Source organism: Chelon labrosus, assembly GCF_963514085.1.
Source record: "Chelon labrosus genome assembly, chromosome: 20".
Lineage (NCBI taxonomy): Eukaryota > Metazoa > Chordata > Actinopteri > Mugiliformes > Mugilidae > Chelon > Chelon labrosus.
Window position 1 is genome coordinate 21849955 of NC_140353.1, and position 144179 is coordinate 21994133.

The window sequence follows — 144179 nt, forward strand, 5'->3', positions numbered from 1 at the left end:
TTCTGCTGGGAGTCTTTCTTCTTTGCATTTTTTGTTGTGTATTTCACCGTGTGCGTGGGCGTGTGTGTATGCGTGTGGGTGGACGCTGGCTTTTATATTGTCAGTGTGTGAGTGGTTCCGTGTGGGTGCTAGCTGTTTGTATTCACTGCATGTGTGAAGAGAGGAGGACGGAACGAGCTGCTGAATCTCAGCACAGTCTAACAGACAAATACACGCGCATGCAAGAGTATAAGGTGGAAGGCATCAGGATTCAAGGATGTGTCTCAGGCTTCTACAACAAAGGGCTGTACTGTAAGCTCATGCATTGGCCTGTTTATCACTGTCAACAATGCTCCCAAATCCAGTTTAGAATATTAGTCTTTATCGTCATGAGCACCCACCAGCTCCAACTCTCATACTTGTCTTCTTATTTACCAGTCTAAGATCTGATGACAAAATGGGCAATTACAGTCAGTGTACATGATAAGAGGAATTTATTTTGGACAGGGAAGAAGAGCAGGAAAAAGAATACTTACTTATATTTAAACTTTCAGTGGATTTGATGAGGACAGTCCATCACAGTCAGCTCTCCTCATTCTTCTTTAGCCTTTAAGAAGTTCTTCAAAGCACTGAGGTGTGTTTGTGCTGCAGTTACGAATCCTTCCGAACAAAGGTGCAAACCAGAGGGGGCAGCGTGTCTCCTTGGTCAGGGTGGAGCTAGTCTGACTCTCAAGATGTAGAAAGGTGTAAAAGCATGCCAGCATCGGCCACATATTCTACCCTGCATTCTTCCCCTCCACTATCTGTGTGTGGGTTTTTAAAAACCTTCTACTTACGGGACGCAACAACATCTAAGCTAGCTAGATATACACTGAAAATGGCCAAGCAACAACAATGGCACATCAAGTAATGAAACTGATGTTGTCTTTAGTTGGCTCCATATGAACGTACCCTCTTTTTGTATTGCTCACAACCTCATGAGTATACATTTTCAAAAAGATCCGAGTTCATGAGTAATGTACACGACTCCCCATTTTGTCAAACCCTAGCAAGTTCCATTTTAGGGCAGCCTAATGTTATATAGGTTGTTGTGTGTTTGTTGCTTCAGAGCTTAACATGCGCAGAGAGGACAAGATGGATTACCACAGTCAGCGCTCATGTCCAAGCACCAGAGTTCTTCTTTCAGCACACACAGAAAGACAGAGATATTTGCTAAATTTGGCAACTGGTATACTGATTTACTTGCTGCACCTTGTATTAATTATTAGAATTGCATGCCGATGTGCAGAGTTTGAAGCCTGTTCAAACTAGTTTGAAGCCTGTTCAAACTAGTTTGCGCGGAAATAGGAGATCATTTGTGCTCTCAAATGAATATATCAAATGCATGAACAGTAAATGTAAACTGACATCTTAACACATATAACTATGGAAGTCCATTTCCGCCACTTGATGAAAAAAAATTATGAGATAGCTAAGTCATAATTATGAGATACTAAGTCATAATTATGAGATACTAAGTCAAAATTATGAGATAGCTAAGTCATAATTATGAGATACTAAGTCAAAATTATGAGATACTAAGTCAAAATTATGAGATAGCTAAGTCATAATTATGAGATACTAAGTCAAAATTATGAGATACTAAGTCAAAATTATGAGATAGCTAAGTCATAATTATGAGATACTAAGTCAAAATTATGAGATACTAAGTCAAAATTATGAGATAGCTAAGTCATAATTATGAGATACTAAGTCAAAATTATGAGATACTAAGTCATAATTATGAGATAGCTAAGTCATAATTATGAGATAGCTACCGTAAATCCTCTAATATTGGCCTGTATTCCATTAGCGGCCGGGTCTCCAACATTGGCCGGTCGCTGTCAGCGGAGGTAAATAAAGGGCGGTCTCTAATAGTGGCTGGGGCTATTATTAGAACCATCTCGGCGGGTCAGGATTTCGGCGGCACGGTGTGCGGGACCTCTCCCCGGCGTCGGCCGGCCCCCGCCGGGCGCATTTCCTCCGTGGCGGTGCGCCGCGACCGGCTCTGGGTCTGCCTGGAAGTGCTCGGGGCGAAGGAGCCGCGAGCTTTACAGCGACCCCCCGCATCTCACCTCGCCGCTTCCCTGTGGTCGTGGAATCAGTGCTCACTGCGCCCTCTCTCCCTGCGGGGAGTGACAGGGCCCCCTCGCTCCCGGCGCGACTGCCGACCGGCTGCGGACTGTCCTCAGTGCGCCCCGACCGCGTCGCGCCGCTCATTTGTTGTTAATGTTCTGTATGCATACCATGTTATGGTAACTGTACGTTTTCAATAAATGAACCTAGTATTTTATAGGTTCAAATAGACACAAAATCTTGTTTTTATTCATTCTACTGGTAGTTCGTTTTGCTCAAATAGAAATTGAGGCCTGCCTCTAATTCTGGCCTCCTTCCAATAAAGGCCTGGACCGCGATGCGCTTGAGTAAAATAAAGGCCCGGGTCTGTATTAGAGGATTTACGGTAAGTCAAAATTATGAGATACACTCTTGCTGTGTCTTAAAGTCATACTACATTTTGATGTGATGGGGTTTGTGTGAATCGGTCCAGCTCCTGTCATAATAAGTAAGTGGCCTAAGTGGTAAATCAGTGGATCACACAATGTTGTTCGGGATGATTCACACAAACCCCATCACATCAAAATGTAGTATGACTTTAAGACACAGCAAGAGTGTATCTCATAATTTTGACTTAGCTATCTCATAATTATGACTTAGCTATCTCATAATTTTGACTTAGTATCTCATAATTTCGACTTAGTATCTCATAATTATGACTTAGTATCTCATAATTTCGATTTAGCTATCTCATAATTTCGATTTAGTATCTCATAATTATGACTTAGTATCTCATAATTTCGACTTAGCTATCTCATAATTTCGATTTAGTATCTCATAATTATGACTTAGTATCTCATAATTATGACTTAGTATCTCATAATTATGACTTAGTATCTCATAATTTCGATTTAGCTATCTCATAATTTTGACTTAGTATCTCATAATTTCGATTTAGCTATCTCATAATTTCGATTTAGTATCTCATAATTATGACTTAGTATCTCATAATTATGACTTAGCTATCTCATAATTTTGACTTAGTATCTCATAATTATGACTTAGTGTCTCATATTTTTTTTCATCAAGTGGCGGAAATGGGCTTCCATATATAACAGATCCTCCTGATGAACGTACAACAAGACCTAAATGGGCCCAATTCATGTGTCTCATCAAGATTCTATTCCAGCATTGTCAAAAACTTTACTTTTCTAGGTACAAATCTCCACTGGAGACCTGTCCAGGGTGCACCCCGCCTCTCGCCAGATGACAGCTGGGACAGGCTTCAGACCCCCTCCCCGCGACCCTTCACAGGACAAGAAGATGAATGAATGAACAAATGTAATCTCCACAGAGATAAAAGTTTATTAAACTTTATTAATGATTCTGCAGTATAATGATGTACAGGATTTTCATTACAAATCAGTCAAGTGTCTCACAGAGTATCTGCAGCCTGCCTAGCAATGTTCAAACAAGCACTGAATTGGATGTAGTGCTCGTCAGTTGTTAAAACATTTAATAAATGTGGCGTATAAACTCTATATATCACAAGCTGACAGCATGAATGTGATAACCAAACAATGTAGCGTTGTCACAATCAGCCAAATATTATGTGAAATTATTCACTATTACAATGTCTGTTATAACATGAGAGAGATAACTATGTGTATAGGTATATTTATTTCAGTATGAACATTCCTATCCTATTCCTAAAATATCTAAAACATCCAGAATGATCAAATGAAATAAGCAGGTTATGGTTTACAGAACGTATCCGATGTTTCAAGCTAGCTGTGATAAACAGAAATCTTCAGTTGAAAATAACAATCTGTGATTCAGTATCTGTTTTAGTAGTGTAGCTCTTGCTAAATCAATTGATTTATTATGATAACGAAATTCATAGTTCATAAAAATTCATTATTATCGAAGGGTGTAAGAATTCATAAATGGAGTTAAAATACAGAACAGTTTAAAAATGTTAAAAAGTGATGTTAAAATAAGTTAAGTCGTTTCATATAAAAACAAGAGTTAAGTTCATTTATGTAGTGTTTGTGAGATACGAGTCATTGCATGATAGTTAAGGTCACTTCATTATTACTTGTTTGATGAGTTGTCAATCATTCATTTCTTTAATAGTATTGGCATGTTTAGAGCGCAGGTGACTCCGACCAATCACAGGGCACCCTGAGGTGAGAGGGTGGGAGATAGCGGAATGATTTATTTTTTTTGGTGAAGAAGAGCAAGAAGAAGAGAAACGTGACCGAGTCAATGTTGGAGTAATTTAATGACCAAGGTTCTTATTCTCATGGTGAACGGCCAGTTACCTGACGCAAAGAACTTTGTGAACAACAAAGAGGTAATTATGAGCATGTGAGTATTTTAAAACTGTGACTAAGCAGAGCAGTATAAACCGAACTGTTAATGCTAACCGTGACTAGCCGTTAGCTTTCGCCTAGCGCTGTATGCGATTCACTTGCCTTTTTCTCTGTATAAATGTGTTCAGTTGATGGGAGCTAATGCTAAACCAGTCTGAAACAACGTATGGACTTGGTATTTAGCTTGTGTATCTAATTGGGAAAGAACGACGGACATTTTGACGGCATTAAGGAGCGGAGCGAAGCTCCTGTGAACTACGTAGGATCTGCGTCCATTCCTGCTGCGTGTGAGCTGTGGATCGTGTTGGCCGTGTGGATTGTGTGCCGCTGCTGCGCCCTGTCGGTGACATTGTCACTCCCCCTTGACACTGCTAACTGTCGGGAGCCGTGAGTACATGATTTGCACGTGCATTTTATTTTCTGCTTATTAAAAGTGAAGCGGCCGATTTGTTTTAAGGCCTCAACGCACCCAAGCTACGACACAGGCCTGCAACAGGGGTTTTGATTGACTGGTAGAGACTGTTGTGGACCAAGTGTGGGTGTGAGAGTGTGTGTGGGTCCATTATGTTTTTTTTTTTTTTTTTGCTTCATCTTATTTGAGGATTTAAACATAAGAGACTGAGTAATACTAAAACCAGGTACCATTTCCGTTAAACATTAATACCCCAGTGGTTTATTTTATTTTATTTTATTCCTTCTGAACTTTTACTTTTACTTATAACTAAGAAGAGTCTTTACATTTCAAGTTTTGTTGTGTGGTGTTTTATTTAAATATTCATATTTTATTTAAAAGCATAAAAAAAGGGAATGTCATAAGAGTAACCCAGGCCCTGCCCCATAGGTACATGAGACGGGTGTTACAGTAGCTTACACTTTTGTGATGTTTGCTGAAATCAAGCCACGCATAGCTTCCATAGCTTTCATACTAGTTTATTTTGAGCTTGGGTACTTTCGTCATCTGCAAACCGAAATCCAAAGTAAGTTACGTGATTTGGCTTCCTGTGAGTGCAAATCACTGTCTCTGCAGCCAGATTGGATTGTGAACTCTCCCACAGAGTTGTGAATTAATCGCTTGACCTACATTTCATTTTCAGTCAATGAAAGTGACCTTGTGTGACTCCTGGCCACCATGCAGTGCAGCCACATTGGTTCTGCTATTTTCCCCCGCAATTAAATACTCATTTTCACAATTGAATGTCTGGTTGCTGTTGTTGTTTTTATGTTTTTTTTTTCAGACAGTGATAATCTAGTACGGTCTTGACTTCGCTTTCAACTACAGCTCCCTGTGTTGGAAAAATGTGCCACAGCCTCAATTCAACTGTCTCATATATGGAGAACAGGCATTTTGTGTGGTCACAATGCCATTATCCATGAATCAAGCTGAAACAAAGGTAACTGTTAAACAAGTATAGCTTCTTCGGTTCTAAATGCATGCTGGGGAGTTTAAATAGGAACACCTCTGGGAGATGCCCATCAGAAACTCTGTTAATGACTAGATTCTTACCTGTGATTGGAGGAAATTGTTTTGAGCATGTGAGTGTAACTCTAATGGTCCATTTTCAGTCAGAGGGTCCAGTCTCATGTTGTGATTGGGGTGGAACTTCTTGGGGACAGGGAATGTTAATTCTGTATTGGAAATTGATGGCAGATTATATCTCAGTTCACCGTTCCCTTTTAGAGAAAGATTTTCCAATTTCAAACCATTCATCTTCCCTGGCTTAAGTACGTACTGTACATTGTTGTCATCAAGGTAATGTCCTTCGTACTTCAGGTAGGTGGGTGCTGAGGAGTGGGCTCTGCTGTGTTGAGCCATGTGTTTGCTAATGAGTTGTTTCGTTTACCCAATGTGCAAGTCTGTACATCCCTCACTGCAGTAAACTGCACTATGCATAAACAACTAATGCTGATATATGCTGTATATGAGGTGAAATTGTAAGCACCTGGTTAGGGATAACAATAGATGAAGGTGTCACAAATAAGCAGGCTCTATAGTACGTGTTAGATGGATAAAATCCAGGACCATTAGCATATTAACAACTTTTATGTTTGCTGCATGGTTACAAAAGAACAAAAGCAGCGTCAAAAAAAAGCTGAAAATAGGAGGATTTCAATGCTTGCCAGTGTGTCTGGGCAAGAGCAGACTGGCTACGTTTGCCATGAAAATTACACATTTTTGCTGTTTCTTTTGTCAAAGCTACTGAAGAGAGAGGAGAGTAAAAGAGAGAATAGAATACAAGCACTGGCACGAAGAGGAGATCGAGGGTGCCGATTATATAAGACCATCACAAATATCATGGTAAAGACCTGAGAGGGAGCCGAGCTATTTTAAACCTGGGCTAGAGCTCAGAGAAAGAAGCAGTGTGGGCTGATATGTTGGCCATCACAGCAAACTGTGCCCGTGTGTGTGTGTGTGTGTGTGTGTGTGTGTGTGTGTTTAAAGCGTGTGTTCCTGTAGAAACCTGGCAGATAGCAGACTGGGACTTAAAAGACATGTTGCACAATGTGGGCTAGGGCTTTTACGACACTGAGATACCTCCAAATCTGTATCTTGGTCAAATCATTCCCAGTCCTGGCTGTTGATTCAGGAAAATGAGGAGTGATGAACAAATCCTGACAGAACTGAATCATACTGTAAGGAGGCTGTATATGAGAAGTTGGTAAAGACAATAAGCTTGTCTGGTTGGGGAAAAAAAATGGACGATGGGTCTCCACTCCTTCCCAGTCAGGCGCCATCTTAGGAGTTTGTAGCCTGAGCCTGCGCAGTAGTGTCTGAGAGTGAAGCCACGTTATCAGTAACCCGCCAACCCTTCCTCTAGCGTTCCACTTGCGTTAGCGTTTGGTTAATACTGCGCTCTGCTCTGCCTCCAAACAAAGAAATGTTGGATTGTACACGGCACGGTTTTTTAAAGCAAGCACCATTATGGATTCAAACTGTAAATGCTAATTACAGATTGCTAATTACAGATTGCCAACTTTTCCCCCATAGAACCTACATTGGAGTGTTTTTTCAGTTAGCTAGTTAATACATTGATTCACTTAAAATCTCACAAAACAAAAGTTTAACTTACCGAAAAAGCTGTAAAGATCCCTTAGATATTTGAGGTGAGTATTTTGTCGTTCCTACTCTCACCTTCCTACAGGACCTTCGTGGACATCAGTGTCACTTGACAGACAGCTGTCATCCTCGCGATATCATCATGACGCTGTTTGTAGCATCAAACAACTAAAGTGAGACTTCTCTGAAAAATGAACATACATCAGCATTATGTTAATTGCCCCAAGTGACAGCAACCGTCTTTGAAAAAAACATTATTTGAAGTGTACTTGAGTGTTTTAGTTTGGCCCAAGTCCCACTATTAACATGGAGGGGTGGAGCTTATGACCTATATTGCAGCCAGTCACCAGGGGGAGCTCTACTTGCTTTGGCTTCACTTTTGACGAGCTGTCATGACGTTCTCTTTTTTACAGTCTATGTGAAAAACAGATGACTTGATTAAACTAAAAAGCAGAACTGAAGACATTGTTATTATCTTCGTGTGTTGCCTCTGAATATTTACCAGCTTCTGTCAAAACACATTGAGGCACAGGATAGGGCCAGAAAATAACTGTACTCTTGAGTTCCAGAGTACTATCTCTATCCGGCTGGCCTTAGGCAGATGGGTCCCTCCATATGAGCTGGGTTCTGCTCAAGGTTTCTTCCTGTTAAAAGGGAGTTTTTCCTTGCCACTGTCACCTTCAGGCTTGCTCTGGGGGTTTCAGGCCGGGTTTCACACTGGATGTTGTAAAGCATCTCGAGACAATTTGTATTGTTATGGACACTATATAAATAAAATTGAATTGAACTGAACTGAACCAGATCAGCCTCCAGGGGGGACTGTAAGGTGCAGTTCAGACGAACTACTACAGGTCAAAACACCATGACTGTTAAAGGTTGTCTGAGTTGGAACAGTCTCCCAGCTACTATTTGAGAAGGTTTTTCATTCACTGCTTTTAAAAAACAGCTCAAAAGATGGTTAAAAACAAATCAAACCTGTGAACATGTGTGAAGTCTGAACAGCTCTTAAGTAGTAGCTCACTTTTAAGCAGTCTTTTATTTATTGTACTGAAATGTTATTTGTCGCTTTTATATATAGTGTTGTATATGCTGCTATGTCTGTATGTTTATGTTATGTCTGAGAACTACGGATGGAAATGAGCTTGTAAGCCATTACCCCTGTGACCCATCTAAAGAAAAGATGTTTTCATCTACCGACAACTGTTCATCTGATCTATATCACTTGCTGGGTGTATTGCCTGGGACTCAAGTAGGAGCAGCACTGAGTTTTGGCTAAAAGATTTTTATATTATTTTTCCATAACAACATGGCTTCATCCCCTGGAGGTCTTCTTCATCAGGGGGTTTTGATAGAGTATTCACAGCAGTTTTCAGCTACCTCATTTCCTCAAGTAAAGCTGAAACCGACCTGTCCTGAGCGGGTATGGTTCCAACAGGTAATACACAATTTAAAGAAACAAGCTACATCATCAGTACTTTTTGAGAAAAGTGCAATCTGCCAGCAGGCATGTTTTGAACGGGTGCTGCAATGATCTACATCTAAAGCTGAAGTGACTATTTCTTAACTCTTGTTTGGTTTCAGTATGCTCGTTAGCCTGCTGTATTCTCACAAACATCATTTGGAAAGTCCTTAAACCATCTCAATAACTTCAATTTGATGGTGTTTCTGTTTTCAGGAGCTGTGTATGGGGAGATATGTGATACCAGAATGATATAATGACCATCCAGCACATATATAGGAGATGCATCTCACTTCTGGAGCTCTCATAGTTTTTCCATTAGCTCAGTGAATGCCGAAACAAATAGATAGAGATATTTGTTTCTCAATTAAATGTGTCAACATGAAAGGGCCTGCGCGTAGTCATGAACCCACAGATAGTTATCCATCGGAATTTGCAACTTTATTGTACTTTATAGAAAGTTTCAGCTAATTGGTTTGCTGTCAGGTCCTTCCTTACAAGTTTGGTTCGCAATAGTTTGCCTTTTATGCACTTACACTCTGTAAACTAGGCCTTGATACTGTTTTTAGATACGAGAACTGTAATGTTGAGTTGCTGGATGACGTGAATGCAGCAATAGTACTGTAAGCTGAAGGGCACCCATTCTTACACAGCAAACAAATGCCAACATACTACCATAGATTACAAATGTGTTTAACAAAGCCTGAAGGTAAAGGTGTATTTACCCAGGACTTGAACTTGAACCATGTCTTTCTGGCCAATTTGTGGTTGTTCTGTTTTGTGAATCCACGACTGAAATGCTCATAGGATGGTTATTAATGTCACAATGTAATAAAAAGATCATACACAGTCTAAGATGTCAGATTTTTGAGCTAAACTGGAGCTAGTTTCAATATGTCCTGGGTCATTTCTTTGATGTTGTGAAGTTTGAAGTGGTGAGTCCACAGGGAAGCTGTCTGTTCCCAACTTCATGGTTGTGGCCAGACTGAGCTGACATGGAGCTTAAAGATGTGTGTTATCCATGACAATTTTCATAAGCAACTAATGAGTTCTTGTTTTTGTAGATTCTTTTTCATCTTAAATGCACTGATATTCCCTCTCATATGGAAGCTGATGCCTATGAGTTGTTCTGATGTAAGGGTAAAATGCCCCTTTATGGTAATTATTGTAGGTCTATGAGTCAACTGTGCTGCTCTGGTCTGTGTTCACTTTTCACACATTGTTCTGTTTACGTCTGTAGACCAGCAAGTGTTGCCAGCCGATGTGACACATCCACATGACGTCTCCTCTTCCCGTTGAGGCTGAGGTGTCGGGTTCACCTTGAAATGAAGAACAGTCGGCCTCTGCGGATTCCATCCCACACACAAAAAGAGTCGTTTTAAAACGAATGTATAATAACCAGCTCCTGATTTTTGTCAGCTTGATTGGTAATTATTCCTATCAGGATAGAGCATGATGTTCACAGCTATCAGACCAGCTCTTTAATCCTGCATTATGAAACACCCTCCAGGTGAAGTTAGGTGGATTGGAGTCTGTCTCCTAGTGTAGTGCAGCACCCTCTGGTGGTTTAATTGGGAAAGGTTTCTAGTCTCTCAATCTGCCATTTCCTGTCAGCTGTTTTGAACACAGACAGAGCTCTTACTGTATTGTGTTGCTTGCATTGATTAACTAACATTAGATGGTGGGCAAAGTCTACTCAATTTTTTCATTCTAAGTAATGTGCCTCGCCAATTAAAAAGGCTTTTTTTGTTTTTCATACAGTTGTGTGTGTAAGACTATCAAGGGAGTTCCTGTCTCTCATGCAAAACAGTGCTCTAAACTGCCTGAAATGGTTTGTTTGCATTTCAGCATTTTCTTAAGTTACTCATCTACGTCACTAACACCCTTGCATAATGCCAGTCTAGTGGCTTGTTTGGTATGCCTTTAAACAAAGCCACTGAGTGAAGGCTGGAAAGAATTTTAGTTAGTGGTATTGCCTGTTTGAGACGATGAAAATGCAAAATGAACATGCAGTGAAAATGCAAAATCTTAAGGATTTTTTAAAGGAAATGATGACCTTGTAAATCTACATAATACGGCCACAAAAAGAATTGTCAAAAGCATCAAAGACTTATCTGTCCTATTTTCAAGAAGTATAGCCCTCCTATTACTCTTATATGCCAAAAACAATAGCTAGTCATGATCCAATAGCACTTTGCTAGACCCTCCATGCCTAGTAAGCCCATGACCATTAGTGTGTTATTAGTTGCTGCAGCTCAGGCTCATGTTGCCATAGTAATTTTCAGGAGTGCAAACATTAAAGAGTTCTTGTCTGTTTCAAGATGATACAGAATAACAAAATGTTCTGTGATACAGGTGATCATATATTTGAGTGTTTTGTAGCTCTTGTTTATCATGCCTGCCAGATGTTATTGGACTCCTACCTATGTACACAGTTCTGGACTGCAGCTCAGTCAAACTCTTTGAAATGCAGGAAATATAAAATGGATTATATACAGAGGTACCATGCAAAACAACCCACTAGTGGTGGCTAGTGTGTCCCCTGAGGCCAGTGACCGATTTAGTGTAGCTTCTGTTAGCTGTCCCCTGGCAGCCAAGGAACAAACTAGGGCAGCTGGTTGAGGTACAAAGGAAGCATAGTCGTGCACACTGGCCTGTGGCTCGCCACGTTTCAAATCCACTTTCTCCACTCAGCTGGGATATGTTCATGTGTGCTTTCAGTGAGAGAGAAAGGGACTTCACAACTTGTTCCAAAATAAGTATCATTTCCCTAGTCATGGCGCACACACAACCAACTGGTTGTCCATGGTTCTTATACAACAACAGCGATCCATTAGAGACAGCAGCTGTATGCAATATTATATGCGCCCCACCATGAGGTCGGTGTTTATTTGCATACAGAGTGCAAAACTGAAATCAAATATGAAGAGCTGCCTGGGGACGCATGCGGAGACACATTTTAATGTCTGGTGTGAACACAGGCCACTTTGATCAGTTTGTGCCCTCTCTTTATCTGTCTTTCTTTCTCTTTCCATGTATAATTGTGAGAAAAAGAAGGCAGATATTACAAATGTGTATAACACTGGCATCCACACATAGTGACTCTACTCTTCTTCTCCGTAAAGTGAAGATCAATAAAGAAAAAGATAAAAATCGACATTTTAATTTCTCCGTAGGGTTAGGGTTATGATAAATATCAAAAACCATATATTTACGCAATGGACCACCTCGACGAGGTGGCCGAGTGGTTAAGGCGATGGACTGCTAATCCATTGTGCTCTGCACGCGTGGGTTCGAATCCCATCCTCGTCGAACGTTTTCATTTTCGAGTTTGCCTAAAGATTTACTTTGATTGTCTTCTTGTCGTTTACCCAAAATAGCTCTAATTAACTTCACCTGTATCACAGTGGCTACGCTTGTGATATGTTTTCCGTTTTAATTCATTATTTTTGGCTTTTGGATTTGGATTTTGGCTGTTATTATTTAGTAAATTTCACGCAAGCTATCAAAATGAGTCTGATTCGTGTTGATACACTCGTGAGCACACAGAAGAAGGAATATGCACACTTGCAAGGATAAGCGTTACAATATATCCGCCATTGAGACTGGAGTTGTAGTTCCCAAATATAACCACCAGGGGGCAGTATTTACCTATGAATTCACTTACAAGTCGCTGAACTCCAACACTCAAGATTGAAGCTGTCAAGAACAACTAATACTTCCGGTGGCAGTTGTGTCTACCCCGGCGTCATTTGCAGATTGTAACAGCAGTTATTAGCAGTATTGGCAGTGACAGGCAGCCCACCGAATCACCTCCACACATTTAATTTAAACGACAAAGCAGCACGTACAACTTTTGAATACAGGAAGTCACGTGACAGGCAGCGCAGCAGCAACAATCGTCTCTCACTACGCGTGTAGATCAGAGTCCAGCTGTCAACGAGAATCCAGCGGTTATCTCCAACATGGGTATAGAAGCCTGGTACATGGACAGCTCTGATGAAGACCAGAGGAAGCCGCACAAACTGAACCCAAACCAGCCTGTTTCTTTGGACCAGTTAAAGAAGCTCGGCGTTTTTCACTGGAAGGTAAAAGTTTCAACCTCTTCAACTGTTGCCTTCAGGTTCCCAAACAACAGTCGACTTTTACTAAATGAAGCGGTTTGGTTTTTCAGGTGTGCGCACTATATGCATTCACAAAGCAGGCTCTGATTATTACTGACTATTATATTAACCCATAGTGGCTCTCAATAACGTACAAACATGTCGATAGCTGTAGAGTTGCAGTCGATGGAAGATTAGCCATTAAGGGCCTGAGATTTGTAACCGCTTTCTTCCAAGGTCTGACTTCTAATTAAACCCTGCCAGCGAGATGGCTCCATTTTGTGCCTACTATCACAATCATAATAGCACAGGAGAGGCTTGGACAGGGGATAACTGCTAGGGGGACATCTACACATGAGTAGTTTACTGACCAGAGTTGTTTTCCTGTTTCTGCAGCTGAACGCTGACATCCATGAAACAGACCCAGAGCTGCAGCAGATCCGCAAAGACCAAGGCTACTCCTACATGGACATCATCACTATTCACAAGGACAAACTACCCAACTATGAGGACAAGGTAACTTGCAAAGCTGTGCATGTTAAGCAAGCCAGTTTTCCTCCTTTCTTCTGAGAGTTTTTGTCAGAGAAAATGTTACATATAGTTGAAAGTGCCTTAGAAGACGTTGCAAAAGGATGGTCATGTTGATCTTATATACTATTCTCCATTGATTCAGTCACTTGTGACATTTGGACAGCTACTGCTTGGGTGTAATATTTCATAATTCAACAAAGACACCGCCATTACTCAGACCTCTCGCCTGACTGTCCCTTCAGCTGAAGATGTTCTTCGAGGAGCACTTACACCTGGACGATGAGATCCGCTACATCCTGGACGGCCAGGCCTACTTTGATGTCAGGGACAAGGAGGACAGATGGATCCGAATTGCCATGAGCAAAGGGGACTTGATCACGCTGCCGGCTGGCATCTACCACCGCTTCACCCTGGATGAGACGGTACTTCTGACAGCACCTGCTAATGAGACACACAAAAATGGAAGACTCACTAAAACGACTGCCCCCAACTGACTAAAGAGCTACCTGTATTTCCATACAGCCCCCATCATAAGTGCTTTATCAAATAGGATACACTTTACCTAACATGTAAAATCAAATGTTTTTGAAGTATTTAAATAATGCATACTGTCTGTATTACACTTTCAAGATTGTCATCCTCAAAGAGGTGCAGATGCAGATGTGTGGTATTGACTGAGGCCACTGGCCTGTGAAGCTTTTGTTAGTTTTTCCACTTACAATCAGTGCACTTATAGTCACCTCGAGGATGGTGGTCTTGCAGAGCCTCAGTACAGCAGATTTTCTTTCCCATAACTCGTTTAGAGTTGATCAGCTTCTGGCTAGCTAACCCAGCTGATTTCCGTAAAGCAAGCTAACATGTTGTTTACATGTTAGTAATCATACATTAAAAGGAGAAATCAACATTCACAACGCTATACTTAGGTATTAACACAAGTTGGCGCTGTACCGCAGTTGATATTTCAGACGAGGTGGCCGAGTGGTTAAGGCGATGGACTGCTAATCCATTGTGCTCTGCACGCGTGGGTTCGAATCCCATCCTCGTCGGTCAGTGTTCTCCCTTTTACAAGTATCCAGTGATTATTTTAAGAACGCAATAGAATTACAACCTTTCTGATAACTGGCCGCTTTGATTTTCATCTAATATCTGTATGATCATTATTCAGTTTACCTCCAGACTGCTGGTCTTGATTCAGCAGCGTTTCTTTGTCAAATCTGCGGCCAACTGATTTCTGTAAGGCAAGCAAACACGCTGCTATCATGAAGAGTAACAACTGGTTAAGTGAGCCTTCATTCAGCCACATTCACACTGATCTGAACATTGTTTGCTTCCGCAGAACTACACTAAGGCCATGAGGCTGTTTGTGGGGGAACCGGTGTGGAAGGCTTACAACCGGCCGGCCGATGACTTTGACATCCGTCAGAAGTACGCGGCGTCTCTGCAGGGATCTTGAGAGAACCAACCACGAATTGGATTCCGTACCACTGCGGTTCACACTACAATCAGAGCTTGTAATGGGTTTCTGCAGATTCAAATCAAGTAGGTTTACAGTTAAATTAAAGCTGATAGTTTGAGAGCTAGAGTTTCTGTAAGTATATTTACAGAGACTGTGATACTATGACCAGATCATAAACAGGTTATGCATTGTCATAAATTGTCCAAGAGGTTAATGTATCAGGAGTAACAATTTTTAATGAGCCATTCTGAAATGTTACCTTTATAATAAGCATAACTAATGACATAATAATGTTTTATGTACATGAGTTTGAATTCAGGCCTTTTGACCTGTAATGGTACATCACTTACTTCAGGATATGCTGACTAGTGCCTTCCTCTATTAAGTCTGCTGTGTTAGGTGCTATTAGACTTTCCCTCAACAATACATAGACATTAATTATGCAACTAATAAGTCTTTTCTAATTCCATATTCCAGTGAATCAAAGTGGGAGATACTTGACCTGTCTGAACTAGTGGGTTGGGTTATCACTGACTTAATATACTGTTCTAGTTGAAAATAAAGCTGCTGCTATTTCCAGTCTGTTGTGTTTTTGTTGTCATTCCATTAAACCCGGCAGGTTGATTTAAAAGAAGAGTTTTATTTAGATAAAACGAGCTCTTGTAATATACATAAATATAATCAGCACAATACATAAACTGTGGAGGACAAATCAATAAGACAGTTATTTTGATAATCATTTAAACAAGGAAAAACAAAATCAGCTTCTGATATGTACAATTTCAGATCTAATATTTTACATTTGTTTAGTGGACAGAATACAATGCAATTTGAAGGGCTTGTTTATTTTCACTGCACCAGTTAATAACCTGCCAGCTGAAATCGAGTGGTCTTTGACTGTTAATCCAGTATTACAGGTGTCTGCAGAGGAAGAAGCTTTAAAATTACCTCGGTGGAAGTTTATTAGTCTGTAAGCACGCTAAAGCTCAGGATAATGCCCATGTCAGGTCTCACATTATGAGCCAGCAACTCCCTTAAAACCACTACCACAATGTAGTGTCATGTACGTGTGTGTTCTGCAGTCTGTTCCGCAACCTAACATTTTGATTACTTTGACAAGTCCTTCGTAGTGGCGTTGGTTAGAGTCTGTGTGCTAAAATTTCAATAGTTTGAAAGCGGATTTGGGAAACACGTTCCCAACTGCATGCTAAATATGAAGCTGTAGCTATTAGATGTTTATCTTAGCATAAATACTAAAAAGAGGGAAGCAGCTAGCTTGGGGTGGAGGCACTGGACTGTAAAGACCTATCAGTGCCACAGCCTGTAAGGAGAGGGTCATGTGAATTTCATCTGAACAGAATAATCCGAATTGACCCTGAAAAAAACTATTAAAACTAAACAGCACAAGGGAGGACATGGTAAGCTGGCTAACCTACCACATCCTTCCAGTCCTATTTAATTATGACACAACAATGATTTTAAATATAACCAATGCAAAATGGCTTACAAGGCAAGCAAAGCCTCCCTCCAAAATGTATGTCCTTAAGGAACAATCATGGGTAAGTAACTTGTAGCTGATCAGGTTTTACAAAATCCCGTGCATTACAGCTTCTTTCCCTTGAGTTCTTTCATTCAGTGAAACACTTCCACCAGTGCTGCTCTGCTTCTGTTCACACTGCCTCGCTGTAGAAATATGTACAAGAGAAAACAGTGCACTTCAGAAGAAAGGTAAAAACCATCACCTGTAAATTCCTACTGAACAGGGAATTCAGTTTCTGTAAAAGCCATTACAGCGGTAGGAAGAGCTCACACACAGCTGGCAGTAAACAAGGGAAGGTTGCAGCCAGATTAGTGGAGATCAGCTGACGAGCAGCAACCTCAGCCCTCATATGACCTTCGCTTTGCAGGTTGCAGCGTTCTGTCAGACTCGCATTTCCTGTCTCGTTTCATGGAGTCTCCGCTTGTTGCTTAGCAACACTTGGTGGGCTTGGTCAAGAAATAGTCCGGTGCATACCCCCTGTGAAACTCACTTTTCACACCTTTGTTTTTGTACTAATTAAACAAGATGTGTGTTGATTAGACAGATTCAGAGGTGTCAGCTGGAGGATTTGTTTTAGCTTTGGAGACAGCTAGGCTAGCACAGCCCCCTTTCAAGTATGTATGCTAAGCTAAGCTATCAGGAATAGCTTCATATTTAGCATAGGTGTGTGGAATTAATCTTAAATAAAAAAAAAAACGAATGTTTCCAAAATGTCAAACAATGCTTTCAATCGGTATAAAATGTCATCTCTTGCACATCCAGGCCTTTTTAAGAGGCCTTTCCAAAAATGTCAATTCATCAGTATGTGTGATCTAAGTAAATGTGAGGATTACTGGGTCAAGTTGCTGTGCGCCCTGTGTGCTTACATTTAGAGAAATGTGTACTCATGTGTGCCTTCCCAAACGGATTTACTAACAATAAAACCACTTCCCAAATATCCCACGTCAACTTACATTTGGGAAACCAAACATTCTGTCACCACACTCTCACAGAAGCTACAGACGTCTTCCCCTCTACAGATTGCGTTCTTGGGGTTTTATTCTGTCACACAGCAGGACACTCCAGTAGTGCATGAATCCATCCTCTTCCAGTTAACCTCCTCCCTCTTAGACCAGTTTGAGGCACTGTGTGTTGAAGCTGTCTCCCTCCCGACAGGCCACGGCCTCCAGCAGAGCCTGCTTCTTCTGCGTGCTGCGCGACGACTCGAGCTCATACATAGTGGTCAGGTTGAAGAGGACACTCTCGTGGAGGTACAGTGTGGGGTCCTGCTGCACCAGGCCTTCCAGCTGGCCCAGCGACTCCTTCAGTCGCCCCAGGTAGAGCAGGCACACCGCTGCATTGTTGTTGGCCTGGGAATTCATGGAGGGAGAGAGGGAAGGAGTGGGGACAGAAGAGTTTAAATATGAACTCATCATTAACGGTGTTCCATTTGGAATTATGCCACTTTTATTTATTTATTCTGGCACTGTAGAGTTCCACAAATCAGAAACCTCGCCACATTAACTAACCGGATGAATCAATGTTGTTTCATCTAGGTTTTATTCTGCTTTTAGATTAAAAATACTGGAAATACCTAGAATTCCTTTAAAATTCATGTTACAGACAAAATGTAAAAACAAAAAACAATGTGCTCAAACTGAAAATGAGTGAAAACAAGCAATGCACAATTATATTCACAAAGGGAATACTTCAACATTCTGGCAACTACTGTATCTGTAACTTTCTTTTAAGCATCAGAATGAGGTTAGCTTAACACAAAGACGATTCCAAGATACACACACCAGCCTCTGTTTTCTGGTGAACAGCTGGATGCAGTATTTGTGTGCAGCTTCCTGAGACTTAACGTTGCTGTGATGCTGCTTGTCTCTGCAGAGGGACATGCTAGAGAGCCCTAACCCTGCGCTCACCAACACTACAGACTGAGACGCCTCACAAAGTGTAGTGCACCTGGTGGTACTTACAACAGGGTGTTTGGGGTCAATTTTTAACACTTCAACGAAGGATGCGTGTGCTTCAGCGTAGTTGTTCTGACTGAGGTAGACAAAGGCCCTGGAATAACAAACACACATTTGATACAAAAACAGTACTGGTGCTACACTGAAACGAAACCTGTGTGCTATGTTCAGATCACAGTGGTGACAATAGAAAACACACAAGCATCTACCGTATAGTAACAAAACCGTGTTATAAAGAGACACAATGGCAAAGCACGAGCACCAGAGTGGCTCGGTAGCCCTGGTTACATAACCATCACATCCATTATTAAAGTCTGGTCCGGGACCTTCTTGCACGTCCGGGTTTGAGAGGTCAGGCGCCGACGTTGGGTGCAGCAGCTGACTTCCAGCCGCTGTGGATGGGACTGAGGTCAGGGCTTTGTGAAAACCAGCCAAGTTCTTCCACATTAAACTGTGATCACTGATTATTTATGGACCCAACTTTTTGCATGGCGTCACTGGCACGTTGAAGAAGAAAAGTCAAACACAACATTGGCAGCTTAGACTACAGTATTGGTATTAAGTATTAGAAGTATTAAAATCCTACTCAATTTTGAATTGATGTCTCCCTTTTACTGTCTGTACCCGGCCAGCCTTAAACAGATGGGTCCCTCCATATGAGCTGGGTTCTGATCAAGGTTTCTTCCTGTTAAAGGGAGTTTTTTCTTGCCACTATGGCCTTCATGCTTGTTCTGGGGGTTCCAGGCCGGGTTTCAGCGCGGGCTGTCTATTCTTCAGGTGAGATTTTAACCACGTTTGCTTTCGCTCGACAACTGTAGCATTAAGTTGTGCCGAAATCATCCAGATTTTTTAAATCCAAAATATCAAATCGGTAACTGGATTTTCCACCAACTATCAGAGGGAGGATTCGGGGATAAACAGGCACAGTACTGTAGTTTGAGCCCTGCCAAAGGGGCCTACACCAAACCAGGGAAAAACAAAAACTATGTTGACAGGAGAGTGGACATACCCTCGGCCATAAGATGTATTTTAATTATTTAAACATCTATAATCTATAGACCATCTGCTTCTTGAAGCTGCTACATTAACATTAAATGCTAAATATCTATTGCACAAAAAGTGCCCAAAATAAAGAGTTAATATTGTATTCGTATAAGCTATGTGCTGTTTCAACAAAATCCCCATTAATTGTCTTTATTCATCTCACAAAGTTTAATAACTGACTACAGTCCCAGCTGTGGCCGTTCTCTCATGTCAGCTGCTTATATTGTTCACTTGTGTCTTTGTGTGACTGTCCTTGAGGATGGTATGTATTGGTCTGGTTCAGTCACACAAAGCCTTTTGTACTTTGTCCTTGTTCCTGTCGTCCAAACTACCTTTAAACGTATTCTTTTTCTCTAAACACGCAGGGTTACTGCACGGCCACTGACGAGCCTACCCCACTTTAACTCCTGCTAACACCAGCAGTGGAAAAGCTTCAGTCACAGGTAGAACTGACTATTCTCGGTGACCCACCCTTAATGCACACTGTATAACAGGACTTAGCCCCTGTTGCATTAACATCTGTCCTGGGCAATCCGATCGCGAGTGACCAGCTTTTAGGACCTGCCGTCACACCTAGCATCAAAGAGCATCTCCACGTGTGTCTCCAGCCCAGCACTTTAGGTCCGATCTCAGTTTCGCGCCCTGTATGCAAATAAACACCATCATAATTTGGAGCGCAGCAGAATATTAGAACAGCTGCTGTCTCTCATGGATCGCTGCAGAATCACCAACAGCTGTTTGTCGTGTACGCCTAAGGACTTGGGCACACACGTTAAGTTATTACTCACTTATCCTCACCCTGATGTTAGGTATTACAGAGACCTGGACAAAACTCAAGACTATAACTGAACCTTGGAAGCTTCCATATGACTCTAACAATAAAGAGAAATAAAGACACTGATGATTACTGAGGAAATACACTTAACTCCAATGATGTTAACATGCGGTTTAATGATAGAATCGCACACAATGCTCTTATATTTGTGTATGTATCTTTAGATTTATTCATTATTCAGTTAGTAAACAGCCACAAGGCAAAACAGCACTTATGCAAGAGGACCCCTGCTGCCTGTGTAGTCTTTAGTGTAATCCAGGATGCGTCGTGTGTTCACACTACCAAAGGTACTTAAAGCTGGCCACTTGTGATCAGCGTGCCCAGGACAGATGCTAATGCAAGGTCTGAATGGGGCCTTATATTCACTATATACCTACAGTTAAGGAATTCAGGATGTCAGCCAGACATGGTACATAAAAAGGTTCCATGTGACAGCCATACTGTATATCACTCATATGAATGATTTCTACAACACATGACAACGGCTGGTAGATCATCAACATGAACATGACGTTGTTAAATATAAGACAACAGATTAGATTTTGCTCTTAAGGATAAGAATCTTCTCTGAACAGGTATAACTGGTATGCCTGTATAACTATATCAATCAAAACGGGCGTCAGCAGTCACAGTGTGAGCAACACGGCTAGTCACCTGAGCACCGCTTCATACATCACATCACCTCAGGCCAAAGCTACGCAGGTGTTAGCTCCTGTGCTAAATCACATAGCAGGAAGAAGCCCAAACCTGTGAAAAGCCCCGAAGAAGCCACTGTGTCCAGGGAGCAAAGAATTATCCTGAACAGCAGAAAGTTCACACGCTGTACAGAGGCGCTAAAAGCACGACACACACGTACCTGTTCATTAGCACGCATGTGGTGTGACTGGGCTGGCTCCCTTTCATCTGGCAGGCTTTCTCCACATCCTGGAAGTACCTCTCCGCCGTTTTAACGTCTCCAATCTGGCAAAGAACAAAGCGCCGGCAACACTTTAACCGCTGAGCTCTCTGCGTTTATTAAGGTGTGTGTATATTGTAAAATAGGCCAAGAACAAATACGGTGGATTTCATGTAACAATATTGACAAAAATATATATATTAGTGATAATAATACAACAAATATTGAGAATGAATTTGTGAAGTAGGAGTAGTTTTTTTTGGAAGACCAGGCCTTTAGAAAGTATTTTGTGTCTCTACCTGCACTATGTCCTTGTGGACAAAAGCATAGTAATGTTAAGTGTACGTTAGCTGCGACTCTTAAGGGACATTCCGCTAAAGACAAACATCCAATCACTGAGTCCCTCAATCAGTTTATTGGGAGTTTTTTCTAAACTGAGATCCCAGAATATCATTCAACGAAAAATTCAAAGTGGGTCTAATGCATCCAGGACAAGCAGCAGCTCTTCTGGGTCTGCTGTGGCTTTTAAATACCATGCTACTTTTATGATGCCGCTCTTTGCTCTCAATAAAGATAAGACAGCAATGATTGTTATTATTAATTATTAATTCTTATCAGTCGAAGATTTGATTTGTAAAAGTGGAGCGAGATGATATACAGTATATCAAACCTATGTGTGTTATGTAAGGATCTAGTGAGCCTAAGCTGGCATGCTGGGCAGATAGACAGTGTGTCAAAAAACACATTGTATTTACATTTTTTCACATGTACAAATGTTAAAATATCCAGACGGAATGAGTTCATTTTTGAACTTCTTAAACTAGCCGTTTCCCCCTGCTTCCAGTCTTTATGACAGGCAAGGCTACTCCAACGTACTCCAGGAAGCAGGGTCTTATAATCTAGACATCCATCTGTTAATGCGCAGACCTGCAAGAAGATGCGTCCTATACCACTGAGCAGCTGCACACTCTGCTGGGGTTCGTACTGGATGATGGAGTGATAGGTCTCGACAGCCAGAACGAAGTCCTGAGGACAAAGAAAGAGAGAAACAGATTAAAATAATAATAATAAAAAAGAGCTAAATAAAAGGGAAAGTGAAGAATGGAGGACAATAGAAAAAAAAAAGACATGCCAGAAGCAAATCAGGTAAAGTGAGGCAAACAGTAAGAGGCAGAGACAGGTGGAGGGCGAGCAGAGGAAAAAAAAGAGCAGAGTTTAGGCGTGGAAAGAGAGAGAGAGCATTAATCAAACATATGGAGTATTAGCGGGGCGATGTGACCCTCCTCCCACCTCCACACTGTGCTGCTACACATCGCTCACCTGGCGACTGGAATGCTGAGCGGGCCGACAGAGAGAGGTCAGATGAGTGTGTGTGTGTCTAGAGCTAATGTGCGCTGGACTGGAAACAAGGTGCAGAAAGTGTGCGTACTGCACGTGTGCATCTCTGTGCGTACCACAATGGCAAAAACTTTGGGCACAAAAGCGAAATACAAAATGCTAACAGCAATGAGACTGTAATGCAAATGGAACATTAGATTTATTGTTCAATATTTACATTAATTTACATTAATTTAAACTGTACAATTATACAAATGTGTTATGGTGGCAGCTGTTCAGTTTTCTGTTTGCTTTCCTTTGTGCTTTGTTTTAACTGTGTGTTATCTTTGTGTGCTACTTTTGTTTGCTCCATAAAGGTTAGGTTGCATGACATGCAGTATTGTCCTTAAAGCAAATAAATCCCATGGAATAAAAGTATTGTACATGTAACTAGGTATTTCTGATTATTTACTATAAGGTGTATCATGGAAATGTACTAGTGAGGACATTTAAAAGTAATTAAATAAGTATTTATGTGGCAACTTGTGATCTTGTTAAGAAAGATTACTATTACTATCAGAAATGTGAGCTGTTTGCTTACGGACAACAAAAATTCTGAAATTGATATTGTACTAAAGCAAATTTGAAATGTTTTCAACTCAACTCTCAGCAGTAGGTGGCACTGTGTTTCTCTCTATAGCTTGATCTGAACCCACACCCCATCATCTCTCTCTCTCTCTCGCTCTCTCACTGACCAAGAATCCAATTAGTGGTCAGTCTGTGGGGATTTCACTGCGAATCCTCCACCAGCCTGGCATCAGAGATCTCTGAGACTCACACACACACACACACACACACACACACGGGCAGACTCAGACACGCACACAGGGACACATTCACTCCAACACACAGTCACACAGGCAGTCACACACACCTACCTTCATCAGCAGCAAGCAGTTGGCCATGGAGTACATGACCCGGCTGAGACGAGACCTCCACAGCTTAAGAGATGCTACAAACAGGAAGAGAAGAAGACAGACAGGGACGGGGAGGGGAGAGGGGGGGGGGTTATTCCTGCATGGGTGACTTCCAATTGTTATTCCACCTGCTTTTTTGGGCACCCCTGTAACATTGTCCTTTTACCCACACTTTCACCCTTCGCTCTTATCCCTCCATCCCTCTCATTACACCCCCTCCCCCCTCCACCCACCGATCTCCCCACCCCGTCCTCCCCCTCTACACCAGGGTTTATTTTAAGGCGAGGTGGTGAGGAAGACACTGCGGCACACTCTGCTTTCCTGTTTCTACTCAGACAGTGCGCCCTGTGGAAGAGCCCGTGTGCACTGCCTATTACTATTCATCGGCGCACACGTGTGTCTGTGTGAGTGCTGGGGAGAAGAGCTAATCACTCAGTAGGGGTCTGATGTGCGAAGGCAAGGCCCTGCGTTATTGACTTGACTGTCGACTGTCTGCGTGGGTAGAGAGAGGAGAGACAGAGGACACAGCTATTACACTGCTTTCGGGGGGGGGGGGGGGGGGGGGGTTCGGCACACCCTTACACATGCATTTGTACATGCGTCATCCAGCCAATTTTCCTAATTATAGGCAAGCATATTGGTAGGACCATAGGATGGTGTCCTTTTTTTAAACTAACAAACGTATATTGGAAAAGTTGATAAAAGTCCTCTGGATAGAAAAGACGAGAAGAATAAGTGATAAAGTCAGGTTGCGTGGAGGTGTGTCTACCCAAAGCTGGTGAATTTCAAATGAAGATGCCTGTCTATTTCCCTAGCACACTTGTGCAGATGTGAGTGGATTGGGTAGGATTGATCTGTATTGATCTGTTTGGCGTGAAGGGCTGGAGAGACCATTTGATATTCAGCGTGAGTACCGAAGCAGTGAGGTGCTAAACACTTTTAGAGCACCGCATTGGTGTGCTTGTGTGTGTGTGTGTGTGTATGTGTGGCCGAAGTATGCTGCAGTCCTGCACCAGGTGTGCCTCTGCCTCAGTGCTCGTGTGTGCTGTACCCACTGGGGCCCATGACCTCACTCTCCTCCCACAGTGTAATGCAGTCTGGGACTGCAGCCAGGCCCGTAGCCAAATGTCTCTGCGCGTGTGCTTACCTTGCCTGTTGTCTTGCGTTAGGGTGATCATGCTGCCATCCTCAGCCAAGCCCTTCTCCAAATTCTCCACAATCTGTTAAGGGAGGGAGGCGGGGGTAGGTGGGATTCAAACTTCAGTAGGGTAAGTTGTTTTACTGCCAGCACTGAAGGCTTTTGGTGTGTGTAATAAAAATCTGCATATTCAATAACCCCTTAAATCCAACCATATTTGGCTGTTTACACAGGTGGGCTTAAGGATTTGTATGGCTGATGTGCTCTTCTGTGGGTGTGTAGTTCAATTGTGTGCATACTACAGAATATGCATATCTTTATGTTCATCCAGAGGCTATGCTCAGGTATGTGTGCGCGCGCGTGTGTTTGTACTAACAGCAAGGCAGACGGTTTTGAGACTGTGCAGGCGGTCCAGGGCCTCCTGGGGCTTGGCCAGGTACTGGGGAAGCTCGGCGTGCAGCAGCCGCATGGAGAACGGTACCATGGAGCCTGGATGAAAGGGAAGGAGGGAGGAGGGAATCAAGAGGAAAACGGGAGATGGGAAGGGGAAAATAAGAAACAGGGTGGGATGAGGACATAGCAGAGAAGAGAGAGAAAAAAATAAGAGGAAGGCAGAGAGAGGGAGAGAAAGACACAGAGCGCGAGATGAGAATATAAACCCTTCCACCCACACACAGACTGCACACAGCCCTGGAGGCAGGAACCTACAGATGGCATTGAGCTACGTATGGCTGCTTATTAAACCCTCTCATCTCTCTCTCTCTCTGTGTGCTGCACAGCTCCATCACTCATCTCTGCCTCATCCCTCTACATCATTCACACCGTCTCTTTCACGCACGCAGACACACACACACATACACGCAGACACACACACACACGCGCAGACACATCCCTGAGGAAGAGCCTATATTCAGGTGAGTCCCCGGGCTTTGATCAGGGTCTCTTTGATATTGTCATCAGATCTGAAACTCAGCTAGCTGGTCCATCTTCGGCTGCGGCTTCTGCCAGTCTGCGTATCTCAATTTCTATCTTTCTTGTCTGCCTGCTTTCTATCTAATCTATCTGTGGAACATGAGACGCTCTCCTTTCCATCACACATCCCTTTGTCTGTACTACTGTCCGGTGTGACATGGTTTTATCTTCATGCTAACTGGACCGTGCTTCCTTGACTCTGGTTAGAAATGAGGAATCCATAACTTGGGCGACTGTGAATCTTCACAGACATGCTAGAATTAAGTTTGTAACTGAGAAGAAAAACAAGCTGTGAAACTACAAAATTGTACGGACTTCCATAAACTACATTTAAAGTGGTTGATTAGTGATAAAGTCTAACTTTGGTTCATTTTTAATAATTGACATTGAAGAAGCTAGATGAACTGTTCCACACCATTCCATTTTATAAAAAAAACAGCCGTAAGCTAGCAAGTTCGGTGGGAAAATGTTACTATCTAGCAATACCAACCAGTGCCTGAACTACAACGGAGGTAATACTTGCAGAAAATTTGAGTGGTAAGTTGTTCTGTGAAACGCAAGTTGCAAATTAAAGGGAAATCATAACATATACAGTTCAGTGACCGTAAGAAAATGTATTATTCTCCATTAGAATTAAATACACTGTAGAAGGCACTAAATGTAGACCATAGCTAGGACTGCACACAGTCCATTCACGCTGCGAGCGACAAGAGCTTGCAACTGGTGATGCAACATTGTGGCCGAGCGTCAATCAAGCTCTTGGTGACATTACTGACGCGGGGGGTTTGGAACAGACACTGACGGTACATCACAGGGGAGAAGCAAATGCATATTACTGGCTGATGCCTCACCACGTCAGAGGAGCGACAAAAATGTGTCAGACGTCAGCTTGTCACTTTATATCGCTGGCATCCACTAAAAAATTGATAGCGGCTTGTCGGTCTCTCACTGCTAGTGTGAACGCACCATCAGGTGGTCGGTTTTTCTGCTTGGATCATTTGGATTTAGAATTTCAGCAATCCACACTATGACCTAGGTCATAATGTCGACAAATATGCAGCATCGCACGTCTGTATGTGATAGCGAACTAATGAATTCATGATTATATTTTCATAGTGTACTCTTGCAAAGTTAGATGCCACTTAATCCTACACACTAGTCCATATACCCAAAAACTACTTTGGTGAGAAACAACAAATGTAAGTAGTACTGTGTTCACCGTTACACTTAGAAGGGATTTTTTTTTTATAGTTTTGTATAATAATCTCTATTATCTTCATCTTAAACAAATAATAATAATAATAATAATAAAAAAAAAATCTGTGGACTTGCATTACATGTTTGCAGATGTTAATATGTTTGAGTACAAATTAGAATCAGCTTTTCGTTTGTTCAATTAATGACAGACATCTTTAGGGTTAGGTTTAGGGTTATTGATTCTGTTTTAAGTTATAAGTCAATCCTAACTCTTGGGAGAGCAATACATGGGGCAGCCATCTCTTAAGGCGTTGCTGTGATCACGGGTAATAGGTAGTCGATGAAAGCGTTGGACTAAAAAAAAATGTTCGACTTCTAATGCTAGGCTATACAACTCATGCCAGTTTGTCTGTGAGCAACTAGTAGGGCACAAAGCGTTTAATATTGAGCAATGGAAAGTCAATCGGTGCTCTCTTTAGAAGGCTGTGCACTGTAGCTTTGAGTGTTTTTTTTTTTTTTTTTTGTATGAGAGTGTGTGGTGTGCATGTGTGTGTTCAGCTGTGTCTCTGCTACTGCCTTCACTGTGGTAGCCCGAGGGGCGAAGCAGATCCAAAGTAATGGGAATACATTAGAAAGCAATTCATGCAGTGTAAAAAGAGAAAAAAACAAAACCTAAGAACTGCTGGATACAAGTAGAGTTGTTGGAGCTTCTCGACGATATAGTCTGATATCAAGCTCCTGGCAGAAACTTTCCTTTGAATATTTAATGGGGCAGTGGTGGTATTCTTGTGTATTCTAAAAAATGTGTGTAAAATGCAAAATCCTTTTTGGAAAGTGAGAGCAGACTAATCACACATTCAAAACTCACAGATAAGAGTTTTAGAGTAGCTTTTTAGCACTGTAATGAAATCTGCTATTCAGATGGCTCGCCAGGAGTTTCACAGAACAGCTTTGGAACATATTATATAAGAAAAGAGATATGAAGTGATGCATGCATAAAAGGTCAATAACAATAAGACCATAAATCAGAAAATGGTATGGGTTAACACGAGCTGAATGTGCATGTGCGTTTGGGGTTCATATACCTCTCCTCCCAGGGTAAACCGTGGGGTAGTACTCATAGTAGAGGTCTGGCTGATCCAGGTTGCCAAACGGTTCAAACTCCAGCTCAGCGTTTGGATAGAGGTTCAGCTTGATGAGAAGAGCCAGCCGCACAAACCAGAGCTGGAACACACAAAAACACACCTCCCTCTGTTTATAAAATGCATGAAACATTAATCAACAAATTGTACGAAAGCAGCAAACAGAGACACACCATGCAAACTGCCTTCTTACAGTCAGAGTTGTAATGCACTCTGCTTGTCATCTCTAGACTCTGTGTATATGTGTGCATTTGTACATATGCTGATTGTCAGGTAGTAACCAATGAGAGAGTAAAAATTTACTTCACTCCCATGTCTGTCCAGACTCATCTATTGTGACTGATTGTTAGTCCACAATGGAAATACACCACGAGCCTAAATAATTTATCTATAATTTGACAGACATCATTCTTCCAGTGGTACGGTCACGTTGTATAACCTCTGTGGCAACTTTTGGCACTCTGTGACTCCTTGAGACTCCACAGTGGCAGACAATGACAGTCTCTCGACAGTCAACAGACTCACTGACAAGGATGGGGGCCATAGGTCTTGGTTTGTTTTCACAACAGGTCAGCAGTTTTAAGTCTGTAAGGCATGTTGGTTATTGAGTGTCCATGTTTGACTTCATTCATTTATATATTTTTTTTGCTGAAGTTGTATTTAATTACGTTTGCCAACGATCAATACAATAATGAAATCTGTGTTTCAGTACCAGCATGTAATTATGCAATGATAATAGCGTAAACACAGATTATGTACAGAAAATGTCCCTAAAACAGAATTCATCCTGTTTTTTTACTGTGTGTTTAACTGCTGCAGCGCAGAGTTAAACATTCAGGCAGTTTCCCTTGCCGGCTCAAGTTTGAGTGAAGGATGCTGTACTGTATATGCTGTGTAGAGCTAATTCACATCTGGAGGGCACAATCTGTTCCAGGACCGTGTTGTGTAAATTCTCATGAGCTTTTGACAGTACACAGCCGTATGGACTTGGACGGAATCCCAGGCACACGCTGTATCCGGAACTGATTGAGTTGGGGATGGACTGCCTCGCTGTGAGACAACATCACAGAAGGATCCAGAAGCTTTGTGAGTTGCGCGTGAAGCGGCAGGACACTGTCATTAACACTGAGGGCAGTAGCACTAGTGGCAATGACAAAGTCTTTGTGCAGTGGCATTAGGTGAACTGTTTACAGATTAAAAGGTTGAGGAAGAACTTGGAGAAGACTTAAGGTGAGCTGATGACTAAGCCAAATGATGTTGTGACTGACCTTTTCATTTGTTCTTGGGTACATATTCAACCATTTTCAGTCTGTGCATATTTAGTTGGAAGACATAGAGATTTCACTATGCTACTCATGCAGCCACAAGCTTATCAAACTGTATTGTTATCAAGTTGGGTTACACACCAAGACACTCTCCGTTAGGGGTTGTCAGACGTCATTAAAACTGAATGAGTTTCAAGATATATTCAAAAACCCATTTAAAGAGGTTTAAAACATGAACTTTAGAAGTGTGTCATAATGTTTAAGACAGTAAAGCTAACTGTAAAATGTGGCATGTTGCAACGACATGGTCAATTAATTTAAAGTCTCATGTGGAAAGCAGACCACAGGGGTGGCCCCCTTAATGAGCTTATACAGCCATCCATCATGTGGATAGAACTGCACAAACACGGGCAAAAAAAAAAAAAGGAAAATTCAGGAAGAACATGAAAGGACAGCATTCCAAAAAAATAAAATAAAATCAACAATGAGAAAATCTCTTCATTGTCCTGTAACAGATGTCGGTGTTAGTGGTCCTGTCTATCATGTGCGCATGCAGTAGAGTAGAGGACAAATCTCACATCTGTTCCCCGAATATGTTGTTCATGTTATTTTAATAAACTGTACCATCAATTAGAACTGAAATGTGGTATATTTCCTGACGGTTTTCTTCATTTGGTCTATTTTCAACTACTGTAAATGCATAAGATGTTTAATTTTCAGGTACAGGTTGAGAAATGATTACATTATGCTTTAGTAAAAACCATGTCTTGCCTCCCAGCCTCTCTACCACCCACAGGAAAACAAAGATAGACAGACAGGTGAGAGACAGAGACGGATGGATGAAGAGAAAGTCATTGGCGTCCTACCTGCAGTGAGTCTGTGGTGTGGGAGGTCGGCTGGCCGGCCTTGCCATATCCCTGACCGTGAGCTGTCAACAAACGGCCAGTCAGATCTACTGCAGCCCGCCAGTTCTTACTGCTCTGCAGGAAAGAGAAGAAAACATGTCTGAGACACGACTGCTTCAGTTATTACACGTTACTAACAGGATACACACCTTGTTTCATGAATTTACGTGCACGTATCTCTGTTTTCATGGCTGTTGTCATCATAGACGGAAATGATGGCAGCAGCGTATTCACCAAAGCATCAGCCTACAACTGATTCCAGCAGGTCAAATCTTTTATTCTTATTCTGTACAAGAGTATATTTACTATCCACCATTTTATTTGAGTATGAGTTGTATAAATTATAAAGTGCCCTTTGTATAGTGCAACCATTAAAGTCTTTCTGCTAACAGTCCTTGGTTTTATAGATAACCAGCGGTGCCACTCCACACATGCCAGTGACGAAGCAAAGTCATGATGATTCATAAGCATCCAAAACCTAAATTCACTCATCGTAGAATGAAATTCTGAGTGCTTGTTAACTGGATTCAAAAGCCCAGGCAAGAAATCCTGAAACTGCTCATAATACTGGAAAGTTCAATGGCAACAGAAAATGGTTAAAAACTTTGAATGAAGTTAAGTGGACTTGGAGCCGATTCTTTTGTCTGCAGTCTCCAACCTCTTAGCAACCTGGCAGAGTATCAAAAAGGCAGGCATCACAACAGCTTATACCAGTTTCTTTTGAGGCAGTGCACCAGCAATTCAGCAGTAGAATAACTGTAGACCTAGCAGTTGGTGGAGGCTAGCTATAATTTCACTGTTCACCATACCTACCTTTCACCTGTCCATCTTCCATTTAAATTTGCTTAGAGTTATTTGGCAACCTGTTTACCGACGGACTAAACTATGAAGGGCTGTAACTACTAATTATTTTAATCTAATGTCTATTAGTTCTTCTTCTTGTCTGTTTAGCCTGTAGTACAAGTCCAAACCCCCAAACTATTTATTTTACAATGATGTGAAACAGAGAAGAGCAGAGAATGACTGTCTTATAATTTAAATGGTTATCTCAATTAAACATTTGCTTCAGGCCCATGTCTCTTACTGATCGAAGCAGTTACGACTTATTAATAAATAAATGACAATACAACAGGTATGATTATATGATAGCATCCATGGAAATCCAATAAACCAGAAATATTGTTCAATGCAACACCTTTTCATAGCACCATGACATTAAAAAACAAATCCCTAATGGGAAAAACTTCAAGAGAGGAGGTATTAGAGCAAACAACTTCTGTCCGAACAGTACAATGAGAAGTGACAAGGCCTCTAATTTACAGGAGACCACTTCCAGGACGTAATGGAGGCAAAAATGCGGCATGTTTCACTGTCTCATTAATCAACTTACACCAGTGTCAACTTCAAACTGATACTAATGTGACATTTCAAGCTGAAGAATAAAAGTCAGTACATGTGAAATGAGGCAGGTGTGTAAGTGCACATTGATTTGTTGAACTGCCAACCATTAAGGCTGGAGGACAAAGTACCCCCCCACACACAAACATGGTGGACTAGGGAGGATGCGCACACACACATATATATATATACACACACACAAACACACACCTTGATATTAGCAGCATCTGCTTCCACAGGAGGTGGTACAATAGGTAAGAGGGGGACAGAGGTGGGAGGGGGGTGTAGAGTCACCCCACCCCATCAACACACATGACAAGGTCGGCTCGCCGATTGGGTCCTAAGTGCTGTGCCATTCATCACAGCCAGGGAGCTAATTAGGAGAGAGGGCTACTTTCTTTCTAGTCATCTTTATCGCAAAACACATCACCCCTTTCTTTCTCTTTCTCAGTTGAAGCCGTCCTCTCTTCCCCTTTCATCCTCCTCTTCTCTTTTTTCTGCCTTGCTGCCTTTCACACCTCCTCGGGATTCTCCCATACCTTCTTTCCCCTCCACCTAAGCATTTCCTCTTCTCCTTCCTCTCCCTCCATCTCCGCCCTCCCCTTCATCTGACTCTTATTTCTGCCTCCCTTCACTTCCCGCTGTCATTGTTTCCTCATATATTGCCGCTTCCTCAACCCACCCTCCTCTGCTCTCCTCTCCTGCCCTGTGCCAGTAGCTGCGCTGCTTCTGAATCTTCATTAGGGGGGGAAATGAAGCTGAAAACGAGGAAGCAGCCTGGATGGCCAAAAGCAGCTGCAGTCACTCACACACGCACACACACACACACACACATATCCTGCAGTATGCTAGAGTACACCACTGCCCTGCCACAGGGCATAAGAAGAAGACAGGTGTGCGAATGTGTTTCTAGGTGTCTGCATGAAATTGGTTATATGGGGTGCAAAAGGAAAACGAGAACAGCTAGCAGTGAGCCAGGAGTGGTGTACAATAGCTGCATTCCTCGACATATACACACCGAGACTTGGAAGAAATCTGGCCCACATGCGGTGAAAGAGTGCAGAAGTCAAAGTTGGCCATGGTGGAGGAAAGAGGAAAAAAAAGTAGGAATAATGGGCCAAAAGAAGATAAAAAGAGAGAGCTGAGGGCCAGGAAAGCTACAGAGAGGCACCGCAAGGAGCGAGAAAAAGAAAAAAGAAAGAAAAAACCCACAAGGTTGGTAAATTGAAAGTCAGCTTAGTAGTACGTAATAATGCAGCATCACTGCTACGCATGACTTTGTGCTGTGGTATTTTCTTAAAGTGTATAATTTTTTTTTACTTTAATTGAACCAAGCATTATAGACATACAGAAACTGTGGCATGAGCAGTCATCGGCAGGCTGAGTGGCAGCATAACAGGGTCAGCCTCCGTTATAAATGTGATCTGAGCGCCCTCGAGTGCGATAATAACACACATTTCTGATCACTGTCTAAAATGTTTGAACCAGAGGACCTCACTGATGAAAAAACTGAAGAATGATCACAGACCGGACTGTGTTCAAGATGCTAATCTAACATTTAGAATGTACAGGGTCTTGACTTCGGCTGTCAGCATTGATTACAGCTGATGAAATTTCTTTTCTGTCATTTCAATTTACCTCAGCGAATTCTGGTCCAATAGTGTTTATCCATATGCCCAGTATAGAGCCGTAGGTCATCAAACTGTGGTCACATGAAACTGCAGCTACACAGTAGAGCATGACCACTCTAGTGCTCACGAACGTTATTAGTATTTATCCTCTGCATACTATATCAGAGGACATGATCCCCGGAATCCACAGCAATTGATCTGAAGAGATAGATGGATTGCCACGGTCTGACCTTTACAAAGTGAGGGCCAGCCGAATAGCATTACCATGTCTGGAACTGCACTGCTGCATGCTACCGTAAAGTACAGGTCAACACATACTGTACATCATTTAAGATCATATAAAGTGCTTTATGATGGTTGCCATGAATTTCATCATGCACACAAACCACGCTGTCACTCCCAAGGTCTGAATGACTGCAATTAACAAAGAATGGGCCGTGGGATGACAAAAAGTTAGAAAAACGATAGGTGGTGATTAATAATTTGGCTCAGCTCAAATGACTCCGCAATAATGCATAATCAGATTCCCTCACAAATCAAATGAGGGGGCATTACCTTAGTGATGTATTGCCACTGACAGAAAATGAAGAGTTGACTATAGTGGCTTCGTGACAGGACTGTATGTAGGGATTCTGTATCCACGTCTTCAGCACAGGGCTATTTGTCTTATGTACTACTTTGGGGTTATTTTTAAGGAAAGTGGGCCTTTGCTCCTGGCAGAACAAAGACATCAAACAAGAGAAGAAAGAAAGGACATAAAGAAGAAGAAAAGGGAGAAGTCTGATAAGAAGCTGAAGGTTGATGACAGCGTAGTGCTCCAGATTTTTGCCAAGGCCAGCACTCAAATCCAAAAGTTACTGAAGTGATTCGAAATGATCCTAAAAACAGGGAGGTAAAGTGTAGACACTGAGCAGGATGTGGACAATTAAGCCAATATTACTCATCATGTACTCATTCACCTATACATATCTTATATGTAACGAGGGCTTAAGAGATGCTTTGAATATGTTCTGCATTACAGAAAACAACTTCCCTCATTCTAATTAACTGATTAATTAAGTGTAACTTCAGTAGTATTACAGCGAGTCACTCAAACTCCTACATACTCACACCCACCGAGACAAATGTGTGCAGTGAAAATGTGCACATATTACTTGTTCCGTCTCTCTTTTTACACATAAACACATTTACATAATTAGTCTCGTCGTGAGTTTAAAAGGGGTGAGGCTTTTTAATTGTGTTGAAGATCGGAAGTTCGGCGCGCCAATCCTTTGGTGAGTTTGAAAAAACCCTGCATAACAAAGCCAGATGAACAAACGAACGCCCACTTGTTCTCTCGCAAGACCCAAAGCCTCCAGGCGAGTATAACTTAAAAAGGCTTCCTCACACCAGCTTTTGTTAACACAGGGAGCTTCAGTGCTACTTCAATTAAGCCCCTGCATTTTGGATTACACAGAGGGTGTGGGGGGAAAACATTTAATATGCTAAAATGGCACACCAGCCATTGCAACAGCAGCTAACATTACTTTGATGGAGTTGGTCTGGACACTTGAACCAAGGGACAGTTATGGCCCTCGAGCTGAAGGATGCCATGCATCCTTGATGCACTTATGTGAACTTCCCACAGCAGCCATTTTGTTTCCCACAGGCAATCGCCTGGACTCTTCAAACAGTATCACAGAGAGACATCTAGACACAAAGCAGAATAATATATTCCATGAATGCGCCGTGTTAACTTGTAGCTTGTAAGAGAACTCAACGTAACACTCCCAAAGATGGCTCAACAAGTTCTAAGTGATGTCCCTCAGGGTAACTGATGGACCAGTGGGCTACTGGATAGCGTTTGATGGTTTGGTTGTCAACAATAACAACATGTCCCATTTTCCTTCCCCTCTGAGAGTGATGCTTAAGACAGCATTTAAGAGTTTTGCGTCAGGCCTGATCCGTAACGAATGACTCCCTAAGTACAACACACACAGCAAGGATTCCCTGACTACAGTTGATGCTGACTGATTTGGGATATAAATTGACTGGCCATCATCATCAGTTATGGTAACCATGTTTTTTCAAATGTAACTGCTGAGATCTAGGAACATAATGAAAACCCACAACGGAAGGCAGAGCACAATCGACTGATTCATAGAAGCGAGGGATTAAGGAAGAGCTATAAAGACAACCTCTCTCAACTAAGAGTCTAAGGAAGAAACTATCTATTCTTTAATACGAAGGTCACAAAAGTAATGTGAAGAACAAAAAATGAAGCGTGACAAATGAGTTCCAGTTATGTACAACTGGCCAAATAGTGTGTTAAGTAGACACACCTGTTGGACGACTTTGATTTTGGAGAGCAACAAAAACACCTGGATGCAGTTTCCTTATTGCAATATCCATTCATTCATTCATCTTCTATAACCGCTTATTCCTGTGAAGGGTCGCGGGGTCTGCTGGAGCCTATCCCAGCTGTCATCGGGCGAGAGGCGGGGTACACCCTGGACAGGTTGCCAATCTATCGCAGGGCTATCACAGAGAGACAGACAACCATTCACACTCACATGCACACCTACGACCAATTTAGAATCACCAGTTAACCTAATGAGCATGTCTTTGGACAGTGGGAGGAAGCCGGAGTACCCGGAGAGAACCCACGCAGACACAGGGAGAACATGCAAACTCCACTCAGAAAGGCCCAGTCGGCCCATGGATTTGGACCTTCTTGCTGTGAGGCATCAGTGTTAACCACCTCGCCACTGTGCCGCCCTCTTATTGCAATATCTAAATTATATTACAGACATGTCTCTTTTTATTGTTTATCGTTGTGCACAAGCAACCGGACACGTTTGCCTTGTGGGGTCATCTGTGCACTTGCACAACAACAGCAAATATGGTAAATAAAATATAACTAGAGCCTCTGTGAATTGTGATGGACATTTTGCAGGTGATCTCCTTTCCCCTGATATTTCCTCCACTACTGACATTCCCATCATCATTATACTTCGTATTAAGTGCTAATTAGCTTGTTTAGAGACAATAGTAAATGTGTTGTTATACCAAAACACCATCAAGTCAGCATGTCACTATTAGCATGTTTATAAATTTACACACTTTTTAAAACCTGTATGTAACATTGAAAAATCTTGTTCTGTTCAGTACCCTACATCAACTATTTTTAAATGTACTGCTGATGTTCATGCTTCTTACTTAATGGAAAAGATGGATGTTTCTAACAATGACATGGTTGGAACCTTTTATAGCCATTTCACCCAAGGTAAGAAGGGAAAGACTCCTGATTCACAATGTGTCTCCATCCTAGTTCTCAACTCCCACATCTCAAATTTTCTCTTGTATCTATCTTCTGACCACTTTGTCCGACAACTCTTTTACAGCACCTCAGTACAGTAATGCAACTTCTACCTGTCCCTCAATATGGAAGGTTGTTCAGGTGCTTCCATTGCATGAATATATTTACATTAGTGACCATAAAAACTCCAGTACAGACATATCTCGTAGCTGTCCTGTCAGCACAAAACCTTACAGTCACTTGTATACATATGACTTGGCAGCCACAGCAGTCAAGCTTTAGACCAGCCCATAGGAAAATCACAGCTGGAACTGCTGTTGTTGACAGAACAACAGCATATTTTAATGCTGATGACTCCAATTTATATGCCCTAGGTCCCACTGTGAGCCAGGACGTCTTCGGTTTACTGATTGATTTAAATGGCTGTTGTAGCTCTTTGCTTAATCCAAAACTTATTCTAGAAATTTTCAATTCAGATCACAACTATTTCTGACCATAATCCTATTCCTATTTTAAATAGTGAACTAATTATACAGTCTAGCATTATATGATCACCTGGCATATGCATAGGTGTATCTTCACCTATAGTGATGTAGACGTTCCTAATTTTCACTTAAACTCAGAGTCTATAGTCATGACACCAGATTGGCTTTAAAAGTAACTTACATAATCACTGAGCAGGGGAAGATTGCTTTCCGGTACTATGCACCTGCTTACTGAAATGAAGTGCAATATAGTTGCATATAACCAAAAGATTTAATATATACATCCACTTTTAGGTGTAATTGTTTAAAATGCAGATGTAACAGTATTTGAGTGTGTGTGAATGACTGGTGTCACACCTGGTGGAGGACGCTTAAATTACAATGACATTCTATCAGTGGTCTCACTGTCAGTCCACAGTTGTAGACTGGAACTATCCCTTCTGTTGGAAGACCAGCAGGTTAAGTTCCTCCTGCAATTCTACAGTCGGGCTGAGCATATGGCTGCAGCCAACATAAACAGAGCAAGGTGAGAACAACTACCACTAAGGTTTAAACATGCCCTTCAGCACAACAAAAGCTGACGGTGCATTAGTCAGAGCTCGGCTTGTGAGTGTAACTGGTGGCGGAAATGACAGCTATGTAGAAAGGTTACGATAATGACAAGTAAAGGTTACAGCAATGATATCAAAGTGCGATGCAGCAGCTGGGTCGTTGCAGTGATTATGGGGGTGTGTCTGTCTGACCCAGCCAAGGTGGGTCTCTCTCGTTCTCTCTCTGCTTCTCTCTCTCACTCACACACACACACACACACACACACACACACACACACTGGCCCCCGGCCCAGACGGCATCACACTGTAGGAGGAGGGAGAAGTTGGAGTCTCTGGTGGGTAGTACAGAGGGAAAGGAAGTGAGAGACAGAGATGAAGGAGAAGGAGGGAAAGAGGGGTGATTGCTAATGAGAGAGACAGATGAGGCCAGCCCAGGGTGGTGCTGAGCTAGAAACTAGCTCACTGCTGACCACACCAGCAGAGACAAGAGAGGAGACAAAGGTCACTGGAAAGACAAAGGGAGAAGTAGAGGGGAGGCCTGGAGAGCCAACCAAACTCAGTCTATAGAACATTTCTGTTCTATAACTATTGTGAATAAGCATCGTACTAGAAACCCAATGCTCATGTCAGATTTCCATCACTGCCATTGGAGACGGGAGCCATGAACATTGCAGTATTTTGACCTGGGAGTCAATGTTGTCCGTTACGTCTTCCATAACCAACAAAAGGCATAGCTTAGTGATTAGCTGTTTCTTTTTTTGTCCAGTGTCAAAGGGGGTTTGAGTCAGGTGTGTAGACCTCCTTGCTTACACATGGGTTTTCAGTTCTGCCCACAACATTTTTATTAAATTTAGGTCAGGGCTTACTGATGGCTGCTCCACTTCATTGACAATGCTGTCCTTAAGCCATTTTACCACAACTTTGTAAGCTTCCTTGCTGATTTTTTAATCTTGATTCAATATATCCATATAATTTACCAACTATAATATTGATGCCAACGTTTTTGTGAATTCACAGGACCTATGGATTGAGTTAAAGGTCAAATAATCTGTCTGTAAAAAATTAGTTGATAAAAAAGACTCAACTATTAGAGTCCATTAGTGCACAAAGTAGTGTTGCCAAAGTGCTGTCAAAACAATCTAAAGACTTCAACTAGATTCTTCTCATTTTATACAGGGCTAACTTCAAACCAGGCATACATAGACTTCTGATTTAACTGTATATAGTATTTCTCCCTGAGGATTGTTCATAGTTCATGCCACTGGTACGGAAGTATGTCTGGCAAAAAAAAAAAGCCAAATCTTACTCTACATTAGCATTTATCAGAGAGAAGTACTGCGTGTGTTTTTGTGCATCTAATGGCAGCTCTCCCACAGAGAGTGAGTGATGTCCTCATTCATTAGATGAGGAGAGAGAGACACAAAAAGACAAAGAGAAGAGGAAATGCAGACTCCTCTTCTCAAACTCTTGTGTGTCATCAGTATGTACTGTGTGTGTGTGTGTGTGTATGTATGTATGTATGAACAGAGTGTGTGTGGTGGCAGTGGGTGAAGTCATACTGGCTCTGCAGCATGACTCATTCTGCCAGCTCATAGCAGGGCTCTGCAACATACGCACGTAAAGGACGCCACACAGCAGAGTAAAGCTCTATGAACAGAATATTCGTGTGTCATCCAAGCAAAAGGCCGCACACAAAGGATGATCTCAAGTGACAACTAAATAGAATATACGTTTGAAGTTTGGAAACGCATGCCGTAATACCCCAGACATGTGCATACAATCACACACAGCTGATCCCTTACCTTGCATGTGCTGCATGTGTGTGTGTGTGTGTGTGTTGGCCATCGCTCCCATATTTCCATGTGACTGATCAGATGTCTTGACAAGCATCAAGCTTCATCGGGCTTACTTGTAAAGGCATGAACCTTTCTTTCCTTGCTTGTGCACATCCTCTCATTTTCACAGTTTTAACCTCTACTGCCAGCTCAGTGAGCGACACCTACAGCAGCTTTGATCTATGTGTATGTTTGATCATAGAAGTTTGCAAATTGCATAAATCACCGGTAAGTAAATCATCTGGTTGCGAGTAGATGGCAGTAGATGGAGGAAACAGACGGTTTCTGATCCATTCATCAGTGTTCACCAGTGACTCAGTCCTCCATTATTATGTTAGCAGAGCCGTAATCAAACTCATCTTACTGGGAGCAGGGTTTTTTTGTTCCACAGTAGTGAGTAGTGATGTTGTCCTTCATCTGGAGGCTATAGGTTCAAGTCTCTGCATGGGCAATCATCTGCCTTACTGAACTGCTGCTGAACAAGACGTTGAATCTCAAGCAGCAGCAGCAAGAGAGATGCCCCGTAGCGCACTCTGACCTTTGGACTCCCAGTGAAAAAGACGCCAGTAAAACGAGAATTTCATTTCAAGCTTCACAAGTATCACATTACATGGCTTTTACTGGTCTTTGGCAATGGCTCCGTGCTGAGATGTGCTAATTTGGAGTAAGAGGCATAAGGCGTTTTGCTGTCAAGCTGTCAAAATTTTAATAAAAAAAATCAACTGCCAAGAATGTAATGCAGCAGTGTTACACATTAATTGCTTAAAGTATAGCCGCCTTCCATAGTTTGTACTGTCATAGTCTCATAATGCATTGGAAATATTTTGATACGTCTCAATTAACATGAACAACGTTATGGTGGTGTTGACCCATTGCTCCCGCAAAGCATCTCTAAACCCAGTCGTTATCCTTAATAATGCCAGTGAACACCACGTGAAGTAAAGTATGTTTAGCTTGGTAAGGAAATATGAATGGTGTCTGACTCTTGTCTCTGCTTTTAGAACAATGCTCTGTCTATTTTAGGCTTTTTTAGTTGCGTCTGAGTCGGACATGTTCACATCAATGCTGCCAACACAGAGTGTAAGTTAGCGTATTTTTGTTCCTCATATTAAGTCCACTACACATATTACAGCTAGACGCGATTATAAAAGGTCTTTGTCGCTACATGCCCTGACCACAACCATTTTTCCAGTCTCTGCTGAGCAAGTTGACTAATGTTACGTTATTTTGGATTGTTCACAAATGAAGTTGATGTTACAACCACTGCTGCTTAAACCCAGTGTTTGTGCTCCTGATTTACAGAGCATGAAGATTTCTAATTCGTTATAAGTAAAAGAGAGTAGGAAACAACTGTGTACCAACTTCACAGAGGTTTTCGCAACTAGTGGCTAATTCCACCAGTTGCTTAGATGTTGTTCTCATGGTCAAGCGGAATATCAGACCGCAGCCCCAACAGATTAAGAATAATGGCTCCACGTTCTCCACCTATGTCTGCAGTTCTGACAGTTTCCTAGTCTGCTCTTCTCGGTGTAAAGGTTTGCTTTTATTTTATTTTTTATTGCTCATAACTATCTTTCACCCATTTCTCTTTTCATTATTATTTTTATTGCAACTGAGCTACTGTGACCAAGCAATTTTCCTTGTGGATCAATAAAGTTTAAATAGTTGCTTTTTGGCATCCAGGTCTTTCTTCTACACATAAAGCACTAATTGCAATTAGTGTGTCATCCTTTGCGTTGTCTGGATGGGTGACACCTCTGCACGTAACAGCGGCCTAAAAACGTCTCAGCAGGATTGCGCAGGCTTATCTTATTTTCATCTTTTTGCTAAGAACAAATAGAAAAATAAGAAAATATTCATGCATCAGGCCCAATGTACACAGAGAGTGCAGCAACACTCAAAAAAAGAAAACTTTTATCTTGTGTGTCTACTGTATAGGTCTTGAATTTGAAATTTTTTGTAATCAAGGAATATGACTGGCATCTTCTGCCGCAAAAACACACAACAGAGGCCAAAGCATGTTTGGGGTATTTTAGAAAAATCCAATATACAACAAATCCAAATTTCCATTAAGCAATAGTAGTTATAAAATGTAAAAGCGACCTCAGCCAGGCCTATATGGCCGTGCCTAACAGGTATTTTAGAAACAAAAAATAAACCCACGCTGCAAATGTCAAACTGAGACAGGCAGAGAATGCTGGGTGAAATGTCAAATAACTTTACCCAACAAGGACAAAGTAAAGCAAATCATATGGCAACTTAATTAAACGCTTGATTGTCAAAGTTCTGCACTGTACGACTTCATCAAAAGATGTAGTGAACTAATATATTCACAGAACAAAGCAGGTAAATTGGTAATAAGGTGAGAAGGATGTCAACCGACGCTGTCCTGTTTGTATCATTGGGTTTGTTGCTAAACGATTCCTGACTTAACACCTGAATAACTTCTTTTATTGTTCATTTTTCTTTTTCAGAGTTTGCCAGCATTCATAATAATTTCCTAGAAGAAATCTAATCAAAAAGTGTCAAGAGATCCCCACAGCCGGCAGCCTTCCATATTCTGAGGTAAAAAAGTGTGCCTTTGTGTGTGCTTAAGGCCAAGTGAAGCCCTCTTCTGCCTCCATATCTCCCACTCACACAACACCGCTTTCTTTTTCGCTCTTTCCTTGTCATTCCTTGACATCTCTGCTGTAGGCCTGCGTTACCTTTCTGGCCCAACGTCTCTCTCCCTTCTTTTGCCTCTTGCTCCGAGGAGCCACCCACACCAATCAGCAGATCCTCTTTCATACACACACACATTCACCTACACCATATAGTTCAGTTGACTGCAAGCTGAAAGCACCATCTTGTGTGTGTATATATATACGCCAAGTCCAGAAGGCCCTTGAAATATGCACAGCAGTCCCATGCATAATACATGGGCACAGCAGGAGAAAAGAACTTCTGAGCCGAGTGGATCTCCACCTCTCCATCTCTTCACTCCGCCCCTCCCGTCCGCCTCTCCTCTTTCCCTCTCTCCATAACACTGTCTGCTACCGCTGTGCATATGTTTTAAATAACAACTGTCTTTCAGGGTCATTTGTTGGTCAGAAATTATGATGGAAGAAACGCACAAAGGCTGGAGATAGATGGCAGCAGGAAAGGGAATAAGGGGAGGCTCCACAGTCACAAAGATACGCATGCATTTTATGAGTGGTAGATGCAGAAATATAATACGGAGAGAAAGGAGACAAATGATTCACTATTTTAAGTCAGCTGTGATCTAACCACTCTGCAGTTTCAGTGGAATCACTGACAGGCTGACTGTCAAAAGGTCAGCCGGGTCAGCACGGGATGCTAATATGTGATAACCTACCGGTGTTATGTGATTTACTTCCAGAAAGCGAGGTACTGCTCTTGGAAAGCACAAGCGATGCTTTTTAGGTGTTACACTCAGACTTGTTGAGTACCCTGATGTAAGACTTGTGTGTAGAAGGGTCCGTCTACTTTCCGACAATTTTTGTAGTAGTTTCCTGGGACTTGCACATGAAACCATGACTTTTTCAAGTCGAATCTGAGATTTAAAACATCCATGTTTTGGGGTGGCTTTATTTTAAGCCCATTGAATACAATATGAATGAGTGTAATCTGTGACCATTATAACAGTTGTGGAGTAACGTGTGTTTAGAGGCCGAATATCTATTAACTCTTATTTCCTAATTTGCTTGTTGCACGAAAACTATAAACAAACAACTTGACTTTTGCACGCCGAGGAGGTTTGAGAAAGTTTTGAAAACTCCACTTCTTCACTTGTTTGGGACCTTGATGACAAATTTCCATTGAAACGGAACAAAGGATATGCTACGCTTCAGAAATGAAAATTTACAAATTAGTCATACACAAAAATTAGTGACTTACAATGAGCTGTTTGACGCCAATAAAGGACTGTTCCACAGAGTTGGCCGTGAGGACCTGACGTTTCATGGCTGCCTGCTCTCCAAGGAAACGAAGCATGAGGTCTTTTACAGCATCGCCCTGAATAAAAACATAAATAAATTCAACATCATTCAAAAGGACATAAGAGAACTGTAGAGGGAAAAGATGTGATCCTGATATGTACACTCCAAACATGAGTGCTAACTGCTGAATTTAAAACTATCAGATCAGCACTTGTTATAAAGTGGACTGGGGACATGAAACGTCTGGACGTTCCTAGGTCTGAATATTACCGCAATCAATAAAAACAATGTCTGGCCCTAAAAGGAACAGGACAGAAAAACTAGAGACGGCAGAAAATGTTGTCTTTAATCCAGCTTTAAAGTAGATCTAATTTGTTTGCTGGAGACTGGCTCTTAGACCAAGATGATGGAAAAATCCTTGATTTTTATTCATTTATTCAAGCAGCCATTCAAATACGTTCTGAGAGGATAATGAACACAATCTGAGCCAGGAGGTGAACGCACACCATAAGACTCAACTGAGTAAATAAGCAAATTGGTGTTTCATCTTGGTTGTTATTACGGATAAATGTTGCTGTTGAACGAACTAAGAGGATGTTTATGAGAAATGAAAACATTACATGGTGACCCAGGAGCGAGGAAGGGCATGTGTATGTGTGGTTGTAGATGTCTCTACATTATATGATGTGCCAGAGCAGGGGAAATCTCTGAAAATAAGACATGTCATTCTGAGACATAGCAGATGCTGTCTATGGCTATCAAATGTCTTGACATAATAGATATCGTTATTACCTTATTACTGGAATATTTAAAAAATATGCACAAGAAAAGCTGTGTAGGGCAGAATGGTTATTATGATGGAGGTGTCAAAGCATGATAAGGCCTAACAATTAATCAAAATTCAGAAAACTTATCAGCAAGATAATCTATATGATGGTTTAATCACAAAAACACTAATCAATATTCTCAGACTGAAATATGATGCTTTGCTGCTTTTCTGTGCTTTTACACCAGCTCTAAAACGACCACACCCTCTACCAGTGGTCATTTTAAACTCAACCTACATGAACACTTTTCAGTCCAAGAAGGAAAAGAGGTGAAGTGCTGAAGGGGTCAGGGGTGGGCTCATTATTGCACGTGGGGAGCGAAGGCTGGCCTGTGTGCTCTGATCCAACAAACAAGCTACTGTGGCATAAACTGCTGAAGAAGTTAATACTGGTTCTGATAAAGAGGTGTCAGTACACAGTACAAAAGCGCCTACAATGGGAACATGAGTGTCAGAACTGGACCATGGAGTAATGGAAGAAGGTGATTCAGATTCAGAAATCGTTATTTGTCAGCGGGGGGAAATTTAAGGTAGCCTGGTCTGATGAATGGTATTTTCTACGACATTGATAGATGTAAACCCATGTTGAGCTTTCGTTTAAAAGCGAAAAAAAGTAAGTCTGGCATATCGTACTACAAGAGGAGGCACTGCTCTCAAGGCTTTCTAATACGCAAGTAATCATTATACTTCATGGCTGTCCTACCTGCAGGTTGTCAAACTTGAGTCCAGGCATGGTAAGTCTGTTGGTCTCTACGTAGGCTGGGCTGTACTGCTGGGTGGCAACAGAGATTAACACCTTCCTGGTCTCCTCACATGGCAGCCAGGCATCATTGCGCCTGTCCACTTCGCTCAGGCTCAGAGCTGTAGCAAAAGGGTCATCGCTGCCGGAAAACACAGCCTGGAGCTGATTGAAGGGCTGCGGCTGAGTGACCGGGGTTGACGCGGAGGCCTGAGTTGGTACTGCGACCGTTTGGGATGGAGGAGGTTGAGGCTTGGAAGTTGATTCTGTAGGGGCAGGGCCAAAGACTGAGCTAGGTGTGGGAGCACCAGAGTCAATAGGGCCTCCGGGAGTGGAGATGGAGGAGGACGTGGAAGAGTGCTGGCGCTCAAGTGTAGGGGCTATGGGTGCAGAGCTGGCACCAGGAGCAATCTCTGCGTTGGGGTTGGACACGGAGATGAAGTTGGAGGGGACAGTAAATGAATCAAAGAAGTCTGATGCTGGATTGGTCTGTCCGTTGTCAGTAAAAAATTTACTGAGGCTAGGGCTGGGCTGGCAAACAAAGGGGTTTGTCAGCTTGCTGGGGGTCACTGCCTCATCGCTTCCCCCACCACTCCCCATGCTAAAGCTCGGGGACTTTATCAGTGTGGGCTGGAAGCCATCGGGCACCAGAGACTTCGGTTGGGTGCCATGGCTGAATATAGTGCACACTGGCACAGGCTCATGTTTTGGGCTACTCCCTTTGGTTGACTGAGGTGCTGGTTCTTCGTGCTTACTATCAGCAGGACTCTGTGTGTCACTTTGAGGTGAAACACTGGCAGATACTTGCTTTTGTGCTTCCGTCTGCTCCTTTGAGTCCTCCTCTGTTTTTTCCTGTGAATCTTCTTTCTCCTGCTCCTCCACGGAAACCTTAATCTCTGTTGTATTCTGTCCAATTTCGCTTTGCTCCTCTTTGGTTTCTGAACTTTCTCCTTCGTCATTCCCGCCTGCGTCCAGAAAGGAATCAATGGGAGCCACGTCATCCTCTTCACTGTTATTGGGCGAGTCGGATATCATGACACTCTCCATCATCTGATCATTGAGCTTGTCCATCAGGCTCTCCGAGGGTGTGGCGCTGCTGTCTTCCTGGGGGGTGGCATACTCCCCGCCCAAGTCAATGCTGTCCTCCTGGGGCATGGCATTGTCTCTGGAGGGTCCCTGGCTGGTGGGTGGCTCAGGAGTTGAGTCTTCCTTGCTTACATCTTCCACTGTGATGTCCAAGGTGACTGGCCGCTGGGCGTGAGACTCCCCTGTATCCATCTTACTGCTCTTAACAGTTAAAACACAACACATATCACGTCAACAGGGATTACCAATAACCTTCATTATGTGCGCTGTGCAGCATATGTCGTAGTCACTTCCTCATTGTGAGCAAACGCTATTTTTTTTTACAAGCTCGTACCGTCAGCATTGAACTATAACTACATAGAACGACCCAGTTCACCGTCTTTATATTTATGCTGCCACACAGTGCCGTTACCCAGGACAGTGAAGGGCTGTTAGTGTTTGGTGTTGGGTGTCTTGCTAATGCTACATTAGCCGGCTGGCTATCGTGGGTTAGCTCAGTTGAGCAGCTATTTGCAACTGTCAGGATTCACTAATGACTCAGCACACATTAAAATGATGGCACACGCTACTGCGCTACACCTGTCACTGAGCAATCTAAGAGAACGTACAATAAGATGAAACACAAACTAGAATGACGCTTTTTCTTACCTTACTGCAGTCTGACGGATAAAACGATAATGCGCATGCGCCACACAAGACGGCTACACGTACGGCACTCCGGAGCTGACAAACTTCATGTCGCCGTCGTTTTTGGTATTCTTGAAAACGTTGTACGTGCTTTTAAAAGCTTACGCGCACGTCGCACGACTATCGTTACGTATTTTGTCCGCACGCTAAATCTTTTGAATCGCGGAAGTGTTGCCACTGTGGTTTGTTTTGAGCTGTACGTAGCACAATTGCAGTATTTTCGAGTAATTTCGCCGTGAAAACAAACATCCTTTACAAGATAAGAGAGCACAGGCATCAGAGTGAAAAAATGGAGGACGACGCTCCTGTTATTTATGGACTCGAATTTCAGGTACGCATGGTCATTCATTGTTAATTCCCTGACTGACAGCTGCCTCTGTTTTATTATTTTCTATTGTGTTATATTTTATTCTATTCTAGTTGTGGACACATTCTGTTTTAAGTGTTCTGTCGCACTTTACAGGCACGAGCACTTACTGCCCAGACAGCTGAGACTGATGCCATTCGTTTCCTGGTGGGCACACAGTCACTGAAATTTGACAACCAGGTAAGAAAAACTGTTCACAGCTGACACACATCTCAAGGCTTCTTCTGATGATACTCATTTAGCTCATAGTGGTCCCTTTGCAACTTTGATTGGCTTTCTGTTAAAAACAACAGCCTTAGGATTGAAGCAAATTAGTGCCTAACTTGCTGTAACCTGCATTACCCTTTCTTTCTTTTTCACCTGTTATACGTGTATAGTCTGACTCAAGTTCCCAACTGAACATTTCTCACTAAAATGTGGCCTCAGAACTAAGTGAAAGCGTGTGAGTGTTATTCTACACAAAGTTGCCTTTCTCAGCATCAAATCCTGCGTAGATTGAAGGTTTCTGGTGGGACAGTGGACAGAACATAACATTCAACCTAAGTTCTGTCAAAAGAAGACATGTTCTCGGAGGATGCGCAGCATTTTCAATAGGGGAAACAAGAAAACACTTGTGGTCGACTAAAACGTTGCACCATTTAACAGTGGGAGATGGAAAATGTTTACTGATGAATCCAAGTTCAAAAGTTGTTGCTGTAACCAAAAGGGATTTGGAAGGAGAGGAATAGGAAAGAGAATGATACTGCAATGTGTAAAACCCTCAATGAATCATGATGGTTTGGAATATTGAAATCTGGGGGAGTTTCGCTGCTTTAGATTCTTCACAGTAATGCCACCTTCAGATTTGCATCTTTTTTGGCCAATGCCTACTAAGGATGGATAATGAGCCCAAACACACCTCAAAGCTTTGAAGAACAACTTGAAGCAAAAAGGTTCTGGGTTTCAACCCACCGGCCAGCTGGGGCCTTTCTGTGTGCAGTTTCTCCTTGTGCCTGCATGGGTTTTTTCTGGGTGTTCTGGCTTGCTTCCACAGTCCAAAGACATGCTCATTTGGTTCACTGGTGATTGGCCATAGGTGTGCATGTGAGTGTGAATGGTTGTCTGTCTCTGTGTTAGCCCAGCAGTAGACTGGTGACCTGTCCAGGGTGTACCCCGCCTCTTGCTCACTGACAACTGTGCCCCCGCGACCCTCTGGAGCATAAGCAGTTACGGAAAATGAATGAATGAATTTTGGTGGCTGCAGTTTGCAGGGTGATGAAGGTCGAGATAAAACGTTGAATTTTATTTGTCACCTCAGTTAAAAGTTATGATGAAAAGGACCAGATGATATTCAAAAGAACAACCTATCAGAAAACTAAAGAACATGCAGCAGCCATAATATTTCTGTGTGCGTGTGTATGTGTGAAAAGCTGTCAGTTATGAAGTATGGTCCATTCAGAAGTAATTACTTATAATTGATTTATCATTAAGAAAAATGTTTAATGCTGCAATCCTTCTTATACGGTTCTACTTTTCTCTTGACTTGACGTCATGTTGTCATACCAAAGAATGATGGGATAAAGAGGACAACTGGCGACCTGGCGAAGGATTTTTTTTCTCACATTTTATAAATCAAATGGTTCGCTAAAACATCTAAACAATTGTTGATGGAGATACTTGTTAGTTACAGATCTAAATTAATTATGAGACCATTAAACAGAATGGTCAGAAGGTTTGGAGAAAAGTCCCATCACAATGCCCTGTCAAAGCTCTTACTTTATAAGGGTTCACATAATGATTGCTTTCATACAAATATTTTTTTATTTTTTTATATATTGATAGATCATGTAGAAGCATAACATGTAAGATAATAATGAAAAATAACCTGCAAACAAAAATTCTAGTGTAAAATGTTCTTTCCATCAAGCCAATTGTCCACATAGCAAGTACAGTTGAAACCAGATGTTTACATACACTGTGTTAAAAGACACATAAACCTTTTTTCCTCACTGTCTGAAGTTAAATCAGACTAAACCTCTCCTGTTTTAGGTCAGTTAGGTTTACTAAAATTAATACTATTTGCTAAATGCCACAATAATGGGAGAGAGAATTTGTTAGAGAATTTTTTATTACTTTCTTCAAAGTCAGAAGTTTACATACATTTCCTTAGTATTTGGTAGCATTGCCTTTAAACTGTATGACTTGGGTCAAACGCTTTGGGTATCCTTCCACAAGCTTCTCACAATAGTCTGCTGGAATTCTGGTCCATTCCTCCTGACAGAACTTGTGTAACTGAGTCAGGGTTGTAGGTCACCTCACTTGCACACGCCTTTTCAGATCTGCCCACAAATTTTCTATGGGATTGAGATCGGGGCTTTGTGATAGCCACTCCAAAACATTGATTTTGTTGTCCTTAAGCCACTTTGTAACTACTTTCGCAGTATGCTTAGGGTCATTGTCCATTTGGCAAATAGAAATAATTTTAGTAATCCTAACTGACCTAAAACAGGAGAGGTTTAGTCTGATTTAACTTCAGACAGTGAGGAAAAAATGTTTAGTGTCTTTTAACACAGTGTATGTAAACATCTGGTTTCAACTGTATATATTTATATATTTATTCCTCTCCAGTGCTAGAAAACTGAAAAAAGAAGCACAGCCTTGTATATGAAAAAAATACAGTTTTTCTGCTTGCTGGTCTACTGGGGGCTTTCTATGTGGGGGTTCTGTGTGTGTTCTCCCTTCATCGTTGTGGTTATCTGTCTCTTTTCATGTTAGTCATGAGATGGACCGGTGACCTTTCCAGGGTGTATCCCAAATTTTCTCAATGCCATCTGGGCTAGACTACAATACACCCCCCCCAGGATTAAGCAAGTATAGCCATCGGCTGGCTAGTGCTCTGCGTATACATGAAAGGAAATACCCCTGTATGCCAATAGTTTATATTCTTCAATAAAAAGGTAAAAATGGAAGAGCTAGGATTAGCTGGGTGGCTAAGAACAGCTACAAATCACCATACAGAGCTGCCTTCATTCCAGATGACCTTTTGTGATAATGCCTCTGTGTATACGAATATGCAAACGAGATGAATATGTACAGCCACCTGTGTGTGACCTCTTTCTTCAAATTGTGTATTGGTTCGCTAAACTGAACAACCAATCAAATAATCTCTCTTACTGATGCACTCAACAGCCAATTCATCATCTCTGAATTGGCTAAAGAGCCACCATGTGGCTGACCGTCATCTTGTTGTATCACAGATAGATGACTGAGTAATTGGCCTTATTTTTGCTTGATGAATAATAATTGCAGCGCAATTGCAAATTATAATTCTGTTGGTGGACTAGTTGATTGTTAAAATTATCCAGCTCTAAATAGGTGATTGATTATCATAATTTTAATTTTGTGTCAATTGATAAGAGACATCATTGATACCAACTAGCCATTTCCGCATGCCTCCATGTGTACATCTGCGTTTGAGCTGGTGCTCTCTAATTAATAGTCAAAGCTGTTGCATTTGCGTCCATGTTGTGTATTCATCTGCAGTTTCTCTGGAAAGGTCTGCGTGTCTGATTGTCAGTGAGGGGTTTCTACTGCGTGTGCGTGATTGTGTGTCTTTGTGTGAAGGAGAAAGAAAGAGTGTGTGCTGCATGCATGCATGCACATCTTGCAGAGGTCATTACAGAGACAGATGACAGAAACAGTTGGCTCTAAATGGGGGGAGAAATAATTAGCTCTCTGAGAGCAAGCGAGAGAGAGGGAGAGCGAGAGAAGGATGCGAGAAAGCAAGAAAGAGAGAGATTTCTGCCTTGAAAAAGTGAGCCTATTTTCTGGCAGACTTCAGTGTGAAAACAGTCTGGCACTGAACACAGACGTGGTTCAATCCAAGTCTTGTGTAGCGAGGCTAATACAGAGCTTGTTGGGAATGGTGACAATGCATCCCAGTCGATCTGTGTGATTTCTTATTACACACTGTCAGTAGCTTAATATACTCCTCCTAACACTTTCCTCCACTCTGGCATGAGCTGAAATGCAAGAACACGAAAGAGATGAATTCTTCATACTAGTGCAAATCTAATCTTAGTGCAGTTAGATTTAGTAGTAATGAAGGTGCTTATTGCTCATTTATTTCAGTGCTCTGTTTGCTTTTAATGCCTTTGCTGACTGTGTGATTTTGCAGCATCTCAAATGAAAGCTGACCGAGACAATAGAGTTAAAGCGAATAGAAGTGTAAGGTGTATTGGATTCAAGTGCCCATGCAATACTTCCCAGCGGAGTCAGGAACAAAACATAGATCAAATGCCACCCGATTTAGAGTTTTAGTGAGCAAACACAGCCTGCGTTAAGATTTTGTCAGTATGCTTCTGTCACATTCATTGAGGAGACGCTAGTCGTGACGACTGACAGCTAATTTTTTTAATCTTTACAAACCTACTACCTCTGTCTTTTTTCTGTAAATTAAGAGTACTAGTTACATTCTCATGCTTCAGTTAAACACATTAAGACAATCTGACACTGCGCGACATGCAAATAACCTTCAGCACTGCAGCTACTAGACAGTGGATAAGAGCTTAGAGTGAATGGAATGCAGTTACTTTATAAAACCCAGGTTCCAAAAATTAATACAATATACAGTGTACTTGTGGTTTGTTCTCTGTTTTTATGTCAAAGAGCATTAAAAGCTTTTCAAGCTAATAGGGATCATTATTCATCTTCTTGCCCATGTTCTTAGAGATGACCTTACACTTGGATTGTGAGTTCAGTCTCTGCATATCATTTTATTCACGGAGCTCACTGTCTTTCCCACAGTGTTTTCCGGCCAACATCGGGTAGCTCAGTTTGTCTGAGTTTGAACTTAAATGAAAAATGTTTTTTCGATTGGCATTTCAGCCCTGATAGCTCCTGCTGTATCCATAAGCCTGCTGGCCTCTCCACCTCCCATTAAGCATAATGCAGGGTGGAAATGTCTCTCTTAACTCGCCGAGCACCTCTCAAATCCCTCAGAGACCAATAGCTGGAATGACAGATCGGAGGGCGCGTCGGCATGGCATTTAAGGCTGCTAACGAGATAAAGCGCCCGAGCTTGGCACCTCTCACCCGCTCGCTACTCCTCCGCCCCGCTTACTGTCATCTGTGCGGCTAAAGAGCTTTAGTGGAGAAGCCCATGAAGTGGGGGCCACAAGCCAGCTTGGCTTTATCCCTCCCTCACCCCCTCTTACCAGTCTCCCTCTTCTCCTCCTCCCTGCCTTGATTCCTCCCACCATCGGCTCATAATTAAAAGCGCTGGGCTGGGTGCCCAAATGGCTGAAAGCTATGAGTCACTCCCCAGGCTTGGAAGAATGAGGGATAAATCACCTGGGGGAGGAGGGCTGGAACTTCTCGCTCCTCTCACACCTGGGATCATTCGGGGGGACCCTATTACTAGACCCTCCAATTACCCTGTCCCGCCGGCCTGAATTTATTTGTACTGCTCCCCCACCACCATAAAATTATAACTTTGCGTAATAATTTTTTGCTTGATGCAGTCCAACCCAAGGTTAATAGCTGCCTAGCTGACTTTGAGGAGGCTGAAGGATGCTACCGCTCTGATGCTCTCACACCTCCTCTTTTCATCCTCTTGTTCAGCCTGTAAAAGTAGTACAGGCAAGGGGAGTTGAAGTGCCTAGAAGGAGTTATTGTCCAGTGCAACCCCATTAACAGTCCCCCAAGGCGCTGTAAGTGTCTTTCTTATGGGAGAAACCACCATTAATTGTCTGATCAAACCTTGAGACCCTCACTGTTTTACTGCATTGTGGGCCCTGAACTGCATTCAGTCGAGGGCCCTCATAGAATAGATTTCCATCTAATGAAAGGAGCTCAATAAGGAGGAGTTTCTATTAACTTCTTATTGATAAAAGTTGAGCTTGTTTGTTGAACTTAGCTGTTGATTCTATTTTCTGGCGCAGCCAAGGCCTCCTGCCAGGTCAGGGAAACCTGAATGTATTTTTTTGGTGCTTTATGGCTCACGCAGTAGACAATGTGTACCTTTTAAGTTCTCGGTATGCATTTGTTGAATCCTTGAGTATCAGGTTTTTTTATTTATATGTGGAAGAATAAAGTTGAACGAGGAAAAGGAAGAGTTTGTAGAGGCAGCAACAAGCATATTTCTTCCATTTACACAGACATATACTGTACAAACCAGACATATTTTTGTTGGCTGCGATGTGCAACCTCCACGTCTAGATACCTTCTCACTGGTCCTTTGACTCAGTTTTACTAGCTTACATTGGTATCAACCACACCCAATATATTGAGAAATGATGACAAGATTACTGCAAGTTTAGAACAAAGCTTGCAAGTGGATTAGAGACTTTTTATTTTTTTAAAGATAATGGTATTGAAGGGTTCTTGAATGTTCCATTAAGACTGAAGATATTAATTCTCCTTATACTGTGGGAAGGTAATATACTTCTCTATTCATGACTGCCATACTGCCGTACCTTACTGGTAATTATTCAAATCAAAACTAGACATATAAAGTTAGGGTACTGTTAGCTAAAGATTTCTGTCTGCTGCCAAGGATTTGCTTACAAGAAGTGTCTTTTTACAAAAGATTTAAAGACCTTGTCAGAAAGGTTATCTGGCTTAATGCTCCTTTAGGCAGGGCCAGCTCCTTCAAGCAGGGCCGGTCTAAAAATAGCATTTCCTTGACTTCTGCAACATGTTACATGCACCTCCATCAGTCCAACATTACTTCTAAAAGTATCTTAATCGCCCCTTTAAAGGCCAAATAAAGATGAAAATCTTCAGCTGTGTGAAGTTTAATAGGCAAAAAATAAATAAGTAAATAAATAGAAAAGAACCAAAGTGACTTGTGCCTTGAAATTGCGTTAACTGTCATATTAAAGGAGGAACTTTTTTTTTTTTTCAGGGAGAATCAGAGGAGTGAGTGGAGCTTTGAACTGCAGCTGGTGTGAATGGAGGGAGGTGCGCCTAGTGTTTTTCAGCTTCATCCTCAACACATCTCTCGTCTCTGTGTCTGCTTTTCTTTCAGATCCACATCATTGACTTTGATGATGAGAATAACATCATTAATAAGAATGTCCTTCTGCACCAAGCTGGGGAGATATGGCACATTGGCGCCAGTCCTGCAGATAAGGCTGTGCTTACCACCTGCTATAACAAAAGTGAGTCCTACTGTTTCCTTCTGTCTTTGGCTCCTTTCACTGCCTCTTCTTTCTATCCTTATCTTTCTTCTTTTTTTTGGCAAAAAAAATATGATCCTCCTTTTTTTTCCTCTTAGTATTCCATGTAATGGCTCCATGTAGGTTCTTTAACAGTTCATCACTCACAGTCACCCTGTCTTGACTGGGTTTAACAGTAGCAGCTGTGTTAAACGTCATATTCAGACCCTGATAGCATCAATACTAATGTGTGGACATAATGACCCACCAGAGAGTTTAAAGCAGCAGCTACAAAGTCAAGATGAGAAAATCTTGGAGGTCACGTGCAGTTTTGCAGAAGATGTGCATGTAAGATTTCCTTCAAAATTGCAATGTCATGCATGCTTTTTTATGTTTGTTTTACTACATTTACACAGACTTAGAATTACATTAAAAAACTATGAGCTACCTCTCAGCTTTTTTTTTAATGAGCTGAGAGGTGATACTGATATAGTCTGAGTCATCATTCATGAATGTAGAATCAATTTGAACAATTATTTAATACAAAGCATGAAATTACATATTTTGGAGTCTGTCTAAAACTGAATCTAATATTTTTTGAGGCTGATAGTCCTATATTATGTTATTGAGAGTCCTGAGGGTCCATGGCTTGCAGCCATGTCATTTTTTTCCCCCCTGTCTCTCACTCTGTCCGAGTTCTGCATGCTTAAGATCACCGGATGACAGCCGCTTTGGACAGGACAATCTGCACTCACTGAAAAAAATTGTATGTCCACAAACAGGTGGACTAATCATGAACACACATAAACAAGGGGATTAATATAGCTTACCGCCTCGTGCTGGCACTCCCAATATGTGAGCAAGAAAAGGCTTTTGTTCACAATGATTGCTCGGGCCACTTACTCCAAGTGCAAGGTTGTCTAAAAGCACTCAAGAGCCTGTGGACTCTCACCACGTTGCTTTTTAATTTGACAAATAGGCCTAACGCCAGTGTTTCATAGCCCAACGCCTGCCCACACACTGTCAATATCCGCACCAAAAAGAAGTTAGGTTCTCTCTCTCTCTCTCTTTCTCTCGCTCTCTGATTGGTTATGCCCTCCAGCCTCAAACTTTTGGTCCAATTACTGTATCAGTTCTGCATTTACTTCACTGGTTCCAATTAGCAGCTGCGGCTGTGGTGTGGATGTGCCAAAATAAGTCTATGATGTGGATTAGGAGGAAAGTGCATCCATGTCACCACATTAGTGCCTGTCCATCTCAGACACGTGCATGAATATGCACGCACACCGCACGCACACCGCACGCACACCGCACGTTCACCGAACGCACACAATTGTATTTCCATGACTTCAGTGGACATTAGACTGAGTTACATACACTTCCCTAACCTTAACCATAATCCCTACCCTTATCCTAATTTTAAATCATCACCCTGAAGTTTAAGGATTTACGCCAAAGGGACTGTGGCGTGTCCACACAAAGTGATAGTGTCAAGAGATTTATGTCCTCACTGCATGAGTATTTCAATTGCTCACACACACACTGCACCATAACAAGCTGTGATTGCCTAAATGTGTGTGTGTGTGTGTGTTGTCCCCCTCCAGCGAGTGACAGCAGGGTGGTGTCCTGTGCAGCAGTATGGCGGATGCCCTCTGACTGGGAGACCGGAAGTCATGAGTCACCTGACGACTCCGCCCACAACCCCCAAACCCTGGAGCTGCTCTGTCACCTGGACGACAGTGCCCGCGGCAACGCTGCCTGGTAGGTGCTGCAGATAAACTGTTGCAGTCAGTACAAGTGATGCAAGTTGAGTTGCTGTGTTTTTTTGTGTGTGTGTGTTATTTTTGATGCACTATAGTGTGCAATAATGTGTTTGGCTACTGTAAATAACTGGAAGATTCTATAGCAACCATAGGTGTGAAGACCACAGGATTGTGAATAACTCATACAGATTCAATGAAGATACAAACACAAGCACCTGAAAGGCTTTCTTTTTGAGACCGTGATACCATTCATCTGGTTCAGTAGTTAATATAAATATTAATATAAACTCCTGGTTCAGTAGTTCATATGTGACCTAACACTCAGATACGGCAATTGTTTCTTAAATGTCTTGTTTATGTCTTTAAAGCTTCTTTAGTGATATAATGTTCTAATTTCAGTGGATATCAATCACTAGTATATAGAATCAGACAAAAATGTTAACTAAAGGTTTGCTTTGCAGCTTTTTCTGAAACTGTAATCTTCATCTCAGTTCACCAGTGAAAGATGCAGTGAGCCGTTTTCATAAAGCATACTATTTCGAAAGCATATTTAGATATATCGTTTCTTAGTCAATTTCTTTAAAAAAATGACTTTAAGGCATATGAATTTAAATCCCATGTGTAATGTGCTGGATGCTTGGCATAGCACAGAAAAAAAGTAATGTAGGAATGTTGTAGCAAAAGTTTGAAACTCTTATTTCCTACAATGTTAACGACTTCTTGGATTCCTTCTCCTTTATGGGGATGTCTACTCTTAGTTTAGAAACCAGTGATGTGAACATCACCAGATAGAGAGGGACAGAAGAGGGGCACTTTGATAGATATATGTAGATATAATTTGTTGCCTCAGGTTACCAGACTGAATTCTTAACATGGTATGAGTCTGGTAACAAGATGCTTGTTTTAACTGATACAGAGAAAAAAAATAGCTCTGCATACAATTAGATCTGACAATGGTTCCATGATCTGATTGGTCTGACAACCAATCAGATCCATTTTGTTGTAAACAAATTCAACTCTACGGCACTCAGACAACCTGTATGACTATGTCGCTGTTATCCTTCTGTCCATCACCACATAAAACCTGCACAAACAGTCTGATTAGCTTGGCACATCTTTGCTGAAGCATAATCAGTTCCCAACGAAGCGACACCAGCTTTCAAAAAAATGTTGTGGTTGGCTGACTTCCAGGATATTTAATTTGTCTCACTCTCAATTTGTCTGAGCTTCTTATTAACTTTAAATGAACATCAGTATTTATTTTCGTGCAAGACAAGCACTGTAAGTGTCACCTTAAATGAAAGTTCATTTTGGTAGGTGTCTTCATGGCCCATATAAACAGGAGAAAGGATCCTAGCTATCACATATGTTCCAGTGTACAAATGGGCATGTAAGTGGTGTTTTAAGACCGACCTGGACTTCTTCCAACCCATTACACTGTTTGAAGTTTGTTTCTATGAGATGCTCCGATTCATACATCACAGAGCCAATTGTGTTGTTCAGAGCAGAATGTGTAAACCCTTACCTTATTTTAGTCAGCAGCGCTGTGGCGTGCCTTGGCAGAGACTTTGCTGTTTGATTTGCCCATCTCAAATGATGAGGCAAACAACCTACAGGCGGTTTCAGGCACGATATGTCTTATTTGATGAGATTAGAAATTCTACAGTGAATGGGAGACATGTAGGAAGTAGAGTTAGCATTAAAATTACTCTGGGGGACAGATGAACATGTTGCAGGCCTACAGAAACTGAACTAACTCACATGCTACACATCATTAGACCCTGCATTAAGGTTCCTCTATTTCTTTCTCCTCATGAGTGTTTTTACTTTATTTTTTTCTGCCTCAGATTATTGACTAGCCCACATCTCAGATTGTAGCCATGGCCTGATCCCTTTTGTCTTACAGTCAGCGCTCCTCACCATAGCTCACTGCCTATGACAATAAAAAATCAATGGTCATTCCCTCTTTTACTCCACTGTTCATCGTCTGCCTCATGATTGCTATCATTTTAGAGGCGCCAATCAGTTAGCGTGATGCATACTGTAGCAGGTGTCTGTGAGGAATAGATAAAGATGAGGGAGGAGTGAGAAAGACGGAGAGAAAGATGGAGAGAAGCTCACAAAGAGGAGTGAAAAGAGATTGAATTTGTGCCACTTGGTGTGCGTTTTGTGCTTGTGTGTGCGGAACGATGGGGGCTTTGTCTGCGCAGCGATATACCCATGTGCTGGATGCGAGTGTGTGCGTGTCAGAGGGCAGGTCAAGCAAGGCTGCTGGGTAAAGATTGATGGCTCTGGGCTCCACCATCTTAACACCCTGAGAGCTGTAACCCTCACAAGGGCACCACACTGTGTCCACACAGTACGTGTGTGTGCATGTGTGTGTGTGTGTTGTGGGAGTCTGAATTCAATGCTGTGAAGCCTGTAGCCTATGCTGTGCACTATTGGCTTCCCTAGATGGATGGCTTTGGTCTGCTGCCCACCTCCTCCATCTCTCTACGACACACACACACACACACACTTATCCCCACTCACTCTGATAATACTGGCAGCTTGCAGCAGGCATGTGTGGATGCTTCTGTGTAAGAAGACAAAGAGTAAAGAGATTGGAGTTTGTATTCTTATGAGGCTGATTGTTTTGTGTTATTTTTTTATTTTTTTTTTGTCTGTGTTGGGGTGTGAGAGTGTGTATGTTTGTTCACCTGCCTGCGTTCTTGTTTGCGTCCACTGTAGCGTGTCTGCCCGTGTGTATCCTGCATCCTCCACGCGTGTGTTTTCTGGTTGCTGGTGTCCCTCCACTCCCACCAACAATAACACTTTCTCCTTCCTCCAAATCCCCTCATTGTTTGGGTGGGCAAACATTTGAACCTCTGCCCCGTTGTGAGGCGTGCTCTGAATGGAAAATACACCCCAAAAAACGGAGCTAAACATTTTCTCAGGAAAAATGGTGTGTCTCAGGAAAAACGGTGTGTTTATTTTTTATTTTTTATGTGTGCTCTGTGGCTGCTTTTTTCCTTATTCTTCTTCCTGCACTTGGTTTCGATTGGGAGCCTTGCCAGTTGAGTGAATCGATTCCTGTGGAGCCATTTGAGCCAATCACAGCCCTAGGAGGGAATGGTAAAGCGCAAAAGGCAACAAGGTTGATTTTCTAAAGTGGGGTGTGACAGGAGGGGGTAGGAGGTGTTTATGGGTGTGATTGTGTGTGTTTGTGCATACATGCGTGGATGCAGTCATGTGTTGAATTGTTTGAAGGTCTTTCGGTTGAAATTCTGCCTGTATGTGTGTTGAGCCTCTTTCGTCCTGTAGTGCAATACCGTCTCTTCCTTTTGTCTTTGTGTGTGCTTGGTCACCCAAAAAGTGTGTATGTGAAAGTGTAATCACAGAGTATTATTTTCACTGTGAGTGTCTTATTGTCCCAGTCAACTGAATCTCCAAAGTGGGCTGCCATGGTGGCTATCAGCCTATGGCCCCGTTCAGACCTTGTATTAACAGCCGTCCTGGGGAATCTGATCACATGTGACAATCTTAGTACAGGTGTGAACACACGCAGGACACATTGAGACTGCATTTGAGAGATTCGATTTCTGTCCACATTCAGAGGTGATCTGGGTCGCGTGTGTCCGCATTTATCAACACTCCTTTGGTAGTGTGTTACATTAAAGCCTGCTTACTCTACAGGGGTGCTCTTGCTTCAGTGGGGTTTTGTCTCATTTATTCAGAGAGGAAAAAAAACAACCGCTATTATAAATGATCACCTGAAAAGTACTGTAAGATTACCTTATAGCTGTTAACTAACCAAATAATAAATAAATGTAATTATTTAAATTAACAAATGAAATTATTTAATATGAGTTCACTGTGTGTAATTCTGTCATTAAAAATCGTATCAGCATGTGGTTAATTATTTATGCAATTATGTTGATGTATAAGGAGCTGGGTAGAGTTAAATGTAATTCCTCAATCACCAGTGTCTTTATTTATTACCTTTATTACTACAGAATCTTCCAGGGTTTGAGTGTTGTGCAGGTCACGTAGATAACTAAATAGTTTGGTGATTTTCAAGATAAGTAAATAATAACTTGACGTGTGTGCCAACGTCGTGATACCCACACAAAAAAACAGGGCTGGTCTTGGTTCTGAAACAGCAGTAGAGATCCATTAGACACGGCCACTGTTAAAACATTCCTCTCTGCTCCAAATTATGTTGGTGTTAATTTGCACACAGAGTGAAACTGAGATTGGATCTGGAGAGCTGGCTGAGGACACATGTGGAGATACATGTTAGTGCCAGGTGTGAACACGGGCACTAAAAGCAGGCCACTTGCGATCAGGTTGCCCAGGACGGATGTTAATGCAAGGTCTGAGCGGGGCCTATGTGTGTGCATGCATGTCTTAACACGATGATGGAGGCATAGTGGTTTTATCTCCAGGGCCAGCAGGTGTTGGTCCAAAAAATAAATCTTGGTGCAGTTAAGTAGCAAGCACATTAAAGAATAATTCAAGTTTATTACAGCAGCTGCCATTTCGATCTGTATATCACATTTAGGGCGTAGGTTTGATAGCATTTTTATCAAATCTCACCACAGTGACAGTCTCATTAATGCGAACAACCTGCAGCCGCAACCTAAAAATTAGATGAATAACCGATGATAAAATGTTGCTTAAATATGTCACAGATACACTGACATAACTGATTTCTTAGGATTGGCTTTAATGGCCTCCCTAAATAACTTCTTCTTGCTGTCCAAACTAACTTTCAGAAATCAAACGTTCTTGTGTTAAAGCAGCCAATGTGGACCAGACTGTGTGTGTGCTGCGTGTGCATTTGCGTGTGTGTGATATGATTGACTTCTTTATGACCTACTTGCACGAAATGAGGGTCCTCATTCAAAATTTAAAATATTATATAAAATAAAAATAAAACACTCAGACTACTACTTATGGTTATTGGTTGATCTTTTTTGACCCGATATACAGACTAGCTTGATGAAAGCACGTTAACAAGGTGTGGCATTACTATTTGTCAGCAACAGTATGTAATGATGGTGTTTTCAGGGAAAGAAAAGGGAAAGTTTGATACGAGACGTATCAGTGTCAAAGCTAAATCAATCTGGTCTGTTTCCTTTTGAACATATTGGAATGCATGGAACCAACATGGAACTCGCTATTAGACCCAAACCCTAAATGCAAATCTAAGGAGTATGAAAACACTGTCATCACAAACTCCACTCCTCATTGTCATGTGTAGACCCTCTTGGTTTGACCTTCAGATAAAGTTGATTATAGACTCTTACCTGTACTGCTAGTCCTCAGAAGTTATGTACGGTTTAATATAATTGTCGGCGTCACTGCTACAAATTTATTTCCACTTTGCAAAAATGTCTTCTGACTAAACCGGAGACTGGTTTTCACATACTGTAAGACACACACACATACATGCATGCGCTGCCCTTGGTGTGTCTGTGTTTATGCTTGAATCTTATCCAGAAGGAGGAACGACATACACTCTGTTTGTGTTGGATTTTTGTAGGAGGAGCTGGGCTTAAACTCATATGGATGCAAAGCACAGCAAAGTGGGGGAACAATTTGATGCGCGAGAGACATACAGAGAGACAAGGAGAGAGAGAAGTGCATCTCCATTCCAGACTTAGATATATGGGGCTGTAAAACCTCCACAGCTCCCCCGTCAGTATTTGCATACCATTCCAGAAGCCAGCGTGCCAGCTTGTTGCAGAGCTCAAGGTCAAATACACATAACTTATAGTCTTTAATAAGATTGAAAGGCAATATGAGATACCATACATCAGCTGTCTCCTCCTCTCCCTATATTAATTGATAATATAGGGAAATGTACTGTGTGTAAATCCCAGTGTGGTGAGTGTATTTTAATTGGTCCTATTACGTGCTGAGATATATGTTTGGGTGTGTGTGTGCGCGAAAGAAGAAGCAATGGTATCTTGCGTGCTGCAGTCTCCATCTATAGGGTGTACGTGCTACCTGCTAAGCTCTGTGTGCATGTGTACTCATATTATTCACTTTCTGGGGACAAAACCTTCCCACAGTTATTTTACTTACCTTCCATTTGGGGACAAAAGCTGATCAGCTTTGTTTAAGATTTAAAATGGCTTATTTTTCAGCTTACAATTCAATTTACTGTCATAATATAGTACCCATTGTTACACTGGCCATGAAGCAGTCCTGTTGTTCTGCAACTTTTCTGTAAGGGATAAAGCAACAAATATCACTGACCTCGTTCAGCTTGACTGATATATATAAGGCTAATATAAGGCTTCAGTTGATCAGTCGCGTCACCTTTAAGATTCTAAAATATACAGCTAATTATGAAATTTCACAGATTTAGTGTTCTGTCCTTATTTTCTGGGGAGTTCCTGTTTTTTTGTATATCAAGAAGGAAGTGCTTTGTGGTCAGTACATATACATAGGCAAGTGAGTAATGCATTAACAAAGATTTGAAAACAAAGCAATTCCATACATTAGTGGTGCAGGTCAAAGTCAGTGCAATGTGCTTGTGACAAAAAGAAGCTTGGTGCGTATGTGTGCATCCCAAGTCCATGACTTCCTGCTCCTCATGAGGGCAGTAAAAGCTGTCCCTCCACAGCCATGAATTTACAGTCCTTATAAAGGGCCCCCCCTCTCCCTGCCTCCCTCCCTCCCTCCCTCTCTGCCCTCCACCTTTTCTAATACCACTATGCATATTTGAAATCTGGATACAGTCCAAAAGCAAACTTAAGCTTTGTTTTCCCTCCCTTCCACTGTCATTTCTTTTATCTCTCCCTAACACTCACCTTCTCCCAAACACTAGCATTGTTACTGTGGCTTCAGGTTGACAAATGAGTCCAAGAAAATTTACTTGTTTGATTGATGAACTCCTTAAATAAATTGCATCATTTAGTAAACCTCTAATGACAGCAGTTTTTATAGCTGTGACATCCAAACCATCAGCCAGACCACTTCTATACCCCTGTGATATTTTATATCCTTTAATAAAGATTAGACGCAGCGTTTCTTTCTTGGGCTACACTGTCACACTATGATTGTAATATTATAATCATATAGCAGATGTTCCAGGCCAATGTTGTATAATGCCAGTAATGTAACTTATTGCCAGGTGACTGCACTGAAATATTTCTTTTAAAGTTGGCAACTTAGAGTTAAAAGCACTGCGTTCTCACTCGGGCTGTGTCTTCTGTCTTTATTTAGCTGCTAAATCTGTCCCAACTGAGAAGAATGAACAAAAGCATACAAGTGATCACAGTCCACATCGAGGGAATTATGAAAAACAGTTAGGGCTCTAGCATGTTTGGTCAGGTTAGGTCCCTGAGGCTTGTGCACTTGGATACATACTTAAGTAGTGCGCAGTGGAGAATCACAACTCCAAGAACCATGCAGCAAAGAATCAATATTCTACAGACAATGGTGTGCAGGGAGGAATCAAAGTTAAGTATGCAGTCAAAGCTACTGCTGCTTTCACAACAGTGAGGAAACCATGTACTCCACTGATGTGGAACTAGATTTGCCAATAAGTTCTCTGTGCTAACCATGCAGAGTACAGCTATATGTTCTTGCCACTTTCATGGCAGTTAATGATTCTGGAACCTGATTTGTACAGATTTTTTAAAAGGACTTTATCAGACAGAAATCAAGTAACATGACTAACTGTGTGCACATCTAATACACAAATACAAGTTAATATTGAATTGGAATCACTAAAAATGAGAAATTTAGAACATAGTGAAACTTGTTCTACTTTGTCCTTTATTTTCTTATTTTTTCTTATTTGTATGTGTCAAAAAAAATAGGCACATTGTTATACACTGTGTAAACTAGTTAGTAAAATGTAAATGTAAAAGATACCCACACTGCCTCAATCATGTGAATGTAAATTCTGCAAGAAATGACCATTTCAGTATTTTTATTTAATAATCTCACCTTTCATTTAGTGTGTTACTTGGTGTTTTGTAATTGTGGGTCCTCATTTTTGTACGTAATGATTAGAATTTTCTCTCTATTGTAAGCTCGTCAGCTTAAGTCACTGTTTAGTTTGCTCAGTCGCTTAGTTAGCTAGCTAGCTCAACTAACTAGCTTATCATTCAAGCCAGATAACTGACTGTGATATAGATTGTCTATGATTTATGGAGAGAAAGGGACTTGGGTTACAAAAAATGAATCTCTACTTAAGTTTGTCATTTACTATAGTGTTTCTGTCCTCTCCCTGTGCCCTCTCTGGGTGCATTCTGCCTGGGAGACGGACTCCTCTCATGCACAGGAAGGATTTACTAAAACTTAAAACTTGATGCAATCATAGATATTTTAGGCAATAATTTGAGCGGCAGTGATATCTCTATTCTGACTGTGCTTTATATTTCACAGGTTATTGAAAGAAACTTACTTATTCACGTATTTTTCAGGTTACTCAAGATAAGATGGGCATGTAAAATATATAGCTTTGAATCCGACAAAAGGCAAAGCTTGTTAAAGCACTACAGGCTAAAACACGGACATGGTGGTTGGACACAGTAAGTCCCTTGGCTCCACATGGTTTGTCCTTGTTCATTTAAAACTTTTATTGCCCTTCACACCCATTTGTCTCGACAGCATGTGGAGTCGGTGACACCAAAGGAGGTTCTCTCATTTACCTGTACTGTGCAGGTCCAGTTGTTTCCGGCTCCTTCGTGGTCATCATTATTCATGAGCTGCTTTGCATTGACTATTTATGGTTAATGTGGGTGTTTAAAGGGCAGCCTATGAGCTATAATCTACGTGTGCTCCTTTAGACTTTGTCTAGTATAGTCTCTATACAGTTTTGCATGCACATAGTTCCAAGATTTTTTCCTGGTTGTGCGCCATCTCCAGCTTTTGTATGCACATATTCTTGTAGTATGGATTCTATGTAGTATTTTATAAATGAGATCATTACCTTTATCTGCATCAAAGCAATAGTTTGTTACTCAGCGTTTAGCCCGCGTCCTGTTCTGAGACTGGGATAAGTGGTTTAAAATGAATTGTCTTTTGCATATTCTGAAACTGTGGAGAACACATATAGTATATTAAGTCTGACCAGCAATTTACATGTCTTGACAGGATGCCATTAAACGAAATGCCAAAGACGACTACACTCTGTATGTCTTGAAGATTTGTGTCTTCAGCGATTGTACAGGCAACACCTTTGCAGATTTCTGTGTCATCCTTGAGCAAACGCAGGTTCTTGGTGACTGTTAAAAAAAAAAAAAATAAATAAATAAATCGTTTTTGATATGTCAAAGCACCCTGACTGTTTAAGAATAAAATTAACATTGCTGTTTTTTGAAAGCATCTGTTGTTTTGTAGTAACTTATTAAGACTATTTTGGGGGTAAAAAGAAGTCCGTAAATACATAGCAGGGCATGGTTGTAAAAAGCAAATGAAATGTGTAAATATTACATACATGTTTTTCTAATAAAATATAAGTGGAAAAAACAGCAATTTGAGATTTCCATGATGTTAAGTCAGAGTCAGAGACAGAATAAGTTTGGGACAATCCGACACCTATTTGACTGTATTGCGTGATGGAGGCTGCAGACTGCCTCAAAGCTTTTCACAGTACTTTATGTTTTAAACTTGTCATGGTTCCCAGTCAAATATTTGAAAAGAGTGTGAACCCTGAAAGATGCAGCACTCTCATTCACTTGGTGGCCTAAAATTTAGAGAAACAAGCTTGTGAATGGAGGTCCTCAGTTCCCACATGCCGCCAGGATCACATTTGGGTTTCCCTTTACCCCATAAACACTTTCTTGCAAGGCCCTTAACCTCAACCGTGTGAAGTGGAGCAGACAGAGGTTGTGCTGGGCAGCCTCCAGGTGTCAGTGTGTGTGTAAATGTGTGATCATGATCAGGCCATTCCCATAAAACGGAGACGAGCTCTTAGTGAAACCACTGTGAATAAATAAGGGTTAGAGAGAATGGCACCAGTCTGTCATGGGATCTGGCAAAAACAACAATAAATATTGCTGCAATGCAGTATATCATCTACACGATGTGGTGGAGTGGCAACATAACTGGCACTTGCAAGATAGTCTTTGTAATATAAACATGAATGTGTATGAAAATATGGAATTGCCGCCATTAACTTTTCAGAGTTGAACATCTCTAAATATTGTTCATAGTATCATTTGTTGTCTGGTGTCTTGATGAGCACTGAAACACATTAACCTCTGACTGGACTTCCTCAAATCTATTTTCTTGTCTTAATGGTACTTTGCGGCACAGTGGTGACGTGGTTAGCACTGATGCCTCACAGCGAGAAGGTCCCGGGTTCGAATCCATGGGCCGACTGGGCCTTTCTGTGTGGAGTTTGCGTGGGTTCTCTCCTGTGCCGGCTTCCACAGTCCAAAGACATGGTAGTTAGGTTAATTGGTGATTCTGAATTGGCCGTAGGTGTGCATGTGAGTGTGAATGGTTGTCTGTCTCTCTGTGTTAACCCTGCGACAGACTGGCGACCTGTCCATTGCACCCCGCCTCTCGCCTGATGACAGCTGGGATAGGTTCCAGCTCCCCCGCGACCCCTCACAGGAACAAGTGGTTACAGAAGATGAATGAATGAATGAATGGTACCTTAAACAACACACCTCGATAGTGCATTTCCCAGTGTTGTTTCAACGCAGTGCTGTTATCTATTATCTAGTGTTTTATTTTCTTTTTAATGGGATTCATTGACTGTGAAAATATACAATAACACCTGCTTTAATCTTTGCAAGTTTATAATGTGCTTAATTTGTAGAAATACTACACTTTCCATGTTGACACTATATTTACTGACATTATCTGCAGATGTCTGAAATGGGCTTAGCTGTGTTATTGTATCTGTTTTTACCAATCATGTGGAATCTTACACGCTTCATTCCGTATGTCTGTATGCATGTTTGACCAACATCTGTATCCTAATTGACTTTGACTTTTGTGTGCGTTCATGTGTTGTTTGTGTACTACATGCGTGTCTTTGTGTATTCACAGCGTGCTGTGGGAGCCGATGGGGGACGGCAAGCGTGTGATTTCGTTGGCAGATAACCATGCACTACTCTGGGACCTGCAGGAGAGCTCCACGCAGGCCACGGTAAGGCACACACAAACTGTAAACCACAGTGCGCACACAGGCAAGCACACCATATCACACAATAGCTAACTCATTATTTGATAACCACCATATCGTCTTGCTGTTATCAGACTCACACATCCTCTCAGTACAACGGCAGAGTGTCCTCTATTCATTCTGTCTCAAATGCTCATACTAGTACACTCACACACACACAAACACAGTATCTTGTTGGATCTAAGCCTTGGCTCTTTTTAATAATATTCTGGTCAAGTCTAGTCTAGTCCACTGTGATAGTAATGGTCTTGCTTAATAAGTAAGATATAAGTAATTTCATCTCTCTTCATAGTTCACTGAAGTAGTGCTGCAGTTCTCAAACATTGTGTTGCACTTGAAACCTACAAAGCAAATTAATGTGGCCACAGGAACGTTATCCCCAATATAAGTAGTGGGAGATCTCATTCCAAACCTGTGGGTGAAATGTGTGTAGCTTCTAGTTTCTAACTATGCCTAGTATATGCTGTTATCAGTGAGGATCCAACAAGAACTGCACGTTCCTGCACAACTTTTGTACAGCTTTGTTCAGAATAAATATATGTAAGTATTGACTTTTACCAGTATTAATATCAAGTTGAGGGACTGCTATTTCTTTTTGTTAATTAACAGTAATGTTATAATTAGGGAACCACAGAATATTCGGCCACCGAAAAATTCCAAAAGTGCATTTTCGGCAGAAAGACTTTTATCACCGAAACAACACAGCCGAAACAGGATGTTGTGATGACGCAAGCAAAAACCGCAGCCAGCACGGGCATGTCTGCTGCGTGGACGCATTTCAATATAGAAAGTATTATATAAATATTATATAAATACCCACTGATAGCGATTTGTATTTAATATATCACCTGAACTCCAAACATCCAAGCAAGGAAGTTTCCCAGTGATGATGCCATGGCAAAAGGAGTGCCCAATACGTCGATCGCGATGACCGGTAGATCGCGAAGGCAGTGTGGGTAGATCGCGTGCCATTGGGGGGAAAAAAAACCCCAAAACGTTTTAAATGTTAGTCTGATCATTTATCTGCTGCACCTCCCAAACAAATAGCAAGACAAACGTTCATCTTTTTGTTTTGTTTTTTCACTTTTTGTTGCGACGTGCCCGTTCAGCGGCACACATCCACAGCCATGCGTAACTTCAATTAAGACTACCGTCTTTCTTAAAGGGACAGCGCTATTTTTCTAAAGGTGCAGTGCACCAATTTTTCTTAATAAAAATAAAAACAAATATGCTCAGTCTAAATGCACAGTGGATCGATGCTGATTTCCAGCTGCAAAAGCTTCTGCTCCATTATTATTTAACATTTTTATTTTATATTGTGCATTGTTGGAATGTGCTAAATAAATATTTTCATAATTTTGTAATTGATTTATTTTTTGAAACATTACAATAAATGTATGCAATAAATAATAATAATTTCTTAAGGTGCTTCGGCTTTCGGCCTAGGGTCATTTTCGTTTTTTTTTTGGTTTCGGCCAAGAATTTTCATTTCGGTGCATCCCTGGTTATAATGATAGCCTTTCTTTACTTCGGGAGCATAGACTGTAGAAAATATGGATGAAGCGTCTCCACTTCCTTGCATTGGTCAAACTGACGCTAGTGCAGTACTGGAAATACGGCCGGCGCTATCTTGCGAGTTTGGAGCTGTGCTGTCTGAGAGTGGAGCCACTTTATCATTGACCCACCCACACTTCCGCTAGACTCTCCAGTGTGTGGGCTTAATTAGTACTACGCTCTGATCTACCTCCACTAGTTACAAAGAAATGTTGGATTATACACTGTGCCTTTTTTTTTCTCATGGTCCTATGGGACAGCTTTATGGAACAGTTTTCAACTGTCAATTCTCATGATGTCACATCCTGTTTTTATAGCATAAAATGGACTCTTGAACATACAACAGCATTATTTTAACTACCTAAAATGACAGAAACCAACCTTGAAAAAAAATGTATGTAACGCGTACTTTAGTGTTTTAAGCGTGATTTACAGTACCGCAATGCTCAACGCGCATAGGGGGTCCTGCCGTCAAAGTCATTTATACTTTTGCACCACCGCAACACTAGGCGGCGACTGACCTGCTGCCTTGAGTTTCACTCTGCACTTCACACAATGGCGAGTGAAACTGAACTGCTCATGTTGGAGTTGAAGTAAATAAATGTGTATTAACAGTTAGTTTCGCTAAATTCAGTACAGAACATAGAGAAGAGATCTGAGTAGATGGTGTGTATGAGCCTGAACAAAGGAGAACTTTCTGAGCTCGTCTTCGGCCACTGAGTCACATGATTCATTCATTCATGAACATGGAAATGCATTTTGGACCAATCACAGCTAACCACGGTCCGCGTGGCGTTGTTACATTTCTGGGGAGGTAAATGTCTGCTTATGGCGTAGGGTCTGGGCAACGCTGTAGCGACGCGGTATAAATCGTGCATTAGTTTGACCCAAGTCCCGCCCACTAACATGGAGGAGGTGTGGCTTACCTATACTGCAGCTAGCCTCCAGGGGGAGCTCCACATGCTTTGGCCTCACTTTTGAGGAGCTGTCATGTCATCCATTTTCCTGCAGTCTATTATCTGGAGAGCTGACAGCATCACCCATGAGAGTCCTTGAATCTCACAGCAAACCGGGAAAGCCCTTTTTTTGATGGACCTGACCGAATAAAAACATTGTCAGGTTGAATCAGGAGATGGACAAACAAATTGATCCAAAGTGGTCTGTCCAAATAGCCGCTTGCCTGGAGAAATGCATATTGATGACTTTTAATACACTTAAAAATAAAGGGTTCACCATGCAATGGAATTGTCAGTAAATATTTGGAATCAATGCGCTTGCAAGTTGGGTCCTTAATGCAAGGTGAAGAGGCCTTTCACTGTATATTTCCAAACTGCCAGGTGTGTGCCTAAAATGCCCATTATTTTACAGCCTCAAATAATGGTGTGTGTCAGGTGTGCATGTATGTGGGGAAGAGCTAATACAGTAGTTGTGTGACAACCCCTGACCTTGTTGGTGCATTTGTGTGTGGGTGTGTGTGTGTGTGTGTGTGTAGTTCCATTAGAGCCATAAGTGATGAGGAATATAGATGAGTCATTAGTGATTCATGCACCCGTTGAGGGATTCACATAAAGGCTAGCCAGGTCAAACACCTAACAGAAGTGTGTCTGTGTGTTTGTGAGAGTGCATATGTGTTCATTTAATCTCTGTAATGCGGCACAAATTGCATTTTGGATAAATGCATGCACATGGCTGCCTTCCTCTCGTTGTCTCACTCTTTGTCAGTGTGTTGGGGCACTCAATTAAGTGATTACTGATTATTCTTCATTCACATTCCGCGTTGATTTTCGAATAATTTCTATAAAACGGCAAATGTCATGTTTTAGTTGTGTATAAGCTGTTTGATGTAGAGTATATCTTATAGTCAGAGAGGGAGGTACCAGATTGGCTAGCCGTGTTTCATCTCTGCTGACATGAAATAATATAACACAAGTGGTGAGTCTATCCAAACTGAAGCCAAAGTTAATATTCCGCTTGCTTTGATTTTGCAACTAGCAAGAATATTTTCTCAATCTGTGTTTGTCTTGCACATGCACAAATTAAAAATCTTACGCTAACATAGGTGTTTTTATTGTGCCTGAAAAGGTGCTAGGCCTTTTTCTCAGCAGACAACTTGACTCGTCATTGCATTCATAGCACAATTGGAATTAATAACCTTAACAATGACTGAGTTCTATTATCTTTCTCATTGACCTATGTCAGCTAGCAAGAAGAATGACAATACAGCCATTTAATGGTTATGATCGGGCACAAATGTCTGCAAAATTTGGATTTGGATTTTGTCAATCCATATTTCATCCTTTTGTTGGGAATAGAGTATGGTCAGCCACACTGTTGTGTTCGCCTCTGAACATACAGTATCATTGTGCCCAACAAGCTAAATATGTCTATGCTAATCCCACAAGGGTACTAACTGTGGACAATTTAAGCCATTACATTTTCTTGGAAAGGGAATAACCTTAAATAACCCAAAATAAATCTAATAAAAGATGACTGTGTCAAATATACTCAAACAGTAATGAATTTATCAATTCCCAGTACCTTGTGTATTATGTATCAGCACATGTGCGTCATTGTAAACATGCATTGCTATGTCTGTGATGTGTGCGTGCACATGCCCTACACTGTGACCCCAGTGTGAGGACAAGTGAACCTCAGAAGAATTGTGTTGGGTGTTGATCCAATTATGACAGAGACACTGGAAAAAAACGGCTAATAAATCCTGCATCAAGGAATAAGGACAGATGTGGGTAGTAATGTGCAGGAAGGGTACATAATGAGAAAGGAAAGATGGAGGGAGGCTAGAGAAAGAGTGAACGATGGAGGGCCCTGCTGATTGGAAAGATGATGATTAGGAGGGAGAAAGAGCGAATATGGATAAGGAAAGTGAGTGGGCTTGATGAGGAGAAAGGGAATGAAAAAGAGGAGAAAGAGCTTGGCAGCCAAGACAAATTCCTCCAGTGCTGATGAGAATGCTAATCTCTCTCCCTCCTCCTCCTCCCTCCCTCTTTCATCCCACTCTACTCTCTCCTGTTTCCTCTGTCTGTCAGAGGCTGATGTGTTCATCTCAAGCCATGTCCAGCTGCAGCGTGGATGTGTCTTTGTCTCTCGGGCCTGGCCTAGATTAGTGAGTGTGTGCGTACCGCGTATTGTGTATTGGTGTGCGAGTGTGTGCGTGTACATGGCGCATGGCTCATCAATTAGACTCACTGGTGGAATTGAGTGAGAACATCTCCACAGGCTCACAGCACACCCACACACCTTGTCCTGCACATCTGCTCACGCAAACACACACAAACACGTGTACGCACGCTAACACACTCTTTTCGAGAGTCTAGAGAAAGCATAAATGCATGGCGATTTGATAGATAGCTTTGCGTTAGTGCCGCTTGCGTCCTAAATGAATGCGTCCCCTCGTGTTGTGTGCACCGCCTTGTTAGGGCCCTTAATTTGGTTAGCGCGCTAATAAAGCTGGGAATCTGGGATGCACGAAGCTCGGGTTTTACCGTTGTACCACTAGCGTAGCAAGAGTCCTACTGCAGTCTTCCCATTGATCATGGAATATACAGAGCATTTGCTTTATAAAGAGAAAAAACAGTGTTTATTTGAAAAATTTGGGGACTATCTTCAAATTTTAAAAATATGTCATATCCTATGTACAGAATATTTTGGTTAGTTATTGAGTGTACATTGTTTCTCAGTGCCATCTTAATATGACCCATCGAAGCATTTCCAGATCTAGTAACCATGCTGACAGTAGGAAACACACATAATTATTTTTTTTGTTTGGTTGACAAGTCAAATGTTCTATCAACCTGTTCATCCACCCCCACCTCCTCCCTACACTGAATTTGTTGTTATAAAAGCTCGGTAACTGCTATTCTTCAGTCACAATTACTCTGACCACTAGAGGGTACTGTCACAGTAAAATATAACTGTAGGATTTAACTATAGGCTTATTTTCTCGATTTCTTAATCGTCCTGAACAACATATTCCTGAACAATGATAATGAATATCTGACTGCGCCTGTTCTCAACCCTTACCAATTCTGCAATTCACATGTTTAGTAAAGATGTTGGTACCATTTCAGAACACCAGACTGATGCTTCCCCAGAAGTGCATGTTAGTGGTTGAAGATGTTTTTTCCATTATATTGGCAACTGCTGCACAGGTAGCAGACCATAGACCAATCATCCCAGGCCAATAATAGAATGTTGGAGTGGCTGTCATGCACGTTAAAAGCAAGTAGGACTGCTCTCATGTTGCATTTCACTGGCTCTAATGTTTTAAGATGTATGTTTTGCTTTGGTCCGTAACTGCTCCTTGTGCTCAGTAACTCTAATCAGACATCAAGGATGTTTTAAAATAGCCTATTACGTAATTTGCCATTTTAATAAACCAAAAAGTAGATGTTTTTAGTTCAGGCATTCTGACATAATAATGGACATTCACTGAGTCATGGAATTTTACATTGAGGCCACACTGCTGCTGAATTTATCGTCCACCCCTGCCTTGCCACTTTTCTTCAGCTCATTTCTTGTGACTCCCTTCCTTTCCCCCTCTCTTCTACCCACTTTGTTCTCCTTCATTTTAATCCTCTCTGCTTTTCTTTCTTTTTTTTTGCCTCCTGCTCCATTGGACTCTCTCTCTCTCTCGCTCTCCCTCTGTCCTCTCTAGCTGAAATAATGAGAGTGTACCAGGGAGCTATATGGTGACGGGGCGATCGATGATCCCTGCTCCAACAGGCAGAGACGAGAGAGAGAAGGAGAGAAAGAGAAATGGGAGAAGGAGAAAGATGAGGATAAAAACCTGCAGTCAGGGAGCAGAGAAAAATGGAGGCGCGCGATGCTACTTTTTAGATGCATCATAGTTTAAGGGAAAGATAATAATTTCCAAAGCCAGCCTGCTGAATTAATTGGATTCCATTTTAAAGTGGCTTGATGAAGTGATATGCTTTTTAATTCAAAGTCCTTGAAGCATTTTGACTTTGATTAATTTCACCTTCATTGTTGCCCTGTAAGATATATGTAGCGGGTTTGATGAATATGACATGTCGTCTTGTTTGAAAAGCCTTGAATGTTGCAGTTTAACCTGACTGCCTGTCGGCTAAACTCCTCATTTTTGGAGTTTGGGTGACATCTTGTCAGGTAGATGTATTTTGGTTAAAAAAAAATAAGACTTTACAATAAAGGAGTTTCAACCAGCCTAACCAAAACGTTTTTGATGCAGCGTTCAAATTCACTGATGTCGCTGCTGTGCTGTTTGCATCATTGAAAGAAAATCTGCAGTAATAAATGTAAATAAAGACACCTGTCATTATTAATGACATGTTAACTCCCTGTGGTAGAGCTGGCCCCTGGTGTCTGGCTGCAGTATAGGTCATAAACTCCACCTCCTCCGTGTTAGTGGATGGGACTTGGGCCAAACTAAAACACTAAGGTACAGTGCATATTCAAAGTGTCAATTTTCCTGATACATTTCATTTTAGTTAGTTATTTGACGCTATACAAACGAATGTGACATCACTATGACTTCGAGTTGTCATGCCAACTGCTCTGTGAAGCGGTCCATAGGACTGTGAGAGTTGGGGAAAAAAAATAAAAAATAGGTAGTGTATAATCCAATATTTCTTTGTAACTGGTAGAGATACAGCAGAGTGTACTATTAGTTAAATACAAACACCACTGAGTCTGGAGGAAGTGTGGGCGGATCATCCATAACGCACCTTCGCAATGCTCCACTCTCTGACCGCACTGCGCAGACTGTGGCTCCAAACTCACAAGAAGGCATATCCTCAAGAAACGCAAGAAAGTCCATATTTATACAGTCTAGGGTTCACACTGTTAAAGGAATGTGGTCACAAGTGGCCTAGATCAGACATGTGGTCTGCTCTCTGCTCTGGTTTAGTTTCCACCAACTCCTGAGAAAAATCTCTTTCTTTTTAGCCGGTGTTTTGTGTTCACCTACCCTGGTCTCAAACCCTCAGTTCCTACCCACTTCTCAAATTTGTTTAGTAATTCACAGTTCAGTTGTACACATCTCCAGCTCTTTTTGTGGGAGGGATGGTTGATCAAGCATGCCTTATAAGGGATGTCATCTTATTACATATTTTACTTAACTAGCTACCTCCTTATATTAATTAAAAACGGTAAAAGAAAAAATGAAAACCACCACGGATCAGATTTAAGATGTACAACTTGTTGAGGGCATATCACCGCTAAGTCAAATGATGATTGCATTTGGATGAATTTGTCAAATGCTACTTGCTAGTTAGGGCAAAACAATGGTGGCCAATATAAACACAATGACTGAATGAAAGAATCAGTCTCTTCATCAGGACAATGTTCATTAGTTAGTAGCTTACTTCTACTTCTAATTTTTGTCTGAAACCAGCTAACTTCTTCTGTAATGGGTAGATAACAGCAGACTATACGGACCAGTAAACAAAATCAATAAGCCAAAACGGGCTACAAAGCTCTGTACTCTGACAGTACAACAGCATTCCTACATTATATCTGATCAGTTCCAAATATAAAAGTAAGCACATAGGATAGAATCTTACCTCCCACAATTTAGGCTTCAAAAATGTTTTGGCGAGTGGGAATAGCGCTCGAGTTCCGCTGTCAAGACGTTTTCTTCCACTGTCCCTCCAATGTCCTGGAGATTAGCAGGTATGAATGGAGACTGTTCAGTTTAACTCTGAAGGCGAAAATCATTTTTTAGGTGGAATGCCTTCCTACCCTGACATTTTAACAACAACGGCATTCAACTGGCCTGCCTTTGTGTGCGGAGAGCAGCTGCACTCAACGCCCCTTGAATCAGGTTGTGCATTACCAGGTTGCAGTGACAGATGAGTTGAAATTGTATGTACTGTGTATCATAGACTATCTGGCAACTTCGGTGACATGTGGGTCTATGTATGACAATTTATAGTAAAGCTTGAGGGCCAAGGAAATTATGAGAGAGGAGCAACCTGGGCAAAATGTTGACAGATGTGTGTAAAATATGCGATCAAGTGTGTGCACGTTTCAGCATGGTGCAAACCTGGAAGTAGTTGGTGTGGCAGTAATACCCAAAATATTACGACATAGTCATAGTGAACAACCGTAGGCCTGCAGAGATAATGATTTCTAATAGTGCCTCATTATGTTGATTGAATGTGCTGTGCTGGCTGTCACAGATTTTTGGATGAAATCCACATCTCAAATGTCAATTAAGGTGTTTCCGTTCCCCACAGGTCTCCAGCACCGCCACCCTCGAAGGTAAAGGTCAGTTGAAGTTCACCTCTGGTAAGTGGAGCCCCCACCACAACTGCAGCCAGCTCGCCACAGCGAATGACACAGCCATACGAGGCTGGGACCTCCGCACTATGAGGTGAGCTCTGTTACCTAGGGCTACTCTGAAAATACAATAATCCAATAATGTCTACATACCTACAGTTCAAATATGAGATATTTCTGTAAACCCTGATGTTGATACTTTAATTGTCCATTATTTAAAGAAAAGGCAGATTGTTCTTTTATTTCGTTTTATGAAGAACTCGCCTCCAATTTCACCATATTGATCATTTTTCTGGAAATTTGACAAGGATAAATGCCCCAGTTGATAAAACCACATCTGCTCACTAATAATGTGGCTGCCATTAAGCCCTTGCCAGGAACAAGAATTTAAATGCACTGCTTACTTGGCATTGATGGCTGGAAATTTCAAGAACATGTGTTTTGTAGGCTTTGCCACTCAGTATTAAGTCACACATGCACAGGCACCTGACTTAAAATTAGTCGGACTGCCTACATTTAAATCTGACAGAAGTGAGTCATTTAAGAGACTATCACAGCTTAACACTTCCAGTGGGTGAACATGTCATTACAAGACATTTCAATGCAGAACATAGAAATGTCTGTTTAATGTGACTCATCACGCTGAGCAAAAATATTTGAGGCTCATCACAGCTTTCTCCCGGACCTGTAGTAAAAAAAGGCTTTTACCTCATTGAGGGCCCCCTCCAAAAAATTGCACGTTGGTACAATTGATCCAAACTGTGAGTTCTGTCTTTGTCCAGAAAAAAAGATGTGAAATACGCCTTCAAGACTGTCCGTCTGGCCTAATTTCCTCTGCGGAAACATTAGGAAAGCAGTGGTATTAGTGAGCAGACTATGAATATCCTCTTGTCTTCTTGTGACATATTTGGTCTGCAGCCGCGTGCTCGTTCATGAATTGAATGAACTGCGTCCTTCTACTCCGCACATGATGGAGTGCGAGGCGGCGGCACACTAATGTTTCTGCTTGACATGGAGCATGTGTACTACCACACATTAACCCTGTAACTGTGGGTGATCTGCAGCCCACCTCACAACCTGTACGTGCGCATGGATCGCATTATGTGCGTGTTTTGTTTGTGTTTCCTGTGTTTCTGAGGTACCTGATGAGTGAGGTCAGCATGTGTGTTCGTGTGGGCTGCGCGAGAGGAGTAATAATCACCTCGCTATCGATCGCCATGATAACAGCAAAGTGCTGAAGAGATTGAGAGGGGTGCTGGGTGAAGGAGAGAGAGAGGGAGAGAGAGAGAGGGAGAGAGACGGGAGGAGTGAAAATGTATTTACAAGATGCGTATCACAGGGCTAGATAAGATAGTTGAATCACTGATATCACTCCGTCAGCCCAATCACAAATTAAAGAGTTCCTGCACACCCAGTTTTGGCCGTTCTCCTCCCTCTGTGCTGTTTTGAAAGATGCAACAGTGCTGATTTAGCCATCGGCACAAAGGGAAGGCGGGGGCGGCGGTACAGGGCTTGTTAGCAAAGACCTATCTGAGTGTAATGAAAACGCGCCATTATCTTCTGGAGGGACCACTGCAAACCAGTAGAGGGAGCACCATGACGAGATTTTCAACAAAAATATAAAAATTGTCTAATGCGCAAAGGAACATTCTGCTTGTTCTACTCTTAACAACTTAATATCACTATATTTAAGATTGGGAAAAGAGTTTCTCTGCTGGTTAGTCATATCAGCCAATCAGCAAACACCAGACCCCTTTTAAACATCGGGGCCCGGAAGAAAACTGTTTTTGGACCCGTTAGGTTGTTGTATTCCTCATCTTCAGATCGCATTCCCTTTTCTTTTTCTTCAGCTTGTTACAGCCCTTAACTGAAGCTGCATGTTGTTTATTATGGAATAAACACTTTCATCGGTGCATATTTCACACACAACACAACACTAATTCTCACAATTTCATCAAATGGAAATGTGTTTATGCATCGTTTTCTCAGTTTTATCCCAAAATTCATTATGATATATTTCATAATATGGTTGAAATGTTGGTGTCACCAGAATAAAGATGGAAGTAAAGTTCAGTGATTGCCAGCGAGTGACTGTGCGAGTTGACTGTTGGATTATTAAGAGGTTAATGGGTTATTTGTGCAAGCAGCTATTTACAGCTTCTAGGTATAGTTACTGTCAGTGATGGGTGGGTCCATAAAACATTGGATTAACCCTTTTCTTCCTGTTCCAAACCAATGTAAATATCTCTTTTAAACATGACTGCTCCAGGGGCATTGATCACATTTTATTATTATGGTTATTACAAAGGGCTGATGTTTGTTTCCCCCTTTCAAACCAGAAGTCAGTTTTGTCAAGTTAGTGTTTTGCTTTTCTTTTTCTCCTTTCCATTTGTTTTTTTGATAGTAATCAAAAAAAAACTTTGATATCGAGTTTAATAATTAGTTTACCCTAAATATCTAAAAATAATGGGATACCCACAAACATTTGTACAGCCTCAGGTGATGTTTGCATTATAAACAGTATGTCTGTGGGTTGTATGGTTTCTTGCCATTTGTCCAACGAGGAGAGATTTACTGAATAAATCTCTGTAACCTTTGTGACTCCTTCAATCCAAGGTTTTAGACAGACACAGACATCCACCAAGGGCACAAAGTGTATTATTGTGTGTGTGTGTGTGTGTGTGTGTGTGTGTGTGTGTGTGTGTGTCCATGTGCAAGTGTGAAGTGGTTGCAAGTGGAAAAGCTTGCAAGTGTGAATGAGCGGTGAGTCACGTTTGTCTGTGTCTGTTTGAGTAAGTGACTTGCTAGTGACAAGTGACTGTGTGCTTGCCTGGGTTTGCTCTTTGCTATGAGGACCCTTGTATCTTTGTGTGGTGCTGTGTGCTCATGCCTGTACATAAATATGACATGCTTGTCCTTTTGTGAGTGTCTGTGTGATTTTGTGCATGTGCGAGTGTCCAGTTGGTGGGGCAGCTGTCTGATGGCAGCCTCTCAGCACGCTCCACTGCCTCCTCTGGTGACCTCTGAGGTGTCCCCTCACACCTGCACACACACACAACGCAAACACACCCTCCTCTCCTCTCCTCTCCTCTCCTCTCCTCTCCTCTCCTCTCCTACTTAGTCCCAGGGCTTGTCACCCATCCTGCCAGCCCAAACACGCCTGCCCTGCTCTTAAAGAGGGACAGGGAGTACATCCCAGCAGTAGCAGATGCCTCTAGTCAGTTATCTAACACCCATGAGAGGAGCATGGTATGTACAACACCCTCTCTCCCAGACACACAGCACTTCAAAAAATACAAAGATAACACTTCTTATAAAACATATATGGATCCTGTTCTACTTTGTACTGATGTAATATGCAGCATTATGTAAATTATGTAATACTATGCTCCAATACTGGGGACAGAAAGCAGCGTTTAATGGAAAATCTTGACACATTTTCCACTTCTTCTTAGCCTGTCGTTTGTAGTGTACCTTTGCTTTTACATTATTCAGGCACTAATCCCGGTCGTATAGGGCTGCTGTTGAGATTTTGAGGCAAGGTCTGTGTCATTAATGTATTTTTGAATGGTCTCATTTCGGCTGTACCGTACTCTAGGTCGTAATCCTTTGGCAGCATTCTGAAGTTCTCCAGATGAACAATACATGCTAAACGTGAACATTTGGATTCTGAACACGGAAATGGCAAAAAAATATGGATTTATCACACTTTACAACTTAGTTTTAATATACATCGTGTTAGGTGGCATAGTTTATAGTGACTAATGTTTCCAAAAGTAATAGGAGGACTGATATTACAGTTTAAGATGTCCCAAACTTAACACCAACCATGATTTTTTTTCAGTGGATTAATTTATTTATTATTTTTTAGTCATTGAATGCTTTTGTTAACCTATGACTTAATGATAGCCATAACTTCTACCATTAATCAACCAACCTTTTATTTCAACATTTTCTCATTTTACTGTAATTTAGGAACTATTTCAAACTTTTACCACAGGATTCTAATCATAATAAAAGTTATGATGTATGATGGTGAGTAGATCTAATTACGAAAAGTGTTGTTACTGCCATTAATTACCAAAGGCAGTTTTGAGTTTAATAACTTCAGTGGCTTCGGTTGTCTTTTACACTCAATTTCTACTGTGGAACAAATATAATAACATCACAATAATGTATTTAAATGCTAATGTTACATGTTGCTCCTGACCCAAATTGGATCATGAGGGGTGTGATCCGATTTCCAATTTTTAATCAAATTCCCAAATCCCATCTGTAATTTTGAGTAAAACTATTTCTGCTTCTGTCAAGTTACTGTGACCTGTGATACCATGACAATGAAAAGAAAACCGATTAGAACAGAAGTAAGTCCTAAGGTCCACCACTGGGGACATCAACAAAAAGTATACTGCTCTGTGGTTAAAATGTTGTGCATATGACTCAAATTTCGTTGAAGGTAAGCTAAAAGACTTTTCTAAATAAAACATATCAAATATCCACTTAGAACCACGATAAATGTATGTTTTCAACTATTTATCTCTCTTGCTCCCATAAAATGTGAACGGTGAGATGCAGGTGCAGAGCTCCTGTTGCACATGACACACCCCAACCAGTAATATACCATTGGAAAGGTTGGGATGCCCCATGCATGACACAACCTGTTTCAGCTTTGTAGCTTGTATAGTTTTTTAAATATCAATTAGAGACTCATATCTTCCACGGAGGACAAAAATTAACCACTAGGTGTTAAGAGGATATGTTTTGTTGTTGCATCATGTGACGCTACCTCAACTTTTCAGACATTAGCTTGTTGCTTCATATAGCCAGGTTCCAGTGAAAATGTTTCGTAACTTATTGTTCTCCAACGGTGTGTGAACGCCTTGAAAAACTGCATTTTAAACAAGTTGTTTGTCCTTCTTAAAATGAGTCGGGGCACCCTTGCATGCAGTTGCAGACCTCAGGAATCATTTTCAGGTATGGAGTGATGCTTTGTCAGCCTGTAGTCATACTGTTTAGCCATTGTCAACATATATGACCTGGAAGTTTGCCGAGAAATTGAAGACTGGAAGTAGTTTGTGTTAAGTGTACTATATATTTTCCACCCGAGTAACAATTATGCTAGTAACTTAAATGCCTTTATATAGAAGTAATGGAAAAAAAATGTTTTTTTTGTGTGTTAGTTTGTGAAGAACCAACTGTGTGCCATTCTTGGCACACTGGGGTGCTTTGAGCCTTTGAATAATATTAGGCTAGCTAACAGGCATGTAGTACTAGCCACTGGGCAAATATTCTTTCTCTCCCTCTGTCTCTCTCTCTCTCTCTTTCCGTGTGTGTGTGTGTGTGTGAGAGAGAGAGAGAGAGAAGGAGAGAGAGAAATGCCTGTCACCGAAAATGTACTTACTCTGCATCTCCCCTGAATTCCCTCTTGGATCCACAGTCCACAGTGAGGGGCAAGGCACACACACAAACACACACACTGAGCTGTGTAATAGCTGTCAGGCCTGCAGCCATACCATGCACTGTAGGGTGCATACTGAAAAGCAGTGCAGTGTTGCAGTGAAGCATGGATTCTCTACACCTCCCCTGTGGTGTGTATTTGTGCATTTGTGTGAGTGAGTCAGAAAGAAAGACAGACAGTGAGAGAGCGAGAGAAACAGTAAGCTCAATGTGCAGAAATGGAAAGCGAGCGAGTGTAAAAGAAGGCGAAATGATTGATAGTGGTGCTATTTGCTCCTTCACAATCCGGGTTAAAAGCCAGCTGTCTGTCTGTCAGACAGGAACTAAAAATCATCAAAACTCTTCCTCCAGAGAACACGGACTCCTCATCAGAGTGTACATCACCTGACCAGCAGCCTTTTTATTCCACGTATTCAACAGATTCAGCAGTGCTTCAGATACCCATAATGACAGAGTACCCAAAGAAAACCATCATTCAAAAGCTTTTCCATCATATTTTGTTCTCGTATTCAAATGTAGCACTATTATGCCAAAAGTGTTGCCGATTAAGAGTGTCGGATTTCACATTAAAATATGGACCATTATGCAAAAGACGTCAGCTGTATTTGAAATTATAGCGTTCCCTACGCCACTGTTGATTTGAGGGGGTGACCTTTTGAACCCCTCCAGTGTCAAACTGATCATCTGTAACCTTTTCATGTCCCCCAAGTTCTCCCTCTCCCCCCTCTGAAGACACGAAGCAGACATCATACCGTAAACTCTCGTAATGGCGTGGTCATGACCTTATGCAGACGTTGAAATGAAAGAATGAAAATGAACAGAAATACCTTCAGATTCACCCTCCAGATACCAGCCCTCCACCCCTCTCACTTCCTACGCCTGTCAGCTTTTTTGTTCACTCACAGCAGATATGCAGCTGACAGCCGTGATGGTGGCAAATGTATCACTTAAAATTTGTTATAAATTTTAATCTCAGACAGATGTAGACAAAATTCAGATTATTTTTGTTTCAAAGCAACGTCAGTTAGCTGGTTATATTTATTAAAATGGCCAATTTTGCTAAATTACTTAATCAGTTTAACTTAGCGAGCTAATCAAGGTAGCGTTGCCTTCATACTGTGCTAAAAGACTACAGCTAAAACAGTACTGCATTCTTCCCTTTGTTCATTCATAAAAGAGGCAATGTTCATATTTCAGAGCTAGGTAGTCCTTGGATTCAATTATTATAAGGGAAGATTCTTTAACGCACAAATGAAATGCTATTTTTCAAGATTCAACTCTTCTTCACTATCACCTCCGCAATATGTTAATGAAAACATACAGAGGTGTGAAATACAGTTTCTCCTAGTCCCACTGTGCTCCCAGAGATGTATGCAGATAAGACACACTCCACAGCTACCTCTACCACCACACTGCTTCTACTACAATATATTATGACCCAAAATACACAGAAGAATATATAAATAGAACTCACAGATGGAAGCTTTATCTGTATAGTGAATGTACACCGTTAGTATCGATAGATATTTTTGTCTGCAATGTATCTTATACTTGTGTCATGATTAGTTTCTACATGAATGCTTTGGTCCACAGGTGTCAAACATACGACCCGCGGGCCAAATGCGGCCCGCCACAGGGTCTAATCTGTCCCACAGTGTGAATTTGCAAAGTACAAAAATTACATAGAAGACTGCAGTTTTTCAATGAAAATAAATGTTAGCCCTAAGTTGTCCACTGTTTTAGTAAGAGAAGTGGACAGAACACAACACAGACACCCAGGACTAATCAACAGACAGCAAAGTGCCCAAACTGCACTTATTTTACTTAAGAAATTTCCTTTTTTAAAGGCTAGTTTATCAACTGTAAACATTCTCCTAATTTACTTGTTCTTTTTTGCACTGAAACAAATGGAAAAAATCAGGAGCTGTCGTTACTTACAGGTTATTATCTTAGTGGTCCGGCCCGCTTGAGATCAAATTGGGACTGTATGTGGCCATCGAACCCCTGCTTTAGTCAGATGTATGTAACTGTGTTTATCTCATTCCTCCCATCTCATTTTCTGTCTGTACCCAGCCAGCCTCAATCAGATGGGTCCCTCCATATGAGCTGGGTTCTGCTCCAGGTTCTGTTCCTGTTAAAAGGAGTTTTTCCTTGCCACCGTCACCTTAATGCTTGCTCTGGTGTTTCAGGCCAGGTTTTGGGAAGCGTCTTGAGACAATTTGTTTTCTTATTGATGCTTTATAATTAAAATTTAATTGAAAGTGCTGAGGTATTTACAAGTAAACCTACAGTTTAATCTATTTTTTTCAGACTATTTCAGATTGAATGCTTCTGAATGCTTGGAATCTCTCTTACCACAATGACCAGTCAACATGTGGAGGAACTGTAAGCTTGGCATGGCTGCCATGTGTCGTTACAGTTGCTACGGTTGGACTTTTACAGTTTTTACTTTGATTGCATTATGCTTTTTACAAGCACGAGTACTGAATGTATCTGTCTGCCCATCCATCAGTAGTTTACCACTTATTCAGGGTTGTATTGAGGCTAGACATATTCCTGGTGTCCCTCTTCCAGAAGAGAAGGAGAGGGTACACAGTGAAATCTAGTGTAGGGAATGTAACTTTTTCCACACGGTGTTACGTGGTGTTACGTCTTCTCTCGACAACTTTTCTGAGAACTTCATGCTAACCGTGATGATCTCCCCCATCATTTAGGTTGCTTGATGTAATGATCCCTTACCTTTATGCATGGGCAGACTCTCCCCCCTCTCTCCATCCCTCTTTCTTCCACTCCCTCTACCTGCCTGCCTGCCTTTCTCACTTCCATCTTTCTTTCTCTGCCAGCTCCATCTCAAAGCCAGGCTTTAATTTTGATCAGCGATGAAATGATTGCTCTCCTCTTTCGATTTTTCTTTTCTACCCCTCCCTTTCCACAGCAGTTGTCATAGAAACAGAGAAGTGTGTGTGTGTGCGTGAGAGAGAGAGAGTTTGTGTGTGACTGTGAGCGTATGCGTTCCAGTCGATCCCCTCAGCAGAGAGATTTATCACCACGAAGCCCGGAGAGTGTGTGTGTGTGTGTCTGCGCGTGTGTATGTTCATTCGTGCGTGCCGGTGTGCGTCTGTGCGAGTGCACGTTGGCCGAATGTGTGCTTGTCTGTCTCCAGCCTTATTCTTACACACCTTTATCTTTTTCTGTATTTACACACATAACAGTATTTGAGAGAGTGTTTTCCGAGTTTTATGTTTTTATCTGAGTGCGCCTAACAGTGTGTGTAATAGGTCCCCTGTCCCCTCATCAGCCCCCCCTTCACACACACTCTCACTCTCAGCCTGGCTGGCTGGATGACTTTAGATTGAGGGTGTTTGGTGGCTTAGGCTAACCACAACTCTAATCCTCTGCACTCATACAAACATAAACACACAGCTGCACACATACATGAGGTCCCAGGCCTCTCCTCTATTAGCCTGGGCCGAGGGAGCGTATGCGTGTCTCCGCGTGTGTGCGTGCTTGGAGGGGATTTCTCAGAGACACCAGAGAGGGAAAGAGCGAAACTAACCCAATTTCCTGCTCCATTTCCTTTTCACGCAGCGGGCGTGTCCCATTCCACAGCGGGCCGGGTTGAACACCAGCCACCCTACAGCCCGGGGTCACGCCTTTTACCTCAGAGTCACACTTAGGAGAAGGAGGGAGCCCTGTAAATAAATCATGTGCCCCAGCACAAAATTACACATGAAACTGCTATTTTGAGAGAAACTGAAGTTCACCAAAAGTTCCAGGTCGACTCAGATTAGAATGCTGCTGGTTAATAAGTGCTTGTTTCAAATATTTACATGTAATGTAAGTAGTTTATTCTTAGTGACCTGCCATCCATCGTTGTATAAAGGCAGTAAATACATAAGTATTTTGACCTTTTTAATTAAAATATTTTTTCCCATCTGTATTCACTCAATAACCCTTAATGACAAAGTGACAACATGCAACATTTCACAATAGAAGCCCCCATTCTCCAAGGAACACTTTACAATCAGTCATATCTCAGATTTGTACAGAGGCTTTCTTGATCTTCATGGCTTGTTTATCATCCTGCATAATCGTGGAGTCTTATGTACTAGTGGTTGAACGATTTTGTTGACTAATATGTGGTGAAAGTCGGGGCGACTTCGACTAGTCGATGACGTCACAGATAAAAACACAGTAGAAAGTAATGCTTTGCAACAATCAAATCTATATTCTTGACCTGAATACATATTATAGCGTTTCACACAAAAGAAGCTACGGAGGCTTTTCTGCAATATATTGAAGCTTGAACATGGGCTACTGTTGACCGTAGCCCACATCAACACCATAAACATCGTCAGTCTGACACTTTCTAATATGCAGCTCTCGTCTGCAAAAGAAAAACAAAAAACACGCTCTACAACCACAGCAACAATGTCAACTAATGGAGCACAACATAAGCTTATCAATACTGTACGCTGCAGATATATTTAGCCTATATAATGAATGAAATTCACCAACAAATGTTGATTTGTTGGTGTTGATTTGCAGCCTCCATCTCTTTTGTTGTTAATTGACTGCTGTTTAGAGGATTTGGACCGTTTCTCTGCTAGCGTGTTAGCGTTAGCGGATGTCTTTTCAGATGAGTGTGCATTGCAGTAGTACATTTGTTGTATTTCAGGACTCACATATTCTGCCACAGTAGTATGGGCTTCATCTTTTGTGAAGTATTTCCACACATTTGATGAACCACTGCTAGTTTGCTGCAATGACCCACTGGCCTCCTCACCTGTCTTAGGAGGCGTCCGTGTTGTTATTGTCACGTGATTGACGACTAGTCGACTTCCTGCTTACAGTAAAATCAACTAATTATAGAACAGGAGCGATTTCACCCAAAAGTTGACAATTCAGTCACATTTATGTAAAATGCCTAATACAAGCAGAAATAGTTAAGTAAATGCAAGTGATATTTTTGGTGTGATAAAATTTAATGGAATCTGAATCCAAAATTGAATCTGATTATTGCTTTAGAATCCTTTACTTTATCAAATGATATTTGGGTTCAGCATTCAAAATGTGCAAATAAAGTTAAGAATATTAATAAATTATTAATAAATGATTCATGTTTAACTGCAAGTGTCTGATTGCTGAAGCTAAATTGACACTGCTAGATTGTTTTAGTTAGTCTGTAGGTCTTTTTAAACACCTAAATCAGGGCTGCCTTTGTTGATTGTATAAAAGTAGTGACCAGGAAAGATACAAACACTGTATGGATCCATAACAAAACCGGCTATCTAAAGCCCACTTACTTATACTGCAGTATAAACAGTAAATTTCTGATTGCAGACACATTTACATAATCTTATAGCCATATCACCCACTGTAACATAAATGCATTTGGTAACCCTGCCTGGTATAGTTCAGGAACACCCAGCAAAACATTTACATACGCTTGGAACTTTTCGAAAAAAAAAGCTTGATAGAGTAAACACATATCAATTCAGCAACTTTGAAACACTACTGCCATATTGAAATCAGAGGACTAATTCCATAGCAAGAAAGAAGTATATCCAAAGTTTTTATATTTTCTGTTTCCTTCCTGATCTTTATTCTACTTTTGATCAGCCCATATATCCTACGTTGTTGTGGCCTTCAACTCCAACCTTTAAGAAGTGATTTTATGTCTGTATACATTCTCTCCTGTCAGAATGCAGTGAAACTTCTGTCATAATTTCACACAACTGACAGTACACCAATCAAGCATAACATTATGACCACCTTCCTAATATTGCATAGGTCTCCCTTGTGCCACCAAAACAGTTGTGACTCATCTGAGAATGGACATGGGCCTTCTGAGGGTGTCCTGTGGTGTCTATTCAACAGGATGTTGTTAGTGGGGGCCTTTGGGTCCTATGGGTTGAGGGGAGGGGCCTGTGTGGATCATCCCACAGATACTTGATCAGTTTGAGATCTAGTGAATTTGGAGGCCAGGTCAACACCTTGTGCTGTTCTTCATGTTTTTTAAGTTGTTCCTAAACAGTTTTTGTTTGTTTTCCTGTGTCAGGCTGCATCCTGCTGGGGATGGCTGCTGCCATCAAGCAGTGTCATTGCTATGGGGTGGGGGTGTATGGTCTGGTCTGGTCTAGGTGGGTGCTACATGTCTAAGTAACATCCACATGAATGCCAGGTCCAAAAGTTTCCCAGCAGAATATTGAATTGTCACAAGATGGTCAATGTTATTTACTTCACCTGTTAGTGGTTTTAATCTTGTGTCTGATTGGTGTGTATAGTATGCCGCTAGGACACAACTTGTGGTTAAAAGCATATCCACATAACATGTTGAGGACTTTTCAATATGGATCAATATACAAGCTAATAAGTGCAAACCAGATAGGAATTTATAGAGTAGGTTCTTTAGACCATGCATGTATCCTCTTTCCATGCTCCATGAACATTTTATGTTTTCTGAGGAACTTATTATTTGCCGTTTTCTGTCAAACTTAATTTGCAAAGAGCAAGGCAACAGTCCACTGATGGTGACAGCACGTGCACACATACACACAGTGTTGCACACAGTCCCAGAGTTGTCTTGACCTAATTGAAGCCCAGCAGTCTGCCCCAGGTCATTCTCTTATACCTCTCTTATTTTAATGAGATTTTTAATTAGCATGTTAATTGCCTAACACGATCAGCAGGGTGACTAGCTAGCTGGCTAGCTGCTGTTGGCATCCAGCTGGGACATAGCACTGAGGCTTTCCACTCTACTGAACACAACCATACAGAACTGAGCTTTGCTAGGCTAGCCTGAAGATGAGCTGGTGTTGAAGAAAACAAGTAAGGGTGAGCTCTAGATCCAATTAATTACCAGTTTATTCCAATGGGTTTTTGTCCTGTGATCCTGTTATTTACTTCCTACTTGTATCATGAGCCTTCCAAGACGGCTACAGCAAACGAATCTTAAACATATACCATGGTTAGGTTCTAAACTAATGCACAGTAAATATTTTTCACGGTATTTTAGTTTAGTGTAATCACATAAGCCACATGCTGGTCATTGTCATTATCAGTGTTCCTACAATAACATTTACCTCTGGAATAAAACAAAGCACACAAAAAGAAATAGAAGGTAGAAATCACAAGTTTATATTCCATTATATTCTGGATAAAAAGGTAACTTTCATTCATCATACATTAAAATTATGATTAAAATTGAATTTAGATTTGGTAGCACTAATAATAAACTGACTAGAAACTAAAGACCAGTGTCTCTGATCTCTCGCTTTCTGGGCTGGGAAAGTTCTGCATATTTCATTTTTATTCAAATGTGTATCATTGATTTATTAAAAGTTAGGATCGAAAGTTATTTGATTTATCGTCACCTGCTACCGATTAATGCGAGAAAAACTGCACTGCAGTTTTAACTTCACGCTGTGCAGGTCACACAAAATGTATTTTTATGGGGATTTACCCCATAAGTAAATATCTATGCTGATATCTATGCTGATTGCAAAACAGCCCGTCAGTGTCCTCTCTCCAATCCACTGCAATCCCTTCTCCCAGTTTGACTTTTTATTCATGTGATTTTCTTTTACCTCTTTAAAAAGCTACAGCTTGTGAAAATGAAGCAGATTACCGTTATAACTTTTAGCAATTCTGGCCTAACAGTAGGTAATCACAGACCTTATCTAATTGTCTGTATTACTGTTTAATTTTTGTCTAGACTGGGCATTTATAAAAGTGGTTTATTAACAATCACGAAAGTTCAAATAAGACTTGATATGATTTGAAACTCATTTGTAGATTTTGTACTGGATTTGGAATTGAGAAAATTTTAGCTCCAACCCTAACTGTCATATTACAAAATTTCAGGAGTTGCTGATGTAGGGGAGACACCTACTTGAGCTTCCCCAAAACAGTCTGTAATTTCTAAATGTGAAAGCAGATGCTTATTTACTCATCCAACACTAGAAGTATTTTATATATACAGTAGGTATGTATTTTGACTTGCTAGATGTTTCATTTGCTGTTTGTTTCATTTGTCTTTTTTTTCTTTTTTTTCATTTGTCTGTTTGTTTTGTGTGTCTGTTACTGTGGTGCTATCCAGGAAACGCAGGGTGTTTGTCAGAGCTTTTCTGGTGAAAACTGTTGCCTGCTGTGTCTGAAAATGAACTTGATGAAAGGGGAGTTTATGTGCAATGAAAAGTAGGGCTGCAACAATTGACTATTTTTGTTTTTTTGATCAATCTATCAACTGTTTTTTGAATAGACGTGTAACCCTTTGTTAAAGCACTAAATAATCGATAGATCTTCCTATATTAAAGTTTTGTTCACACATAGTCATAACTTATTTTAACATGATGTCTTAAGTAATTTAACATAACTCAGGATAAACATATGAGAGCAGTAAACATAATATGCAATGCTTTCTTGAAAGAAATACAAATGACATCATCAGATGGCATCACACGAGTGTTTTTAGGTCGGAAGGCTGGCGAGATGTCTTTGTTAAGGGGCTCGCGCATAGCAGTTGTGCTACAGTGGGTGGCGCTTTCACTTTTAGTAAGCGTCCAGCTTACTGGGTCTTGATGTAAAGATGCAAATCATCGACTGCGTAAATAAAAGCGAGGTTAAGTAGCTGGTCCTCTGTAAATGATCGCTGGAACTCACCAGTCAAAGTACGCTCACAAAGTGATTATTATTGATAAAAGTTCATAGAAAGAAAGACATTATTTTGTTGTTAATGACCATTAATATTGCTGAATGTGGCTCTTGAAACTTTTTAGTGGGATGTAAGCTGGTGAAAATGTATATTAGGTCAAAGGAGGTGGAGGTGCCCAGGAAGATGGAGAGAGATAATGCACAGAGCGTCTCTTCCTCCGTCATGTCATTGTGTTAGCTCCACTCTAGCAGGATCTCAAGGCTGTGCGGTTATGAGGCTGGCCTTTATAATTTACCACCGGCGGTGTCGGCTGCTTTATTGAGCCTGGCCTTCACTGACAGACACAGACGCAGAGAAGGCTTTGATTTAGCCTGGGAATGTTCTGGCTTGTGTGGACCCTGTGAATCATTCTCTTTCTCTCATATCTCCTTTTGTTGTTCTGTCTTGCCACCTCACCCCCACCCCCCTTTCTCTTCTCCCATACCTCTCTTATCATTTCTCACCGGTTGCTCCCTCGCATTCTTATCCCTCTATCCTAAAATTTTCTCTCTCTTTCTCCGCTTATCTGTCTCCCTCCGTGCCCTCTGTCTTCTCCATTTTTTCTAATCAATTCTCTCTTTTTCTTTGTCCATGTCTCTCCTTCTTTCCCTTCTCCAGTCAGATCTACTGTATAGAGAACGCCCATGGCCAGCTGGTGCGTGACCTGGACTTCAATCCCAACCGGCAGTACTACCTGGCCAGCTGCGGAGACGACTGCAAGGTCAAGTTCTGGGACGTTCGCAATGTCCAGGAGCCCGTGAAGACCCTGGAGGAGCACTCACACTGGTGGGTGGATCCAGAGAGAGAGAGAGAGAGAGAGAGAGAGAGAGAGGGAGGGGTTGGTTGTTGAATGAGTGCTGTCCTTGAACAAGTGATCCTGAATTCACATCAGCAAGAATCCTTCTTGCTGAAGTGTTCCTAAATTTCACAATGAATCAGAACATACACTAATGCTCCCATGTTTGGGTGGCATACAGGCAGATTTTAATGAAGCAGGATAAAAGTGCTTCTCCAGATGCAGGTAGTCTTGATGAGTGGATGGGTTTTTAAAAAAGATTAGATAGCCAGTCATTCAATATTGTTTGAATATTAGTCACACTGAACATTCTCAGAACTGCTTGCTTTCTCTACGTGTTGCACTTCCTGTTTTAAGATGTTAGGTGAGACCCCGGCCTCCAGTGTCTAGCCATGAATATAGTTTTGTTTTTTCTTGCCCTTGGTTTTTAAAATACATTATATGGACCTGCATTGGTTATAGGCCTTCACGCAGAGAAGTTTTAATAACTTCACAGAGTTTAGCAACCCCAAATGAGTGTTTGCGCTACTTTTCTAGAGCTGCTCATGTCAGATTTGGGTATGATTTCATGTAACTTAATAAAATGGTTGCAAGTAGATGCACAGTGGCCTCTGCAAAGTGAAGAAAAACGGCGTACTTAACAAACGTTTATTAGTGAAATAAAGTAAAATTTTGAAGACAGGTTGCTCTTTAAAACCCTTAAACAATTAGAGGGAAGCAATTTCATTGTGTAACGTTTATGATGACTGTGACTGATGCTAATCTCTAACCTTCCCCGAACTACTACACTTAAAGAGCACTGTGCTAGTGAATACAACAGCAGACCCTGCCTAAATGGCAGCTATGCAAATCTGTGTCCAGGATTATAAGTGTAGGGGCTGTTGTAAAATTCTCCTGGGAAATACATTTTGAATATATTAGGCGTGTTCATCTGATCAAGTATCACTTATTTTATGTCTGAATGTATGCATGAATGTACTGATGAACAGTGCCTGAAGAACAACATATTTGTGGAAACAGTAAATGGTTGTAAATGGTTTTTATAAAGCGTTTTTCTACCTATTGGTACTCAAAGCGCTTTACAGTCACAATGACACATCTACATTTTATTCACACGAGCACATTCACACACCAGTGCCATGCACTGGGAGAAACTGGAGGTTCAGTGTCTTGCTCAAGGACATTTGGCATGTGGCATGTCCGGGGATCAAACCGCTAACCCTTGGCTCGTGGACAACTCGCTCACAGCCACCCTTTCCTGTTAAACATGGCAGTGCCCCCATGGACAAATCCAGGTCTATGACAAAATGCTTTTTAGAATTTGGTGTTGAGGAACCACTTCTGATCACCCATTATCTCTAGTTGACCTCTCGACTGCTCTCGTAGCTAAATGGGAGCAAATATTTGCAGCCAATTTTCAGAATCCCTCCCCAGAGAGTTGAGACTGTTATAGATATGTTATTAGTGACTGTAGTTTATGACTGAAGCTCCGCTGAGACACATGGGTGTTGTATGCAGTAGTGTTTAGTTGTCCACACACTTTTGACATGTGTTAAGTTTAAAAATTTAGCAATTACAACGTTATCTATTTCAAGAAACTTTGTCCTGGATATTGTAAATAATTCATGCCCAGGACTTGTTACCTAGGAACTGCTCTTTATGAAAGAAACTGATTCTATGGCATATCAAGGGTAAGGTTGAGCGATTCTTGGTAGGGGGATTTTGATCAGGAATCTTTAAATAAAAAAAAAAAAAAAAGAAGTCCATTTAAACCTTCACAGCACCAGAAGTGGGAAATTTTACAAAACTAGAGAAAAAAATCCAAACTATCTCCATGACTGCATACCACTAGCAGTTGTTGAGGGAGTATTTAGGGAGAGAGTATAAGGATTGTATAACTCTTTGCCTAACCCCAGATCTACAGAAATTAGCTAAACATGTGTACAGATGTGGTGAAATTCAAGTGTAAACTTATATTGAGCTAATTATAGGGTGCTATGATATTTGATATTAAACTAAAATCCCTAATTTCCCCACGGGGATAAATAAAGCCCTATCTTATCTATAATTGCTGTATACAAATTGACAAGAAATATTCCTTTCTTAGTGAATTGAAGATGTCATTCATCATTTCAGTGAATTCGACTGAATGTGTAAAAACTAATTTTAACCCTTACTTAGTATTGCAGGATAATTCAAGAAAACACTGTAACAATAATGATAAACATGATGATTACTCCTCTGCTCTGTAGACTGGTTTCTGATTGTATTAATGGCTTTATCCCCTACCTAATGAAACGCACTGAACTACTCGTGGTGTAATAAAAGATAGTAGTACAGCCATTACTAATTAAATAGGCAGCCACTCGTTTTGTCATTAACGACTGAACCACAGTGGGTGGAACGCAAACCCAGTCCTGCTCTGGGTTGTCTTCTGTGAAGCTTCAGGCATTGCTAAGAGCGGAACATAGTGTACCACAGACACTGTATGTGTGTGTGGGTGTCTGTGTGTAAGACACACTCTCCTGTGTGAGCTGAATAGATGATCAGTGTGTCTATGAGCCAAACTGGGCTACTGCTGCAGCACACCAATCCTTACCTGATAAAGGCAGACACACACACACACACACACAATGGCACATCCATGCACACACGCACGGACGTCTTTGCACACACACAAGAGCATCTACGTTATCTCCAAAGGAAGGATAGACTTGGCAAACATATCCATAACTGTAGATTGTTGCAGATGGGATCTCTACAGATAGGAGATAGGGGTGTGTGTGTGTGTGTGTGTGTGTGTGTGTGCGCATACTCGTCGTGCTATCTTTGTGAGGACATCACACATCTTCAAAAGGCTGTTTGAGGGTTAAGACTTAATTTTAAGGTTAGGATTAGTTGAAGGCTAGAAATATGGTTGGTGTAGGGCACTTTTTGTGATGGTTAATGTTGGGTTAAGGGGCTAGAGAATGCATTATGTCAATGGATGTCCACACAATAGAAAGCCATACAAATTTGTGTGTGTGTGTTTCCATGCAAGTACCAGCATTTAATCTACATTTTTGCAAGGGCTCTCTTTTTATCTCTGTATGTGGCTACATGTTCAAACATTTCTATGATGCATATGCATGCTGTATGCATGTGCACATTTGTCCCATACGTGCGTGTATTGTTAGTGAGATGCGTGTGTATTGTGTGTATTTTTTGTGCATGCTGATTTGCTGGAGCGCAGCCAGGATATGGCCTCGGGGCTGCTGGGGGTATTAGGGACTATTTTTTAGCAGGGAAGCGGATTAGGGGAGCGCAGGGAACGGCGTGGCCGAGGCTGATTTTCTGTCAACAGCCTTGGTTATCCCTCAATCCCTCCCTGTGAGGAAACTGGGACCGCACTCTGAGCTGTGCCCCAGGCTCGCAAAGAGAGAGAGAAAGAAGATGAAAAAGAGCAAGACAGGGAGGCCGTGCTGACAGTCAGAAATAGAAAGAGAGGCACAGAAAGGGAGGGAAGGTGAGAAAGGGTTGGATTGAAAAAAAGAAGTGAAACTGAGCAACAAATAAAGCCCGGATCATGGAGTTTATGATAATGATCATCAACTCATTTGAACTAAGCTCAAACATCGACTGCAAGGAACAAAATCCCATTATTGGCATCTGAATACACACCCAGATAGGCATACTTAGCTGTGAATCCGCTGCGTTTTCTGCATGATTTGTGTGGGCATGAGTGTGTGAAAGGGAGATAGATACAGGCGTTTTCTCTTTGCTTCTATGTGTGTTTCGGCATGTGTGGTCTGCTCATACGCAGAGTCAACATATATGGGGGTTTATCCCTCACTGTAGAAATATCACTGCATTCAATGCTCGCTGCTGGGTTCATCACCCACATGGAGCTTTGTTCAGAACAATGTGGTTGTGTATGTGATTTATGCATGCATGAATGTGAAAGGGACAGCTTATCTACGCTGTCGCCCCGCTTAATTTTGAATGAATGAATGACTCGCGATGTGTGTCTTGCATCCCAGGGTGTGGAGCGTCCGCTACAACCACAGCCACGACCAGCTGGTGTTGACAGCCAGCAGCGACAGCCGCCTCATCCTCTCCAACATGGTGTCCATCTCCTCAGAGCCATTCGGACACTTAGTGGACGACGAGGAGCTCAGTGACGGGGAGGACAACCACCAGGAAGACAAGTAAGAGTAACTCCAAATAGCCGCAAACAGGAATGCGTGCAGCAGAGGTTGCGCTAGACTTTTTCGTTGTCTGTCATTTTGACTGGCAGAGTCATAAAAATCCCGTCATAATCTATTTTTATCCGTCACTTTAATTTTTTTAAATAATAATAATAATAATTATTAATAATAATTTTCATTAAAGTTTCATTAACTTTAAATACTTTTTCAGAACAGTATTGACTTTAAATGGTAGATGTATTGTCCGTACTTGGAACAGGACTGTTCTCTTAGACGGTACCGTAGGGTTGAAGTGCTTCGGTGATATGCAAATTCCAAATTCCATGGTAGCCCTTAGCTACATAGACATATATATATAATAAGGTCACTCGCCACCAAGTGGTCAGGGGTGTGAATTGCAATCTGTCAAAATGACAGATGGCCTGGCGTGCAGTAAACTCAAAATCAGTGGCAGTTGCTTTAAGAGTTTAGTCTGAGCTAAGAGAAGGTGTTTTTGCAAGGATGGAGAAAGGGTAGGGCAGGGCAATATGACATAACTATTTAATGTTGTTTTTTTTTTTTTCAGTTTTAAGGATGATTCAGTTTTTTTTTTCTGTCTGTGCTAATTCTTTTTTTCTGGCACTCTTCTCATGCAAATCAGGTGTACAATCTCCTTCTGATGACACCACACTCTTCAATAGCAAATAGAACAGCAGGTTCTAGTTGTAAAAAGTTCAAATAAGGTGACTTTTTACCTGTCACTCCATAATATAATCTTATTAAAGTCTGTCTGGTCTGGTCTAGGTGGGTGGTACATGTCTAAGTAACATCCACATAGATGCCAGGTGCAAAAGTTTCCCAGTAGAATATTGAATTGTTACAAGATGGTCAGTGTTATTTACTTCACCTATCAGTGGTGTGATCAGTGTATATAACCTTCATATACGCATTGTTTAAAAAAAAGTTCCATTTACACATTCGTTTACACATAAGTGTACATAAATACACTAGACAATTATGAGAAATCTCAGGTATGATGCACAGCACTGAGCAATGTAGCTCTTCAGCCTTTTAAATTCTCTAGAACTAGTGCAGCTTTTAAGACAAAGTATGGTCATCAAATATTGATACACAATACACTTTCCATATAGTTAATTGATACATTAAATGCTATGATTGTTATTACTTTTAAACAAACATTTTTGCACTGTATAGTATAGGATAGTTATCCATTATACAGTGTGGCTGAGCTTAAAGGTTCATGCCTTGATGCTGCAACATTGCCAAGACTATCAAATGATTTGGAGGTATTCCACAATCTACCATACCTTGGCTTCTATATTCACACAATCTGAAAAGAAATAACAATGATTTGAGATTGAGTGGTACATGATCCTCTCCCTGCCAGTTATTGATGTTTCTAAAACCATCCTTCACTTCTCCTCCTTTTAAACTTTAACATGAATGTGATTTTACTCTATTGGATGCACATCTACTGCTCATTTTAAAAATGAACAACCCACGTTCTATGACCTTGATCATCTTAAAATTGCCGGGACAGTGTTACTGTTACTTCAGTTTTGATGTTTTAATATATTTCAGATATGGAATCGTGGCACTGAAAAGGTACAGGCAGCCAGCTTGCACCGCTTCATTCCATTAAATCATCTCTGATAAGATTTTTTTAAGCATTATACCTTTCTTGTATATTCCTTTAGTACCTCAAGGAGCCTAATGAAGCAAACTGTGAGATATTGAACAGTGTACAAAAACACGCTGTGTATTTTGAAGACCTTATTTGATAATGGTCCTCCCAAGATTAAATCCAACTGCCTAAACCTTCACTCTCACATTCTTTGACACTCATCATGATAAGTGTAGAAACTTAAAGCGTAAAAATATGTTACTACCACAACACTTTAGGTGTTTTCCTCTACAGCATTTAGAGTTGATTTCAAAATAGCACAGGTATCATTAGTAATGGTTACCGCTCAGTGCTTTCCAAACCTGCCGCTGTCCTCCATCCATTATGGTCCCATTCCCCCTCTCATCCATCAACTACCTGCTCTTACACTCAATGACTGACTCTCATCCACAATTATCAACTCTTCTTCCTAATCACCAGCACTCAACTTTAGTTGTAACCCCTCCGCCGTAGTCATTGACCCCTCTTGTGTGTACAGTACATGTCCACTCCACAGTGCCTCTTGGACTCTACATCCAGAACTCCTCCAGTGTTTGGGCTGTTTTCTAACTTTAGGGGGTGGCTTTTAAAATTCAGTTCTTCAACAAAATTTGAGGATGAGCGCTTTTTAGAAAGCCAAGCAGTCTCTACCTTTTACCTTTTAGAAGGGATACATTTCTTCTGTTTTACCAATGTAGTTATTTTCAGCTAGGAGAGGTTATAACATCAAGAAATTAAAGAAGAAATAATATGTCTTTGCAAGATTCTTTTCCCGCAAAACAATTCGATAGTTGCCACAAAATCCACAGGAGCTTCAGTAAAAGGAGGAACTTCTGTCATAAAACATGTCCAGTGTCAACTGAAGTCCAGCTGAATTTTGAATTAGCCTCACCTTTTTTTGCGAGAGGAAATCTAAACTACAGGGAGTCTGCATTAATTTCCTTTTTTTCAGGTTTTTTTGGAAGAGGATCAAACTAGTTTTTTGAGACATTTGGGGAAACATCATCTAAGCCTCACGCCTGGACATAGCATGGCATGGGTGGACTGACATCCAAAGACTGGTTCCTAGTAACTACTGGTAGAAAGCCTTGATAAAGAATGAATTCCCACCCTATGGTAAAGCTGCTTCCACACTCATATTTAAATAGAGGGATGTAACTAGTAGGGGTGGGAAAAAAAATCGATTCTCCGATTTATTTCGATTCTATCCTGAACGATTCTGTCTCGATTCAAATAAGTTCATAATCGGAATTTTAAAATTAAAATTTTTAATTAGTTCGCCCGCTGCAATATTCTGTGCGCCTGCTGCGGAGCTCAACAGAAAACTCTCCTCTCTGGCCTGCTGATTCTCTGCTATACGCGCATGCGCACACACGTGCCAGTTGTTTACATGCGGCGATAAAATGGCTGCAACAGCGAGCGGTAGACTAGTGATGGGAACGGCAGTTCTTTTGACTGTACTGAACCTCTAGAATCTTGACTTGACTTGACTTGACTATAGTGCATTGTTCTCCAACTCCCTAAACTGATAAAAAGCCAAACGATCCGTATTACGTTGCAGTACGTTCGCGAATCATGAGTGAGTGACAGCGCGAACGAGAATCACGTCCTCAGCGCCAGTTCTCTGTTTGCAGTTTTTTAAAATAAACTTTATTTAAACCGTTTATAATATACAGTATGATATAATATAGGAAATGGAAAGATAAAATGAACAAACAAACAGATATGGAATACAAATATACAAGGCCAGGGGTTTCTCTGTTTGCAGTACGTTCGCGAATCACGAGTGAGTGACAGGCGAGTGAGTGGCAAGAGCGCCAGTCGGCAGTTCGTTCATTGAACGGGTTGTCAATCAACGAATCACGAGTTACGTTCGCTCAGGTCCCTCCCCACCAGCACGCTGGCTGCTTCGTTCGCCGAAGATTCACGAGTGAGTCACAGACCGCGGCAGCATCACTCCCGGCCGGCGCGCTCGCGTCTGAGTTCAACTGAACTGAGAAAGGAACGAATCACTTCATGAAGTGATTCCATTCAGTTCGTTCACTCAAATGTTTCGTTCTTTCGAACGAAACGTTCGCGAACGTTACAACACTACGGTAGACCCATAAGACTTGCACCGGCTTCTTTAAAAGCTGACGTATGGCAGCATTTTGGATTTTTTGAGGATGGAGGAAAGATCGACAAGACTTTCACCGTTTGTAAGGTAAATTCTAAAAAAAATTAGAGAAGGTAATTCATCTGTTTTTCTTTCTCTAATGATCAACACAATAGTAGGAAATGATTTGCAAATTCTGAGTAGCAAACTCATATTTAAGAATCTGACCAAACTAAAATATGTGTGTGTGTGTGTGTGTGTATATATATATATATATATATATATATATATATATATATATATCACAAAATTTAAAGTCACGCATGGAAATGTACATTAAAAAAATAAAAAATAAAAAAATAAAAAAATAAAAAAAATCGATTAATCGATAATCGATTAATCGATAATCGTTTTAGAATCGAATCGTTGACCTCTGAATCGGAATCGAATCGAATCGTGAGGTGCCAAGAGATTCCCACCCCTAGTAACTAGTGTTGTGTCTCTATATGTAACACATGGGATTGGAATCACAATGGATTACCATGTTGAGCTAAGGAGTTAATGTAGGAAATGCTAAAATTACAAATGACTATATATGTGGTTTTTGGTGACATTAAATGTTACCAAATAACAAGAAAAAATATGAGTTCTCTTATAGAAAACAATCTTTGTGAAATTAAAAGAAAACTAATTTTGTACACACAGTGCAGTCCTTATCCATGGCAACATTATAGCACTAGTGTCTTCTAAAAAGAACAAGAAAATATCTCATTTCATAAGGGCAATTTCCTTTAGTTGTATACCGATATAAATACTTTTATTATTATTATTATTATTATTACATGGCCTTTACTCTTTGTGTTCAATGAAAAGTAAAGGAAGACTTTTGTGAATTTCATTGAGAAGAATGCATTAAACCTTTATGTTCACTAGCTGCATATGATCACAAAGCAGAACTACTTTGCAATAAACAAGTGAGTCAACTTTCCTTGTAAGGCCATAAAAGACGTTAACCCTGGTGTATGATGTATGACAGTCTCTTGGCAGTTAAGCGGTTCAGTGGCATGTCCTCTAAAAACCTTGCATCCTTAAGGCTAACTGAGGCCAAGCTCAGTATTTCTTAGCTTCAGTCAAGTGCCCTCACATATACAGCATCCTCTTGTTCCTTTCTTCTGCAATGAATCTATACTCTGTGGTAAGAGTGATTTTATTTTAGGCTGCAGCCCAGAGGGAGTAGCTACTGTCAGCGCCAAACACTTAATGTGTAAAATAAATCCAAATATGTATGTCACTGTTTCCCCTCAGGGCTAGTTGCAGCAGTGGGTTTGGGAGGAATTTGGGATGGCAATAACGCTAGATCGTAATTCTAAAAATGTCTTTACTGTCACGTTGTTGTAGCGGTGGGGGAGATGTCTCAGGACCGGTGAGGATGTTTGTGCACTGGGAAAAAAAAAGAAAGAAATGGAAAGTTTTCACTTCATTTAACAAAAACGCTATGATCTTGACAACGTTACACTTACCTTTTTTGAATTCTTCACACTAAAAATAATCTGTAATGACGTTATTCGGTTTATTTCTGTCGCATGGTAAAGACTGCTTCTGAAGGCCTCACCCGGCACTGTTCAGACCAGTTCACGCAGGTGTGTGGAAGAACTTGAACTCTCAAATTTTTTCTTTCCAGCAAGTTCCTCTGTTAGTGACTCTCTGAAGGTGCGCGTTGTCATATTGTCCTGCTCTTCTACATGACGGCTGGATTTTCATTCTGCCTTCAAGTGTGACAGGGGACAACAGCTGTAAACACTTTTGCCTTCAGATGTGTTCGAAGCACCCATCAGGCAGTGCACAAGCGCTTTTGCCTCCTTCTGGTGCAGATGGTGGTTGATGACCTGATGATGCTTGTTTCTATGGATACCATCCAACACGATCTATTAAATATTTTCACAATTTACATTAGCCGTGCAGTGAAAAAGAGATGAGAACTGTGGCATAATATAATAATTCACAGAACGCGGTGCATCCCTCCTCCTATAACCTCTTTGTGTTATGTGTGTGTGTAAACTAGGGGTAAGGAGCCACTAAAGGACAGCGTGGTGTCCACCTATGAGGAGCACGAGGACAGCGTGTACGCAGCCGAGTGGTCATCAGCTGACCCCTGGCTCTTCGCCTCGCTCAGCTACGACGGACGCCTTGTTATCAACAGGGTGCCTCGCGCTCTCAAATACCGCATCCTGCTCTGAGCGAGGGGAGGGAAGGTGATCAAGTGTGTGTGGAACGTCTGTGTGTGTGTGTGCAGTATGAGTGTGTGAACGCTTGATACAGTAAGTTTGCATGTGAAGGCAGCCATGGAAAAGACTCTCTTTGTTCGTTTGTGCGTCTGATTTAATTTTACTGTAGTACTCATGATCATATAACACAAACTGTAAAGAAAAAACAAAACAAAACAAAAAAACTGTATGCTCCTCAATGTTAAAGTAAAAAAATGACTTCTGGATAAACACCTGACATTGTGTGTCTCGTACATCTTGAAATGTGACTTCTTTAATAACCAGCTTTTTCTTGTCACCGACGTTCATTTTGCATCTGCAGGATTTCTTCAGTTTTTCTTCCTGCTTGAAGTCAAGATCACAAGTTACAGAAGTTTAATCATTATAATCTGTATGTTAATTAATGCTCACCAGATGAGATGACAAGTGAACTACCTACCTACTGTGGCTTTTCTCTTCCTTCACCGTCTCATCCTGTCTCCTGCCTCCTCGCTCATCACTCTTCTGTCTCCTGTTGTCCATATGTCTACTCCCTCCCCCTCTAAATCTGTACAGTGTTGAGTTTGGTCAAAAGTGATAGTCCGAGCCTCTGTTATGACAGACACCATTGGCAGTTCCTTTAATTGCAGCTTGAGTCTATAGATCACACAGTCACATGCGCACACACACAATAGTGGCAAGGGAGGAGCAAGGGCTCTTCATTAGCTATGCTGGTCGGGGCAGGCAGTGCAGTGGCTGAATACAGAATATATTCGTCCATCTAATCAGAGATGCTATACACACACTCACACACACACATGTTTGTACAGATATCTTAGTGAGGACATTCATTGACATAATGCATAATGTATTCCCTAACCCTTACCCCGACCCAAACCATAACCTAATCGTAACCTTTATCCTAAAACCAAGTCTTAACCCTCAAACAGCCTTGGAAAGAAGTGAGGACCGGCCAAAATGTCTTCACTTTGCACAAATGTCCTCACTCCAGTGGTGTAAAACCCAAACTGGTCCTCAGAAAGATAGCTGTGCAAGTGCATACACACACAAACACACACACACACACTGTCCTTGTTACCCTGCAGTCAGTTATTGAGAGGAGGCATCAGAGTGGATATACAGAAGAATAGTGAGCGCTGAAAAGGTAATCGCTGAATCTAGCCCATCTGAAGACTCATCATGCTTGTCACAGGCGGCACACACGCGGCGCTCATTGTCACATCTTTACTCTCTTCTACCGGGGTGAGGACATGTGAGGGCGACTAGCCAGTGCGCCAGGGTCTCATGTGCAGTTAAGTATGTTTCATTGCAAGCTGTACAGAAAGACCATAATGAAAGATGTTTGAGTCAAAAAAAACAAAGACGGATATATCCCCGTCTTGTACGCAGTATCAATCAGCTGATATGAATGCAGCTACGTGACCGATCAGTCAATCCAAATGTTAATAACAGCTGAGTATTTGCATGGGGACTGATGAAGGCACCTCTTTAGTATGCCTGAAAGGCTTGCCCAGGACAAATTACATCAGCTATGATGTATTGATTGTCAGTGTGGGGATTTGGATACATTATTGCTGACAGTGTGGATACCAGCATATTCAGCTCCTATATACAGTCTATCATGTGTTATTGGCATTTTCCTGGCCAATTACGCCTGATGTCAGGTGGTGGGTAAATACGGATGCTAAATGCAGGCATTTGTGTTACTTTCATTTACATTAGACACCAACATCTTACAGCACACTTACTTAGAAAAACACTCTGGCCCCAGTGCAGGTTTACACATGCAGCATACACGTTCTGTAGTTAAATCCCCAAAGATGTCACAATGGTGGGATTTAAATAAATACATACGCAGTCTTAGGCGCAAAACGATGTCAACAAACATACCATAACATCAGTAAATAAAAAAAAAAAAACAAGGCCTGCTTATATACACCAATAATTACACATTGAATTCATAAATGACTAATGTATGTTGTGTAATATGCTTAAAATACAAGCCTATTTTTTCATCTGGAGCTAAGCTTTAGAGATATGTTTCAAGAATGCAAAACACTGTCAGAATCCTATCTAAATGTGTTACTTGTTTAAACAGTGCGTTTGCCCCATTAAGATCAAGATCTTCCCATATCCTCTCATCTTCATTCACGGCCCTACATCTTCTGGTTTCAGTATGTAGAGAAATACAGGAACTGCATAAACTCTGCATTTGATCATAAACCATACTTGCTGTTTAGACACGTCTATCTTTTTCCTTTTTTTTCTCCCCCGGTGAATTCATATGCCCATTAGCCTCCATCAGAACTGATACTGGCTGTAATATTTATTGCCCACATTGCACATGTGCAGCAGTCCAGCATTCCCTTTCCTTGTGGCGCCACTCAGTCTCCACCAGCTCGTCTCTTTCACAGCAGATTCCCCAACGCTTCTTGCAATTCACTGTCTTTGATTTGCAGGAAGCATGAACGCGGTACCTGAGACGTCAAAAGCTCCGCAGCAACTGGACGGCTTTCACATTACGCATAGCCATTTGATATGTTGTTAATATCAAAGTAGCTGCTGTAAACATCAAATTAAAATAGGACCAATAGGTGTATAATATGATTTAGGAAATGCTGAATAAAAGCTTGCACTTTTTTTACACTTTGGTATTTCTTGTGTATACCTCCTAAAACCCTACTTGCATAATTGCTGTATGTACTGCATCTTTATTGTTATGGTGGGCAAAGTACACGTGAGCCATGGCTTCCTCCACACCAGATCATCTGGATTTTTTCTTAAAATTCCAGTAATATACTTCAAACTGAGCGCATACAGCATGAGTAATCAAGATATGATATTTTAATTTAAAAGAGACAATTAGAACAAATATAGTGACACATTTCTGTCCCAACATGACGTCTTTAATATGATACGTCTTACATGAGGATTTGTCATACACATAAAAATAAACCGTCACAGTCACACTTTTGTTGATTAGACTGGATTAACAAAAAACTCATTCTCTCAGTTCAATATAACTGGGGACTTACAGTTGAACCTTTAAACAAGTTTAACAATAGAAGCTGCTATTAAAGCAACTCCATATACTGTTAAGACGTTCATAAAGCACAGTAAAAAAAACGTCAGCTGTGCGCGGTGTCAGGCTTGGCTTCCGTAACGGCAAAAGACAAACTGGAAGCAACCGACAGTCATAGGAGTAATCATACTGACTTAATGTCTCACACATTACACTAACTATAAGATTAAGAGATGTGAAGAGTTCAACACTCTTGCACAGAAGTTGTAAAAACATTAGCAGAATTGTCAAGAATTTTTCCTTGTAACAGATAAGATAAAGCCAAGGAAGCATATGCCGTCACCGATATTAATATTTATAGTGACGTTAGGTGCTCAGGTGTGCAGAAGCCATGTTGGTAATGGATGATTACCAGTAGAGCGGTCATGGTCCAATCAAGTATTGCAAATTTGAAGCACCCACAGCAGCTGTTCTACAGCAACTGCTACAGTTGATCTTCAGAGTGGTGTCACCGCAGGTCACCTGACTGGGGCACCGTACCTGCCAACCATCCCGGCTTCCTTGGGTTATGACCCCCTTGGCCTGGAATAAAAGATGATAGTGTTGTGGCAGCCGGCAGCATCACGCGTGTTAGTGCACTCACTTGGGAAGGAACTATATACAGAGAAAATGACTGAAATATTTATGAAGGGGAAATAGGATGTTGTTTTCTTAGGCAAGGATTGACTTGCTTGACTATGCATGTGGAAAGAAATATGGACGCGCTTGTATCTCATGTTCTAAGCTTACATGAACTGTATGAGGAAAATGCCACGGAGACATATAGAAATGTCTGGCATGTGAGCACAACTGTCATTTTGCTTTTCCGTTCCCCGAGTCTCTCTGTAAATAGCGTCGATGCTGGCAGCTGTTTGGTATTTTATTTTTACCAAACATCAGGAAATTACATCTTACGCCGGAAACAACACTTCTAAAACACAAGGGTTTGCGTAACGTCTTGAATGGTGGTAATTGTACCTGAGGGTCACACAGGTGTCGTCCTCAAAGGGTGGAGGCGGAATTGGATTCAGCTGCTGTGGAAATGAAATAATAAAAAAAAAAAAATTAGATTTCATTTAATTATTTATTCATGTCAGCAATGCAATATAGAGCCACCTGGGGTGTTTGTGTGTTTGTGTGTGTGAGAGTGGGTTTTCAGGTGATTATTACCTTTGAGAGTTTGACTCATTTGCATGGAGGAGAATTTATATGACCCCCTGAAATGAAAATTATGCACAAACACGTTGCCCTCTGCAGGAAGAGGAGACGGAAAGACAAAGAAAAGGAAGGGTGACTGATAAGGAGAAGGAGGACTTCTGTAGAAGGCGCCCATGGGATGAGAGGAGGCAGCATGAGCAGGAAATGTATATCTTGGGTTGTACGTGTCTATGGAAGAAGAGGGAAGCTGGCCAGAGCTGTGTGTAGTCCCTACAGGGTTGATGGTGAGCTTAATGACTTCCACAATCGCATAGAACCAATGTTTATCAGTCTTTTCCAAACGATATGAATCCTGAGCTGGAAGATAAAACATTTTTTTTCAATTTTTATAGCAGAAAGTTGCCAGCAACGGTCAGAACACTGGTATTTCTCCCCCTGCATAAAAAAAAATATATATACAGGGAGCAGATTTACAGTGCAAAGCGCCTGTGGGGAACTGAAAATAAACAAACCATTTGAAATGTGCTGGGATTTACTGTGCAACAGAGTGGCCCAGGCAAAAAAAAAAATCAGTTGAATGTTAACCTACTTGTACCTGAGCTGCGGCGTGTTCTTTGTTAGTGTATTCTCAGGCTCTTAGCAGCTGAAGCCTCGATGAAACAGGGTCCCATCACTTTTGATGTTAGCTCAGTACGTGCATGGATAACTACTTAACACTGACAACCACCATGTAGTCGAGGAAAAACTCCAGTGTGCCGTAAGCTACTTATTTAGCGCTTCTGGAGAAGATGAACTGCTTTGGAATGCGGTGAATAGAGACTAAAGCCGTCGTCGAAACTACAGTAGTAGTCTATATCTGTATTTAGGGTATATTTTAAAGGAAACCCTCCCAGCCTACGATGGCTGTTTGAAATCTCTGATTGATTTGCATAAGTACTCTCCATGCGATGGGCTTCCCAACACATTAAATCTGTACAGACCTGCGTCCTGCGTAATTAATGCTGACATATTCCTACACCTTATCAAATGTCTTTACAAAAACCACACTGAAAAGCTGACAAGTTCTTTCCTTTAATGAATCTCCCATTTTTACTGTCCACCTTGGTATTAGTAACACACTGGCACACACAGTTGTAGCCTTGAGCTGCTTGATATCACTCAGCTTTGTTTGGCTGAGCAACCTTCCTTTCTTCCAGGGTGAAAGGGACCACAATGGAGAGGTCCTATTGCAATGCGGCATGTGCCCGGCTCCCTTCTCCCTCCTCATTGTTCTTCAATTACCGAGCAAGCACACGGAGTGGATCCAGCGTTATTTATGGGCCCTTGCTACGACAACGCACATATAATTACCTCTCAAAAGCTGTAATTGTCCTCATTTCTCATGTCCGGCACAGACATCCCCTCCCATGCCCTCTCACCGTCTCCATGGAGATTGAGAGCCAATTGCCATTGAAGGACATCACAGGTCATAGGTTGTACATTGGACTGGAGTATGTGTTAGAGTGTTGGACAGTGGAATCTGGATGGAGCTGCTATAAAAAACAGAGTAATGTAAGTGAATGCGTTTTATGAAAAAGTAACTAAAGCACCATCTGCTGTGACAGTACCGTCTTCCTGTTGTTTAAAGGATTTTTCATTTTTACCTTGGACCAAATGAAAATGTATGCAGCATCATCCTCGTGCTTCACTCTGTGACTCCTGGGCTTCTGAATGCAAGGCTGATTGACTAATGATTGAAGTGACTGCTGAGTCCGTCACCAGCATCCTCGCAATACAGAGTGACAGTTTGTATGTGTTTGATCAATGGTGCATAGCTCGGGGACAGAGCGGGAGCAGGGGCTGTGGCAACTCTCAAACCTCTTTGTCAATCAAACGGCCCACGAACGGCACCCCATGAAATCCATTAAAACCAATTTAGCCAGAACTGCACAGCTTAGAGCTCCATGAACACTCAACCCATGGTGAATTAATGATGGATTTTCAAAACTTTGGTGGTTTGAGTTGATTGCTGAGTATTATTTCCAAGACCCGGTGTGTCATTCATTATTATGTGGTGAAAAGGGGCTCTCAGCGAGATATCATTCATCATAGAGTCTATACAGTATGATATTAAATACTGTTTTTGTGTGTGTGTATGTGTGTGTGTGTGTGTGTGTGTTAGTTCTTAAAAAATAATGCTGTTGCTGCTGCAAGTAAGAGAATTATTATTGATGGACTGACTTTCCTATGATTTCCCCCTCTAACATTTTCCTTTTCCCTCAAAACCAATTGATTGATCCCTGCCATAAGCTATTTTCCCATCCAACAAAAATCAAGACTCTTTAACATCTCTCAGAAGTCTATTAATTCATTTTCAAAGACTGAAATTTTAAATGTGTCAAATCAAACATCTTGCAATGCAGCACATTAAAAAAGAATAGAAGCAGAGATACACACACACACACACAAAAATGAAAATGGAAGGTTACAGGTTCAACGGTCTGCACTTACATGGTGCTTCCTACCTTAGTGGTACTCATAGGGATTTACAGTGTTTGTCATTCACCATTCACACACACACTCACACACCGTAAAGCTGCCATGAAAGGAACTGGCCTGCCACTCGGCGCAACTTAGGTTTCAGTGTCTTGCCAACCTTGGGATTAAAGAACAATTCTGCCCCTGCCACAGTCATAACTGCCCAAGCTCCTCTCTTAATGCATCTGTCAGCTGTTTGGTAATGGTCAAATGCTCTTTAAAGCTGCAAACAGCTTCCTACTACATCCAAAAACAACAGTAATAGAGCACTGAGTGTGGATAAACACAGCAAAGTTGCAGGCCCGACAGCTAGACAATGAGCTGAAACTCCCTGTAACGCTCAGTCTACCTGAGGGGAGCGTTGCGTTCAGCTGATAATTCTCCGGCGGTTCATGACTGTGAGTAACCCCTCTCATGCTGTCAGATTGTTTCCACATTGTCATTTTCTGCATTGTTATTGTGATGGGATCACAGCCGCCGCAACACCCACACCCATCATCATGCTCGGCGAGTTTGATCTCAAGAATGCAACTTTGAATTTTTTGGGCTTGCATCGCGTTGACTCATATTGTGTTGACAACAAAAAGTCACAAGGAGAATGCTAGTGGTGCTGTTTTGGCTGGCAATACATGTTCTGATCAGGAGGTTTAGGTTTTGCCTCAGACAGAACTGGTCACAAGAAGCCGCTAGAGCATGTAGAAAAGGTTACCTGAGGGTGTGTGAATGAATATAGTTGTAACACTTTTTGCCAGACGCTAATAGCTTACATACTGGGTACTGCGTGCTACATGCATTCTGCCTTTTTACACTACATGCACACCCACCCACCCACTTGTGTGAGTGTCTCAGCTCTGATGCACCGATGCATGTGGATTAGCTACCAAGCTTCAGGAATGTGTGTGACTATGCAGCGGCTCTGTCCTCCCCTGACCCCTGGCTATTCCACTGTCATGCTGCACACTCACTCTCTCTCTTTCTTTTTTTCTCCCTCTCCTCCCCGCTCACTCGCTCACATCAGACATGTCATCTGCCGCAGAGCGCTCGGACACACTCATGGGAACTGCCTGACCCAGATCTGTCTTCTCCTCTGCCCAGTTGGCTAGACACACGCACACACACACACACACACACACACCCAGATGCACTTGACATTTGGGTCACTGACAAGACATCAGGTGAGGACAGAGGAACCCAGGTGACAAGGAGAAGCAGTGAACCTTTGCTGTGATATTGCCCCTGTGAGCTCACACACACACACACACATACACACACACACTTATCTTCCCGCTGTGTTTGCCTGTCAAGCGAGCAAGAATAGCGGTGCTCGTTTCTCGGCTCTGAAAGCCAGTGAAGGCCTCACTATTCAGACGGTGGCCTTCCACAGCTCTGGTCACAGACAAATGTTTTCTTTTCTTGCTCCGTATAAGCGGCACCCCGCACTGCCACAGAAAATCTCAAGAAACTGTGACCGCCAGCAGGAAACCATTAAGTACAGGAGGAATTGTGGTTGAAGCAATTCGTGTATTACAACGTGGGTCTTGATGTCGTACTTTAAGCCATCACTTGATCAGTTCTGATAACAAATAATAAACTGCTCAAATTAGTACATTTACACTGATGGACTAAATGATATACATATTGTGAAAGCTGCAACTCTTAGTAACACCTTTTGACTCTATATTCAGACACCCTTCAGCTTTCCTGACTGCTTTAATCTCAGCGCTCTCGTCACTCTTGTTCTCAGCAATTTGAAGAAAAAAAAAAAAAGCTCTGACAAACGGGATGTGCACTACCGACCAGCAGACTAACCAGCAACTAACTGGTGAACACATCAGTCTTTCTCAATTAAAAGCCCGCAAACAGCACCCCGTGAAATCCATTAAAACCAATTATGTACAGCTCAGAGCTCCATGAACGTCCAACCCATGGTGAATTAATGATGGATTTTCAAAACTTTGGCGGTTTTGAGTTGATTGCTGAGTATTGTTTCCAGGGCCTGGTGTGTCATTCATTATTATGTGGTGAAAAGGGTCTCTCAGCGAGGGATTATTCAGAATAGGTTCTATCCAGTATTATATGATTTAAAAACACATTTTAAAATGTTTTTTGTCGATAAACATAGTTTTGCTGTTGCTGCAAGTTGGTAAGCAGATGACTGATTGACGGACTGATTTACTGCGTTATGTATAACGTTATAAATCTGCACACGGGAGCATTTACCAGATAGGGGGAAAGATAGATAGATAGATAGGTAGATAGATAGATAGATAGAAAGACATCTTAGACGCAACCTGGGGATGGGGAATTCCACCTCATTTGGCTCTGTTAGCAGTGTAAGAGAACATATCTCAAGGTGTCGAAAGATGTATTTATTGGCTGGAAACAACAGTGAAAAACAAGTATATCTGTCCTACATATATTTTGGGATAAGCAGCATTCCCCATAGTGTTGCCACTTTGCAATTATTTCTCAGCAATTATGTGCTGTGCCGTGTCAGATGATTTATACCCAATCTGGTCCCAAATCACTTAAGTCCCCCATTTTTTGGGACAAATGTTTTCTGCCTCCACTTTGCTTCAGAGAATAAGGACCTTTGTTCTCAGTGTACTGGCTTTCAGAAGTACCTGTTGGCTGACAGTAAACTACCTCTTTCTTTATAAACTGCTAACACCAGTCATCACCCTTAGGGGGCTTTGCGTAACATAGCCTATAGGTGTTGAGAGAAGTACTCTACTGTGTTTGTTTTCGAACCAAAACATGTCTGAGTGTTTATCACGGCAATGACAGTATTCCAAAATCCATGTTGTGGCAGTACTGGACACTGGTGGTACTGACCACACTGGTGTAAAGCCACCCTATGCAAGAAGCAGTTGTGTCTTTGCTGCAATGCATGTTACTCAGAGACATCACAGCACAGACTGGTTGGTATCCTCTCAAATGTGTTGCCATGCACTTACACACGCTTGTTGCAAAAGTTCAGGATTCATACAAAAATCATACAAACAGGAAACGTGCACCAATCAGACACAACATTACAAGAAACTTTTGGACCTGGCATTCATGAGGATGTTACTTAGATGTGTACCACCCACCTAGACCAGACCAGGCACCCCCACCCCATAGCAATGACACTCCTTGATGGCAGCAGCCATCCCCAGCAGGATGCAGCCTGACACAGACACACGCACAAAAACGGTTAAGGAACAACTCAAAAAAACATGAAGAACAGCACAAGGTGTTGACCTGGCCTCCAAATTCACTAGATCCCAAACTGATCAAGTATCTCTGGGATGATCCACAGAAGCTTGATTTTTTTTCGTTTGTTTTCTGAACGTTGAGCTCTCAGGGCAACCATACGGGTGACACGAAGAACTGTAACATGATTGGTTGCAGCCTCAAACCAGTGTTTTTGGGAGTTATATGATAAATCCCGCCTCCCACATGTGGTTATATGCTGTATACCCATTTATTTACTCCAGTATGCCTCTATTTATTGTTCTGGACAGGTGTGTGCACACAGCCGTGCATGTACAGCAGGTCAAAGCCAAGAGTCCGGTCTGTAAATTGTGATGAATGTCGACAGCAGACATTTTGGTTGATAGTTCTCTCAGTTACCTCAGTTTTTTGTCCTGTGAATTCAGAGGTTTATTTTTAAAGCCATAGCTATGGCAACGTGTTCGGAGTCCTACGTTGCTGCTCTCTCAGCCAATCAAAACAGGAAATGCGATATTGCTGTATCCCCAAAATAAACCTTTTAGTAACATTTGATCATAACAAAATAATAGCTTTAATGACAAAAATGAGACCACGATTGTAATAAACATTAGGGTTTAATTATTTTTAGCCCCCGGTGCACATTTACCCACAACACTTAGCTTTCTTTTCCTTTTCTATTGCAGCCATGCGATTGTGCATATTTAACCCCACAATAAATATTTGATGGAATATGTGATCAAACTAAATGTAAATGCGTATCGGTTTCCATGCATACTGTACGATGCATGATCAACTTCTGTGGGGTGGGCTCATGTGATGGAATGGTGGGCATCTGATCAGCTGCTTTAGATCTGCGGACACTGGTGTTCATGGCCACACGCGCTCACTAAAGCGCGCCTCCCTCCCCTGGCCCTCTCGACAATGAATTAGGATTACATTCTAGCTAGAGCCACTCTGAGCTTCATTCATAGCAGTGACAGTCTACTCTCTGAGGTGCACGCTCCTTTATCTGCTGGCCTCTGTGTGTGTGTGTGTGTGTGTGTGTGTGTGCGTGTGTGTATGTGTGTGTGTCTCCCTGCCTTCTATAATAAGCCTCACTCTCAGTCTCACTCCCTCCTGCCTCCCAGTTCCACTTCTCTGAGCGATGCGGGTGGAGGAGGAAGTGACCTATATAGGCTCTGCATCTCTCTCTCTCTCTCTCTGTCTCTCTCTAGTCTGCTCCAGCTTCCTGCATTTCAACGATGTGTGGTATATGTGTGTTTGAGAGAGAGTGTGCGTGGTGCAAGGCGCCTATGAATAATTCAGCAGATGCCTCAACACGACCGCCTTCAATAAAACCATCCCCCTTAATGAGTCTTAATGACAGCCACGGCGTGGAGACAATCAAAGTGTGTGTGTGTGTGTGTGTGTGTATGTGTGTGTGTGCAGGCAGTGCGTGGGTGGGTGGGTGGCTGGGAAGGAAGAGGGAACATCGACGCTTGAATGATCGTGCGCATGTGTTGCATTTTGCGTACTTGCCGCACGCTCTCCTGTGTGCGTTTGCGCAGGTACAGAGGAGCGCTGCCTTTGCCCCGGGCCCTGTCAATGTTGCCCTGGGTAATACTACCTGAGACTTTGAAAAGAACATGAAAGCTGACTTCTCAGCGGGGAGGCGAGAGGAGAAACTTGCTGGGGTGGAGCAGCCGAGGAGAAAAGCAGCAGCATCCTCACCTCCCATCAGCTCTTCAGGCGTGTTTGTGGGTTTGAACTCTAATATTACTTCATCCTTCCTCCTCCTCACCGTGTTTGCAGCTCCTCTTTCATTTTTTCCCACTCTGACCACTTTATCCAGCTGGCTACAGAACGCTACCTTACTTGTTGTTGTCTTTCAGTTTTAGGAATTGACACTTTCACATTCCGCTTATAAAAAGCACCAACCATTGATTAGTTATTTTTTTATCACAGTCTTGTTCTGTTATTATGACCGCAGCCCAAGCGGTTTGGGAAATCAAAAAGTGATCAAAGCAACAGTAATGTTGGGGAAAGCAAGCAAAATCTCAAGTGCCATCATAGTAAATAATTTTACCCTGCCGAGGGCAGTATTATGCATTGTAATATGTCAAAACTGCCAAAAATCCCTAAAGAAAGCACGGAGAAACAAATGGATCACGTCTTTTGAACAGCAAGTTCAGCTACAAATCCCTGCCAGATGCTTCTCATCAAAGTTATCTGCATTTACTGTCGATGTAAGCTCAGATCCACTGAGCAGAGAGCTTTCTGAGCAGCTTCTGTATTAATAAGAGTAATAACAAATTAAACCCTTCCAGGTACATTTAAAACAGTTATAAATGATTGTGATTACTTTGCTTTAACTATTGAAATCATGTGATTAATCACAATCAAATACTTTACACCAGTGATGCCCACTACGTTGATCACGATCGACTTGTAGATCATGAAAGCAGTGTGGGTAGATCGCATGCCATTGTAAAAAATGTTTTAGATGTTAGTCTAATCATTTATCTGCTGATTGTTTGCCCTCAGTTCAGTGACACACATCCGCAGCCATGCAAAACTTGAACAACAACAACTCAAGACTACTGCCTTTCCTAAAGGGACAGCGCTATTTTTCTAAAGCTGCAGTGCACCGATTTTTCTTAATAAAAATAAAAACAATGACGGATAGAGCTTTTAACACTGTAGCAATAATTAATATGACTTAGGGTAGGGTAGGTAGGTAGATCACTTTGACTTGGTTGTTGTAAAAGTAGCTCGTAAGCCAAAAAAGTGTGGGCACCCCTGCTTTACACTATTGACGGCCCCAAATCCATGAAAGTTTCCTTTTTTTAATTGAGATAAATAATTTAAATATTAAAGTGTAACATTTACTTTTTTTTTTTACTTTTGAGCCACAAAAAAGCTACTTCACTGGACCCTCTTTTGCTTTGACTTGACAGTATAGGATGAAAACACATTTATGGTCTGTTTGATTTTATAGTTTAACTCAAGGCTTTTCCATTTAAAGCTACACACAGTCATCAAATTCAGACGCTACATCAAGATAACTTACTGCGAAACACTGGACCTCGTGCAAAAACATTATCATATGCTTATATAAACCTCCTTTCATTTTGTGCACATGTGGTTTGTGATCACCCCAGTACAGATTCACTAAACTCTTAACATTCAAATGACCTGTTTTGTTATGGTAGATGTACTGAACGATTGATGAACCCTTAGGGATGTCACCCATACATTACTGAAGAGCAGATTTGAAGTTCAGTGTGAAGCCCCGGTCATCACCATCTTGGCTGTGCCTAACTCTCGGCTCAAAAATGGTGAAGCATGAGTGAAGTTACAGCTAGGCAGAATAAATGCAACCTGTGAGGACACCCACCTGTCACTTCAAGCAGCCACTGCCTTCATTATGCATACCTTTAAGCCTTGATAGAATTTAAAACCTTTTCTGTACCAGGCCATGAATATGCTTATATCTGCTGTAAAATTAGACATTTTAACTTGGAGATGTGTGGGGATTAACTCGCTTGTGAGTGGCCAGCAGTTTTTGGCACTTTTACATTGGCCTCAGTTTTCTGCCTTAGAGGTTGCCACTTGAGTTAATGCCTCCTGATTAAGAAGTATAAATGACACCCCTAAATTGCTGTTTTGCATTATGTGAGGGAAGGTTTTAATTAAAAATGTTGGCAAAAAGTAAAAAGAGGAACTTAACATTGTTGAGGAGGTGAAGGTGTCAGAGGGAGAGAAAATATTTTTAAAGCCACCACCTTTGTCTCGTAGCAAATCTGCGCAACAACGCAAGTGAAAAGACAATGACTTGAATCAACATAAGATTTAAAAAAACAATAACTCTTGCCCCAACTTAAATGAGACGTGCCTAAGGGCTTGCTACAGTCATGGAAGAATGAGAGGATACATTAGTAGAAAAGAGAATTCAAGAGCTGCTCTATAAAACTTCACTCAGTTACAGTGTGTCAAGTTTGTGCTAATTAAATGTCCACCATATTAGGTTTATCAAGAAAATGAAACCCTACTTTCAACAAACTACTAAAAGACAAATCAAGCTAATAAGGACCAGTTTATATTTCATTCTTTTTCCTGCTTGGCCATTCCCTTTCCTTCCAGATAAGTAGAGCAGCAAGCTGATATGAAATCAACTTCAATCTCAAACTAATTTCCACCCAAAATATCACTCCCAGCCCTCTGACCCCGTGTTTTGTGTCTCTCGGTCTGTCTGCTGCAGACAGCGCTACAATGGCTGTTGTATTACACAAAACCACAGATGACCCTGTCAACAGCAACCCAGCAGCAGATGTAGGGGCCACGGCTGGCACGCTGGTGTCACAGCCCAAACAGCTGTGCCACCAGAGGTGGGTAGTCTCCCCAGAAATGATGGATGACTCAGACAAGTTTTGCACCCCCTTCAGCCCACACAGCTTTTGGATCGTTGAGTTTCATAACAAGACTAAAGAGTGATAACAAAGATTATTGTTAAAGTTTTGTGATTAACTTTGCTCTGATGGCACTTTTACATTGTTCAGTCGCTTTCCAGTCAGACTGTGAATAACAAAACTGACTCATGTGGAATTCATTTATTTAAACTTTGCAAACTGATGAGAATGGAAATTAACTTTTGTAGTATTATGCTCATCTAAAAAACATTGAGTACAATAGCTAATGCTGAGCCTTTGTCCTTGCATTGAAATATATGGACAAGTGTTTTAGGTTGTCTCCAGATGTGGATTGTCTTCAGTTAGTTTGACTTGACACTCGACCTGAATCAGTTTGGCTTGCAGCCATTCCTGCTGGTCTACATGCTGTATCACATGTTTTTACAGGGATATGAAACTATAGCCTTGCTTGGCAGTTTTAGCTTCCAAACCACAGGTAGAGTTCATTTTTATGTTTTCTAAACAAAGAAGTTAAATCAAATCAGCAACAAGCCGAGAAAGTTTGCACTGAAACATCTCAAAAAAGCAGAAAGTCTTGCTTCTATGTGAAACAAGTCAACTAGATGCAACTGGGCCCAAAATGGAGGTCAGATGTACTTTTGTGGAGCTGCAGCCACAAAGGAGACGGATCTGAATAAAACCTCATTTAGCCAATTGCCGCTCCTCCAATGCAAATTGTGCCGTCATGCCGGCACCACGTCAATTAGGAAACGGATGGTGATGGTCGGGTTTCTCATGGTTTAATGCACACGCCTTCTGCTCCAACTCTGCATCCCCTACAGCCTCGAGAGTAAGAAGCGACATGGAGGAAATAAGAGCAAGGGAAATCTCCTCTCCTCCCCTCTTTATCTGTGGCTCAATCGTTTGTATGCGCAGCCTCTCACAAGCCTGTTTTCCCTCTACAGAAGCCTATCGAAAGCAGCTTGCTGCTAAGGAGATAAGGAATTTTGCTTCCTTGTCCTCTTCAGGAAGTGAGCCTGTGATCAGCACTTGGCCACCTGAAGTGGTGCTGCGGTTAGCAGAATTCTGCTTTGTGTCGTTTGACTAAAGATGTGTTTAACCAACTAACGTATGCTGTGTTCTCTAGAAGTGCTATCATCTAGGACCTTATACTGTTTTACTTAATTAAATTTTTACTTATATGTTCTTTGACCATAAAATAATAAATGTATAGTGTTGTCATGGTCCTACACAAATCTTTTGATCATTACCAGAACTTAGCAGTACCCAGCTCTTCCCCATACCTCCTGTGATTACTCCAGCTTTGGTATGTCAAATTAAATTATTTACCTATACAGATCCAGACTAGTGAGAAACCTCTTAATTGCATCAATGTGAAGTTAATTCCCCTCCTGAATACGTCGTGCGGCGATGGGGGAAGGTTTTTATCCTGGCAGCCATATTGTTGCTCGTAACTGCCTTTATCAACACTCGAGTTGTAGTCTGACTCCAAACGTGAGATGATTTAGTGCAGAACCTGTTTATAGAAAAAGCTATTGATCTACTGCACTCTCCAACACCCTCCTTAAAAATTCACGGAGCCAATAAATAGACATAAAACTCACCTGGCAAACCTTTTGTTAACAGCAAACACAACGTGGCTAATGGCTGATGATATAGTGAATCCCGTACTTATTTACGACTCCTTCCATCGCTTATTAAAAGCAAGACTCAGAAGCGTAAGTTGGTCATAAATTAGCCATCCAAGACACAAGCATCCGTACTGGAGAGCTTGACGAGCTGTAAACTGCACTGCAATTTATGTTTATGTCAATGAGTGTGTTCTACCTGGCAACCAGTGTAGTCCTCTGCATTTAAAACCAGAGAAGGCCACGTTTAGTCTTCCAGGGACCTGTGTCTGAGATATTGGCAATATCACCTGTGTTAACCTCCACTGGAAATAAGTTTCATCTTCCACTATGAGTGAATAAATAGAAATATCAGAATTCACCACAGCACGCCGCTCTCCCTATTGCACAAGATGATATCTCTCTCTATACACTGTATTCCAATGCTGTAAAATTCCATTAGCCTGCTAAAATGACTTGTCCTCCTGCAGCAAAAGGTGCCGTCCATTTGCAGATTCTATCACCGACCGGGAGCTAACCTTCGTTTCTCAAAGCACACACTTTCACACACTCACTCAGACACACACATGCGCACACGCATGGCTCTGTCCGGCCAAGGCCATAATGATGTGCAATGTTCGGATGTTACAGGAGTTTCTTCAGATGACCAGATGGCTGTAGAGAAGCAGCCTAATGGTGCAAACACCCTGGTGTCCATTAAATACATAGGAACCAGCCACGGTCTGTATCACAGTAATGACCTATAGATACCGCTGCTACTCCTGTTGCTGCCTGTAATTGCGGTCCTGGCTAGCTAGCACACACATTCATGGTCATGAACTCCTTTCTCACACCACAGGTCACCATTAACATCCATCCTCTCTGCTGGTCTTAGAGAGTCATATGTGCTGTAGCTACACCTTTCTCTTAATCAACGAAGTGGCTCTTTGTGCCGCTGTGCAGAACCACACGACTCATTTCAATCTCAACAATGGCTGTAGCAGGACTTTTAATTCAGTTGTTTAATTGTCCCAATCTCATAATGTCTTGTATGTGCTGACCTCGGCAATGACCTACATATTGTCAAAATGTGACTCATTACAAAGACAGTTGGAGGCCCCCCACAACTTTGATAGTGCACTCTAGAGGGTAATTGTGTTCTTTATGAACAATGTTGCCTAAAGGGTGTATGCAGTATGGTGGAAATAGCATCGTCGCTGCGCAACTTATGGGATCACATACAGCACGATAAATGGATTAACCTTTTTTTCCCTCTGTGATGACATATCATTCTATGTTACAGTGTCTCCTCTTTTGGATTCCTCCTCTCTTTCCTCCGCCCTCCTTTCACAAACTCATCTTCTCTCCCTCTCTGCACCTCTTATCTCTCTTTCTCTTTATCGCCACATACAGTGCCACAATCCCTCTTTTCCTGTTCTTAACTGCTCCTCCTCACACATGGAAATTTTTACCCTTCAGGCTTAACATTTCCGATTGGACAGATAGCAAAGTGACACGCACGCCGCTGCCTGTCTGTTTTCAACATCCCGGCCCGCCGCCTACACAGGAGACCAGCAGGTTAACGTGATCTGGGGCGCTGAACTCTTTTTTTCCGGCGTGGCTGCCATATGTGCGCTCTTGACAGAGAGGGATCATTTTGGAGACGTGCGGCGTTCACCTGAATATGAATGAAGCTTATTCAGAGGGAGTTTCACATCGTGTCGATGAGTCATGACTCATAATGAGGCTGATGGAGGAGAAAGCTAATGGCAGAGAATGCACACACAAACACACACTACCTAGTGTATATTGGATATAGCATCATGAATATTCACACACACACAAATGTGCTGCTGTGTGTCTGTCGCAGTCACTGCGGGCCGCTGCAGTAAAGTAGGGTGGGGTAGGAATTTGGATTTAATTGTTTTATGGGTGAGTGACAGGCATGGAAACACACACACACACGCACACACACACTCACACACCACCCCCTGCTCCCACAATCCCTTCAGCACAACTCTATGGTACTGAGTGCGACAGTCTATTACAGAGACTGGGTAGGGCCCTGAGGTACACATATGGGAGGAAGATAACACATAGTGGTGGCATTGGAGGGCTGTACAAACTGCCGACAAGTGTACATGTGTGATGACGGGTGTTGATTCTCCATGCGTGCGTATGTGTGTGCGTTTAGAGGTGTTAATCCCGCGCACGTTGTGCCGCGCCGCGCCGATGCTGGCAGCTGTGCAGATTCATGCACACGTCTGTGTGTTTCTAACCCTCTCTCTTACTATCTCCCCACCTCGCTCTTTCCCTGCCCACTCTGTGTAAGTGGAGAGAGGAACAATAAGAGGAGTGTGGGAGTAGCAAGGTGAGACTGAGATATGGAATTAAGTATGTGTTATTACTACTGGGACAGCACTCGGAGGCTGCAGTCCGCCGGCAGCCTGCGCTCACTATTTTGGCTTGAGATAAAATAAAATACCATGTGTACAGTGCACTGTTGGTTAAATATTTGTGTAAACAGATTTGACAAAAAAAAAAAAAGTTAAGAAAGAACTCTGAGGAGAAAATACCTGTTTACACATTACTATAAATAGATTTTTCCTTGATGGTGCTGAAATGCGTAGATGGGTAAAATTCCCTCTGGGTGCACGATATTGAATGACTTACACCGACGTTTAGACATTTAGGTGGTCTGATGTTTTCCCTTGGCTATATGGCAACTTTTTTCAATCCTCCGAGCATGAGAGAGCCGGTCTGGGATCATTACCCTGGCCTAGTCCACAGCATCTTTTATTACAACCTGACAGATTGAAAGAAAACTCACCAGGAGATCAGCAATTCTGCAGACAAGACGTCAGATAAAAGGTTTGTTCCAAAAAGGACACATCAGGCCATACACAACACGTGTACCTCGATCGATTATCACATAATGATGGCCATAATGAGCCTTAATCAACATTCTCTTAGCATCCTCCCGCACTAATGTATCCAGCCCCACCCACCATCGCTTGCAGTTGATCAATTACAGAGCCATTACGCTGAATGTCTTGCACCGCTCCCAGCAGCTCTGAACATGCCATGCAGTCCACTTGCTGGTCTCGACGGTGGCCGCAGCAAATGAACTTAGCGAACAATCTGAGGATCAATCCCATCACTTAGCCAATTAGACAATAGGGAGACAGACGCCCATTACCGTAAGAACCAATCGATATTCGGAGCCAGGAGCAGAGGCGGGATGTCTGGTCCCTTGGAGCCGCCAGGGGTTTGTGTGCAGCTAATGGAGGGGAAAGGGGGCGGGGTCAGGCAGGCGTTTTGATTGACGGCTTGGACAGGGCGCTATTGGCAAGCCCGGGAGGATGTGAACGCCGAGAGCTGGGACGTTGTAAACATGACACAGAGAGCGGTGTGGGGTTGGACAGACAGACACTGGGATCAATGACAGAGTGTGCAGCCAAGTCACCAGTTGATTTTCCTCTCAACACTTTGACAGTTCTCCTTTCACACTTTCGACAGTTTAAGTGGCTGATTCAGAGAGGATCGAAAAGTTGGTCAAAATTCATTGTGTATTTCTGCCTTTCTTCATGTTAAATCATTTACAGGCTTTTGTTACAGTTTCCATCATAGCACACATTTTGATTGTTGTTTATCAGTGGCCCCATTAGAGCAAACACTGACAGAAGCTCAAATAAAAGGCCCAACACGTTAATACATAAGCCACGGACATTAAAAGTTTCAGTAAAAAAGTTTCGGCGTAGATGTTGAAATGCTTGTAATTACATACATTCAAAATGATTTCCATACAAATAGGTTGTCACATTTCTGAGGCCCATTACACACAAATGGCATTATTTTCTATAGCTGCTGCCGAAACAGTGTTTTAGCAAACAGCACCTGGTTTGAGAGCTGCATTCAGAGCAGCATCTGATTTTTGGTCAATTATAAATCTGATTTGAAAGCCACCATGAATGACCAAGATGGGCAATTTCTGGAAGACGCTACAGAGCATGCTCTGGGAGATTAAATTATTGTCAACACGGAAGGTCACAAAGTCACAAAGCTTGTCACAAAGCAACTGCATACAAGCAGCGACTCCCACAAGTCCGTGGCTTTAATCTGGAAGCCTGAGACTCCCCAGCAGAATCTGTTGCTGCACCTTAAGGATGGGAAGTCTGGCTCTTTTCTAGGACTCGGCTCCTTTGACTCAGCTCCCTTAGAAGGATCGGCTCTTAAGGCTCCCAGTTGGCTCTTCATTTAGTTTTACTCAGAGTCTTCTATTGTATACTAATTTAGTGATTACGAATGGTTTGTGTTGGTTTGTGTGTTGGTAAGCAATTTTTCATTCACTGTTCTCAAGTGTTAATACAGTTACTATTGTTTAACATTTTAATCAAAGCTTTAAATGAACAACTGAACCACAGCAAACAAGTCAAATAAATACAGGCCAAAGTTTTCACTCAATACTTTCTTTCCTTTCTTCATTCCAACGGGAATTGTTCTTGTTTGCTACAAAGAGTCGGCTCTTCGCGGACGACACATTACTACTACACCTCGCCACTCAAAAGAATGCCACACCAAATATCACAGAGCATGTCCATGAGCCCCCCTCCCAAGAAATGTCTGAATAATGCTCTCTCAAACAACAAATTACCATTCATGCATGATACTCCACAATCCAAAGGGACGGAAGGACAAAATGTTCAGACCAAGCATGCTTCCTCTACATATAAATACATATATTATAGTGAATTAAATCAAATGTCAGTAATTCAGTAATTACTGAAAAAAGGAAATCAAAGTTCAACCAAACCAAACCAAAGACTAGAGAGACAGCCCAGATATACCAATCATCCCAACTCACTACTAATGAACCACTCCACAAACACCAATAAATGTTGGTCTTGAGTCCTGGAAGCTGTCACATCATTCAGTGTGCGCTGCTAATTAGTTTAATAGTTTTCTCCAGTGGTTCTTATTGCCAGTATACAACAAGCCTGAGTTTTATGACTAGAATTAGGCCAAAAGCTATGAAAAAGGAAAATATCAAAAGCATTTTTTTTTTTCATGATGAAAACCATAATACAACATAAAAGGATGTTTTTTTCTAAACTTCCGTGAAATGTCCTGAAAAAAAAAAAAGAAAACATTACTTGAAATTAAAATGAATGATGAATGATGGATTAAAGGGGAAAAAATACTGCTTATTATTTGTATGCAGTCTTCTTCAACAAACCCTCTACGTCTGCACCAACGAGCAGCATCTCACACTTCATTATGCCGTGTCTCTGATGGTAGCGTTAGCTAGCATTCCTGGTGGAGTTGCAGTATCTTTTAATTTAATTGATTGCGCAGGTTATCAGTTGGAACGAGTGGAGTGTTCGCAAGCTGCCATCCGAATTTTCCACTTGGCATAAAAAATATGTTTCTGCATTATTGTTATCCGACAATGTAGGTGCTCGGAGTGTGTGCGGGAGAAGCAACTATTTAAACACACGTCCAAACGCAGCATGAGCAGATAGTAACAGAACAGTGTAACATGGTTGTTTCATGTTTTTGAGTTTAAGTCTTTTCTGTTCTTACAAGATCAGCAGAGCCTGGCATGTTTTAACGGTACAGTTAAACCCACATGGTTACCAACGCCTTTAACTGCTGAGTTCCTGGTTTCTCTCTTAATCTACTCGAACCTTGCTGCACGTCACTCACTGTTCTCTCTCTAAAAGCAAAAAGGACCCTCCTCCCTCCAAAAAATAAAAAATAATTCATAAATAATCCAACCCTGCTGTACTCTGCTGTGCTTTGTCCCCCTGAGCTTTCTGCTGTAGCGGCTCTGTTTTGCTTTAACACAATTGGACTCTAGAATGTGAGCATGTCACTGCATATTGAGTCTGCTCAGACTGCTGAGTTGGCAAAATCCACTCAGACGGCAACAGAGTTATCATCTTTCTATTATCTATCAGAAAAGATTAGTGCTCTAAATATTCTGTTACAAGATCCTCATTTTCAGCCCTTCTTTATTTTTAGCTCAGTTGCTGTTAATCCACGTTAACTCTGCAAGTAATATCGCGTCAGGCCAAAGTCTGACTTATCTCGTTACCATGCTCTCTGCCTCTGTGCACCACAACAAAGAGTTATAGTGTCAGTAAGTCCAAAATAGTGCACCATCTCTCTTCTTCCAAGTCACTTTTATAGATAACTTCCTGACAAATTAAACTTTGATTCATTTCATATCAGTTATAAGATCAAGTGACTTATAAAGCGATGAAAAGGTGCCAGAATATCAAAATGTCACATATAAATTTAATTAACATTTAAGACATTATGTGCATTAGACCCTCTGTTGGAAGTTGCTAAATGTTGATATTAAAGCACCATTTGTGCCATTTTCTTGTAAATCACACAAAACGTTTGTAAATGTTTTTATGCATGAGCTTTTTCTATTTTGTTGCAAATACACACGAATTTATGGGATCCTGGGGGGGTTGCCTAGCAATGAGACTCTAACCGTAGTCTGCCTGTCATTCAGTGCGCGATTTAGAATAGACTCCGTGCGTGGTGGGGAAAACAGCTGTTATGTGTGGGCTGTCTGGTCTTTGCAGGTTTCAATAATCTTCAGGTCTGTTCTGTTCCAAGCTTCAGGTAGCAGTTGCTTGTTGGTTGGGAGTTACACCATTCACACAGAACTGTGAGGGTCTTTCTCTCTCTCTCTCTCTCTCTCGCTCTCTCTCTCTCTCTCTAGCCGCAGGGCAGGATGCCCTTAGGGGTGAGATATCCACTTGGGATTACAGTTGACATCTTCTCCCTCTCTCTGTTTCTCTGTCTGCCACCACCTGACATCCATTCCTCCTACTTTTATCCTTCACACTCCTAACTTGCAGTTGAGTTGGCAAAATGTTTTATGAGGGCGAATGCTCGTGTGTAAACACAAGGTGTGCCTCTCGTCAGTGTAGATTTTACCGATCATGTTACTGCATGGCCTGTGCAGTATCTTTTGGGCAGTCTTTACAAACCACTGCTTCAGTCACAACACACCAACCAAATCGTGCACTGAGAGGCCTGTGGGCTCAGTACACAATGGTTACTGTACAATACCCTCAATGTTCTAATTTGCCTCTAATACGAATATGAAAAGACTTTGTGTAGGTGAGTGTGTGAGTTTGCATGTATAGAAATGCATGTACAACGTCATCAACAACAAACATCTGTAGCGTACAACTGTGCAGTTTCTCTGAGTCCGAGCATCTGTTGTGTCTTTAAAAAAACTCAAAAGCAATAAGGTGTTGAAGCACACGCTGAATCAGACCCAACTACACAAAGGCTTTCTGCAGTCTGTGTGCTTTAAAACGGATTAGCTACATCTGAACGACAAGTATCAAGCTAATCTTTTTCTAATGTATTTATGGTTACAAGGATCCCATATAGCTGATGTGTGGGTGCGCCGGTGTTGGAGTGGTGCAAAACGTACTTTTTTTATATATATTTGACTCAGCTACTGAAGTGTCAACAGTGAGATGTTTTTAACTGTGGATGAGAACATACAAGGTATTTCCAAAATCCCTTTATTAGTAATAACTTTGTACTCACTAGCACCAACACCACTTTGGTATCTTTAGTGACTCACACGGTCTCGTGGAGGATCATAGATCAATTAAAAATTCCGTTTCCGCTAATAACTCTCAAAAACATCCGCTCCTGCCAGTTTATCCCCGGCGTTTCCATCCAAACATCAGGTAATAACAGCTGCGCGCTCCATTTTCCTTTTAAACTCTGGCCAAAGTAACACCTGGAGCTCCACGCTTCTAATTTAAGGTGCAGACAGACATGTTGGAGCAATCGCTAACATGAAGCAATGGAGTCATAGTGGTTCTCCAACAATCAAGTGTTATCTTATAAGCATGTTATTTAAATTAAATTTCTGTGTGACTTACGTGACCCTTTGGTTCAGGATATTCAACATGTCCAAAGTGAGTTGAAAACTGAACTAAAACTGAGTAAATCAGCTCTCAGCAGTATGTTCAAGGTGCTGTATTTATATTTTTTTAATGTCCTTTGAAAGGCACCCCCACCGTCAATGATCGTGATGGGGAAATTCTTTTAAAATGCTTTTAAAGGAGAATTAATTGGAGAATATGAGTGCCTCCTCCTTGCTCTGGCTTTATCGGTCACGCAGGGGGACACTGTGATGCTGCTGAGATGCTCTTTCCTGATTGGCTATTCAGTCAAATGTTGCTAATATATAACAACAGAGCGTGAATGCACACACAGGGGAGGAAGTCTGTTTAACTATCAAGTGTCCCAGTAGAAAACAAGGTGTGATTTAACTGAAAACATAAAATGTCACAATAACATATTGCTGCTTAACAGTCTGCTTAACAGTCCTGCGTCTGACATCAGTGGATCATGGATTTATTGTTAAGTGGTTGTCATACTGTGTGCCCGGTACTTTTATCAGCATTTATTAGAAAAAAACAACAACCCCCCCCCCCCCCAAAAAAAACGCAGATGTTCCTGATTCCTCATTGTGTTTGGCAGATATGCTTTGATCACTGGATCTTGGCTGGTGATCCTGAAAAAAAAAGTCACATGTCACATGCAGAGTGTGCATTTAAACAAAACATATGAGTCTATGGGAACGATCTGGTCGATTTAGGAGCAAACTGAAACTGCCAAAAATGGAACACAGCATTATGTTGACTGGACTATATATTCAGAAACACATGGTCAGTCTACAAAAGCGACAGATAACTAAACAATGTGACTGAATGTGGCAGGAAAACAGAGTCGCAGTTCCAAGCCGTTCATTTTTTTTGTTTTATTTTTTTTATTTTTGCTGTGTTTCATACAGATGCACACAGAAGCTCCTTCAGATGCACAATAAATAAAGCACCTGCCTATCTAGAATATATATATTTTAGATATAGATAGACTCAGATATCCCACCAAGAGAATATGTATTGGTGGGATGTCTAAGTTTGGATGATTCTGATTCAAATCTTACCCTATCACCAGGATAAAATAAGTTACCCCCAGACTGGCATCTCAAAATTAAATAAATATCAAAATGAGACAGTCTTTTAATGGCTCTTTGAAAGGAACGAATCCACAACATCCGGCTCCCTTCAAAGAGCCATAAATCCCATCTCTAACAGAGAGGAGGACAACAAAACATTTCAGGAGGCTGCTGTTATTTTACTGTGTTAAGGTACATCATTAGTGTAATCATTATAATGAATGTCCTCTAACCTTAGTATAGCATATATTTAACTCAGGACATGGCTTAGATGTAAACCATACCTTTACCAAAGCATTGTGACATTAGAAAATATTAGTTTATTTTTCAGCTTAACATCTGTAGCTCGCTGATATGGGTCCTAACAGAAGGGAAAGACCTACAATCTACATGGTTGTTTAGGTTGGAGGACTTGTTGAAGCTCCTGCATCACTGCAGCAAGAAGAAAAGGTAATCCACTTGAGGTTATAGCAGTAATATTTCAGCTGCTAATTATACAGTGTTTTAAGCTATCTCAGTTATCCATTAGTTATCTTACGTTTTCATTATTTAATTAAGCAAATCCTCTCTTCTTAATTTTCGTCGTACATGTCTGTGCCTCAGCACCTAATTTAACCCCCGTGCTGGAAGTCGAGGACTCCAATTCCAGAAGCTCCGAGGTAACAGCGTCCAAGTTAAAGCTCCAATCATGAAGACAAATCGGCGGAGGTGGGCGAACCCGATGCTGCAGCTGATTACCTTTCCACCACACTCGCACCCAGCCATCTCTCCCTTTAAACTAGCATGATGCTCCTCCCTTTTCTCATTTCAGCTGCAGAGGGGAGGCGCAGCAGGATGGAGAAAGGTGGGGAAACCGTCTATCAGAGGTGGGCTGAGCCGGGGACACGGCCCATAAGGAGCAGCATGAAGCCCCACAAGTTATTACCCCTGCTACTCGGGCCCATTTTGTCTTCATCAATTCTTAAACTCATAAGACTCCCTGCCTCTCTCCTTTTCCAAATTGTACCATCTATCAAGCCTGGTGCTACTCTGCTACCTCTTCCTTCTTCCTCTCTGTTCTTCTGCGTGGCTTTCTCTCTTGTGCTTCTCACTCTCACTGCAGAAGGCAGTGCGGCAGCAGAATGTCTTTTTTTATTTTTTTACAGGTGGTAATGACTAAAGTACTACACCACATACCAAAACATATGTTCTTTCTTTCTGTCTGTCTTTCTTTTTCTCATCTGTCCCCATCTCTAACCTTCCCTGAAATCTCTTAAATCCTCCCTTCATCCCTCTCTCCAGCCTGTTTTGCTTTTTATCTCTCCTGTCTCGCTGCTGTTTCCCCATTGTGGTGGACCGACTGGCCTTCTTTCTTTCTTTCTTTCTTTCTTTCTTTCTCTTCCCATCTCTTTCTCTCCCTCTATCTAATTATGTGCAGAGACAAAGGCGTCTGATTCTCCCTCCTCCCACTCAGAGCTGTCAGGCCTGGTGTAGGAGAGAGTTAATTTCACACTTACTGCATGCTTTAATTAAAAAGGGGTGAGGGTGGGGTGGGAGATGAAAAAAAAAAAAAACAAGGAGGGATGCATTCGCTCAGTAACACAAAGGGTAGGCTCTGCATGTGTGCCAACGATTGTGAACATGCATCCTCTGCGCGCACATTCCTGAGCCAGGTGTGTGTTTTTATATTTTTAGCTGTGTAGGTGTGCGACTCAACACGTGCAGTTTCCGTCTTGGCTCCTCAGGTGCATGACACATGTACGGTCTCTCCGTCAACACCAACATCAGGCTGTATTCTAAGCCAGGGGCTTTAATGAGAAATCAATAGGATTGTAATAGCTTGTAAAGTGGGGGTGGGGGGGGTATGGTCCCACTCTACCACACATACATGCAGGAATCTCTGCTTTCATCCTCTGCACTGGCAGCTGGAGTGTGGTTACACACACGCACGTTCAAATACACAACGTCCAAAAACAAACAGCACAGACACAGCGCTAATAACTACAGATATGAAACCACAAAGCCTTCACACACGGCACGGCACCACCCCCCATCCCCACCTTCACTCTCACTACAGCGGCACATGATAACCCTTGTTAAGCTATTGAGATATGGATGATAGTGGTTACGCCCACCATTTTTAAATCAGGTGATTTATCATCCAAGACAGTGATCTCAACAAGACGTGCTCTATCTCACATATCCCTCCCCAACGGCCGGCCAATGAAATCTTTGGTGATATGATATACAATATATCAAACAACACTGTTACCCAATTCCTTTGTTTCTCAATTAAGCTTTGTATTACTTATCCACCACCACCTACAGACGATGCAGTAGCAGTATGATTACATGGTGGAAAAATAACCTTGTGGCTGTGTGTTTTTTTATTTTTTTCCATTTCCATTTCTAGACATTGTTGGAATGTCCAAAGTCAGACGCATTCCTTGCTGTAATGTTTAAAACTTAACTCCACAAAGTTCAGAGTCTGTCTATTTTTAAGTCTTAGTTTTTTCTAAAACTTTATTTATTGGCAAATCTCACAATTATTACAACAGTCTCTCAAGGGCAGCAAGTACATTTAGATTCACAGACGACAATGCAGACAAAAGTCCATATTTAAATTCAAACCAGTAATAAAATAAACCCAAAAGCAAAGGCTAGCATCAACAGGCCTAGAGCAGTAACATGAGAACATGGTAGACACAGCAGTCGTTTGTGCAAAAGGTCACCTGAAGATGCTAAACGAACATATAAATGCAAATAATAGTGCACATAAACACCGCCAGGTTTTATAAGAGGGTTTTGGGGTTTGAATGTGATTAAAAAAGGGCTGCCATATTTTATAGAATCAAGCTGTGGAGCTGCACAAAGTGAGTTGCAACCGTTCCAGTTTTCTAGATCCAGATTTCATAGGATGGGGGAGAGGGTGATTTCCAGCACAGGAATGTTCTACGTCTAGATAGTAATGTAAGAAAGGCTGCAAAGTCTGCTTTAAGTTTTGGCAAGGTCATTGTATGTGGAAGTGTCCCAATCATTGCTGCTACAGGGGTTGGGTACAGGGGTATCTCCAGCACCTCTGATAAACTAAATCAAAAACACAGGTCCAATATATAGGAGAAGTCTTATCATGGCTTCCATAGTTGCCCCTCAGCAGATTCTGCATTCACTATACAGTATGACATTATGTATTCTGAATATGTTGGAGCAAGCACACATGTACAGGAACATCCCCATACCTTCAAGCCTTGCATAAGAATGTGACTGTGAGTAGCAGTCTAGTGTGTAGATGGTGGGATGAGTGCATGAGTTAAGAGTGAATACATTAGTCTTGGTGTTTGTAGTGCAGGAACAGTGTGTTCTTGAAGCTGCCGCGTTGAATATGCACAACGAGCGTAGGCTCTGAGTTGCATATCTATCAAATGTTAACCTCTACTCTATGTTAAAAATGAACTGGAGTACACTGAAGAACAATGTGGGTCTTCCTTTAGGAGGCCGTACCAGAACCAGAGAGAGGTAGAGTTCTGCAGTGGAGGACACGTTGACAGATATATGCTGAAGGTCATGCTCAATTTCCTTCACCCCTAGGCTAACTGTCATTCTAAAATAACCAAGAAATATTATTACGGTATGGTCAGCCCAGTTTCCCGTGGAATTAGGACACGTCTTGGACATTGTTCAGTGCCAATTTCCAATGCCAGTGCAGAAAGTATTTTGCCCTCAATTTATGGTGTGGATGTGGATGTGGATGCTGGATGAGGACCTCCATGTTCCGTGGCTTAGAAAAGCTCCCATATCTTGTCATAGTCCAAAGATAAATGCAGCCTTTCCTTAATATTTCATACATTTAAAAAAAATTTTTTTAAATCTGCTGATATCATAGACATATGCATGTAAGAACTGTAGTAAAAAGATCAATGCCTGGTGTCATATTCCTCTCACAGAGCTCTGTTTGAATTGCTGTTGTCCAAAACTCCAGTACACTACAGGTTCAGCTATTAGCAGTGGAATATATTCTCCAGAAATGCAACATTTTCTCCTGTTTATGAGCGACGTGTTTCAGAAAATTCAGGGCGCTGTGAAGTATATTTTATCACCTAAGCCATAGTCTGATTTCTACAAACACCATTCTTCCTTAATCACAACATGGGAAAAAGTGATAATCATTTTGCATTTCATGAATAACAAAAATCTCTTTGAGTGTAATTAAGGGTTTTCTGGTAGGGTTATCAGGATATCAGGTGAGGCAACTGACCTATGCCCCCAGATCTCTAGGGGTTCCAAAAGCCGTATGTTCACAGTGTGGTAACTGGACTAAAGTAGATTTGTTTGGGAACATTTACTAATAAATAGAAACATTGAATTAAAGGATACAGCCAGCCCCTCATGGTGGCCATTAGCAAATTCTGAAGCTTCCTAAAATTAATACATTTATTATTTACATTTTATTTACTACTATTACTTATTTAAATACGTTTGTGCGTCATCAAATTACCAATCTAATTTAACAGGGTATTTTTGGTTAGGGTCTGCAAATTGTAGCGAATGTGTAGTCTACTATGCAGCATGCAGTGTGGGGGGATGATTATTTACATTGATCTGGAAGAACAGGGGTCACAAGGAGCCAGAGGGCCACATAGTGTGTTTATTTGACCATGGTTGACACGGTTGGTCAGGCTTGATTTGCACTTTATCAACAACAGCAATTAATTAAAAACAAATCGGAAAATGCTGAACTTCCCTCTCATGCATTTTTATCCAAAGAGCAATGTATGCATTAAGCCCCATGTGGACAGTTGCAGTGGTGTGTGATGAGGCATACTGAGGTCAGATTCATCGTGTTGCACAACTGGTAGCATAGCCTCTCCTTGTTATTTTGGATGAGGGGCATTCCAGCACAACGGAATAAATGCACTACTGAAGAGATCTGCATCACACATGGACAACAGCTGCAACAGCACACCCCCATACCCTTACCTATACACGAGCCAAGCAGTCGGCAGATATTAGAATAAGCTCAGGGAGAGGCGTGCTGATTCCAATTAGCAGTCTGTTGTTTCACACTGTGGGCGACGGAGCTTGTTATTCTGAGCATGGAGAGAGTCTGAGGAGCACTGCTCTGTGGCTCCCACCGTGCAATCAGCCTCTATGACTCTTTCGTACCCACCGAGCACTGATTGCTACATTCATCTGACGCTATTCTCACTCTGTGAGGTGCTGCAGAGGTGCATTTGTCTTGGACACCCGTGGAACAAGGTACAAAATGACCTGACTTGAGGGCTGATGTCATGCCGTTACTGAGAGCTATATAGCCATAATGATCCCGGCAGAGAAAGGGTTAGATCCCGAAAAATAATCACAGTTTCTCCACGCAATCATAATTTAGGGTACGAGTACTAATGTTATATTATAGGCAGTAATTATATTGCTTGATTAAAAACCAAGGGATTACAATGGAGGATTCAATTGCAGGCTGATGATGCCGACTCTTTGTTTTGCTCCTTCACTGCTCCGTGCATCAAGGGATTTGGAGAAGAATCCAGGTGCTGCATCTAAAATGGATTGATTGTGCGCTTGTCAAATAATTGTGTTTGGGTGGGCGTGATTGTTCTTCAGAGGGAATTATTTTAACTAAAGCCAGCTCTGTGGCGGCACAGCTGTTTTATCTCTCAATTGGTACATACGTATGTGTGACTTGTGAGTATTTGTCAGTATGCTTTTTAGATCATTCTTCAACATGGTTAATCAGTCAGTAGCATCAGCCATTGATTCAATATGTATATATAATAAGAAGAAATATATTAATACAAAGGAATCACAAGTTCCATGTCCTTTTATGAGAGCATTAATGGAATAGTTGACATTTTTACAACTTACCGTCGTTCAAAGAGTGAGACATCCAAAGCTGACTGTTCACAGATATGCTGCAAATTGCTTGTTTTACCTGTAAATCAATAGAAATGTAAAAAATGACACTATGTCATTTCAGGTGGAGTGCCATGCTGAAGCTATTTCTTTATGAATGACAATTTATCCATCCGCCAGACAGCTTGATGCAGCCTCTCCGGCAGATACGGCTGGTGAGCACTTTAGAGGTACTGTAGGTTTAGAGGTATTTTCTGACCGTCTACTAGCTCTGATGATAAAGGACATCAAAGGGTGATGTGCCAGATGATGGGACGGGACCTGCTGATGGATGAATTCAGATGAGAGGGACTTATTGAGATCACTGTCTCAGGGACTTTGGAGCCATTGGCTTGGAGAGCACAAGAGATCACTGGACAAGAGGAGTGATGTTGAAACTGTGAATGAAGTGATTCTGACAACATGGGAAAGTGGAAGTGATGAAGGGAATGAAGCAGCAGAAACAGCCCGAATTGACCGTGGAACAGAGACAGAATATGTGAAAAGCTTTTCCTTATTGAACTTTTGCCAAAGATTCATTTGTATCTCTAACATTTGTATTTTTTCCATTAAAAAAACTAAGCAATTTATTTATTTATTTTTCCCTCACTGAGAAGTTCAAAATCTACAATATTGCCTTAGTGCTGGGGGTTGCAGGCTCTGGGATCTTTAAAACATATTAAGTCAAATGTCTTAGTTATTGATAAAAATGAATTACACTCAATTACTGTATGAATAAATAATTCTATTTCATTTTATTATCTGAACGGAATGCTTCATATTTCTACATCCCTGTGTGTACACACTCATAATGAAGCTCCAACACTGAACAAAGGCTTTTCAATTTTTTGATTTTGGTGCTGCACTTTACTGTAAACGTCGGGAGGCACCAAATTAACACATCTCACATTAATCTGTCCACTGAGCATAGATAACTCAAACCAGCATCAACCTCACATCTAACTCCCAGTAAGGCAGCAAACTGCTGGACCAAAAAGAAGCCCAGCATGGTTGATAAGAGTGAACTATATGTAGCGTATCCACGCGCAACACATACTGTATGTTGATCTGTGCTCAGGCAGCCAGATCAGGTGTACTCTGGTGTTGTGATACGTACGGGTTTTTTCCCTGCACCCCCTGTCTTGTGTGAAATCTGCATATGTAGGCATATGCGCAGCATTTAATTCAGTTCAGTTGATTTATATAGCCTCAATAGCAATCCAGATTGTCACTCACATCTGCTTCCTTGCATGACAGATGAGATTTGAACACATGCAAGAACTTGTCAAGAATCTTCCTTGTCTGTAGTACTCTGTTGTAAAGTTAGCTTCATTTGGATTTGGTGTGTATTTTAATTTATATACAACTGTCACATGAACGATGACCTAAGACCACTTGAGTGCGGGACATTACTGAATGCTGGCCTGCAGGGGCAATTGTACTCGGGCACAGTACAGATCAAACGTACCTAAGATCTTGGGGTGGGTGTCTGACTGTCATACTACTGCTGGACAGAAATAGCCTCTCAGGATGCCAAGAAAGAAATTGACAAGAGGAAAGGATGGATGAGTAAAATGAGGAATGGGAGGAAGAAGGCATAGACAAATGGAGGTTGAACAGACTGAGGGAAGGAGGAAGAGAGGGATGAAATAATGGACAGGGCAGTGCGGAAGTGCCAGAGGCAGGGTGGGAGGATGAAATGCACTGATGGATGGAGGAAGACAAGTGAATGGGTGCGGGACAGGAAAAACGGTGAAAGAGGAGGGAAGACTTGTTGATAGACAGGTGTTAGATGGGATGAGGGAAGTATTTAAGGGAGGGTAGGCGGAGATGCAAGGATGTTTCAGAAATAATGGAACAATAGGGTGAAGGATTTTGCTGTCTGTTGACAGAGGGAAATAGATGAATGTGTAAAAGTCAGCGTGGGTAGCATCAAGGTGACTAACAAGAATTTCAAAACTAGGTTTAATGAGTATGGAAGAAAAGAAAGACCTTCTTTTCCTTTCGGCTGTTCCCTTCAGGGGTCAACACAGCGATTCATCTGCTTCCATCTTGTCCTCTCCTCTGTATCCTCTTTTCTCACATCCACTACCTTCATGTCCTCCTTCACTACATCCATAAACCTCCTCTTTGGTCTCCTTCTCTTGACCTCCTGCCTGGCAGCTCTAACGTCAGCATCCTTCGACCAATATATTCACTATCCCTCCTCTGAACATGTCCAAACCATCTCAACCTGGCCTTCTCTCCGAAACATCTCAAATGAGCCGTCCCTCTTATGCACTCATTCCTGATCATATCCACCCTGGTCACGTCCAGAGAAAACCTCAACATCTTCAGCTACCTACAGCTCTTTCTCCTGTCTCTTCCTCAAAGCCACTGTTTCTAAACCACACAACATCGTTAGTCTCACCACCGTCTTGTAAACCTTTCCTTTCATTCTCGCCAAAAACGAAAGACTTGAATTTGATTATTATATAACTAAATGTCTAATTTAGCCCCGGTGCAGAAAGTTTAAATTAAATTAACTCTGAAACCCATCTGTACGATGGGTACTTTGCAAATGACTCATCTTTACTTTCTTTTGTTACATCCTGTGTTTAACAGAATAGGGCAGAGGCCTAATCACTCTCTTTCAGAATTGATTTCACATCCTTAGTAATGTTTAAGTTTTTATTTTTATCAGTTACCTTACAGATCAGGTGTGGCTGTATTGAAATGAAATGAAATACAGACGTTCATGGATTTTCAGCTACGATATACCGGTTCAAGACACTGACTGCATTACACTTTCCTTTTGCTGTTTCTATGCAGATAACAGGAAGACTGTGTCATGGGCAGCCAAACTGAGTAAGCAGATTCAGAGTGAAAAGAAAAGTGGGTATGTCCAGAGACTTAATGCACCCTGAATGCTGTAGGACATTACCTATCTGAGTGGGTTGATCCAAATTGCACCCTGTTTGAGACCACGGGAGCGTTGCACCCCCGGAAGACCCCATGGCTCATTGAAAGGGGTCAGAAGCGAGGCGCACTGCTCCATTTAGCAGCCTGCTCATGATGGATGAATGAAGGGAGGGAGGGACAGAGATGAGAAGCGGTGCCCCCCGAGCGCATTGGGAGCGGGGTGCCACCAGGGACCTCCTCTTGGAACCGTGAATGGTGGTAATGGGTGGTAATGGGTGGTAATGGGAACAGACACAGGTGGAGTCAAAGGTGATCACACTGTTTTAAGACAGCGATTCCCTCTGCTTTCTGGCTCAGTGTTGATGCCGTACCATTAGAAGGCTTTGTGTGAAGGGACTGGGGATGGTCTTTTAAATGATGAAAAAAATATGCAATGGTTAGTTCTTACTTTGAAATAGAAGTAATTCAGGGGGGAACATGCATATCATATGCTTTAAAATTGAAAAATAAATAAATAAATATAAATTAAAATACATATATTATGCTCCTATTATGCAAAAATTACTTTGCTTCTTGAAGTAGTGATATACAAGTACACATAGCTATTTGTTTTCTTCCAGTATCAGTATTTTCCAGTATTCCAGTATATATGCATGCAAGTCTTTGCTAAGTCAATTAAAAGTCCATTTTATCAGCAGATTTGAATGAGATATTAAGATAATTAGTCCTGGTCTGCATACCCACCAAATGAAGTTTGACTGCGGCACGAACACTAAATAACTCACAGACACATTGCTATGCTAGGAAGGAATTGCTTGGCTCTAAGCCCAGATTTTGACTATATCCAATTTGTTGCTTCTCAACCAGGTCTTGGGGCCTCTCCAATGTTTCTAAAATATATAATTCAACGTTTTTTTTCTGGTCCAAGATGCGTCATCCAGCGGTATGAGTAATCAGATAAATGGGAACCATCTCAGAGGAGGGCAGACAACATGGCTGACTGGATCAAAGTCCCATCCTCTATGTACCATGACGCTTATCTCTGCTAGCCTCGCCACCAGACAGGATTGCTAATTTGTTGAGCCACTGGCGAAGTCACAAGGTGACACTTTACTTCTGTAGCTGGAATGAGAACGACTTCAAAATCTGTCAGACTAGAAAGTGCTGCTACAGTTAATCGTGAGATGTGTAACTGTGGCATGCAGGTAGTGTGAACAAAGTACAGCATTTAGTGTTTTGGTGATGGCGTAACTAATGGCGCTGCTGCAGCGCTGTCCATGTGTTTCCTGATTTTCTGTGTTTAGGGCCGAGACGACACAGAGGAGTGTGTATGTGCCTGGGATGCAGAGAGAGAGGGTGTGTGTCGTATGTGTGGTACAGAACGAGGGAAGGAGGGAGAGAGAGGAAGAGAGAGGCAGTGTGGGAGGAAGCAGCTATGCTAGCTCCTAGGAGAGACTGGGAGGGCGAAGGGTCATTATTGACTGAATGAATTTTTAAAGAGGGCCCTCATCAGGGGGTAGGAAGGGCAGCATGCCTCTGTGTGTGACTGGATGTGTGTAAAGTCATACTGAACACTATTCTACAACATAGCAGCTCTATTCTCTCCTCCCTTTCTCTTTCTATTGTGTCAACTTAAATACATAAATGCTCACCACATACCACCTGAAGCCCTACCACTGATTTAGACCCTCCTGTTTCTCCATATAGACTCTATAGTTTCCATGCACACCAGCAAAGCCTTATTGATTGCCCTCTCGCACCCTTTAACAATCAATGGTGGACCTGGTTTCAGGCGGAGAGCCTTTGGGAGGAAGGAGGGATGGTTCGAAGGGAGCAGGCAGAAAATAAGAAGTATGGTTGGTGAGGAAAACATCAAAAAGAGTCCTTGGTTCTTTCCTCGGGAGCTGGTAAAAGGACAGAGAGAGGGGGGTTACTTAAGGCCACAACCTCCAGCTCTTTGGATGTTGGGAGCGAGGCCAGCCTCGCTGTAGGAAGTGCCCAGGGGCAGCGCATGTTTTGCGGGGAGAAAGATAGCGTGAGACGGGGGTAGGGAGGTGGATTTTGTAGGGGGGCCGCAGAAATGCTTTGCATGTTCACTGACCCTGGCAGATAGCAGACGAAAGAGGGAGGGGGGTATTCAATCATACTAATGAGCGAGGGAGGGAGGGAGGAAGATGGATGAAAGGGGAAGCAGTAAAGCGGAAAAAAAAAAGGGTGGTGCTGGTGGGATACTTTGGCAGTGCCAGGCAAACACCCCGCTTCTCTAGCACCCCCTTCACCACCTCCCCACCATCGCAGCATCAATACACACTCTGTGTTTCTCTGTACACACACACACACACACACACACACACACTCCAGAGAGCAGCCACACTCATTAGCGGCAGCCAGACCCACTGTTGGATGGAGCTGAAACACCAGCTCACAACAACCCCCTCTCTCTTTCTTTCATTCTCTCCCGGTGTCCCTCGCCCCTTGCTCCCTCAGTCTCCCTCTCTTGGATGTCTCTGTGCTCTCCCCGTTCCTGTCTTCACTCCATCCTTCTCAGCCACTTTGGCCCTCTGTTGTTTTCCCTTACCTCTTTTTCTTCCTTTGCTGTTTGCTTCCCCTGCTTCTCCGTTATCATTTGTCCACTTGATTCTCTACACAGTTCTCCCCTCTCATTTATCCCTCCTTTACCCCTCTCCTTCTGCTCTCAGTCCACATTATCTGTCAGTCCACGCTTTCGTTCTTCCCACTTTTCTTCCTCCCTCTTTTTCTTATTTCCTTCCTTGTCCTTCCTCAACCATCCATTTGATTCCCTTTACAATCCTCTCCTCCAATCCTTGCACGTCTTTACTCCCGTGGTGGAGGGGTGATTTGGAGGATTAGGCCGGTGGCAGGGTTGTTGCTGTGTCAGTCTAACAGGCAGGGATCTGGACCAGAGCTCAGTCCAAATCCTTTCCTCCACGCCTGCCTGCCTGGCCAACGAATTAGCGGCTTCCCCTCTCTTCCATCTTTCATCTCGCTCATCCTTTTCTTTTTCCATGACTGTCTTCCCCTCCTCCCGCATGTTCTTCCTTGACATGTTTCTTTCTCTGTCATGCTCTCCGTGTTCCTTGCATATTTTACTGCCACCTTTGTGAATCCTTTTCTCATTATTTGTGGTTCTCTTCCATTCTGTATAATCAGACACGCCACAGCGTATTACATTTTGATATTTCAACCAAGAAATATGATCATAGTGTTTGTCACTTTTGTAACTTAATCTTGAGACCTGTCCAGGGTGTACCCCGCCTCTCGCCCGATGACAGCTGGGATAGGCTCCAGCCCCCCCGCGGCCCTTCACAGGACAAGCAGTTACAGAAGATGGAGGTAGCCCCACAGCTTGTTCTAATCTCATTTGAGCCCAAAGCACAACCTGAAATCTTCAGAAGGTATTTTTGAGCCATATGGATGCCGGGGTCTAAATTAAAAATGCTTCCAGTTTTGCTTCTCCTATGTTTCTCCTCCAAAAAAAAAATCTGTTAAAGTAAGAAATTTGGTAATTGCGTCCATTGTATGCCAAAAAAAAAAAAAAAAACACATTTAAAAATCCTCAGCTGGAGTACAAATGTCACTCTTCCTCATATCCTGATCCTTCGTAAAATGTCACAGGGGCAAATGTTTTTTTTTAATTGCAGCTCAAGGCGAGTATTCAGTCAATCCTTCCTGATAAGCAGCCTCTTGCCTTAGCTGTCTTAGAGGCGCTAATAGAAGCTGGTTAGCTCTGCTTTGGTGAGTTTTTCAACAACGTTTGGCAGGTATCCTTTTGGCCACTTCTTTAAAAAGGATTCAGACGTCAATGGCAAAATCAGTCGAGACAATGTGGTTTTTCTTGGAGGGTGGGAACTTGGATAACACTGACCATCAGTCCATTACATTTGAATGTCAGAAGGGAGAAGAACAACATATGGTTTAGCCAGGTTGAAGAACCAAAACATAAACCAAAAGTGAATATTCATAATAATCATTTATTACACTTTCTTTCTTTGGGTTCAGTCTATCGCAGGGCTTTCTAGAAAATCAGCAAAAGGAAATATGTGTTTATTTACATGTGTCAAAAACTTAAACCTGGGTTTTTCCTTTAGCCCTTATACCAATTTCATACCAATTGTTTTACCAGACAGTATGTCACAACCTTAGCCTTCTTTCCGAATATTATTCCCAAGACTGTCCACTGAACACAAAGAGTTGTCTACATATCCACCCACAAATAAAAAAAAGATGCAGTTGTTTGATGTTCTAAAATTGTATGTTGTGTCTGCTGGTAATCATGAGGACATGGGTGGGCCTACGATGTGGTCAGTAACGGTATCTGTTGCACTGCAACCCATCCTCTTTCCTCATGTGTGATGTACCCCAACAAATACAATAAGATGCAAAGAGAAATGTAGAGATAAAAAAAAAATACATAAATACAGTGAAATGGTGTTGTGGCAACTGTTCAGTTCAGATTCATTAAATGTCAGAACAACCAAATCACTTTGTATACAGTTTTTTTTTTTTCTCGAATGATGGCAAACAGTGTACAAAACAGTGTAGTGATGAATGTTACAATGTCCTGTTTTTGTACTTTTGTCCATTTAGATGTTTTTAATCAGCTTTTGAGTTGTTTTGTGCAAATTGGATAAATGCAAGTAGATGAAGAGCCATCTAAAGGTGAACGTCCTGTGGAGTTTTTGACCTGTACTTGCACTATGGAGCTGTTTTGTTGAGTAGGTCCCTGTAGTTGATCTTGTGCAGGGGCATGGGATGATGCAATGCACATTCCCACTGAACCAGCTGACCATTAGAGGTGGCAGTAAAATGCCTTGCTCTGCTATGAAGAAAGCATATACACTGCCTGGCCAACCCCCCCCCCCCCCCAAAAAAAAAAAAAAAACGCCACCTGGATTTATCTAAGCAAGTAGGGGATTATCTTTCAGCTGGCAACAAGTTATTATTTAACCCCAACTAACTTAAGCCTTAAGAAAACCACTAATTAGTGAGGCTAACCGGGAAAAAAAGCTTCAATTTGCTAGGGAGCATAAAGATTGGACTCTGGAGCAACGGAAGAAGGTCATGTGGTCTGATGTACCAGATATACCCTATTCCAGAGTGATGGGGGCATCAGGGTAAGAAGAGAGGCAGATGAAGTGATGCACCCATCATGCCTAGTGTCTACTATACAAACCTGTGGGGGCAGTGCTATGATCTGGGGTTGCTGCAGTTGCTCAGGTCTAGGTTCAGCAACATTATGTGCCCAAAGAATGAGGTCAGCTGACTACCTGAATATACTGAATGACCAGGTTATTCCATCAATGGAGTTTTTCTTCCCTGATGTTCACAGGCATATTCCAAGATGACAATGCCAGGATTCATGGGGCTCAAATTGCGAAAGAGTGGTTCAGGGAGCATGAGACATCATTTTCACACAGAGTCCAGACCTTAACCCCATTGAGAATCTTTGGGATGTGCTGGAGAAGGCTTTGTACAGTGGTCAGACTCTCCCATCATCAATACAAGAATGAATGCTACACTGGATGGAAATAAATCTGGTGACATTGGAGAAGCTTACTGAAACAATGCCACAGAGAATGTGTGCTGTAATCAAAACTAAAGGCGGTTCAACGAAATATTTGAGTGTGGGACCTGTTTTTTTGGTGGCAACTTTTTTTTTGGCCAGGCAGTGTATGATAGATTAAAACTTCTTTATAATTTGACTTGTAAATGATTTATGAGGGAGATAATGCATTCAGTTTACCACACTGGATGTAGACATAACTTTTGTTTAGAATAAAACGCCACAGGACATGTTTGGATACCAGCTGATTTGTCAGTGGCATTAATTAGGCTGATAACATCCCATGTTTGAACTCTTAGTGTGTAAAGTATTTTTTTAATCCTTTACTATATTTCAAGAGAGACATCTGCACAAGAATAAACACACTTAATGTTGCACAGGCAAAGAAAACAGCACGCAGTTAAAATACACAACAGTGGCTCCATGTTAAGGAACACTAAGTGCCATAAATGTGGAAGAGGCAGACAGTCTTCCAAAGACCAGAAGAGGTTCTGTACATAAATGCAGTTTTGACCTTCATTCATTTAGTTCCACTTGGGCCTTCATAGTGAGTTTGTTATAGCATTCAGCAAATGCAATTTGGGAACCTTGAAGAGTTTGGACACGGACAGTGTGTATCTGCTAATAGATCAATACAGTATATATCAGCAGCCAGTGCTCTCAACATTATTAAACTTTCTTGGAAGCTTTTAGAGCGCTCGTCAAGAAAAGGTTTGTATCTGATCATGGCAAACACCTCTTCTGAGAGGTAGGATGTGCCACTATTTACTTGCAGAGACTTATTCAGTGTTCACTGATAGCTCTGACTGAACAGGGCACGATACATGGAAAAGCATGGGATAATGCACAAAGAAACACAATAGAGGGGAAGTGTATTTACTTTTTACTTTTTAAGGCATACTTGAGCATCAGTTTTATATTTCCACTATATTGCCATTTTACTGCTTTTATGTGACAGTGAGATTTAAAACATTAATAAAATATATTGTGACACCTACAGAGGAAATAAGGGTTTGATTATGATATTTAATTGTGTGATATAACCCTGAGAGGGACTCACTTGTTATAACAGTAACTTTATGAGCGACCCACTAAGCTGCTCTGTAATTAATACTTGGACTGCTGGCTCTGTCCATGCTTTTCTTCCATTGTCAGTCTTTTGCATATGAAGCACCACCTAGTATCTGTCAGGACCACGTAGTGTCTGTTTTTTTTTTTTGGTTCAGTTTTCTGTCCTTTTTGTCACTTCCTGTTTTATCATGTAGTCTGAGGGTGCATCCGAATAGTCAGTACATACTAACGTCGGTTAGAACGTACTACTCAACCGTCAATTTAGTACGTTATTTATGTATGCGAGCGAGTAGTAGGCATACAATTCGGACGTACTGGGCAGCCATCTTGCCTGTCCTTTGACCCCGAATGTTTACATGTGACGCCGACACATATGACGCACACCGACGGATGCCGCGAAATTTTAAAGCCACCTCGGAGAAGTATTTTCGAAACAACCAACATTTTAAACTCAACATTTATCCTAATATACTTACATTTATAAACTTCGGTTGTCGTAGCTGTAGCTGTCACAACGGTCTCAGCCATTTTGTCTGATTTGATTTTCCCAGCGGCTCATCTTCTTCTACGCTTAGCAGGCTCCCGCTGAATTGTGGGATAGCGTAGTGAGCTACCGTTGTATGCTGTGGAGGTAGTAGGCCATCCGGGTATTTTTCGCCTACTAGTCGATGTCTACTAAGAATTCGGACGTACTACTACTGTGACGTACTGCGTCTCGCCTACTGAACAGTACGTTAGTATGGGTATTCGGATGCACCCTGAGTCTGCTGAAGTCTGTCTTCCTGTCTAGTTCTGTCTGTGATTGCTTTCCCTGCCCTTATGTGTTTCACCTGTGTCTCATTGTCTCCCTCTCCCTCATGTATTTTAGCTGTGTTCCCCATTCCCCCTGTGCCAGATTGTCTTGTAGGTTTACCTTAAGCGTTCCAGCTAGTTTCTTCTTTGAGTGATTTCTTGTTGTGACTTTAGCTATTCTATCTTACCTGAGTTTTTGCCTGTCGGATCTCTGTACCTCAACCTGATTCCTGGATTCCTGGTTTTCTGGTTTTGACCCTGTATCATGTACTCTTGTTTGTATCATGTTCACCCAGATGTATGAATGTATGTTTATCTCGTTTCTCCTGCTGTTCTGTTCTCTCTTTCTTCTGTCTGTACCCGGCTGGCCTTAGGCAGATGGGTCCCTCCATATGAGCTGGGTTCTGCTCAAGGTTTCTTCCTGTTAAAAGGGAGTTTTTCATTGCCACTATCGCTTTAGTGCTTACAGTGTGATTTAACTAAATAATTGAAAAACTGGTGCCTTGCATACATCTACGTACTTTTACTTAGGTAAATGCATGAATTTTACTTGAAAGAGAATATTTCCACACAGTATTGGTAGTTGTACTTAAGTAAAAAACATAAAATACAATAGTAACGGTTTGAAGGAAATACTAAATAACTTAATGTCTTGTTTCTTGTTTTCATTGCTGCAATTTTACTTCTGACTGTCGTGTTATCATCAGTCTATCATTTCAATATTAAGGAACCTGCACAGTGTTAATTAGTTAGTCTGGTAACATGCCATTTGCATTTCAGTTGATAGATAAAAAATACCTCTGCATGCAATTGGATAGTCCCAACCAATCAGAGCCATTTTTGTTGTGAATTAATTCAACACCATGGCACTCAGACACGTACAACTACACTATATTACCAAAAGTATTCGCTCACCCATTCAAATGATCAGAATCAGGTGTTCTAATCACTTGGCCTGGCCCCAGGTGTATAAATTCAAGCACTCAGGCATGCAGACTGTGAAACAAGACATTTGTGAAAGAATGGGCCGCTCTCAGGAGCTCAGTGAATTCCAGCGTGGAACTGTCATAGGATGCCACTTGTGCAACAAATCCAGTCGTGAAATTTCCTCGCTCCTAAATATTCCACAGTCAACTGTCAGCTCTATTATAACAAAATGGAAGCGTTTGGGAAACAGCAACTCAGCCACGAAGTGGTAGGCCACGTAAAGTGACGGAGAGGGGTCAGCGGATGCTGAAGCGCATAGTGCAAAGAGGTCGCCGACTTTCTGCACAGTCAATTGCTACAGAGCTACAAACTTCATGTGACCTTCAGATTAGCCCAAGTACAGTACGCAGAGAGCTTCATGGAATGGGTTTCCATGGCCGAGCAGCTGCAGCCAAGCCACACATCACCAAGTGCAATGCAAGGCGTCGGATGCAATGGTGTAAAGCACGCCGCCACTGGCCTCTAGAGCAGTGGAGACGCGTTCTCTGGAGTGATGAATCACGCTTTTCCATCTGGCAATCTGATGGACGAGTCTGGGTTTGGAGGTTGCCAGGAGAACGGTACATTTCAGATTGCATTGTGCCAACTGTGAAATTTGGTGGAGGAGGAATTATGGTATGGGGTTGTTTTTCAGGAGCTGGGCTTGGCCCCTTAGTTCCAGTGAAAGGAACATTGAATGCTTCAGGATACCAAAACATTTTGGACAATTCCATGCTCCCAACCTTGTGGGAACAGTTTGGAGCGGGCCCCTTCCTCTTCCAACATGACTGTGCACCAGTGCACAAAGCAAGGTCCATAAAGACGTGGATGACAGAGTCTGGTGTGGATGAACTTGACTGGCCTGCACAGAGTCCTGACCTGAACCCGATAGAAC

At 41.7% G+C, this 144179-nt stretch overlaps 3 protein-coding genes across 3 annotated transcripts; 2 read left to right on the top strand and 1 right to left on the bottom strand.

Annotated features, from left to right (window-relative positions):
• Positions 1-12213: 12213 nt before the first annotated feature.
• Positions 12214-15623, top strand: adi1 (acireductone dioxygenase 1). The gene is made up of 4 exons (XM_084569269.1): positions 12214-13050; positions 13462-13581; positions 13839-14018; positions 14933-15623. The coding sequence occupies exons 1-4, from the start codon at positions 12928-12930 to the stop codon at positions 15047-15049; spliced, it is 540 nt and encodes a 179-aa protein (XP_084425395.1). The 5' UTR covers positions 12214-12927; the 3' UTR covers positions 15050-15623.
• A 61-nt stretch (positions 15624-15684) lies between these two features.
• Positions 15685-46371, bottom strand: trappc12 (trafficking protein particle complex subunit 12). Its single transcript, XM_084569267.1, has 11 exons — positions 44900-46371; positions 43330-43446; positions 30196-30309; positions 28008-28146; positions 25130-25242; positions 24763-24835; positions 23577-23650; positions 22249-22347; positions 21283-21386; positions 18554-18641; positions 15685-17941 (listed from the first exon to the last, which is right to left on the bottom strand). The coding sequence occupies exons 1-11, from the start codon at positions 46244-46246 to the stop codon at positions 17699-17701; spliced, it is 2511 nt and encodes an 836-aa protein (XP_084425393.1). The 5' UTR covers positions 46247-46371; the 3' UTR covers positions 15685-17698.
• Positions 46372-46609: 238 nt separating this feature from the next.
• On the top strand, positions 46610-101633 carry eipr1 (EARP complex and GARP complex interacting protein 1). Its single transcript, XM_084569268.1, has 9 exons — positions 46610-47039; positions 47172-47255; positions 54085-54217; positions 55819-55975; positions 66985-67084; positions 75910-76046; positions 90723-90890; positions 94920-95087; positions 100908-101633. Exons 1-9 carry the CDS (start codon positions 46998-47000, stop codon positions 101080-101082), a joined length of 1164 nt encoding a protein of 387 aa, XP_084425394.1. The 5' UTR covers positions 46610-46997; the 3' UTR covers positions 101083-101633.
• Positions 101634-144179: the final 42546 nt, after the last annotated feature.

Excerpts from the sequence above, each read along its gene's own strand:
- adi1 (XM_084569269.1), top strand. The coding sequence starts at position 12,928 with ATGGGTATAGAAGCCTGGTACATGGACAGCTCTGATGAAGACCAGAGG. Across the intron at positions 13,582-13,838 it reads TACCCAACTATGAGGACAAG|CTGAAGATGTTCTTCGAGGA; the intron begins GTAACTTGCAAA and ends CTGTCCCTTCAG. Across the intron at positions 14,019-14,932 it reads GCTTCACCCTGGATGAGACG|AACTACACTAAGGCCATGAG; the intron begins GTACTTCTGACA and ends TTGCTTCCGCAG.
- trappc12 (XM_084569267.1), bottom strand. The coding sequence starts at position 46,246 with ATGTGTTGTGTTTTAACTGTTAAGAGCAGTAAGATGGATACAGGGGAG. Across the intron at positions 43,447-44,899 it reads TCAAGTTTGACAACCTGCAG|GGCGATGCTGTAAAAGACCT; the intron begins GTAGGACAGCCA and ends GTTTTTATTCAG. Across the intron at positions 17,942-18,553 it reads TTGACCCCAAACACCCTGTT|GCCAACAACAATGCAGCGGT; the intron begins GTAAGTACCACC and ends ATGAATTCCCAG.
- eipr1 (XM_084569268.1), top strand. The coding sequence starts at position 46,998 with ATGGAGGACGACGCTCCTGTTATTTATGGACTCGAATTTCAG. Across the intron at positions 47,040-47,171 it reads TTTATGGACTCGAATTTCAG|GCACGAGCACTTACTGCCCA; the intron begins GTACGCATGGTC and ends CGCACTTTACAG. Across the intron at positions 95,088-100,907 it reads GACAACCACCAGGAAGACAA|GGGTAAGGAGCCACTAAAGG; the intron begins GTAAGAGTAACT and ends TGTGTAAACTAG.